Here is a 144,179-nt window from a genome sequence, read left to right as displayed (position 1 = left end):
CGGGGAGAGATGAGCATGGTTTGTATTGTTCCCTGCTCCCAGACGCTCCTCCTCTGGCCTGGGACGAAGTGTATTTTAATTATGGGGTCAGATGTGGGGGGCTTTTAGTTATGGGGTCTGATGTTGAGGGTCTATTTAAATTACGAGGTCAGATATGGGGTCTGTATGAATTTTGTTGCCGGTTACAGGTCTTTATTAATTTGGGGGTCCAATTAATTATGTGGCCTGATCTGTAGATCTGCATTTATTATGATGTCCAGTGCAAAATCTGCAACGGGAACCCCCAGCTAGCATGTGTCATTTATAATACTGGTGACATAGAGGCCTTTAGGCCCCATCAGGCTCCAGAACTCGAGTATGATTGCTACTTCTGCTCTCACTATACAATAGCTATTCCCCAGGTCAGAGCTATTCCAGCAGCAAACTCTGCAGTCTTTAGGAGAAATTGCCAGGGTAATCTGGGCCAAATGGAAAAGAAAAGTAAAGTGACAGAATATTTGTGCTGCCTGTATCCGTTTCTTTTAAAATGTGTTTAAATCTTTCATTAGAGAGTAAGGTGGTTTTTAAACTCATTTTGGGTGTTGTGGTGGTGGTGGTGGGGTACAATTTGCTTAACCTGCCTAGGGCGCCAAATTACCTTGATAGAAGCCCTGGCCATAAAAGATGTGTAAAAAATTGTGGCTTGATCTTAAATTGGGCCGAGGAAAAAAAGCAAAGTCCATTTTTTCTAATTGTTTCGAAACCTCTGTTGATATGTTGATCACCATATCTCTGTGTAAATACATACAGGATGGGAGAACCTTAAAGGCAACTCTCCAGTTCGGGATAAAAATGATTCCATATGGAATTAAAAATCCCTTTAAGAGCCCTGCTTATGTAATGGTCTAAGGAGCAAATTACCCCCAAGTCCATCTTCTCAGACCCAGAACATTTGCGACTTGTCATACCAAACAAGGAGTGATCTCCCTTAAGGACACTTCACATGGTCACATTTTCATGCTGTGTGCCTTCTGTGCAGTCTACGAACAGTACACGGACCCATTATAGTCTACGGGGCTTTTCACATGTGCAAGTCTTTCATTGACTTTTATTATGATTAAATCTATTATACTTTAGCAGCGGCCATGTTTTTGGAGGCAATAGCACAATCTCATGGTAATTAAAGGTGGGGCTAAAAATGGGCAGCCCTAGGGGCTGTATATAATACACCACTTAGTTGTGTACTGGTGTGATGTAACCAGAAAAAAGGAAGATAAATAGCACAGTGTATTGGCTAAAAGAAGAAAAAGTAAGCCAGTGAGGAGTGTGCCACGTACTGGACTGATACTTGGCCACAGAGCTAGTGTGGAAACCACTGCTCCCCTCCTGACCGTGGCAGTAACTGACAAAGTGATTAAAAGGGAGTCAATGTTAAATTCATGATGCCAGCGTGAAGACGGGTCAAAATCTGTTCCAGGAGAAATCATAAGCCAAATGGTTAAGTGAAAATAACATGGGGGTGGTAGCCTTTCCCCCTGGAGAATGGTGAGGTACCTGAGTGCAGATGGGGACATGGTGAGAAGGGACTCCAGGACTCAGGATGAACCGTGAAATAATAAACACTTTATTTACGGAGGAGAATCTTCACTAGCTCACACGTTATACAAAGGGCATTGCTCTATTCCATGCCAGCACAGTAATTACATCTGCACGCTCAGAGAAATAAGTCCAGAAGCCACTTCTGTACACTTAGGCTTTTTCACAAGTTTAATTACAGGAAACTCTTCTGGGTACTGGTGTATCTTGATGCCACCGGAAGCTGGGGGTGTGACAGCTGTAACCAGGAGTGAACGGTCCTGTCACGCCCCTAGGCTATGATTGCCTGTCAAGATACAGCAGTCAGGGCCAGCGGCAGAATCGCAGACAGCGGCTGACTGAAAAGTTCATCTGCAGTGATGTGCGGCGCTCCTCCGCTGAATGGTCTCATCTCCCAACGGCGCAGAGCTATGCTGACACTCTGCTCGTCCGTTGTGGAAGCGCTCTGCTCGTCCGATGATTACAGTGAGCAGGGTCTGCAGCACTGTCGCAGCGCTACTGCCTGCTGTGCTGCTACCTCCCGCGCTGTCACTCGCGGCGTGCGCAGCAGGACTGATAACACCGGCGTGGTCAGCAAGCCAGCGCCAGGAGCCGCCGAACGAGCGGCATGCTGCAAAGCTGGGAGACTCACGGCGGGGAGAGCCAAAACAGGGCCACCAGCAATCACAGCTGCGGGGTCACAGAGCTGGGACACTGCCGCCAAGAAGAGCCACACCAGGTGTGGCATGAATTGAAGGTGCGTGGTGGCGATGCAGCGACACTAGCACCAGGGATACTTACAGCAACAGGAGATGGGAGACTGCAGCCAGGGAGAGGCACATCAGGACCTAGCATCAATGAAAGCTGCTGGGTCCACACGCAGGGAAGTTGCTGCTGGGATATACTCACAGCACGGATGGCAGCAGTCACAGGAGTTGGCTGCCCGCATAATGCCGACCTATCCTCCTGACCAGCCAATCACGTCGTGGGCGTTGTTTCTGGCCATGTAGCTTGTCTCAGCACATTCTTCCGGTGGCGTCAAGATACACCAGTACCACTTTTCTGTACCCTAGACTTTTACTCCTTCTGTTACTCCCTCTTTCTCTGTTCTGTATCTCTTCTTCTATCTACATCTTCTTGCTGTTAATTCCTCTTTTCACTTTATTTCTTTATGCAGACAAACTCTCTTTTTCTTCTTTTGCTACTGCTATGCAAACTATTTCTTTCCTCCTTGATTAATGCATAAACTGGTTATTCTTTCCTTTTCTTTCTATCTTTCATGCTTTCTCTCTATCTTTTCATTGCAAACTTTCTTTTGTACTCACACATCCGCTTCTCACTGCACTGTAACTTTCTTAACTCTGGTCTCTGCTTTTGCTCTCTTTACTTGTTTTTTTTTCTGTCTCTTTCTCAACTTCCACTTCCTCTGTTCTCACTAAATTCTCTCCACCAATCCGTGAGGGATCATCTCCAATCACAAAACAACTACCTCCCTATTACCTGACTATCCAATAGGGTACAGTGTGAGTTACAAGACAGAATAGGCATGAAGAACAAACATTTATCATTCTTAAAGTAGTACAGACATATTTTAGTAAAACAACTGTATTACCTTCTAGAGATGAGCAAGTATACTCACTAAAGGCAATTGCTCGAGCGAGCATTGCCTTTATCGAGTACCTGCCCGCTCGAGATGAAAGGTTCAGGTGCCGGCGCGGGGGAGCAGTGAGTAGCGGCTGTCAGCAGGAGGGAGCGGGGGGGAGAGAGGGAGAGAGAGATCTCCCCTCCATTCCGCCCCACTCTCCCCCGCAGCTCCCTGCCCGCCGGCACCTGAACCTTTCATCTCGAGCGGGCAGGTACTCGCTAAAGGCAATGCTCGCTCGAGCAATTGCCTTTAGCGAGTATACTCGCTCATCTCTATTACCTTCTGTAGTGGGATTATAGTGATTATAACAATTCTCTAACAGACTGCTTCTGTGAGATTGCCTGCTGCCAGTGTGAGATGCTGTCACTGTCTGTAACCAAAGATGCCACCTTTTTACAAGCACCAGTGGTTAGTAAAGTTCAGAGCAGAGGAAGATGTGCCAAGCTCTGGTCATTTGCTGACGCACAAACTTCTATCATGGTATCCATGTTACCGAGAATTTTACTGAAAGTTTCCGTAGTTGGTCTTCATCTAAAAGGGATACCCTGCCATTAACTCACCCCTTGATAAAAACCCTCCAGGCTGGCCCATTTGACCACCTGTTGCCTCTCTAGAGAGGGGTGTTTTATATGGAGTATACAGACAGGTGTCTGTGTGCTGTTCAATGAGAGCTGGGCTCAAGATTTTTAGGTGTAACTTAAGATACGGCCATGTGAATCAAGCCTTAGCTACAATGGAAGCTACAGCCATAAAATCAATTGCTTGCAATTCTTGATTCTGAATTGGGCCAGTGAAAAAAAAATCTAGGCCTATTTTTTGCTATTTTCTTCACTACTCTATGTAAATACATCCAAAATGGGCAAAATCCTTAAAGGAACCGTCTGGTCCCGGGACAAACTTTCTATTTCCAGGTGACTGGCTTTACTTCTGTGGTCAATGGTCCAACAGTTCCTGCTCTTCTGATCCAAGATGGCCACATCACGTCTTATACTACCTGGTGCACGTTATGCAATGGAAATCTAACACATTACATGGTGCTCTGATTGGACAGGGCTGTACAAATGAAAAGCCCTGGCCAATCAGAAAGCAGCATGCACTGGTTGATTACTAGTATACAACATACATTGGGTAGTCTAAGAAGCAGCATGCATGGCCATCTTCAATCACGAGACAGAGCCCCAGTAATTGGCAGCTGTACGTAAACAAAAGAAGGGAACAGGCAATATACCCTCCACCCCACTGGCCCTGGGACCGAAGGTTCACTTTAAGGGCTTTTACCCACTAGTGGGTTTTTTTTCGCTGCAAATTCACTTAGTCTTTTTTTCGAAGCGTCAATAGGACTTTCTAATGTTAAAGGGGTTGTCCCGCGAAACAAAGTGGGTCTATACACTTCTGTATGGCCATATTAATGCACTTTGTAATGTACATTGTGCATTAATTATGAGCCATACAGAAGTTATAAGAAATTTTTCACTTACCTGCTCCGTTGCTAGCGTTCTCGTTTCCATGGAGCCGTCTAATTTTCAGGGTCTAATCGCCAAATTAGACGCGCTTGCGCAGTCCGGGTCTTCTTCTTTTCTCAATGGGGCTCCGTGTAGCTCCGTGTAGCTCCGCCCCGTCACATGCCGATTCCAGCCAATCAGGAGGCTGGAATCGGCAAGGGACCGCACAGAAGCCCTGCGGTCCACCGAGGGAGAAGATCCCGGCGGCCATCTTCAGCAGGTAAGTAAGAAGTCACCTCTAGCTTCGATACAAGATGTGATAATGGTGGGCGTGGTGGTTCTAGTACCCTGTTGTACCACCTCTAGCTTGGATACAAGATGTGATAAGGGTGGGCGTGGTGGTTCTAGTCCCCTGTTGTACCACCTCTAGCTTCGATACAAGATGTGATACAGGTGGGCGTGGTGGTTCTAGTCCCCTGTTGTACCACCTCTAGCTTGGATACAAGATGTGATAAGGGTGGGCGTGGAGGCTCTAGTACCCTGTTGTACCATCTCTAGCTTTCATACAAAATGTGATACGGGCAGTCATAGAGACATATAAGTTCTGTATGGTATCCTGTGGCATATCAGTCCACACTTGCTGTGACTGAGCCTCTACATTGTGCAATCTTGTAGGTTGTGGAAGTTTTCATCCCAGATGGTCCCATACATGTTCTATTGGTGATAAATCCGGTGACCGGGCATCCATGGAAGTGTGACAATGTAGTGGGGGCTCCTGTGATCAGCTAAGCATTATCCTGCTGGAAGCTTATTGGAAGCTGCCATGAGAGAAATGCATGTGGCTGCAGGATGTCCTTGATCACTGAAGACAACCCAGTTCCCCTCCATAGCATCCAGTTTCATTGTTCACAATACCACTGCAAACGGAGATGATGGTGGGTGTCAGAGGCCATACACATAATAGGAACTGGGAGACCAAATGACCTTCAGCCGAGTGCTGTCAGGGGTACTGAGCCCAGTCACCTCATGTGCCTTCACACATCCACTGGTCCCAACATTCCCAACAGTCTGGTCAGACGCTCCTCTCTACTGGTGGTCTGTAGGGGACGTCCTGAGCCTTGTCACCTTGTGTGCCCTCACACATCCACTGGTCCCAACACCTCCTAACAGTCTGGTCAGACGCTCCTCTCTACTGGTGGTCTGTAGGGGGCAGCCTGAGCCTGGTTGCCTTGTGTGCCCTCACACATCCACTGGTCCCAACACCTCTGAATAGTCTGTTCAGACGCTTCTCTCTACTGGTGGTCTGTAGGGGGCATCCTGAGCCTGGTCACCTTTTGTGCCCTCACACATCCACTGGTCCCAACACCTCTTAACAGTCTGGTCAGACGCTCCTCTCTACTGGTGGTCTGTAGGGGGCAGCCTGAGCCTGGTTGCCTTGTGTGCCCTCACACATCCACTGGTCCCAACACCTCTGAATAGTCTGTTCAGACGCTTCTCTCTACTGGTGGTCTGTAGGGGGCATCCTGAGCCTGGTCACCTTTTGTGCCCTCACACATCCACTGGTCCCAACACCCCCTAACAGTCTGGACTGAACGGCAGGTGGGGGAAAATTCATCAATACAATCCTCCAGCTTCTCACATCCCAATAATGCGCCCCTCTCAGACTCTGGTAACGTGGTGAAATCTCTTCTCTGCATTGTAGAGGCATCTAGTGGTCAACAAGCTCTACACAAGCAGAAGAAGAGGTCACTACACACAAGGAGCCTCCGAGAGCCTCTTATAGGCCGAGGGGGGGAACCACTATTAGGGCCTCCGGTGACAAGATCGTCCATCTAATCACCACAACTCTCATCATTTACAGATCTGCCTGAGATGGAACCGCAGGACGGGGTCTGCAGCAGAACCACAACTCTACAAAGAGTGTATATCTCTGCAGTGAATCACAATACCCTTTGTCATCCTTCGGCATGTCTTGCTGGCATATACATTTCAGTACCTTATTTTATGAGCCTAATTTTACATCTCATTACTGCGGTGTAACGAGTAAAACCATCATCATGCTGAGAGGCCTCGACCTCAAATGCCCCATACAAGCAGTATCCCCACTTATGGAATGTGCAAAACGCATTGTGTATGTTACTGCAGTCCAGGGGTGATCATCATCAAAATAGCGGTTTCTCTCCCTCATTACAGATAACATTTTGCCTGCTGCATCATCTTAAGCGTGTGCCTTGCGACACCGTCACATTTCATTATATCACATATCTGCATTGACACTTTACAGTACATGCTATGCACATCTCGTACATTACATGGTCAATGACTTCCTGGCCTCGGGAGGAGGGCGGGTTTAGCCCTCTCTTCTTCAGCCTCACTGAGGCTATGCCAAAATATTGCTGCCCGGTATCTCCAACCTAAACTATGACTCCTCTTCCCGACCATGGTTCAGGCCAGCAGATGGGAACAAACAAGCAAGTGCTGGTCTCTGCCTTATCCCCGCACCCCTGCCCTGGCAGGTACCAGAGCAGAGGGGATTGAGCTAATCGCAACCATCTCCTGCTCTTCTTTAAGGGAGGGGGTAGGCAGTGCCTCCCCCTTACACAAGCACACTGGCCCAGCCAACAGTTCCTTGCCAGTGGTCCCTGGCAAAGGAACCGCACTTTATCTACTATTATGGACCTATCCTGTTGATAGACCATTAATAGTTTCCAACTGGAGAATCCCTTTAATGAAGACTATTTGCATGAGGGCTTTACTAGCGTTGGAGCACAAAACACTTTAATGTTGGGTTCTACAGTAATTCACCATTGCCCATATAATAATTTTAATCTTAGGGGCCACAAAGCATCGTGGTCTTGGCCATGAAAAGTCTCCCCAATTAAGACACTACATTATATGTATAATGATTTGCGGCTATTTTCCTTTTTATCGTTTTCAGCCGTTACGAAATATCTTTTTTTTTTACCCTTTTTTCCAAAAATAAATCAAATTGAAAGATTTGTTTCTCGACAAGAAAAATTGATTTGTTTTACTGTCGGCGTCATTCAAATCAAAAAAGATTGTCAAATCACAACTCTTCCTGTGTAATGAGAAAGAAAAACGTCTCCGATGCGATGCTCTACGATTTGTGGACGGATGTTGATCCTGCGAATTGCGAACTTCTATTAAATTGTCTTCTGTTAAAAAAAAATTAACAAAAATCACAACAATTGTACAAAAAACAAATCTAAACAAGGATACAAGGAACGTTCGGCTGCTAAGAAATACCGTGTGTTGGAATCTCGCTGATGGGATGGTTTATAGACGGCGGTTTTGGGGGCCGAAGATTGATGTGTTGTCATGGAAACTGCTCAACCTCAACGCATGGGTGCACAGGCTGCTTTGGCAGGTGCCTTTAATGGTTGGAAGGAGGGGAAAAATTACATTTTCATGACAGTTACAGATTAGCTGAGCGGAGAAGCTCTTTTAAGAAGATCATTTTTTTATTTCACTTTTTTGTCCCAATTTTTTTTTTTTTATCGTAGAATGTTAATTTCTTCACATTCCCAACTCACCAACCGAAATCACAGTTGTGGTCAAGATCAGGATCTTCAGTTGACCATTCTATGTATAGATGTTTTGCTTTTCTCTCTACTGGTTTTCATTGAAGAGATTTGCTTTAAGCAATGCTTCATGGGAAGAGTATGTAAATCAATTCTCCAAAAGGAAGAAAACTACCTCTTACCAGCCAACTCAAAGACTTCTTTTGGGTGACAGCTAATTTAGATATTTTTGCTCTCTGAAAACTTCAGATTCCACCTTAAAAGTGTAATCACTATAAAAGACTTGTCACTGATGGAGCCGGAAATTAGTGGCAAAAAGGACATGATAGGGAGCCAGAACTGTGTGTTATGGCCACTGGAGCTCTCTCTCACCTTCCCCTTTCTGTGGCTGTAGGCATTCTTCTGTTCCTCATCTTCGGTGGGGCAGATGCCTCACTGTTTCTCCAACTGCAGTGCAGTCCTGCAGGTGACCAATGGGACCGAAGACTAGGATGCAGATGACCCATGCGGCACATGGTGGTAAAGTATCAGAACATGGAACAAGAGGGAGGTTCCCTCCCCACAGTGTCCAATCCGTCCACAATGGCAGTGGTAAGAGACTGCCGTGGCCTGTGGACGTTAACATCTGTATTATTATATAGGTGTCCCACTTGAGGCCATAAGGCCTCTGTAAGGACTGTTAAAGGCTGGACTTGTAGTGAGCCCAGCTGTTTGGGACTATGTTCACAATTAGGGCTGCTTTAACCATAGGACAAATGGTGCATTTCTGCTAAGCCCTTAGGCAGTGCCGGGCTGTCTGGCAGTGGCGCCCCTTTAACTGTATCCTTAGGATGTGCATACAGTTGAAAACTATTGTGGAGTTGCAAAAATAATAAAATAACAAATACTCACCTCTTGAGTACTTGCCTGCTCCAGTCCCGCGGTCTCTGCTCACTTCTGGATCTAGTGATCACATGCCCATGTGACCCTTACTGCCAATCACTGGTCTCAATAACACTGAGACCAGTGATCGCCGCAGTAGCCATGTGCTTAGACGGGCATGGGATCTGGAAGTGAGTGAAGACCACAGGGAAGCTGCATGGGGGAGTGCAGACGGCAGGATTAGGTGAGAAAATCTGTCTTTTATTTCTTCAGTTTCCAAAAACTTTTCTGATGGAGGGGGCGGGGTGATGGAATGGAGAGGTAGAAGCTATGGTGGGTGGGTGCGGTCTGTTTCAATACCTTTGCACTCAGCCCATTAGGGTATTGAAATGGCCCCATTTCTACTATTGAAAGCAATTGTGCCCTCCTGTGAAGTGTCCCATGTATCATATGTACAGTAAAAAGTTCCAAGCAAGCTCCACTTTCAACTGTATCTGCACCCTCAGGGTGCAGATCGATTGAAAACTGTGGTGGAGCGGAGGACCATTGGTTCTGCTGGAAATTTTTATAGGCTAAAAGCTACTTTAGACCTATGAAAATATGAATGAGCACAGGTGGTAGACTCAGGGTGTCTCCGATTCTCCGGGTCACTGTCAGTCCAACAGGCGGTTAGTGGACCTGGTTCTGGAGTAGGAAGTGCCAGACCCAGCTTCACAAGCAAAGTCATGGTCCCTTTCTTCTGCTTGTGTGGGCAGATGGCACATCAGGAACTCATAACCCAGTTCCAGTCACACCAGTTCGGAGGGAGGGATAGTTCTTGAAGTAGGCCATGTTGGCCACCATCGCCCAGAGGCTTCGAGGGTAAAACTGACATAGGCCACTGTAAACATCATTGCTGCATCAGACATTAAAGTTTGATAAATGGCAATGAAACTAAGTCCTGGACTCCCGGATAGCTTAGTCTCTATTGCCTTATGACATTGGCTAACAATCAACAAGAACAGACTGGGTGTTATTATGCTAGCGATAAAATAACTAAAGTCTGTGCCCGGTTGCCCGGATCATTAACGAGTGCCAAAAAGTTCATCCAGATAGTTTGAAGACCCAAAGGACGGGATACCTGCTGCTTCTTTCCACTCAGTTGGCCAAGAATGGCTCTTTTATAGACAAGCTTAACGCTGTCAAAGAGCCCACTAGTCAGTGCCCCCTGCTCCCTTTCCCGATCGCCGGAGGAGAACCCATCCGTAAGCCAATCACTGAGTCCCTGCAGCGTCCAACAAGAGAGGCTGTTCTCTACATCCGTCCTCAGCTTAGATGCTCCTCAACCAATCACTTCTGGTCAATTCCCGCTCGGAGTATCATTGCCTCATTCTCGCCCCGCCCCCTCTTAAAGCCGCAGTAACATTCAAGCAAAACAGCGTAGTGTTAAACAGTAAATGATGATAATCCGCCCCTCCCTCCTTAAAGGTCAGCGGCACTTCACTGGCCACCTATATTACATCTAAGTGTGACCATTAAGTCTGACGCTGTTCTGTACCGATGCGCCACATTTATGTGAAAATTACCGTAATAAATGTAACACAGCTTGTTAAACTGTTCGCACGCGAAAGGCGAAAAAGAGACAATAAGGCTGCCTTCACAGTGTTGGTTTTGCTTGGAATATCCAGTTATCAAGCTTCACAATAATATAATTTCACATCGAGCGTCGCTTTTTTCCCACCTTTTCTTCCTTCCCGCCGTTATATTCATAGAACGAACCTAAAGTGTCCTTGAAAATTGTGTCAGGAGGCATCAAAACCGTTGGATGTTCCGCTGGTACAATAGAGATCTCATGCTTGCATCCTACGATCTATTTCCGCAGGAGCGGTGTGCCCCCCCCCCCCCCCCCCCCCATTACTGACGGTTATATTTTTTCCCTTCCGTGACTTTCAAAACATGAGCGGATGAGTTTTTCTCTAATCACTCAGCAGACTTTTAACCCCCCGACCCCCCATAAGCCCTGTAACGCCGAGCGGTTTCTGGCAGAGGATGTGTATTTATATTCCGCTCTCCGGTTCCCCGGGCGCCGCGCTTTCTTTGTTCAAGTCAAATCTTCAAGCCATTTATTTTTCTGTTTGGAAGTGGATTGAGCACCTGTACAATTAGCGACTCAGCGTGCTAATCTAACGTATGCAGATGAGAACATTTAACGAGGCGGGAGGTGAGCAGGAGATTGGAGCGCTCCCATGCCAATTTTTTGTGCTTTCTCTAATTTTTTAATACTCCATCTTCATCACCTATTTCTGACTCCCCATCCCCCTCCCGAAGCCTCTTAGCCCATTAACGATGATGAATAGAGATGAGCGAGCACCAAAATGCTCGGGTGCTCGTTACTCGGGACGAAATTATCGCGATGCTCGAGGGTTCGTTTCGAGTAACGAACCCCATTGAAGTCAATGGGCGACTCGAGCATTTTTGTATATCGCCGATGCTCGCTAAGGTTTTCATTTGTGAAAATCGGGGCAATTCAAGAAAGTGATGGGAACGACACAGAAATGGATAGGGCAGGCGAGGGGCTACATGTTGGGCTGCATCTCAAGTTCACAGGACCCACTATTAAGCCACAATAGCGGCAAGAGTGGGTCCGCCCCCTCCCAACAACTTTTACTTCTGAAAAGCCCTCATTAGCAATGCATACCTTAGCTAAGCACCACACTAGCTCCAACAAAGCACAATCACTGCCTGCATGACACTCCGCTGCAACTTCTCCTGGGTTACATGCTGCCAACCCCCCCCCCCCCCCCCGCACGACCCAGTGTCCACAGTGCACACCAAAGTGTCCCTGCGCAGCCTTCAGCTGCCCTCATGCCACACCACCCTCATGTCTATTTATAAGTGTGTCTGCCATGAGGAGGAACCGCAGGCACACACTGCAGAGGGTTGGCATGGCTAGGCAGCGACCCTCTTTAAAAGGGGCGGGGCAATAGCCCACAATGCTGTACAGAAGCAATGAGAAATATAATCCTGTGCCACCGCCATCAGGAGCTGCACACGTGGGCATAGCAATGGGGAACCTATGTGCCACACACTATTCATTCTGTCAAGGTGTCTGCATGCCCCAGTCAGACCGCGGTTTTTTATAAATAGTCACAGGCAGGTACAACTCCGCAATGGGAATTCCGTGTGCACCCACAGCATGGGTGGCTCCCTGGAACCCACCGGCGGTACATAAATATATCCCATTGCAGTGCCCAGCACAGCTGAGGTAACGTCAGCTTTAATGCAGGTGAACCAAAAATTAATTGGATTACACTGTAGGCGAGGGCCCCAAAAAATTGGTGTACCAACAGTACTAATGTACCTCAGAAAAATTGCCCATGCCCAACCAAGAGGGCAGGTGAAACCCATTAATCGCTTTGGTTAATGTGGCTTAATTTGTAACTTGGCCTGGAGGCAGCCCAGTTAAAATAAAAATTGGTTGAGGTGAAAGTTTCAACGCTTTAATGAGCATTGAAACGTATAAAAATTGTTTACAAAAATTATATGACTGAGCCTTGTGGGCCTAAGAAAAATTGCCCGTTCGGCGTGATTATGTGAGGTTTCAGGAGGAGGAGCAGGAGCAGGAGGAGGAATATTATACACAGATTGATGAAGCAAAAATGTCCCCGTTTTGGATGGTGAGAGAGAACGTAGCTTCCATCCGCGGGTGCAGCCTACGTATTGTTTAGGTATCGCTGCTGTCCGCTGGTGGAGAAGAGAAGTCTGGGGAAATCCAGGCTTTGTTCATGTTGATGAGTGTTAGCCTGTCGGCACTGTCGGTTGACAGGCGGGTATGCTTATCTGTGATGATTCCCCCAGCCGCACTAAACACCCTCTCTGACAAGACGCTAGCCGCAGGACAAGCAAGCACCTCTAGGGCATACAGCGCGAGTTCAGGCCACGTGTCCAGCTTTGACACCCAGTAGTTGTAGGGGGCAGAGGCGTGACGGAGGATGGTCGTGTGATCGGCTACGTACTCCCTCACCATCCTTTTACAGTGCTCCCGCCGACTCAACCTTGACTGGGGAGCGGTGACACTGTCTTGCTGGGGAGCCAGAAAGCTGTCAAAGGCCTTAGAGAGTGTTCCCCTGCCTGTGCTGTACATGCTGCCTGATCTCCGAGCCTCCCCTGCTACCTGGCCCTCGGAACTGCGCCTTCTGCCACTAGCGCTGTCGGATGGGAATTTTACCATCAGCTTGTCCACCAGGGTCCTGTGGTATAGCATCACTCTCGAACCCCTTTCCTCTTCGGGTATCAGAGTGGAAAGGTTCTCCTTATACCGTGGGTTGAGCAGTGTGTACACCCAGTAATGCATAGTGGCCAGAATGTGTGTAACGCGAGGGTCACGAGAAAGGCATCCTAACATAAAGTCCGTCATGTGTGCCAGGGTACCTGTACGCAACACATGGCTGTCTTCACTAGGAAGATCACTTTCAGGATCCTCCTCCTCCTCCTCCTCAGGCCATACACGCTGAAAGGATGACAGGCAAGCAGCATGGGTACCGTCAGCAGTGGGCCAAGCTGTCTCTTCCCCCTCCTCCTCATCCTCCTCATGCTCCTCCTCCTCCTCCTCAACGCACTGAGATATAGACAGGAGTGTGCTCTGACTATCCAGCGACATACTGTCTTCTACCGGCTCTGTTTCCGAGCGCAAAGCGTCTGCCTTTATGCTTTGCAGGGAACTTCTCAAGAGGCATAGCAGAGGAATGGTGACGCTAATGATTGCAGCATCCCCGCTCACCATCTGTGTAGACTCCTCAAAGTTTCCAAGGACCTGGCAGATGTCTGCCAACCAGGCCCACTCTTCTGTAAAGAATTGAGGAGGCTGACTCCCACTGCGCCGCCCATGTTGGAGTTGGTATTCCACTATAGCTCTACGCTGCTCATAGAGCGTGGCCAACATGTGGAGCGTAGAGTTCCACCATGTGGGCACGTCGCACAGCAGTCGGTGCACTGGCAGATTAAACTGATGTTGCAGGGTGCGCAGGGTGGCAGCGTCCGTGTGGGACTTGCGGAAATGTGCGCAGAACCGGCGCACCTTTCCGAGCAGGTCTGACAAGCGTGGGTAGCTTTTCAGAAAGCGCTGAACCACCAAATTAAAGACGTGGGCCAAACATGACACGTGCGTGAGGCTGCCGAGCTGCAGAGCCGCCACCAGGTTACGGCCGTTGTCACACACGACCATGCCCGGTTGGATGCTCAGCGGCGCAAGCCAGCGGTCGGTCTGCTCTGTCAGACCCTGCAGCAGTTCGTCAGCCGTGTACCTCTTATCTCCTAAGCTGAGTAGTTTCAGCACGGCCTGCTGACGCTTGCCCACCGCTGTGCTGCCACGCCGCGCGACACCGACTGCTGGCGACATGCTGCTGCTAACACATCTTGATTGCGAGACAGAGGTTGCGGAGGAGGAGGAGGGCGGTTTAGTGGAGGAAGCATACACCGCCGCAGATACCACCACATAGCTGGGGCTCGCAATTCTGGGGGTGGGTAGGACGTGAGCGGTCCCAGGCTCTGACTCTGTCCTAGCCTCCACTAAATTCACCCAATGTGCCGTCAGGGAGATATAGTGGCCCTGCCCGCCTGTGCTTGTCCACGTGTCCGTTGTTAAGTGGACCTTGGCAGTAACCGCGTTGGTGAGGGCGCGTACAATGTTGCGGGAGACGTGGTCGTGCAGGGCTGGGACGGCACATCGGGAAAAGTAGTGGCGACTGGGAACTGAGTAGCGCGGGGCCGCCGCTGCCATCATACCTTTGAAAGCCTCCGTTTCCACAACCCTATACGGCAGCATCTCCAGGCTGATAAATTTGGCTATGTGCACGTTTAACGCTTGAGCGTGCGGGTGCGTGGCGGCGTACTTGCGCTTGCGCTCCAACACTTGCGCTAGCGACGGCTGGACGGTGGGCTGACAGACATTGGTGGATGGGGCCGAGGACAGCGGAGGTGAGGGTGTGGGTGCAGGCCATGAGGCGGTAGTGCCTGTGTCCTGAGAGGGGGGTTGGATCTCAGTGGCAGGTTGGGGCACAGGGGGAGAGGCAGTGGTGCAAACCGGAGGCGGTGAACGGCCTTCGTCCCACCTTGTGGGGTGTTTGGCCACCATATGTCTGCGCATGCTGGTGGTGGTGAGGCTGGTGGTGGTGGCTCCCCGGCTGATCTTGGCGCGACACAGGTTGCACACCACTGTTCGTCGGTCGTCTGCACTCTCAGTGAAAAACTGCCAGACCTTTGAGCACCTCGGCCTCTGCAGGGTGGCATGGCGCGAGGGGGCGCTTTGGGAAACAGTTGGTGGATTATTCGGTCTGGCCCTGCCTCTACCCCTGGCCACCGCACTGCCTCTTCCAACCTGCCCTGCTGCTGCCCTTGCCTCCCCCTCTGAAGACCTGTCCTCAGTAGACGTAGCAAACCAGGTGGGGTCAGTCACCTCATCGTCCTGCTGCTCTTCCTCCGAATCCTCTGTGCGCTCCTCCCTCGGACTTACTGCCCTTACTACTACCTCACTGATAGACAACTGTGTCTCATCGTCATTGTCCTCCTCACCCACTGAAAGCTCTTGAGACAGTTGTCGGAAGTCCCCAGCCTCCTCCCCCGGACCCCGGGAACTTTCCAAAGGTTGGGCATCGGTCACGACAAACTCCTCCAGTGGGAGAGGATTCGGAACCATTGCTGCCCATTCTGGGCAGGGGCCCGAGAACTGTTCCTGGGGGTCTGCCTGCTCCTCAGAATGTGTCATTGTAATGGAGTGAGGAGGCTGGGAGGAAGAAGGAGCAGCAGCCAGAGGATTAAGAGTTGCAGCTGTGGACGGCGCAGAAGTCTGGGTGGTCGATAGATTGCTGGATGCACTTTCTGCCATCCACGACAGGACCTGCTCACACTGCTCATTTTCTAATAAAGGTCTACCGCGTGGACCCATTAATTGTGAGATGAATGTGGGGACGCCAGAAATGTGCCTCTCTCCTAATCCTGCAGCAGTCGGCTGCGATACACCTGGATCAGGAGCTCGGCCTGTGCCCACACCCTGACTTGGGCCTCCGCGTCCTCGCCCGCGTCCACGTCCTCTAGGCCTACCCCTACCCCTCAGCATGGTGTATTACCAGTAGTGCAGAAACAGAATGCTGTAATTAAATGTGCCGCTTATTGGCCTGTGGTTGGAGGCTGACTTCGCTTACGGAACGCACAGCAGAGCCAGGAAAGAATTTTGCGCAAGCCTGCTGTAACACTTAGCTGGCTGCATATGAATTAGGACAACTACCCCCAGCAGAGACCCAGTACACTGAGGACGGTCACAGGCAGCCCAAAAAGATTTTTTTTCCCAAATGTTTTTGGAAAGGCCCACTGCCTATATACACTAAATATGTCTTCTGTCCCTGCCTCACCACTACTGGCCCTGGACAATGTAAAATTACTGCAGACTGTTTCACTGTGGACAGGAATACAGCGGTGATGTAACAGGCAACACAGAGCCAGGAAAGAATTTAGCGCAAGCCTGCTGTAACACTTAGCTGGCTGCGTATGAATTAGGACAACTACCCCCAGCAGAGACCCAGTACACTGAGGACGGTCACAGGCAGCCCAAATAGATTTTTTTCCCCAAATGTTTTTGGAAAGGCCCACTGCCTATATACACTAAATATGTCTTCTGTCCCTGCCTAACCACTACTGGCCCTGGACAATGTAAAATTACTGCAGGACGCAATGCTTTGCACGGCCGATATACAAAAAAAAAAAATGTGCAACACTGCAAAAAGCAGCCTCCACACTACTGCACACGGTTAGATGTGGCCCTAAGAAGGACTGTTGGGGTTCTTGAAGCCTAAAATAACTCCTAACGCTCTCCCTATAGCAGCTCCAGCAAGACAGCACTTTCCCTGAACTATGTCAGAATGCATCTGTGGCGAGCCGCGGGAGGGGCCGATTTATATACTCGGGTGACACCTGATCTCGCCAGCCACTCACTGCAGGGGGGTGGTATAGGGCTTGAACGTCGCAGGGGGAAGTTGTAATGCCTTCCCTGTCTTTCTATTGGCCAGAAAAGCGCGCTACCGTCTCAGAGATGAAAGTGAAAGTAACTCGAACATCACGTGGTGCTCGCCTCTAGTAACGAGCATCTCGAACACGCTAATACTCGAACGAGTATCAAGCTCGGACGAGTACGTTCGCTCATCTCTAATGATGAACTATTCTTGGGCATCTCCGTGTTAGAGGACTTCTGTGTCGTGGTTGGTGGTGTGACACAAATTCAGGATGGGGCGGCAATGACATTATGGAACAGCTTTGTTACACTCCTTAGGAGGGTTTGTGTTTTAAAGTTATGTAATAAATGGGTAGCATGAACTCTCACTTAAAGTGATAGTACTATTAAAATGACAGTACTGTCCCCGACATATACATCTCATTCTGTTCCTCTCTAGTTCCTCCTCTTGACCACAGCTCCCGACCGCAAATGCTTCATAGGAGCAGTGTTCCTTAACTACTGAATGCGTCACAGGTCTTAGACATCATTCATGTCTCCAAAGGCCATCACATCGTCATACTAGCAGTTTCTCTCCTGCATTACACATTACTCTATATTTTGCCTGCTGCATCATCTTACACATGTGCTTTGCTGCGCCATCACATTTTCTGCATCATAATTTGTATCATATATTTGTACTAGCTGATATACCCAACTTCGCCTGAGATAATTTGATACAGGTGTTTACGTGTTGTTTGCACGGAAAATGTTATGAAGTCGTGGTTACTTTAGAGGACCTGAGGAATAAAATATGCATACACATAGAGAAGCATTATATTCTCCTCAGGCTGCATGTACCGATGTCCTTCTGCAGAATGTGCCACCCCTTAAAGTCTCCTCATTTTGGACCTAAAGAATGTTCGTGCCAAATGTCATGCTTGTACAACACTGCGAAGTTACATTACATAGGGGTGCACTTACTTTTGCACTTAGCAGTCAATAATCGTATTGTGACCTCTTCGCTTTTCCTATTTAGGACCTAAAGAATGGTCGTGCCGAATTTCATGTTTGCACGACAGCGAGAAGTTAGAGAATTAGATTAGGTACATTACATAGGGGTGCCAATCTTTTGCACTCAGCACTGAATTTTCGAGTTGCGACTCCTATTTTTACTTTTCCTATTTAGGACTTAAAGAATAGTCGTGCCAAATTTAATACAACAGCGGTAAGTTAGAGAATCAGATTTGGTACATTACACAGAGGTGTCAATACTTTTGCACTTAGTATTAAGTAATCAAGTTGCGACCCCTAACTTTTCCTATTTAGGACCTAAAGAATTCTTGCGCCAAATTTCATGTTTATACAACATCGAAAGTTAGAAAATTAAATTAGGTACATTACGCAGGGGTGCCAATACGTTTGCACTTAGCATTGAATAATCCAGTTGTGACCCCTTTACTTTTCCTATTTAGGACCTAAAGAATAGTTGTGCCAAATTTCATGTTCCTACAACACCAGGAAGTGATATTACACTAGGAAGTTACATTGCTTTTGCACTTAGCATTGAGATCAAGCTGAGACCCCTTTACTTTTCCTATTTAGGACCTAATGAATGGTTGTACCAAATTTCATGTTTGTATAACACCGAGAAGTTAGAGAATTAGATTAGGTACATTACACAGGGGTGCCAATACTTTTGCCCTTAGCATTGAATAATCGAGTTGCGACTCCTTTACTTTTGCAATTTAGGACCTAAAGAATGGTTGTGCCAAATTTCATGTTTGTATGACACCGGGAAGTTAGAGAATTAGTGGCGAGTCAGTCAGTGAGGGCTTTCACGTTTATATATAGAGACTAGTAATTATTAGGAAATTATAGTACCAGTGTTTCTGCGCTATATGGTACATCCATTATGATCCCCACACATCACACACACAGATTAGCCAAGCATTGACACAGATTTGTCAAGCATTGACAAAGATCTCAAATGAGATCGAAACGTTGCATGGTGTGATGGAGGAATAAAACGTTTGTTTTACTTGCATCATTTTGTGCTGCCATGGATATCCTTTTCTGTTATTGCCTTGGAGTCTTGGATCCTGACTCTCCCTGTGGCGTGCACATCGCTATTTGGTCCCACCTTGCCGGTTAACGGAGAAGTGCTGTTTGCGTATACTCTTTAAAGTACATCTTGTATGCAAGTTAGAGGTGGCCCAACAGGGTATTAGAGCCTTCATGCCCACCCATATCACATCTTGCATCCAAACTAGAGGCAGCCCAACAGGGTACTAGAACCTCTATGCCTACCCATATTACATATTGTATCCAAGCTAGAGGTGGTACAACAGGGTACTAGAGCCTCCATGTCTGCCCGAATCACATCTTTTATCCAAGCTAGAGGCATCTCGAATACTAGACCCTCTATGTCTGCTCGTATCACATCTTGTATTCAAACTAGATGCAGTACAACAGGGTACTAGAGCTTTACCATGCCTGTCTGTATCACATCTTACATCCAAGCTAGATGCGGGCCAACAGCAAACTAGAGCCTCTATGCCATCCCCTCTCACCTGTATCACATCTTGTTTTCAAGCTAGAGGCGATACAACAGGGTACTATGGCCTCTATTTACCGCTCATATCACATCTTGTATCCAAGCTAGAGGCGGTACAACAGGGTACTAGAGCCTCTATGCCCCCCATATCACATCTTGTATCCAAGCTAGAGGAGGTACAATAGGGTACTAGAGCCTACATGCCCACCTGTATCACATCTTGTATCCAAGCTAGAGGCGGTACAACAGGGTACTAGAGCCTCCATGCCCACCTGTATCACATCTTGTATCCAAGCTAGAGGCGGTACAACAGGGTACTAGAGCCTCCATGCCCACCTGTATCACATCTTGTATCCAAGCTAGAGGCGGTACAACAGGGTACTAGAGCCTCCATGCCCACCTGTATCACATCTTGTATCCAAGCTAGAGGCGGTACAACAGGGTACTAGAGCCTCCATGCCCACCTGTATCACATCTTGTATCCAAGCTAGAGGCGGTACAACAGGGTACTAGAGCCTCCATGCCCACCTGTATCACATCCTGTGTCCAAGCTAGAGGCGGTACAACAGGGTACTAGAGCTTCCATCCCCACCAATATCACATCTTGTATCCAAGCTAGAGCCAGTACAACAAGGTACTAGAGCCTCCCTTCAAGGGGTCAGTACTCCACAATAAATGAGCCTCTTGTAATCACTCACTCGCATTAACTTTATAATCACACGGAGGTTTACTTTTATCCGACAACTTCTAGGGGAAGGATTGGTGCTGACAATGAGTGTATGTGCCCAGCTGTACTAGCATTTCGGGAGGCCAGGACATTCGTCTCATATGGTGACTTCCATGTGGACTATACAGTAGATCCACGAGATGGGCTCAGATTCAACCCAATAACTCTTTAATTCAAACAGTCTCTATTTGTTTTCCCTCATCCAATTAGTTAATAGAAGAAGCCAAGGGCTAAATGAGCCATAAAATGACCTTACTAATGTAATGGTGGTTTAATGAGGCGCACAGGTTGGTGTTTATAGATATGGCACGTATGAGTGGAGCATTGGGAATTGAGCGCATGCTGCGGGTCATGTGAATGTGTTGAGCCTGTTGGGATGTTCCATGGTCGTTCTAGGCTTCTGCACCTGCAAGAACATAAAGCGATTATCTTGTGCCATTTATACCACTTACCATGTGCAATTTATAATACTGGTGTCTTCTCATATGACAAAGGTGTCCTTAGTCCCCTCAGGTACCAGGAAGGGGATGTGATGGCTTCCCGAGTCATGATCAAGGGGGCACATTCTGGAAGCATTGGATTGGACATTAACAAAGTTTACCCCAGTCCTGCCCATAATCCCCCCCCCCCTCTTCCCCTCCCAACTTCCGGGTTATGTGATCATGTGACACACATCATTTCTGTGGACTTTCCGCAGCCTCACTAATGCTGAGACCAGGGATTGACTTCAGCAATTGTGTGTCACATCATCACACAACCCGTAAGTCAGCGGCGCCGATTATACTTGTCGGGCAGCAACAGAGGAGGCGAGTGTAGTTGCCCAGTAAATGCTTTCCTGGCCCCCTCCTTAATGTCATACATGTCATGACTTATGTTGATGCTCTGTGCAAAACTGTCTTGTCATTCTGTTATGTGTATTGCACAGCTGCAGCAAATGATGGGTTAATGTCTGCAAAGTGTGAGCTGACTGTCTGTAAATGTACCAATGCTATCCTGTCACATGGTGTGAGAGAGGTTATAAATGTGATTGAGAGTGGGAAAAGAGAGTTCCATGTCTTCAGGAGTGGTAGTCAGGAGGTCCTGCTACATGGGGGCATCTTCAGCCCCTTTGTAATGATGCATGGAAGAGGAGGAGAGGTTTCCCGTCGTGGATGTATTTGTGAGGAGATAAGAGTGAGCCCCACCTAAGCAGAGTGAGAGCAACCGTGAGTGAGTGCGTATCAAGGCCCAGTGTAGAGGTACTATCTACATCAGTGTTTCTCAACTCCGGTTCTCAAGGCACCCCAACAGGTCATGTTTTCAGGATTTCCTCAGTATTGCACAGGTGATGTAATTATTGTTGATGCCTCAGACATTGCCACAGGTGAGCTTACTATAGGATATCCTGAAAACATGAACTGTCAGGGTGCCTTGAAGACCGGAGTTGGTAAACACTGATCTACGTTTATATTTTCCTATGTGGCTGTCTGAAGTCTGGATCACCGTGTAGAGGTACACCTATTCTGTATGTCACGCACGGGTGATCTGAAGTATGGATCACCGTGTGGAGGTACTACTGGTCAAGTTTATTCATTTGCCTGTACTACCATTGCTTCAAAGTTTGCCTTGTATACTACTGAAGTTACGTTGAGTAAAGTTGTTCCAGGCCCTGACAGTTCCCAGGGACCTGAGGTATTCTAGAACTGTCTGTGTCTCATTTATTTTCCCCGCCGATGATCATACGGGGGGGGGGTGAACCGGAGCAGTAGCGTCACCCGTGACAAACTTTGCACCTGTTTTCCTGTTTATTGGGCATCCCCATGCCAGAGGTGTCCGGAAGAGGGCCACCACTGCCCTGGCCTTGGCTACGTGCGTCCCTCCGGGAGAGAGCGTGGTAAGTGCCGCCGTGACAAGCCAGCATCTTGCCCTTCCAGCTCCTCAGCGTATGCCATGTGTCCCGGCTCATCCTACGGGATGCTGCAGGAGTGTGTAGTTTTTTAATTTTATTACACTGTATGTAAATAGGAGCAAAATGGGGCCTGTAAATGGGCCAAAATAGTTCTGTAGAGGGGTAAAAGGTGGCATTAAAAGGGGGCATTCATATGTAAAAGGGTACACATCCTGGCATCTATAGGGAAAAAGTAGCAAGAAGTGGCATATCTAAAGTGGTGAAAGGTGGCATATCTAAAAGCAGGCAAGAGGCAGTGCTATTTCTAAAGATGACAAAACGTGACATAGCTGAATGGGGCAATCAGTGGCATTATATGTAATAGGGGCAAAAGGTGGCATTATTACAAAATGGGGGTACTTTAACTGTATGTGAACTACAAGCAGCACTTACTATGTGGCCTTTACACGGGGCACAAAGAGTGGAATACTATTACTGTGTGGGGCATCATGGGGGGCATTATTACTATCTGGGACACTGCAGATGGGTAGATTGTGTAGAGTTCTGGAAAAAGTAGTGATACAGAGATAGAAAGAGGGGCCCACTGAGACTCTATCGCCCGAGGTCCACATAACCCTGGAGCGGTCTGTGACGCCGGCATTGGATCTGAGCATTTGTTGGCAGCAACAAACTAATTTTTATTCTACAGATGTTCACAAATGCAAACGTTTCCACCGGATGCGTGAGTAATCTGAGTCTGAAATGTTCAATGAACGTGGAGCCGCTGTCTAAAACGGACTTCAGGCCCGGTAAAAGCAAAGAAATTGTAGGCGAGATCTGTGAGATGCCCGATCTCAGCTAGAATGGCATTATTTCATCTGCTGCATGGGTCCCCCAAGGCTCTTGGGCCCGGGTGCAACCGCATCCCCTGCATCCTCTATAGTTACGCCCCTGCCTGGTCAGATGGATCCAGATTTCTGTTGCCCAGTGCTGACGGAGGTCAGAATTTGGTGAAAGCAGCATGAACCGGTGACCCCTTCCTGTCAGCTGGTCAGAACATGTCCAGAGCACCTCCATCTAATCTGCAGTAACTTTGGAAGCTTCCTGTCCGCAGGGGCCGATATTCCTGCAGAATGATATCATCACTAGTGGGATCTACACCATGATCCTAATAAAGTGGCCACTTACTATACCTCTCCCCTCTGTAAGTAATACACTCTACAAACACAGGACTCTTCCTTTGATGTCGGGCCTTTTGAGGGACGGTTAGTACATGCCGTTTTGCCTTCCATTTCATCCCGCTGTAAAGATTTACAGTGACATTTATTAGCGCCAGTATTGTAATTTGCTTCTTTTCTTTGATTCTATTGAACATCTCCCGGATGAGGCATTGACCCGGCGTGTGGGAGTGATTCACCATCCTGCATTGTTACAGCTGTGATCTTCATGGACCTTAAAGTCAATTTATATCAGCCACGTTTAGCACTAACGAGACCATTAAGTCCGTCCGCCTACATCAAACTGTAAACCAAGCTTCCTGGTAGTGAGTGCAATAATCTCATGCGAAGATTACTAGATTCAACCATGAATACAATGTGAAGGGTTATTTCCTATAACCCTGGTGGTCAAGGGTGAAGACAGGGTTGTTTTATACATATTTAAAGGGGAGGTCTCGCGAAACCAAGTGGGGTTATACACTTCCGTATGGCCATATTAATGCACTTTGTAATATACATCGTGCATTAAATATGAGCCATACAGAAGTTATTCCACTTACCTGCTCCGTTGCTAGCGTCCCCGTCTCCATGGTGCCGTCTAATTTTCAGCGTCTAATCGCCGGATTAGACGCGCTTGCGCAGTCCGGTCTTCTTCTTTTCTGAATGGGGCCGCTCGTGCCAGAGAGCGGCTCCTCATAGCTCTGCCCCGTCACGTGCCCGATTCCAGCCAATCAGGAGGCTGGAATCGGCAATGGACCGCACAGAAGACCTGCGGTCCACCGAGGGTGAAGATCCCGGCGGCCATCTTCACCAGGTAAGTAAGAAGTCACTGGAGCGCGGGGATTCAGGTAAGCACTATCCGGTTTTCTTTTTTAACCCCTGCATCGGGTTTGTCTCGCGCCGAACGGGGGGGCTATTGAAAAAAAAAAAAAACATTTCGGCGCGGGACAACCCCTTTAAGCCTACATGCTATAGAGACCTTTATTTCTTGCAGCAGTAGTAACCCAGCATAACGAGTTGATGTATCGAGAGAAGTTCATTGGATGAACCAGTTAGATAACAGAATATTGGCGTTTAAATAATTTTTGATCGCAAGTGAAAAACTCCACCTGTTCAAGGAAACAATAAACCGATCCCTGCCCTGGACCTCAAGGGATACAGAAAATAACCCTGTCTTCACCCTAGATAACCCTTTATTCATCCTAGTCTGCTGGGGATGCATAACCTTTTCTTCACCACAAGGTATACAGAAAAAAACTGTCTTCACCCTAGACCTTTAGGGTTACAGGAAATAACCCTATTTTCTCCCTAGACCTCCATGGTTAGAGAAGATAACCCTGTCGTCGCCCTAAATGTCCAGGTATACAGAAGATAATACTTTCTTCATTTTAGACCACCATGGATGAAGAAAATACCCCTTTTTCACCCTAGACAACCAGGGATGCAAAAAACAACCCTTTCTTTACCTTAAACTACTAGGGATACAGAAAATAATCCCTTCTTCACCCAGACCACCAGGGATGAAGAAAATACCCCTTTTTCACCCTAGACAACCAGGGATGCAAAAAACAACCCTTTCTTTACCTTAAACTACTAGGGATACAGAAAATAATCCCTTCTTCACCCAGACCAACAGGGATACAGAAAATAACCACGTCTTCACCCTAAACCACTCATGATACAGAAGATAAAAATTTAATCTTCTTAGTCTACAAAAGATACAGGACAATGGATGAAACATTCTGGGTGCACACACTGACGTCAGTGTCCACCGGGAATCTGCACCGAGCAGAGGAGGAGCGGCGCTGACTGTAAGGAGGAGGTAAGTACATGGGTTGGGGGGCTATTATTACTGGGGGCTACTGAGGTGGGTTAGTAATACTGATGGGAGTAATATTACTGTGGGGGTTAATATTATTACTGATGGGTTAATATTATTACTGGAGGTTAATATTACTGAAGGGGTTAATATTACTAGTAAGTCTGTTGTGGGGTTATTATTACTGCTGTGGCCACTGTGGGGATGACTATTACTACTGAGAGGCACTGTGAGGGGGGGACACTATTACTACTGAGGCCACTGTGGGTAACACAATTTTTACTGGGCCACAATAGGGGTCACTATTACTACTGGGGCTGCAATAGGGTTCACCATTGCTACTGAGGCCACTGTGGGAGACGCTATTACTACTGGGGCCACTGATGGGGTTAATCAGTTCCTGCTTCTCGCTCTTCCATCCCCCCCCCCCCCCCCTGCACACAAGGAGATTGTATATCGGTCCCGGCTGCAGACAGAAGAACTGCGCATGCGTGGATGAGAAGAGGCTCATTCCTGCGCTGACAAGAGCTGCTGCGGCCCGACAAGAAGAAGAGAAGATTCTTGTTGTAACCAGGGACGACGGAGGAGCAACACGGGGGGGGGGGGGCACCCCTTCAGGTAAGTCCAAAACTTCTGTTTGCTTCATTTTCCATGCACAATGTATATTACAAAGCGCATGGAAATGGGCAAACAGAAGTAATGACATGCAATGTTTCTGGCCGGACAACCCCTTTAAGTGTTCACCATCTCTCAGCTTATAGATAGTCTGCATTCTTTCATTCCCCCAATAGTATCGGGAAGATCAGTTGATGTTCCATCTACTTTCTGAGAGAAAACAGATACAAAATAGGAATTTAAAAATTTGGCCTTCTCAACATCATTCTTAATCAATTCACCATTGTCATCTTGTAAGCATCCAATAGCATCTTTGACTTTTCTTTTGCTTTTCACATACCCCCAAAATACTTTTTTATTGCTTTTGACCTCTGTTGCAAGCCTCAATTCATTATTAGCTTTAGCTTTTCTGACACTTGTCCAACAGTTTTTGCAGACCGCATTACGTTCTTCTTTAGATATTTCCCCCTCTTTCTAGTTGATAAACATATTTTTCTTCCTTTTTAACATGTATGTAGGTTCTGTGTTTATCCATCCTGGTCTCTTTAAATGCTTCCCATTGTTCCTTCTTTTAGGGATTGGTAACGATTGTGCTCTGAGAATCTCATTTCACAATAATTCCCAACCTTCTTGGACATTTCTGTCCTTAAGAACATCCAGCCATTGGATTCTTCTTATCCTCTTCCTGAGTTCATTAAAATCTGTCTTTCTGAAATCCAACCTTGAGGTCTGAGTTTTCTCAGGTCTTCCTCCCCTTGTTATCCACCATCCAAGACTAACATGATCTCTGCCTCCTAAGGTCCCAGCCACCCTTACTTCCTCAGCCATTCCCTCCCTGTTGGTAAGAATTAGGTCCAAGATAACAGATCCCCTTGTTTTCTCTTCTACCTTCTGGAAGATAAAGTTGTCAGCAAGAGCAGATAAGAATTTGTTGGATCCATTACTTTTACCTGAGAGAGACTCCCAACAAATGTCTGGATAGGTAAAATCTCCCATGAGAGGGCACTCTGCGGGGCACTATTATTACTGAGGCCACTGTGAGGGTCTCTATTACTACTGTTGCCACTGTGGGGGTAAATATTACTACAGGGCCACTGTGGGGGTAAATATTACTACTGGGGCCACTGTGGGGTTCACTATTACTACTGGGGCCACTGTGGGGAACACTATTACTTCTTGGGCTACTGTGGGGGTCGCTGTTACTCCTGGGGCCACAGTGGGGGTTGCTATTACTACTGGAGCACTGTGAGGGTTGCTATTACTATTGAGGGCCACTGTGGGGGTTGCTATTACTACTGGAGTCACTGTGGGGGTCATTATTACTACTGAGGCTGCAATAGGGGTCACTATTACTACTGAGGCCACCAATATAGGGGTTATTAATACTACACGGGGGGCATATTTGCTGTGGAGTTTACAGTAGCTGTAGCAGCAAAGTGGATTGATTAACATGTGGTGCAGGATTTAATTCCGCAGTATGTTAATTTAAATATAATGTATATCAATTGCCCAGCCAATGCTCCAGCATTCCGCCCTGTTTTGTTTTTTTTTAACGGCCCTGTCCTTTTTATAACGACGTAGGTAAACATTATGTCATGATAAGCCACGCCCCTAACTCCTCCCCTGACCATACCTTGTGGCTCCATGAGAAACCTTTGCTTCAAATGCGGCTCCATAACTGAAAATGTTTGGGAACCACTGCCCTAGACCAAAAGGGATGTTGGAATTGACTACCTCAAAACCTTAGACCACCATGGATGTGATATTGTCATTCACCCCTTCATTACCCAGGACCACCAGAGATGTTAAAACTTACCCCTTCAACACCCTAGACTATCATTGGTATTGACCCTTTTAATATTCTAGACCACCAAGAATGTTGACATAGACACTATAAAAATATTAACTTAGGTGCAATATGGTACCTAGTGTGTTTCTGGGTAATATATGGCTAATTATTTGGCTACTATATAGCTTAGAAAAAAGAGTGTTCAGGTGCCTAATTGCCTTGCTCACTAACTAACAAGGCTTAGAATAAGCATTGCTTGTGGAAAGATATAACCCATTACATATCGTGTATACTGTTGAGTCCAGCCATAGGCTGCAGTATATAATAATAGTACAGTATTGTATGGACATTTCTGTAGCAATGATTTGTGAACACCGTTATCGTTTGTGATTCTTCCCTTTTGTCATCACAGAGGTTGAATCCCGTAGGAAGATCCATTCTGTCCCTGTATCTGTTCTGTGACAATTTGTTAAACGTGCAAACGCGTGGCCTCATTAGCGGGGTCTATGACAGAAAATATGCTTCAGCGGCTTAGCACGATTGTTAAATCATATTATGCTTAATTTTATTAATAGCATGACGCAATCCCCCAACTAGTATTTCATTAGTCTTAAAAAAGCTCAGCGGAATGAAAAGGAATCCTCAGGCCAACCATGGGATAAAATTGCATTAGAATTATTCCATTTTTAAAGAGACAGTGCATTTTCCTAAAGGACAATGGAGAATTGTAGCAAGATTCTTATTAAAAGCATAGGCAATAGAGGTTGCAGCAGCTGAACCCACTAATGTGCTTGATGTTAACTTCCTCTCGCCTGATTTATTAGACCACTGGCTGAATTGACAACGAAAAAATAAAATCCTTCATCGGTTTTATACAGGAGAAATTCAAGAGGCCAGTAAGATATGAAAGTTTCCTATGAACAAAATACAAAATATAATACTGCCATCCATGCACAAAATATAACTACTATCATAAAGCCCCCTATATCCAAGAATATAACTACTATAATACTGCCCCCTATGTACAAGAATATAACTACTATAATACTGCCCCTGTGTACAAGAATATAACTACTATAATACTGCCCCCTATGTACAAGAATATAACTACTATAATACTGCCCCCTATGTACAAGAATATAACTACTATAATACTGCCCCCTATGTACAAGAATATAACTACTCTAATACTGCCCCCTATGTACAAGAATATAACTACTATAATACTGCCCCCTATGTACAATAATATAACTACTATAATACTGCCCCCTATGTACAAGAATATAACTACTATAATACTGCCTCCTATGTACAAGAATATAACTACTATAATACTGCCCCCTATGTACAAGAATATAACTACTATAATACTGCTCCCTATGTACAAGAATATAACTACTATAATACTGCCTCCTATGTACAAGAATATAACTACTATAATACTGCCACCTATGTACAAGAATATAACTACTATAATACTGCCCCCTATGTACAAGAATATAACTACTATAACACTACCCCCTATGTACAAGAATATAACCACTATAATACTGCCCCCTATGTACAAGAATATAACTACTATAATACTGCTCCTATGTACAAGAATATAACTACTATAATACTGCCCCTATGTACAAGAATATAACTACTATAATACTGCCCCCTACGTACAAGAATATAACTACTATAATATGGCTCTCCATGTACAAGAATATAACTACTACAATACTGCCTGCTATGTACAATAATATAACTACTATAATACTGCCCCCTATGTACAAGAATATAACTACTATAATACTGCCCCCTATGTACAAGAATATAACTACTATAATACTGCCCCCTATGTACAAGAATATAACTACTATAATACTGCCTCCTATGTACAAGAATATAACTACTATAATACTGCCCCCTATGTACAAGAATAGAACTACTATAATACTGCCTCTATGTACAAGAGTATAACTACTATAATACTGCCCCTATGTACAAGAATATAACTACTATAATACTGCCCCCTATGTACAAGAATAGAACTACTATAATACTGCCTCCTATGTACAAGAATATAACTACTATAATACTGCTCCTATGCACAAGAATATAACTACTATAATACTGCCCCCTATGTACAAGAATATAACTACTATAATACTGCCCCCTATGTACAAGAATATAACTACTATAATACTGTCCCCTATGTACAAGACTATAACTACTATAATACTGCCCCCTATGTACAAGAATATAACTACTATAATACTGCTCTTATGTACCATAATAACACTGTTATAATACTGCCCCTATGTACAAGAATATAACTACTATAATACTGCCCCCTATGTTCAAGAATATAACTACTATAATACTGCCCCTATGTACAAGAATATAACTACTATAATACTGCCCCCTATGTACAAGAATATAACTACTATAATACTGTCCCCTATGTACAAGAATATAACTACTATAATACTGCCCCCTATGTACAAGAATATAACTACTATAATACTGCCCCCTATGTACAAGAATATAACTACTATAATACTGCCCCTATGTACAAGAATATAACTACTATAATACTGCCCCTATGTACAAAAATATAACTACTATAATACTGCCCCCTATGTGCAAGAATATAACTACTATAATACTGCCCCTATGTACAAGAATATAACTACTATAATACTGCTCCCTATGTACAAGAATATAACTACTATAATACTGCCCCCTATGTACAAGAATATAACTACTATAATACTGCCCCCTATGTACAATAATATAACTACTATAATACTGCCCCCTATGTACAAGAATATAACTACTATAATACTGCCCCCTATGTACAAGAATATAACTACTATAATACTGCCCCTATGTACAAGAATATAACTACTATAATACTGCCTCCTATGTACAAGAATATAACTACTATAATACTGCCCCCTATGTACAAGAATAGAACTACTATAATACTGCCTCTATGTACAAGAGTATAACTACTATAATACTGCCCCTATGTACAAGAATATAACTACTATAATACTGCCCCCTATGTACAAGAATAGAACTACTATAATACTGCCTCCTATGTACAAGAATATAACTACTATAATACTGCTCCTATGCACAAGAATATAACTACTATAATACTGCCCCCTATGTACAAGAATATAACTACTATAATACTGCCCCCTATGTACAAGAATATAACTACTATAATACTGCCCCCTATGTACAAGAATATAACTACTATAATACTGCCCCTATGTACAAGAATATAACTACTATAATACTGCCCCCTATGTACAAGAATAGAACTACTATAATACTGCCTCCTATGTACAAGAATATAACTACTATAATACTGCTCCTATGCACAAGAATATAACTACTATAATACTGCCCCCTATGTACAAGAATATAACTACTATAATACTGCCCCCTATGTACAAGAATATAACTACTATAATACTGCCCCCTATGTACAAGAATATAACTACTATAATACTGCCCCCTATGTACAAGAATATAACTACTATAATACTGCTCTTATGTACCATAATAACACTGTTATAATACTGCCCCTATGTACAAGAATATAACTACTATAATACTGCCCCTATGTACAAGAATATAACTACTATAATACTGCCCCCTATGTACAAGAATATAACTACTATAATACTGTTCCCTATGTACAAGAATATAACTACTATAATACTGCCCCCTATGTACAAGAATATAACTACTATAATACTGCCCCCTATGTACAAGAATATAACTACTATAATACTGCCCCTATGTACAAGAATATAACTACTATAATACTGCCCCTATGTACAAGAATATAACTACTATAATACTGCCCCCTATGTACAAGAATATAACTACTATAATACTGCCTCCTATGTACAAGAATATAACTACTATAATACTGCCCCCTATGTACAAGAATATAACCACTATAATACTACCCCCTATGTACAAGAATATAACTACTATAATACTGCCTCCTATGTACAAGAATATAACTACTATAATACTGCCCCCTATGTACAAGAATATAACTACTATTATACTGCCTCCTATGTACAAGAATATAACTACTATAATACTGCTTCCTATGTACAAGAATATAACTACTATAATACTGCTCCCTATGTACAAGAATATAACTACTATAATACTGTCCCCTATTGGCAGGACTGCAGACTAAGAAGGATAATGTAGCTCTTTGTATTATAGCCGCAGGTTCCTCTTCACATAGAGGTGATGCACACAATGATGTCTTCATTTCTTGCCATTCGTCTTCTACAAGTCTAATTGCAGAGATCTAATGATCTGACTGGCTTTAAGGGGATGTTCCTTGTAGCAGTACGGCTCCTAGTATGAAGCTCTGTGCTGTGGAGGTGATCTCAGGAGAGAGGGACACTCAGTCTGTCTGCAGGTACTACATTAGTCAATAGTAGAAAGGTGTTTTCAAGCAGACAAGCCATTCCAGTGCATAGTGATGCTGACTGCTGTGGTGTTTTGCTGCAGGCCTCCACCTACAGGTTATTAGAGGTACTGCACTTTAATTAAAGACCACTAATATTATGACGGCTTGTAGCCGCACTCTGAAGTGTCCTCAGGAGTGCCTCTTATTTTGCTACAAAGCCCTACAGAATGACATTTAGTGCACATTAATGGTATTTCCGCTTTAAAACCCTTTTCGATGCTTTACATGAAGGACGGCACATGCTACACCACCTGAATCAAGTACAACGGACCTTTTAACCGTTGATTTAGTAAATGTCCCCTACAACTCTGCTTAATTAGGCAAATTCAATGGAGGACGTTTTTATTCCACTCCTTGCCGTGATAATTAGGCTCTTCAGGAAGTGTTGGAAGAGGACAGTTCCTTAGAGATCCTGGAGGGGGGGGGGGGGGTAGGTAAAATGGATTAGATTCTGTGACAATGAAATGCAATCAGAGGGAGCCCTTTGGGCTACGGCAACCACTGCTTAACCCCGTGAGGGCTGGTAGCCATGTGAGTGTGATGTTGGATGGCTACAAACAACGGACTCTGTCATACTAATGTAGACGGATCTGACCTTGGTAATATTGTTGGGTTTCCTTAAGTCAGGACACCTGGTAGAAGATGTTTAGAAGCACCGCTGTCAGCCAATTGGCGTCCCTGCATCACCATCGCTTAGTTCAGCTATTTTATTTATAAGTTTGGTTCTGGTATTATATCTATGTACTGAGGTTAGTTCGTGTTGTATTTATGGTATGAGATTGGTTCTGGTACTGTAGTTATGTACTGAGCTTGATTCCAGGCCTGCATTTATCTTGTGAGCTTGATTCTGGTGCTGTATTTATTTTCTGAGCTTGTCTCTGGTGTTGTAGTTATGTACTGAGCTGAATTCTGGTTCTGTATTTATGCTATGAGCTTGATTCTGGTTCTGTAATTATGTACCAAGCTTGGTTCTGGTGCTGTAGTTACATTATGAGCTTGGTTCTGGTGCTGTATTCAGTCACTAAGCTGTCCTGTTGTGGGTATACTGCTATCTTTCTGATTACTTTACAGTCAGAATACAGGCAAACTGCCTATTAGTGCAATATATGGTCATCTTCTTTCGATGGGGCGGCCATCAATAAATATTCTGTACAGGGTGCCCTCTAACCTAAGGCCGGCACTGGATCAAGATCCTATTTGAGACCACATCCTTGATCAGCCTTTAGCAGCCATATTGATTCTCTCTTCTTGTCCTCCCCGGATTGTCTCATGAAGACAACTTTGTTCATATTCCATCTTGGAGCATACAGACATAATAAAGGAGGACGCCCCACTATCAGCCGGAATGAGCATCTCCCGTTCTGGCAGCACTTGTATTACATGGACGGCCATTCATCTGCATGTAATACTATATTTCCCCTACAGGGTCAACAGCTGGTAAGCCGAGTCTTTCCCCAGCAAACTCAGTGAGGTAATCTCTTCTAAGGCATGATTGGAGTAGGGTCGCCATCCAGTCAGTAACCCACCAGCCCGGCCAATAATCAGTCCAGAAAGCTGGTCCCAGGATTTATTTTACACAGGCCCAGTTAGAGGCTACTGGTAAAAAATAATTACCTGCATTGAGCAGCTCCGGGCGGGAATCGGCAAACAACCCATTAACTGAGGTTTTGTTCAGGCACTGTACTCCTTCCACCTGTGTTTGCACATAGGATGCCACTCGCTCGCACAGTGCCCTGGACTCCTTGCCCCGGCATCTGCACTGCAAACAGTATATTCATGAATGAAGATGCCATGGAAAGCAGTCCAGGGGTCACTATTACTGCTGGGGACACTATGGGGGTTACTATTACCTTTGGGGGCATTATGGGGGTCTCTATTAAGACTGGGGCCACTGTGGGGGTCACTATTAAGATTGAGGCCAATGTGGGCGTCACTTACTACTGGGGCCACTGTGGGGGTCAGTATTAAGACTGACCTTACTGTGGGGGGTCACTATTAAGACTGAGGCCACTGTGGGGGTCACTTACTACTAGGGCCACTGCGGAGATCAGTAATAATACTGGAGCCACTGTGGGAGTCCCTATTACAACTGGGGCCAATATGAGGGTCACTATTACTCCTGCGGCCACTAAGGGGATCACTATTACTACTGAGGTCACTAATAGGGTCACTATTAATACTGGGGTCACTAATCGGGGCACTATTACTACATGGGTGGCTAATGTAGGCATTAACAATACTAGGGACGCTAACAGGGTCACTATTTATATGGGGACCACTAGTCCTATTTACTATTCGGGTCACTAAGGGGGATGCTTACTATTGAGGCCACTACTAAAGGCCACTACTAAATGGTGCCCTGCGGGCACCATTACTACTGCGGGTGATATTACTAATGTGACCAATGAGGGGGCACAATGACTAGCTGGTGCCACTTGAATAACAGCGTTAGATACGTACGTTGTGATAAACCACGCCCCTAACCACGCTCCCTTTTACTTTCTCCAGTATTTTTGGGGGGACAAAGGTGGCATTCCTAGATGGGAGAGAGAATCGTGGCCGCCCATAAATCCACAATGTGGCTTTAAATTTCAGCCCGGTGGACCATGCATCTTGCCGATCCTATAAGCTCGTACTGATGGGATCAAGATGCTTTTGCCTCCGTTTCAGCCCTCTTCATTGTCTCACCGTCTCTTCTCATTATGTGCGCTGTCACCTTGGGGCTCCGGCGCTGCTTGCGCTGTCATGGTGGAGGAGCGGGAGACGTTAATAATATACTTTATGCTCGGTTGGAATAATAGAGATCGGCGAATGTGTTTCTACAGAAGAGAATGGAGTAATGTGTGGGCCTTCATTTTTCTGGCGTGCGTTTGGGTTTAATGCTTTCATGGAGACGAGCGAGGTTATGAGTGATGGGGACGCGGCTGTCAATCATTTATCTGCTGCCAAAAAGAAAAACACTCAAAAAGTTTCTTAGAAGTTGGATGTAATATCAACCCAAAAACCTATCCCCTCCTTCACGTCATGAGCGAGAGCTTACGACTTCGTTCTGCTACCTTAGCACTCTGCACCACATGAGGCTCTTGTCACCCATTGGCACCCCACAATGTGATAATTAAACTCCAATGGGTTCCAGTGGCCGCCAGAGAGCTGACAAAGACCTCCGTGTCTGCCATGTACCTTTGCGTAATAGACCCTGCTTTCCGCAGAGTCTAATAGGCTGATGTCATAGGCTGATGTCATAGGCATTGTAGCATGCACCACAACTTTTCTATAATGGAAGGAATCCCAAGCCGCATGAGGTGTTGTAGTTCTTGTATCCCAAGTGGGGTCCCAAAAATGAGAATGCGTTAAAGGTAGGGGCCCCTTCTTGTGTCATTGGGCTCCCCTCTGATCCTGTCCAGATATTGCAGCTGTACAAGGGCATTGTAGACTTGAGGGCCCAAAACGAGTCTCTGCCCCATATGAAGAGACCAGTGCTATAAGCTGCACATGAAAATTGGAGGGCCCTATTACAAATTTTGCATTGGGGCCCAGGAGCCTGGGTGTTTCTCACCTTGGATGGAGGCAGAATCCAGGACCTAAAAGAAGCCTGTCAGCAGGAGTCCCACCTATACGGGGACTCTCTTAATACTCCACATTTCACCCCAATCAAGACCACCAGAAGGTGTGAAAAATACCTTAATGGGGGAGTCTAGTTCAGAAAGCCAGTGTAGGGAATTGTGAGATAATAAAGGGGGCCCTATTCAGGTAAGAGGGCAGCTTCAAGAGTGTCTGCTACTTTGGAGGATCAGCATTAGAAGGATAGCTGTTACGTCCATGAGGCGCACTAAAGCACCACGCCTCAGCAGGGACACAAGAAGGTGTCCTATTCAAAACTGCAAACATTACTCATAGTGTTGCAAGGACTAATTGCACCTCTCCAGGCTAAGATAATAATATAATAATAATCTTTATTTGTATAGCGCCAACATATTCCGCAGCGCTTACAAGACAGGGGGAATAAAAACAAGACCACAGTTACATGTAGTAATCACTTGATGGAGACAGTAGGGGTGAGGGTCTCCGACGAGCTTACATACTACAGATAATGGTGGCATCCAGAAGGTAAAGGGCTGGAGATATGTGCGGAGTGGAGATGGGCACGGTATGGCGGAGTGGAGGTGGGCACGGTATGGCGGAGTGGAGAGTGTGGGATGTTATACACATAGACAATAGTCAAATTGGGCCATATAGTGGCTGAATCGGTATGACTCCTGTCCCTTACTAATCAGGAAAAGCGGGGAACCCCTGCCTAAAAGCGGGGTGATTGTCCTGATAAGGTCGGCGACCACTGTCTTCATCTAGGACTTGGCTATCCCTGATTAGGAACCTTGAGAGATGCACTAAACACACAGGACAGGACACTGTTCACACACACTGAACACTAAACATGACAGTTCATGCCTCGTGTCTGGCCACCTGCGCAGACTTTTACAACACATGGCTATTCACACCAACATTCAGGGTAATGCAAATCACACAGAGCAAAACTGCACATAAAACACATGCCTGGCCACCTGCACAGACACACAAAACAAGTCACTGTTCACACCAACACACAAAGTAATGCATACAACATATAACAAGAACTCCCCCCAGAGCTCACATGGATGCAGATGGTAAACCATAACTAGCCCAAGTGTCCTCATACCAGGGGGATAGAGAGTCAGCTACCGTGCTGACATAGGGAACATTGTCAGGCATCACCCACCTGACACACATAAGACATCAGACGTCTGGAGGCCGCACCTGTCAAAGGGAAGCGAAGAGGGGGTCTGCATAATGACACAAACAAGGACTACAGGTGTCCAGACCACCATCAGGGAAGGTGAAAGACACACAACAGACCAGACATGCACAACACAGCTCTGAGTGGTATTACAACACTAAAATGACCAGCATCTACTACCAAGAGATGCTGGTTTTATATGCAGCAGACCAGAGGGGATTGACTGGAGAAACACCACACCCAGCCAGTTCAATTAACCCTCACCTGTGAAGCTGTGCTCATGGAAACCTGTAGAACCACCGGTCCCAGACACACAACCTAACAATAATAGGCCATTGATTTCAATGGGACTTGTGTAATACTTCACTTCTCCTGTGGGGGAGCTGTAGGAAAATGGAACACTTACTACTAGGGTTCTCTGATTGCTAGGAGATGCCATCAATAGAGCACCCTGAGACATGATAACATATGATAATTTTGGTGCCCTATTACAAATATTATATCGGGGCCCAGGAGTCTGATCTGTTTGCATCTGACCTTGCATGGAGGCAGAAACCAGGACCTAAAGGGAACTGGTCAGCAGGAGAAGCCCTACCTACATAGGACCCTCTCTTAATACCCTACATTTCAACACAATCAAGACAACTAGACGGGCTGGAAAGTATCCTACAGTGGTTGTCTTGCTAAGAAAGCCCGGTGAATTTCTGTGAAGAGCATCTCCCACTCTGGAGGACCCAGCATGCATCAGAAGAACAGCCCATTGATTTTAATGGCCACTGTGTAACACTTAATTTGTCCTGTGGGGGAGCTGCAGGATAATCAAACACTTGCTGCAAGGTTCCTCTGATTGCGCCTGATTGCTGGGGGTCTGTTTGGAGTGACCTAAAAACTAAGAGTCCAGGAAAGTAGAGTGACAACTCCGATAAGGGCTATAATAGTAGTGTAATTGTTGAGCGCTGTTCAGGATGTCACGGTCTTATATTACTGGCTTACCAGTAATGCATATGGATTTATCCATATCTAGAGGCGAAATACAAGATGTGAGATTTGGTATTTGGCTGAAGTAACAGCCTAATGATCCGCTCCGGCACTGCGCTAACATTCTCCAAATCTCCACGTTTTTCGCTGGGCATATGTTCTCCTGTCCTGTACTGGAACATAACACACCATGTCTGCATACTGAGGAGAGTAATGAAATACGTGACTTCAATTCCAGATGAGGAAACGCCGTCACCTTGAGCGGAGAAGACGAGGGAGGGAGAGCGGCTGGCAGTATGCTCTGGGTCTGAACGAGACGGCTCGCTTGTGTCATGTGACCAGAAATCCTAATAATTACAGTCATCGTAATAACAGACACAGGACAGATTTGACATTACTGGTCGTGTTTAATCATCCCAGCTTCATACCCGGGGTCATTGTCTTCTTTTCTTTGTATAGTTCACAGGCCATCATCATGAAGGACGGAAAAATTACCTCCTTGTCTCCCCTGACAACTGTGGGCTTCCTTGTCTCCCCTGACAACTATGGACCTCCTTGTCTCCCCTGACAACTATGGACCTCCTTGTCTCCCCTGACAACTATGGACCTCCTTGTCTCCTCTGACAACTGTCGGCCTTCTTGTCTCCCCTGACAACTATGGACCTCCTTGTCTCCACTGACAACTGTGGGCCTCCTTGTCTCCCCTGACAACTGTGGGCCTCCTTGTCTCCCCTGACAACTGTGGACCTCCTTGTCTCCCCTGACAACTGTGGACCTCCTTGTCTCCCCTGACAACTGTGGACCTCCTTGTCTCCCCTGACAACTATGGGCCTCCTTGTCTCCCCTGACAACTGTGGGCCTCCTTGTCTCCCCTGACAACTGTGGGCCTCCTTGTCTCCCCTGACAACTGTGGGCCTCCTTGTCTCCCCTGACAACTGTGGGCCTCCTTGTCTCCCCTGACAACTGTGGGCCTCCTTGTCTCCCCTGACAACTGTGGGCCTCCTTGTCTCCCCTGACAACTGTGGGCCTCCTTGTCTCCCCTGACAACTGTGGGCCTCCTTGTCTCCCCTGACAACTGTGTGCCTCCTTGTCTCCCCTGACAACTGTGGGCCTCCTTGTCTCCCCTGACAACTGTGGGCCTCCTTGTCTCCCCTGACAACTGTGGGCCTCCTTGTCTCCCCTGACAACTGTGGGCTTCCTTGTCTCCCCTGACAACTGTGGGCCTCCTTGTCTCCCCTGACAACTGTGGGCCTCCTTGTCTCCCCTGACAACTGTGGGCCTCCTTGTCTCCCCTGACAACTGTGGGCCTCCTTGTCTCCCCTGACAACTATGGACCTCCTTGTCTCCCCTGACAACTGTGGGCCTCCTTGTCTCCCCTGACAACTGTGGACCTCCTTGTCTCCCCTGACAACTGTGGACCTCCTTGTCTCCCCTGACAACTGTGGGCCTCCTTGTCTCCTCTGACAACTATTGACCTCCTTGTCTCCTCTGACAACTATGGACCTCCTTGTCTCCCCTGACAACTGTGGATCTCCTTGTCTCCCCTGACAACTGTGGGCCTCCTTGTCTCTCCTGACAACTATGGACCTCCTTGCCTTCCCTGACAACTATGGGCTTCCTTGTCTCCCCTGATAACTGTAGACCTCCTTATCTCCGGGAAACAAAGGATCAAAAAGCCAGCAGACTGCCCCAGACATTGAAGACCATCAGGCATGCAGTTTTTGGTGGATACCTTTTCAGTTTGTGTCCAGAGGGTTTCAGTACTGGAGGTGAGACTGGGAACAAAAGGGTTAAACACTGATGCAGAAATACATTACCTGCTGCTCTGCTGGAAGTGGTCAGGAAGAAGAATGGATTGAACCAAGAGGCCTACGTTTTCCGTCTTGCCTCCACCTGCAGCGCAGCCTCCGAGGCCGGCATGTTTCTGAGACCCGGTGACACTCCGGCTGCAACATTAGTGACATGAATCCAATTGAAAACGTAGTTACACGGAGACTGCAAAATCAATGATACATTAAGAGCCCGAGCAAGAAGAGAAAGCGGCCCGCATGGAAAGGTGTCGGCGCATTCAAATACGTGGAGATATTGAGCCGGTAAAATGGCCTGATACCCGCGGCTCGAGAGCCAGAAGAAATGACTCTCCACAGGTGACAGACTCAGGAGTCAGGCTTCAAACACCACCTTCGTGTCAGCACTTTGTCCTCTATATATACAGACAGGGACTAGCTCTAGGCTCTAGTGGATGCCACGGACCCCTGGAAATAGTGTAGTACCCCCACAGCATTATGTGTTTATTAATGGGTTAATGTCTGGTGCTTCTACTACCTAGCACTTTATGACTAAGCAGAATTCACCCTGAGGGCTCTTTCACACGGCCGTAGCTGTTTTTACGTGCGCCTGCAGCGCCGTAAAAACGCTTGAACACGCGAGCAAATCTAACGTTTGTGCGCCCGTTAAGATGGCCCGATGCATATACACCGAGGCCGCAATGCCGTTGGGTGGGGAAAGACAGCTTAGCTCTGCTTCCCTCCCGGCTCACCTCCTCTCTCTTACCATCCAGCTGTTTGCAATGGAAGGGGCGTGGGCAGAGCTAAGCTCCCACCCCCTCCTTGCCCCTTGCCTGTAGCCAGCAATGGGAGGGGGCGGAGCTTAGCTCTGCCTCCATCCCGTCCCCTCCCATTGCAAACAGCTGGAGGGGAAGTCACGGTGCTAAATTCCCTCCCACCTCCCTTCTCCAGCCGCTGGCATTGGCTCCCATGGAAGTCTATGCAGTGGCCAACGTATTTCGGGCAGAAAGATAGTTCCAGGACTATCTTTGCTGTCCAGCGTAAAAGCGCCTGGTGCTATATTGGCCGGCCACGCGCTTTTACGCCGCTGGAATACATCTGTATGATCTGATGCATTGGAATCTAATGCATCAGATGGTAGCGTATATCAGCAGGCTGATATACGCTCATGTAAATAAGCCCTAATCTGCTCTAACCCCTGTCAATCACCCCCAGCTAGTAATGGGATTGCGTAGAGAGATTTCCCAAAGCTCAGATTGGTTAATAGGGAGAGTATAAAAGGTAGAAAGTGGGCAGGATTAGGCAGTCTAGCCAGCTCAGAAGAGACTGAAGGAGACTAGGTAGGAACTTGGAGACTATTTTGACTGACAGCTAGTGCAGTGGGAAGCCAGAACATCTAAGTGTGAGTACACAAACACCAAGAATTGTTCAGAGGAGAGAGAGAAGAAGAGTCTTCAGAGGAGAGAGCACAGAACAGGAAAGGAAAGGACAGTCATCACTTAACCCTTTGGAAATCCATAGTGATTGATGCATATGGAATTTGTGAACCCCATAATCCTGAAAATGGAAATTGTTTAACTGCATTGAAGCCAAAGTAATCGCCTAATAAAGTGTGGAATTCTACCATCTCATTTTTTCCTTTCGCTGGTCAATACCTGCTATGTCTGGGTTGGTCACTGCAATTGGGGGCTTTGCTCTGGTTGATACCATTCCATTTGCTATGTGTAGTACCCCAGAGTTGGGGTCACACAGCATTACCATCTGCTACCTCATGTAAATTGTGTATATGTAAATAGGGAAAATGTATGTAATTATGTGTTTATGATTATAAATGGTTAATAATGGGAAAATGTTTGGTATTCCTTCCACCTAACACTGCATGACTGGGCATAGTACAACCTAATCTGCTCTAGCCCCTGTCAGTTACTCCTAGCTAGCCTGAGATTTGTGTAGAGATATGTCCCTTAGCTCAGGATTGGTTAGTGGGGAGAGTATAAATGACAGAGAGTGGGTGGGGTTAGGCAGTCTAGTCCTGGAGTTCATGGAAAGAAGACAGAGACCGGGGAGTTACAAGACAACCATCTTCACAAAGTGTTCTAGGAGAGAGTCTAGCCAGCTCACAAGAGACTGAAGGAGACTGGGGAGGAACTAAGAGACCATCTACTCTAGCCAGTGCGGTGGGAAGTAACATCCAAAATGTGAGTACGATCCCAAATTATGATGGAGAGTTAGCAGAGGAAAGAGAAGGAGAGAGAAGAAAGAGACAGAGAAAGATGAGAAATCAAGTCAGTAATCTAAGTGTCAAGCAATAGTCAAAGCCAGGGAGGACATGCTGGAAGCTAATGTCAGTCCCCTGAGAAAAGTGTCAGCAACATTTTGTGTCTGCAAGTGTAATGAAAGTCTGTGATCTACCTCAAGTGAATATAATGCAAGTGATGTAACTACTGAGAAGCTAAGTACTCTCTGTCTCCCTAACCTAATTAAAAGTGTTCAAGTTCTTTTCACCATCTACACTCTTTGGCCTGAAGTCTCTTCCCATCATCAACATCCTGCACTGAAGTACCACACTAACGCTTCAGGGACAAGGACTACTTACCCCATTATTGTTTAGGTCTCCCCTTTTTGTATTTTTAGTTTTTGTCCAGAATTCGCGTCTACTCATATACAGACTGGTATCACGACAACTAACATCTTAGCCTACAGACTCCACGGGCAGCAGGCCATTATAACTGCCTATATTATTTATTTTTATCATTTTATTTTAATCGTTTTTACCACTCTCGCATGTGGCCTACCGCCACAGAGCACGAATCCCCACGTTGGAGGGGAGCAGCAGAGCCACCGTTGACAGCCATCTTATTCCCCGCTGTTTCACCATTGTTGTTGGTCTGCGCTCGGTCACTGAATACGTGATGGTGAGAAATCCACAGGAAGGGCTTCCCTCTCGAGAAATGGAAGAAAATGGAGTTCTTGGCAAGAACGTGCTAGTTTCAAAAAGTTGTTCATATTAATACAGCCAATTAGTGTCAAGATGTTACTGATATATACAGCTCGCATAATACCACTATATAGTACAAAGAGTAATACTGCCTATATACACCCTACATACTGTAATACCACCATAGAGTACTGCACACAGAATAATACAGTAATATACAGTCCACATATAGTAATACCACTACATAGTATGAAGAATAATGCTGCTACATAGAGCCCACATACAGTAATACCACCATATAATACTGCACAAAGAATAATACAGTCCACATATAGGAATACCACCACATAGTATAAAGAATAATACTGCTGTATAGAACCTACATAATATCACCACATAGAACACAGAATAATACTGCTATATACAGCCCACATTATAACACCACAATGTAATGCCATAATAACACTCCCTATAGATAGTTCATGTACCACCATGTAGTGCCAAGAAAAATATTGCTATATACACAAAACATAGTATCACCATATAGTGTCACGAGTAATACTGATATACACATATCTTATATATTAACATATAGTGCCATATATAACCCTCACAATATATGGTGTAATGCCAAAATAATACTGCAATACACATCCCACATATTACCACCCTATAGTGCCTAAACAATACTGCTATGCAACCTTGATAACGCCACCATACAAGCCCAAAGTATATGCAGTATCCAAATGATAATCCCTTTAGGGACCCACATAATACCACCATATAGCTCTCACATGATACTACAATTTAATTCCTAAATAATACCACCATATACCACTATATAATACTACCTAGTTTTAATTTTATTTATATCTTGCACACTGAAAGCCATAGGAAAAAGGTTGATTGCAGCTTTTTGGTCACCCCGCCACAAAAAAAAAATGGAATAAAAATTTTTCAAAAATGTATATGTGCCCCGTAATAGTGTTGATAAAAACTACAGCAAAACAATGGTAGCATCACTAGAGTTAATGCAATTTATTGCTCTATGCCTGGGGCGGATTACCATCTACTGTAGTCTGTATCTATGGTAACAAAATAATTGCGCGATTTATGTGTGCAGTACATTAAAACTGATGACTAGAGATGAGCGAGCACCCAAATGCTCGAGTCCGCGTTATTCGAGTCGAGCTTTTCGGAAAATTCGAGAGCTCTACTCGAGTAACGAACCCCATTGACTACAAAGGGAGACTCGAGCATTTTTGTATGTGGGCCACCGGGTGCCGAGCTTTTTTCTTTCCTCGGTGTGTTCGTTCTCTCTCTCCCTCTCTCTCCCCCCTCTCTCCCCCCTCTCTCCGCCCGTCTCCCTCCCCTCTCTCACCCCTTCTCCCCCTCTCCCTACCTCTCCCCCCCCCCCTCTTTCTCTCTCTCCCTCTCTCTCCCCCCTCTCTCCGCCCGTCTCCCTCCCCTCTCTCACCCCTTCTCCCCCTCTCCCTACCTCTCCCCCCCTCCCTCTCCCCCTCTCTCCCCCCTTCATCCCCCCCTCTCACCCCCCTCCCTCTCCCCCTCTCTCCTCCCCCTCTCCCCCCCTCTCTCTACTCCTCTTCCACCCCCCCTCTCTCTCCCTGCCAGCCAAAAAATTTGCCATTGACTCGCACGCTGCGTCGCGGCGGGGAGGGGCCAGAACAGGCACGTTACAGCGGGGAGAAGCCAAAAACTGGGTCGGGGTCGAACACGGCGTGATGCTCATTCGAGTAACGAGCACCATCGAGTACGCTCGGCAGAGTACGTTCGCTCAACTCTAGTGATGACCAATGTACCATACGATATATATATATGTACATACGGTATATTTCTATCACAGCTGTGTAGAGTTCGGCTATGGATTTGATAATAGCCCTAAATTGGTGAAGGATCTAAAAGGCAATAAGGCGGTGAACTGACAGCGTCTGCGAAATAGCTGAATGCAATCAATATCGTATTGAGCAATGCGGCGAGATAAGAGCGCCAATCAATTAGAACGAAATACGAGAATAGAGAGCTGCCGTTTACATGGTGGCAGAAGGACATCCACATGTGGCGGGTACGAAGGCCCTTGAGCCACTGAAGTGCTTATTGTTGCGGTATTCGCTTGCTTTGGGGGTGTAATACATGACTGTGACCTATAGGGGGCGCTAGTTTCCTTGATGGAAACTCACCATTAAGTTTATGATGAGTTACCTACTTTTGTTTGTCAATGACAAATCCAGTTCGCAAAGTGTAATTAGTTTTACCATTCAGGACTCTGGGAAAGCTGGGTGAGAAAAAGGACAACCGCCATATCTGCATCACACCGTATTGTAAGGATTTATTATTCGCAAATCCCGGCTTGTTTGGAAGTGAGATTGTCGAAGCAAAGCGCGGTCTCCAATTAAAATGACAAGCTGAGCTCCACAACACGCTGCGGCCTGGGAAGCGTTAGTAAAATCCCCTCGTATTTATCCTCGCACAGCCGTGGCGGCAGGAGATTGTGTGAGATGGAAGGGGAAAATCCGCAGAGCAATGAGAAAAAAATATATGCACAGCCACGATCCAAGATCTGCGGCGGTTTTATCTCAAGTGTGTATAATGCATGAGACAGCTGTGGCGGTGACTGACTGCGAGTACAGCGCCCTGACAGGCGCAAAAGGCCAGGCGGATTACGGTCTGTGGAGCCTCTGGGCAAACATTGTGTGAGGGCACATCTACCCAGAAACAGAACACGGAAATACACTCTAATCAGACCTAGAACTGCCATATTGTGCTCATGTAACAGGGCAAGGTGATGCTAAAGTAATACTGCCATCGTGTGCCCAAGGACAACAGTACCAAATAGTGTCAATATAATAGTGCCATAAAGTGCACAAGAACAACAGTACAATATAGTGCTAATATAATAGTGCCAAAGAGTACAATACAGTGCCAAGGTAATAGTGTCAGAGAGTGCCAAATAACAACAGTGTAGTGTAATGCCAGTATATCAGTGCCATAAAGTGCCCAAATAATAGTGCTGGGCAATACCAAAAATAACAGTGCCATAAAGTGCCCAACAATAACAGTACAATAGAGTGCCCAAATACTAGTGCCACAAAGTGCCCAACAATAACAGTACAATAGAGTGCCCAAATAATAGTGCCACAAAGTGCCCAACAATAACAGTACAATAGAGTGCCCAAATGATAGTGCCACAAAGTGCCCAACAATAACAGTACAAGAGAGTGCCCAAATGATAGTGCCACAAAGTGCCCAACAATAACAGTACAATAGAGTGCCCAAATACTAGTGCCACAAAGTGCCCAACAATAACAGTACAATAGAGTGCCCAAATGATAGTGCCACAAAGTGCCCAACAATAACAGTACAAGAGAGTGCCCAAATGATAGTGCCACAAAGTGCCCAACAATAACAGTACAATAGAGCGCCCAAATACTAGTGCCACAAAGTGTCCAACAATAACAGTACAATAGAGTGCCCAAATACTAGTGCCACAAAGTGCCCAACAATAACAGTACAATAGAGTGCCCAAATGATAGTGCCACAAAGTGCCCAACAATAACAGTACAATAGAGTGCCCAAATACATGTGCCACAAAGTGCCCAACAATAACAGTACAATAGAGTGCCCAAATGATAGTGCCACAAAGTACCCAACAATAACAGTACAATAGAGTGCCCAAATACTAGTGCCACAAAGTGCCCAACAATAACAGTACAATAGAGTGCCCAAATACTAGTGCCACAAAGTGCCCAACAATAACAGTACAATAGAGTGCCCAAATACTAGTGCCACAAAGTGCCCAACAATAACAGTACAATAGAGTGCCCAAATAATAGTGTCACAAAGTGCCCAGCAATAACAGTACAATCGAGTGCCCAAATAATAGTGCCACATAGTGCCCAACAATAACAGTACAATAGAGTGCCCAAATAATAGTGCCACAAAGTGCCCAACAATAACAGTACAATAGAACGCTCGGACAATAATAAAACAACCTGATGGCCACATAATAGCGCCTTACAGTGCCACCATCCGCACAGCTCAGCTCAGGCTGTGATTGGGGTATATGACATACTATACAAGTCTCTGCGGACTGCAGTAAGGATTCTCCATTTCCATAATAAGCAATCGGATTTTCCGCGTCTTTCCGCTGCCCACATTATTTATGTTGTTCTCCAGCTCTACTGCCAAGTGTTTGATTGCAGTGCAACACATTGCGTCCCATCTGGCGGTGTAAGGGTCACTGTGCTCGGTATACGGGGAGCTTTGCATCATATATTCTGCATATGTTGATGTTTTCTATCTCTGCCGAAAAAGGCAAAACGAGAAATTTTTTGAAGCCGAACATATTGTGGCGGCACAGACCGGAAGGCGCAAAGATCATATCACATCTTCTACTACGACACCTACTGGTCTCGCAGGTGACGCCATCTTAGTATATGCAGTAACAGTGCCCGTATAGAAGTGATCACAGGACGTTCTACATGCCGTACAATAGACTGCCTCTCCATGCTGCACAGACTTGTTGCTACAACTCTGAATAGTGAGTTCTGTATTACAGCTGGAGCGGCGCAATCTAGAAGACAGAAGAGCACCTGACTCAACTATATGTAAATGCGGATAGAATTCTGCCAGGGGGTCAAGTCACAGTTGGTCCTAATGTCCTTAGAACCTGTCTTAGGTCAAGGTTCATGGAAAGGGTGTGAAGGAGAAAATGTCGGGCCCTTGCATCCTGGGTGTCCAAAGCAGACTGAGGGTAGAACCAGCCTTGGGTTACACGGCACCCTTGTCGAAATGTTTTTGTGTTCTCCCATCATGCATAAAAAACAATATATATTGCACCGATAGGCAACTTATCTATATTCTGCTTGTGCAAAAAGCAGCAAAATAGTAGCATGGCCACATGAGAACCACTCAAAGAATGAATACAGCACCAGAATCAAGCTCATAAAATGAACACAGCACCAGAATCAAACTTACAACATATATAGAGTAGTAAAACCTAATTCATAACATAAATCCAACACCAGAACCAAGCTGATAGCATAAAGACAGTACCATAACCAAGCCCATAACATAAACACAGCACCAGAATCAAGCTTACAACATATATAGAATAGTAAAACCTAGCTCATTACATAAATCCAACACCAGAACCAAGCTAATAACATAAAGACAGTACCATAACCAAGCTCATATCATAAACACAGCACCAGAATAAAGCTCATAACATAAACACAGCACCAGAACCAAGCTTACAACATAGAGTAGTAGAACCTAGCTCATAACATAAATCCAACCCCAGAACCAAGCTGATAACATAAATACAGTACCATAACCAAGCCCATAACATAAACAGAGCACCAGAATCAAGCTTACACATATATAGAGTAGAAAACCTACCTCATAACATAAATCCAACACCAGAACCAAGCTGATAACATAAATACAGTACCATAACCAAGCCCATAACATAAACACAGTGCCATAATCAAGCTCATAACATAAATATAGCACACACCAACTTCAGTACATAGATATAATACCAGAACCAAGATTACAACATAAATACAGCCCAAGATTCAAGCTCATAACATAAATACAGCACCAGAACCAAGCTCATAACATAGATAGAGCAAAAAAAAACAAGCTAATATCACAAATACAGTAGCAAACCTAAGTGATTGTGTGTCAAGGCCACCAATGGGCAGACAGTAGCATTTCAGAACATTAGAAGAGAGAAGACAGAGCCAGGAGGAGGATTAATCACGTAGCACCACAAGATACACAGAGGAAGAAGATCATGTGGCCAAGTGGGCCTAAAGGGAGTGATCAGCCCCAGCCTACATCTACCTTGTACCCCTTCTACAATCTGGTGGCCAGTGCCCTGTGCGACCTCACAGGTTGCATATAGTTAAAGCCAGCCATAAATGGGGCCACCGTTTTCTATATGCAGTCTCAAATGTCATTATATAGCTTATGTCCCTATGTTTATGGGAGAGTGCGCAACAGTGCTGGACAGAGAGTGACCTGGGCTCCCACGAGCCTCTTCCCAACCACTGTAACCATCATTGATTTGGATTAACATAAGGTATTTGAGGAGCATAAAAAAATGAAAAAACCCGAGGAAGATCCAAAATGGAGTCAAAACATGTTGTGGCATTTTGTCAATACAGCCTGCTACTTTTCATATTGTAGATCCACATCTTCTTTTCCACTACTCAGCAGCGCCCAACACCAGCCAGGAGCAATTCTTCTTGTCCTCATGCCTTGACCTTGGTTTATCCTTGCTGGCTCCAACTGGCCATGGGCCCTTAAAGGGGTTGTGTCAAATTATAACACTACTTCCACAGGATAGGGGCTAACCTTATGATTGGTTGGGGCCCGACTGCTGGGATCCCCATGATCTTGAGAACATGGGTTCAGGTCGGTCCTCCAGTGAATGGAGTGGAGGTCGCGCAGGTGCACCGTCATTCCATTCACTTCAATGACAGTGCCGGAGATTGCCAAGGAGTCTAAACTCCGTAATCTCGGATTCTGTCATTGAAGTGAATGGAGCAGCAGTACACCGGGGCAACCTCCACGCCATTCACTGGAGGACCGACCTGAAGCCATGTTCTCGAGATCGTGAGGATCCCAGCAGTCGGGCCTCAACCAATCATCAAGTTAGCCCCTATCCTGTGGATAGGGAATAGTGTTAGAACTTGGCACAACCCTTTAAATGCCCCAATAGTTAATCCAACCCTGCTGCCTTCCAGTGCTGAGAAGGTACTATTTATGGAGCCAAAAATCAGACAACCAACACAACATTAAAGTTGTTGGAAGTCCTACGACTAAGACGCTCCACCAATGTCAAGAAGGAATGCGGGCCGTCACAATTTTAATGGAGGAGTAGCAATGCCTGCATGGCCGCCTCTTCTATTAAGTCAATGGCTAGCGATGATCAGTCTGATGTCAATGGAGGGATGATCATAGCTGCATTACAAGTGGTTCCCAGAAAGTCTCTGTTCCTTGACCCCCCCCCCCCCCCACCACCACCACCACCATTGAGACCCAACACTATAACTGGCTGACAGGACCCTCTAACCCCTTAGTAACGCAACCTACTTTGGGCCTAAGAACACAATCATTTTTGGGTATTGTCATCCCCACTTCAGAAAGTTTGCGCTTTTGCGATTTTTGTGCGGTGCGATTTTAACATTAGAAAGTCCCATCGAAAAAAAGGCAGCGATATCGCAACGTTAAAGAAAATGGCTAGTGGGTAGAAGCCCTTGAGTATTATATTTTTTGTCGATAAGGTCGTGATGTTTTATTTTTGCGTGATGAACTGTAGTTTTTATTGGTACCTTTTTTAGTGCATACAGCCTTTTTAATCATTTTTTTAATGTTTTTTGAGAGGCGAAATGACCAAAAAGAAGCATTTTGGCTAGAGATGAGCGAACACGTTCGGCCCCGCCCCTTTTTCGCCCGAACACCGAACTTTGCGAACACCTCGGTGTTCGGGCGAAAAAGTTCGGGGGCCGCCGTGGCAGCGCGGGGGGGTGCGGCGGGGAGCGGGGGGGAGAGGGAGAGAGAGAGGGCTCCCCCCTGTTCCCCGCTACTGCCGCCCGCGCCGCCGCGCATCTCCCCGCCCCCCGGCGGCACCCGGACACTTACGCGCGAACACTCCAGTGTTCGCTAAAGCCGGTGTCCGGGTGCGGATGTGTCCGTTACGGACACGTTCGCTCATCTCTAATTTTGGCTCAATTTTTTTAAACTTTTTTTCTTTTTTTTAGCATTTGGCCGAGTGGGATAAAAAATATATCCAATTTATTGTACGGCTCGTTACAGATGTAATGATACCAAACATGTAGGAGTTAAAAAAATAATTAATTTTTATTAAATGAAGAGGTGAAAATGCGTACAAAAGTTTTTTGCTATGAATCTTTTTATGTGCTTTTTTACTATTTTTATTATTTTTTGTTCATTTTTTTATGTAATGGGTTTGAATGTATTGCACAGTGTCATCACTGTTAATAGCGATCATGGGCCATGGCAAACCTGGGGGGCTAGACAAAGGCAACCCATCAGCCCTCTGTGATTTCGTAGCTGATGATGTCACAGAGGGAACACCCCCCCCCCCCCACTGTGAACCCTTTACATGCCCCGATCTACATTGATCGCAGTGTGTAAAGGGTTAACAGCAGGGATGGAGGTACTCAGTGATCCCCGCTGTTGCAGCAGGAGGCAGGCTGTCAGCCCATGCCATCCACAAGACCTGAATGTACATTTATTTGCGGGAACCCCTTCCCAATCAGGATGTAAGCTCACGTCCTGGAGCAGGAAGGGGTTAAGTAGCATGATGACTCTGACACTTGCACCATATATTCCCATTTACCTGCTGAAATCCTGTTCATTCAGCCATTCCTGTCGTCCTGCGGTTGTCAATGACTGGAAGCATCTTCCTTGTCGCTGGCTATATCTATATCTTCGCTTTGTATTTATTGACTCTGTTGTGATTCTGTTTAGGTTCAAGACTCATATTGAAATGTACAAAAATAAATATAAATAATCAGACGTCACCATGGAAACTGATGTTGCCATGGTAATCGCTTGGCCTTTTTTTTTTTTTTTTACAAGATTTTACTTCTGTCTTATTAGAGGACGGGGTGATGACTTTATAGGAAAGGTTTTTTATGGTTACCACTTTCTGGGATGTTTTTGTGGTTTTTGGATTTGGCGGGTCAGTCTTTGATTTTTGGGACCGCTGGGCCTCAGTGTGAAATCTGTACCAGGGCCCCCAACTACAATGCTTCATTTATAGTCCTGGTCTCTTCAAGAAAGACCTTATGGGCCCCTTAGGGTTTTAGGGCACGGGTGCAACCACGTCTTCTGCACCCAGTATAGTTACAGCCCATCATCCCTGGAGGCGGGAGACCTGTCCCATCCAAACCTCGCAGTGGTGTGCCATAGGGGTCACAGGGTTGCAGCTGCGACCAGGCCCCTAAGCCAGGGGTGCCCACAGATTCCCCTCACCACACTACTAAAAGTGACAGCAGTGTTTTACTTTTATCATGTGCCCCTCATCATCCATGCGGCTGCAACAGCCACATGACAGTGAAATCTCAGATCTTCCTCCCTGGACCTGACGCTGACCATATGTTTGGAGGCATCGGATTGGAGGAGACAGGGCTGAGGTGGAGAAATCATTGAGGTGCACTGTCATGAAGCTGCTGCACCCGCACAGGTAAGGGGTCGGAGCATGTGAGGCATATATTAAAAGTAAAACACTAATGTCAGGGAGGTGCAGCTAGTGGCTTGTGCGGGCACTAAGAGGGCACCATTTGCTTGTTTGTGCACTAAGGAGGCACCATGAGTTTGTGTTGGTATTAAGGAGGCACCATGAGCTTATGGGGAAATTAAGGGAACTTCATGGGCTTCAAGGGGCATTAGGGGCATGTCATAGGTTTGTAGCGGCACAGTTAGGGTGTGGGAAAACTAAGGGACACCATTAACTTTTGGAGGCATAAAGGGGGACCATAGGCTTGTTAGGAAACAAAGGCTCCATCATGGACTTGTGGGGGCACTAAGAGGGCACCATGGAATTGTGGGGGCACAAAGGAGGCACATAGGCTTGTGGGGGCACTAATGGGGCATCATGAACTTGTAGAGGTATTAAGGGGGCACCATGGGCTTTTGTGGACACTAAGGGGGCACCATGGGCTTATGTGGGAACTAAGGAGGCACTATGGGCTTATGTGTACACTAAGGAGGCATCATGGGCTTGTGAAGGCATTAAGGGAGCATCATGCATTTCTAGAGGTACAGTTACGTTCTAGGAGAACTAAGGGTAACCATTAACCTGTGGAGACACTAAGAGGATGCCACAGGCTTGTGGGGCACAATGGGTGCACCATGGACTTGTGTGGACACAAAGGTGACACCATGGGCTTGCAGAGGTACAAAGGGGTCCCCATGGGCTTGTGTGGGCAGATAGAGGGCATCATGGGCTTGTGAGTGCACTATTGGGATATCATTGGTTTGTGGGGACACTAAGGGTACTCCATGGGCTTGTGGAGGCACCTAGTGGAAATCATGGACTTGTGGTGGCATTAAGTCAGTGTCATAGGGTTGCAAGGGCATAGTTAGCATGTGGGGCAACTAACAACACTGTTAACTTGTTGGGGTACTAAAGGGGCACCATCTGCTTGTGAAGGCACAGTTAGCTTGTGGGGGAAACTATGGGGCACCATTAGCTTGCGGAAGCACTGAAGGGGCAAAGGTACATTGTAGCATGCACTAATGGGACACCATTACTTTGAGGGGGTACTAAGGGGGCACTATTACTGTGCGGACATCCCTAATGGGCACTATTCTTGTGAGTGGAGACAAAGGGTGTGGTCTAGCAGAAAAAAAACTTCTATGCTCGCTGCAAGGATTATCCCTCTTTCCGCTGTGTGTTAGCAGACATGCATTTACACTGGTTTTTATGTATTTTGTCTACTTCAGCGCAGGTTTCATATTTCTTGGAGTCCCGCCATGTCTGTGGGATATACATAAACTGGGAGGTCACTATATGGCACACCAATGGGACAAAGTTGGATCTCCACTCTTCATGGGCAGGTGGACCATGCCTGTGGCCTCCTAGGGCCCCCCTACACACACACACATACGCAAAATCCATCTTGTACATGATCAAATATTCCAGATTCTGCTATAATTTTGCCCATTGATATGTTGCTATGCAGGGAAACCCAGATCGCTCGATGCCCTGCAGTGCACCATGGGAGTTGTAGTTGAAGTAGCAGCTGGCAGGCCACAGGTAGCATGCCATTGAGTTAAATGGGAATTCTGCATGTTAATTGGATGATGAATTGTGGGCTCCCCCTAGTGGAAATGAGTGTGAACTAGCTGCATGCAGAATAACAGGCCTACCGCACACACAGTTTTAGGTCTTCTCTGTATACTCGTCCTCCAGTGTTGCACGGTGGCAATGCGTCACAGGTTCAGGGTGGCGCAGTGATGGCAGACGGAGGCGGCATATTTCCACAAAAAACTGTTTAACTTAATATTAGGCACAGGAACATGTCACACCCCAAAGGAGGGTTCAAGTATTTTTAACGTTATGTAATAAACTGGTATCAAACTCTCAGGTCGGCATTACTCCCAATTTCGCTGGGTGCCTCTCGCCATTCAGATACATCCTCTGTAATTCCTCCTGGCAGCAGCAAGGCACATGACTGTAACATGACTTTCAGAGTCATTTGTCTCCTATCTGCAACATAGACACTACATACAACACACTCAATATCTCTGTATGCCCCGACCTCAAATGCCCTGCTGGAGCCGCATCACCCGAAATATACAGAGACCGCCACACCACCATCGCCAGCGCAGCAGCTGCCCAACTCCTGCAGCACATCACTAGATTCACACCACCCTGCGGTACTCTGCATCGCCACATGCGACCCACCGCGCCACAGCAAATCCCGTGCCACAAACTCGCCATACTGCCCATACTGTACCGCATTACATCAGGCAAACCACAGACGACATACACCCACAGGCGCCACATCGACCCTTTACGTTAACACAGTCCATCTGCTTTTGGCGCGGTTTCTTCGTCCTCGTATCTTCAGGGCTCACGGTGATTGCTGTTGTCGTGTCCCAAAAGACCACTTGGAACAGGAGGCCCCCGCTGAGGAGCCGGTAGGGTAGAGTGGCCACTTGTCATGGTGGCACATACCAGGCTCCTCCCTGGAGGGACGCACGCCACCTCGGCCCAAGTACCACTAGGCATCTTCCGGACACCCCTGGAACAGGAATGGCCTATTTACGTGTAGTGGATTTTAGGACTGTCACGTGACGCCACCACTCCTCACTCACCGGAATGACCCTTGGTGGAGAAATGAAGGAAATCCACACACAGTAACTTTGTAGTTCCTCCGTCCCTGGGAACGGTCAGGGCTGGCAAAACGTGACTTGTAGCTTTAGTAGTACACAGCGTAAAACACACCGGTGCAAGAAGGACAGGAGACTGGTGTAGTGACCCGGTGCATCCTCCTGGTCCCCTCCATAAATGTCATCCATGTATGTCTTATGTGGATGCGCTGTGCAAAGCTGTCATGTCACATCCAGTATGTGTGTTGCACAGCTGTAGCGCTAAAAGGGTCATACCGGTGTGAGTAGGGACAGTGCCGTCACCCGTGACAATTAAAGGGGTTGTCCCGCGAAACAAAGTGGGGGTAAGCACTTCTGTATGGCCATATTAATGCACTTTGTAATATACATCGTGCATTAATTATGAGCCATACAGAAGTTATTCACTTACCTGCTCCGTTGCTGGCGTCCCCGTCTCCATGGTGCCGTCTAATCTTCAGCGTCTAATCGCCCGATTAGACACGCTTGCGCAGTCCAGTCTTCTCCTTTGCTGAATGGGGCCGCTCGTGCCGGAGAGCGGCTCCTCGTAGCTCCGCCCCATCACGTGTGCCGATTCCAGCCAATCAGGAGGCTGGAATCGGCAATGGACCGCACAGAAGCCCTGCGGTCCACCGAGGGTGAAGATCCCGGCGGCCATCTTCACAAGGTAAGTATGAAGACGCCGGACCGCGGGGATTCGGGTAAGTACTATCTGTTTTTTTTTTTTTTCCCTGCATCAGGTTTGTCTCGCGCCGAACGGGGGGGCTATTGAAAAAAAAAAAACCCGTTTCGGCGCGGGACAACCCCTTTAACTCCCTGTTATCCTGTTTATTGGCATTCCCTATCCTAGGGGTGTCCGAGGTGATCTGCAGGTATGCTCTGGCCTTGGCTGCGTGTGTCCCTCCGGGAAGGAGTCTGGTAAGCGCCACCATGACACGTCAGCACTTTACCCTTCCAGCTCCCCACGTATGTCAGGTGTCCGGGGTCTACTTATGGGACGCTGCACTTGAGGTCAGGCAGGAAACTCAGAATGATATCGGTCCTGCAGTGCAAGTTATCTGTCAGGTACCGCTCCTAGAAGGGCTACTCTCCGGAGGAGGATGGGGGTAGGGACGCTCCACATTAGTTTAATGGTCTGGGGTCTGCATTAGTTTAGGGATCTGGTCTGGGGTCTGTATTAGCTTAGGGATCTGGTCTGGGATCTGTATTAGTTTAGGGGTCTGGTCTGGGGTCTGTATTAGTTTCAGGATCTGGTCTGGGGTTTGTATTAGTTTAGGGATCTGGTCTGGGGTCTGTATTAGTTTAATGGTCTGGGGTCTGTATTAGTTTAGGGGTCTGATCTGGGGTCTGTATTAGTTTAGGGATCTGGTCTGGGGTCTGTATTAGTTTAGGGATCTGGTCTAGGGTCTGTATTAGTTTAGGGATCTGGTCTGGGGTCTGTATTAGTTTAGGGGTCTGATCTGGGGTCTGTATTAGTTTAGGGATCTGGTCTGGGGTCTGTATTAGTTTAGGGATCTGGTCTGGGGTCTGTATTAGTTTAGGGATTTGGTCTGGGGTCTGTATTAGTTTAGGGATCTGGTCTGGGGTCTGTATTAGTTTAGGGATCTGGTCTGGGGTCTGTATTAGTTTAGGGATCTGGTCTGGGGTCTGTATTAGTTTAGGGATCTGGTCTGGGGTCTGTATTAGTTTAGGGATCTGGTCTGGGGTCTGTATTAGTTTAGGGATCTGGTCTAGGGTCTGTATTAGTTTAGGGATCTGGTCTGGGGTCTGTATTAGTTTAGGGGTCTGATCTGGGGTCTGTATTAGTTTAGGGATCTGGTCTGGGGTCTGTATTAGTTTAGGGATCTGGTCTGGGGTCTGTATTAGTTTAGGGATTTGGTCTGGGGTCTGTATTAGTTTAGGGATCTGGTCTGGGGTCTGTATTAGTTTAGGGATCTGGTCTGGGGTCTGTATTAGTTTAGGGATCTGGTCTGGGGTCTGTATTAGTTTAGGGATCTGGTCTGGGGTCTGTATTAGTTTAGGGATCTGGTCTGGGGTCTGTATTAGTTTAGGGATCTGGTCTGGGGTCTGTATTAGTTTAGGGATCTGGTCTGGGGTCTGTATTAGTTTAGAGGTCTGATCTGGGGTCTGTAATAGTTTAGAGGTCTGGTCTGGGGTCTGTATTGGTTTAGGGGTCTGGTCTGGGGTCTGTATTGGTTTAGGGATCTGGTCTGGGGTCTGTATTGGTTTAGGGGTCTGGTCTGGGGTTTGTATTGGTTTAGGGGTCTGGTCTGGGGTCTGTATTGGTTTAGGGGTCTGGTCTGGGGTCTGTATTGGTTTAGGGGTCTGGTCTGGGGTCTGTATTGGTTTAGGGGTCTGGTCTGGGGTCTGTATTGGTTTAGGGATCTGGAGTGGGGTCTGTATTAGTTTAGGGATCTGGTCTGGGGTCTGTATTAGTTTCAGGATCTGGTCTGGGGTTTGTATTAGTTTAGGGATCTGGTCTAGCGTCTCTATTAGCTTAGGGGTCTGGTTTGTGGTCTGTATTAGTTTTGGGGTCTGGTCTGGGGTCTGTAGTAGTTTAGTGGTCTGGTCTGCGGTATGTATTAGTTTAGTGGTCTGGTCTGCGGTATGTATTAGTTTTGGGGTCTGGTCTGGGGTCTGTAGTAGTTTAGGGGTCTGGTCTGCGGTATGTATTAGTTTAGGGGTCTGGTCTGCGGTATGTATTAGTTTAGGGGTCTGGTCTGCGGTATGTATTAGTTTAGGGGTCTGGTCTAGGGTCTGTATTAGTTTAGGGGTCTGATCTGGGGTCTGTATTAGTTTAGGGATCTAGTTGGGGGTCTGTATTAGTTTAGGGGTCTGGTCTGGGGTCTGTATTAGTTTAGGGGTCTGGTCTGGGGTCTGTATTAGTTTCAGGATCTGGTCTGGGGTTTGTATTAGTTTAGGGATCTGGTCTAGCGTCTCTATTAGCTTAGGGGTCTGGTTTGTGGTCTGTATTAGTTTTGGGGTCTGGTCTGGGGTCTGTAGTAGTTTAGTGGTCTGGTCTGCGGTATGTATTAGTTTAGGGGTCTGGTCTGCGGTATGTATTAGTTTAGGGGTCTGGTCTGCGGTATGTATTAGTTTAGGGGTCTGGTCTGGGGTCTGTATTGGTTTAGGGGTCTGGTCTGGGGTCTGTATTGGTTTAGGGATCTGGAGTGGGGTCTGTATTAGTTTAGGGATCTGGTCTCGGGTCTGTATTAGTTTAGGGGTCTTGTCTGAGGTGATCTGGTCTGAGGTCACTGTGATGGTAACTATTAATACTGGAGCCACTGTGGGTGTAACTATTACTATTGGGACTGCTGTGGGGGTCACTTACTACTGGTGCCACTGCGGGGGTCACTATTAGTATTGGGGCCACTAACGGCAGCACTATTACCACTGAAGCTGCTAACAGGGCATTATTACTATTGGCTCCACTATTACTATTTTGGCCACTGAGAGAGGCACCATTATTAGTTTGGGACATTAGTTTAATTAACTAGAGTTAAAAACATACATCATGATAAGTCATGCACCAACCAGGCCCAAAAACCAAGCCCCCTAATACTTTGGGTGGTATTTTTTTTTTTAATCCCATGTACTCTGCCTGCTTCTCACTATGTCCTCATGCTGTGCCACTTCCAGAAAGCTGTGGTGTCCCACCAGAACCAGCAATTCCTTGAGATCTCTGTGCCGTCCTTAAGGTCGTTTTCACATGGGCGACAAAATTGCACACTTTTTTTTCACAATGCGACACTGCTACAAATCACATGTACATGAAGCCCATATGCTTTCCTATGGCTTCCTTCACATGCTTCCTTTATGCAGCCAGGTCTTATTTTCAGGGTAGGGCTTATATGTCAAGCCCTCCAAGAAAATTCTGGCAAAAGAGTGCTACAAGCTGAACACGAACATGATATCACTGCGATTTTCTCGCGCTGATATTGCTGTCGCCCCTGTGAAGGAGGCCTAAAGAAGACAGACAAATAGAACTACGAATAACAAAATTTAAAAAAGGCAAAAACATAACAATATTCCCCTCCCACTTTCCAAGAGCGGCACCTGATGGATTTGCTGTTTCATCTTGCAGTCCAGGAGATCTCCCAATTTGCCAGGAGTTTTCCGGACCTTTGTCACAAAAAAATACCGCCCATGGTAAAAAAAAAAAAAGGGGGAAGGGGGTGTGGCTTATCGCAGCAGTTTTTTTCTCCTTGATCTCCTGGATGCCACCCAGCAGCTGTGCGCATGCTCGGGATGCAGGCCGGCGTGTTCTCATGAGTAGACCACTAAACATCATCTACTCGCGAGAACACGCTGCAGTCTGCAGACCTTCACATCGCATACAATCTACACGCAGGCGCAGATCACGGAGTGACCTCACGTCTACCCATCCTCGGTGTTATTGTATCTTAACGCCACCAGGAAGCTAGGGGTTTGACCTCTCCCCCCCCCAAAAAATGGATTTAAAAAATGTCAGCATTTTCCACAGGTGTTTTTGGGTGGTGACTATTTGTTTACTTATGTTTAGCATGCATTTTTTTCTGCCATTATTAATGGAGAAGTCTAAGCAAAAACATCTAAAAAAAAAAAAAGCCAAACAATGGACACTGACCCAAAAAACGCAAGTGAAAAATGCTTTATTTGTATCATGCTTACTGTTTCCCTGCTGACCTACAGCTAAGCTTGCAATCCTCTGCTGCGGCTGTGACAGCCGGGCGGGGATTCCCTCCATCCCTGCAGCGATGCGAGGCTGTTTTCACATGAAAACTCGTCACATCCACGGGGCTTTCACATGGTGGGGAGCGTGATATCAAGCCGTGATTCACATATCGCGCTCACCTTTCTGAAGGAGCCCTAATCTGGGTATCTCCGGTATATTATTATGTATGTACAGCTGCTGTATATAGTGATATAGCAGGTTATACCAGCATGCTCAATATCACTATATACAGAAGATGTATAACTTATACCAGCTGTAGATATATAATTATATACAGGAGATACCCAGATTACTCCAGCATGCTCCATATCACTATATTGCAGATATACATCCCCTGTATATAGTGATGCTGATGTAACCTGGATATGTCCTATAAAAAATTATATGTACAGCTGGTATAACGTATACCACCTAAACATACAAGATGACACTTCGTTGTATCGCATGTACTGCTCCTCCGCTCTCCTCTTCGGCTCCCAACACTGTCACTGCAGGGCTGCCTGGACATCCATCCTGATCCCCAGACATCACACACACAGCTCCGCTACATTCATCCTGATCCCCACACATCACACGCACAGCTCCTCTACATCCATCCTGATCCCTAGACATCACACGCACAGCTCCACTACATCCATCCTGATCCCCAGACATCACATATACAGCTCTACTACATCCATCCTGACCCCCACACATCACAACACAGCTCAACTCACTCAATCTATCCATCCATCCAGACCCCCACAGCTCCAACACACACAGAACACAGCAGAGTCCTACATTTACTGAGCCCCCCCCCCCCCATGGTCATGTGATCCCTGACTCCTCCCACACAAGGTATCACATGACGTGACATCATCAGAGCTCCTGGAAGCTGCCGGCTCTGCAGGTCTGTGTTTCCCCTGATGTCAGGACTTTTGGGGGAGGGTTAGCCGGCGCTAGGGAGCAGTGCAGGCTCTGAAAATACTGGCCTGTAATAGGGCCGTTAAAAAATAAATAACCGGCACCAGCCTGGCGGGAAAAATACCGGCCGGGTGGCAACCCTAACTGCAGTATGGTAGTATAGTGCACTGCTATCCCCCTCTGCCCCGACACATCATACCTACCTGTGTAGTGACCTTGAGGGTCCTACAGGGTAGGCAAAGAGTTAATAGGTCACCAGGACCTCGCTTTGAGCTCTTAGGGAGACATAGGAGGCACCCTTCGGGACAAAACCCTGTTTGTCCCTAAATAACGGGTTAAAAATGTTCTGCCTAGCAACAGTGCACCTTCTGATTGGCTGCCTTCAGCTAATTTTCTGATTGGTCAATCCCTCCCTGGAAGTGGAATTATTTGATTAGAGGAAACCATGGACCTAGGCCCTCCGTCAGAATTACCCCTGGTAATCGCACGCCTCTAGGCCCCCTCAGCGCAGGGGCCCGGTCGCCATTGTGACACAGTATGTAAGGCCAAAAAAAAGACATATGACCATCCAGTTCAGCCTGTTACCCCCTCCTCCATGTTGATTCAGAAGAAGGCAAAAAATCCCACTTAGGTAAACGTCAATTTACCCCATTTAAGGAAAAAAATCCTTTCTGTCTCCAATCTGGCAATGGGAATAATCCCCAGATCACCGACCCTCCTGAGTAACCAGTGATATAACATGTAATATTGTAACACTCAGGAAAGATGTTCAAGTCACTATTATACTCTTCTAGTGAGTTCCCTATCACCACGTCCTCCAGCACAGAGTTCCATAGTCTCACTGCTCTTACAGTAAAGAATCCCCTTCTATGTTGTGTAGAAACTTTCCTTTAAATGTAGAGGGCGCCCCCTTGTTACAGTCCTGGGTTTAATAGATGATGGGAGAGATCTCTGTACTGACCCCTGATATATTTATATATAGTTATTAGAGCGCCCCCTTGTTACAGTCCTGGGTGTAATACATGATGGGAGAGATCTCTGTATTGTCCCCTGATATATTTATATATAGTTATTAGAGCGCCCCCTTGTTACAGTCCTGGGTATAATAGATGATGGGAGAGATCTCTGTATTGTCCCCTGATATATTTATATATAGTTATTAGAACGCCCCCTTGTTACAGTCCTGGGTATAATAGATGATGGGAGAGATCTCTGTACTGTCCCCTGATATATTTGTATATAGTTATTAGAGCGCCCCCTTGTGTGGAGACACTGAGGCGGTGAGTGGGTAGGGGAGGGCATACTCTCTCCCCAAGGAGAGCACCTAAAAAGGGGTGTGGGGACACCTAGAAGGTGAGTGAGAAGACTTATAAGGCCATACAAGCTCCTTTATTTGCAAATAAGGAAGATGGAATTACTACCTTTGCAGCGCCACCTATTGAATGGCAGAATTCTTTCATATCAATGTCAGACCCTTTATACAGGTCATTATAACAATGACTAGTAATTATTATTAAATTATAGTAGTAGTGCTTCTGGTGGCGCAATGCGCCTCACAGCTCTGCTACATGCACGTCACACACACACACAACTCTGCTACATGCACGTCACACACACAGCTCTGCTACATGCACGTCGCACACACAGCTCTGCTACATGCACGTCGCACACACAGCTCTGCTACATGCATGTCATAGACACACAGCTGTGCTACGTAGCTTTCGCGTATGAGCTGCATGTGATTCACAATCTTCAGCTGGTGGCTGAGGTGACATCATGGCTTGTCGCTGTGTCATGTAAGCTGCATTAGCTGCACGGCAGCGTTGAACCCTCTATGGTGACATGTTTGCACTACAGTGATAGTTTGTTTATGGAAAGGAGTCTGCTGATCACTGACTAGGCACTCACTGGGGTAGATGTGGGGGAGGACGGTACTTCGGTAGAGCAGGACAAGCAGCCAGCTAGCTGGGGGGACAGTTAGAAGGAGTAAAGAGAAGAGAACCAGGGAGGCGAGTCCTGAACTAAACTTTAGTAAAGCAAAATTTGATCAGCTCAAAACTACTATCAGTAACATTAACCCCTTCCCGTGTACATTTACGTCCTGGAGCGTCGGGGTATGTATGCAGAGAGGTCGCGGGGCGACCTCTCTTCATACAGAGTGGGCATCAGCTGTTTACTACAGCTGACACCCGTGGGCAATAGCCGCGATCGGCCGAACGGCTGATCGTGGCTATTAACCCTTTGATTGCCGCTGTCAATTCTGACAACGGCATTTAAAGCCCCCAAACGCTGTTCGGGGGTCCCCTTCCCCACGGTGAGATCAGGGGAGCCGTGCAGGTGTCATGGCTGCCGGAGGCCTTCTGAAAGGCCCCAGGGCTGCCTTGAGAGACTGCCTATCAAGCCATTAGGGGGGCTTGATAGGCTGCCTCTCAGAATGCAGTATGACGTAATGCTGTAGAATTACGTCATACTGCAGAAGCGATCAAAGCATCAAATGTTGTAGTCCCCCAGGGGGACTTAAAAGTAAAGTTAAAAAAAGCGCAATAAAGTTTTTTTATTTGTAAAAAAAAAAAAGTAATGAAAGTTTAAATCACCCCCCTTTTGCCATATCTATAATTAAAAAGTCTAAATAATAAAATACATATTTGGTATCGCCGCGTCCGTAAAAGTCTGCTCTATCAAAGTAGCGCATTATTTACCCCGCATGGTGAATGGAGTCCGAAAAAAAATATAACGCCAGAAATGCACTTTTTCAGTCACCCTGTCTCCCAGAAAAAAACGCAATAAAAAGAGATGAAAAAGTCGTATGTATTCCAAATTACTACTAACGGAAACTACAGGACATCCCGCAAAAAATGAGCCATCGGTGAACACTCTAATACTGCCACATGTGGTACCCCACTAGTAACGGCAACCCCTCCAATTCTTCCCCCGTATGGTAACAGTGGCCCAATCAGAGTACGTACTATTTATAACCCCCCTCTGCTTTCTATCAATGACCACTTACTTACACACATTCTCCCCAGACCAAGCATTCTCATTTTATGTACCAACCTTTTATGTGGTACAGTATCAAACGCTTCGGAAAAGGCCAGACACACAAGATCCAGTGACTCCCTGGTCCAGTCTAGAACTTACCTCCTTGTAGAAGCTGATCAAGTTGGTGTGACGGGAGCGATCTCTCATAAACCCATGCTGATACCGAGTTATACAGCTATTTTCCTCGAGGTACTCTTGGGTTAGGCAGATGGCTCAAGGTTGACTAAGCCTTCCATCCTTCCAAGGTCGGTAAAATGAATACCCAGCCTACTGGGGGTAAAGATGACTGGGAAAGGCAATGGCAAACCACCCCACAAAAACAGTCTGCCAAGAAAACATCCCAATGTGACGTCACCCTAGTTATAACTCGGTGCTGCACCAGGGGACTCCACCTGTACCTACTCTAGAATAGCATCTCTTAGAAACCCTTAAAAATTTTTACTCACAATAGAAGTCAGACTTACCGGCCTGTAGTTTCCAGGTTCACTTTTTGTCTCCGTTTTGAATATCGGCACCACGTTGCTATCCAATCGAACAGACCCCCATTATATCAGTTAGTATGACCACTTGCTGTGTTTTCCTTTAATTGATCTGTCCCTTTTTTTCTGTATTCCCCACCATTCTTAATAAGATTTGCCCGGTCGCACGTCTCTTCATGTATTAAGCACAGCTCTGTGCACCTTCACAGAAATGTACACCTGGCGGTAAATATACACGCCATTTCCAGACAAATCCCGTCTGCTTTTGAAAAAACTGACCGGGTCGGCGCAGAAGGCTGAAAAATATTCAAAATATTTGCCAAGCAGCCCTTGCGCAGAATTTTGCTACTTTCCTATTCCAAAAAATGGGCATACAGCCTACATAATCATTCCCCTATATTTATTTAGAGGGCTTGTGGTCTGAATTTTTAGGGGGTCTTCTGTGGTTTGTATTCACTTCGAGGGTCTTATCTAGGAGTTTATAATTTTTAGGGGTCTCAGGACTGGGATCTTTTTTTTTTAGAGGGTCTGGTCTGAGGTCTATAATTAGGGGGTCTGTTTTTCTTCCGTGGTATGATCTCGAGGTTTCTACTAATTGTAAGGTGTGATGAAGAGGGTCATATGCACTACTTGGGGGTGTGTCATATACATGGGTGGGGTATAAGGAAAACATTTCAGCAGCCTGCTGTGACACCTTCTACTAAGTCTCTCTAATCTTATCAAGTGTGTGCAGAAATTTGGATCAACGGACCAGGAATGACGCTCACATATGTAGTCTTAAACGGTTTATTTCCTTCCACATATCCCCCATGTAATAAAACACAGACACATCAATTAGTGGATTAAATGCAGCCATTGCTCTAAACCATTGGATTATACATTGACCATTGAGACCCTTTGTCACTGTTGGAATGTCGTAGTTCATGGATATTGTTCTACTGCTTGTCATATTCTAAGTGGTGCAGCCCCGTTCGTCCTCACTGCTCATGCAGATGAGGCAAATTTGCAATTTAAGTATTTTGACTATATTTATAAGTATTCTTGGCTCTTGTGCATGGATGGGACCCATTGCAAAACTTAAAATGGGCCCACCCCCTGACATATTGCTCCAAATCCCCTGCTAAGTGGTTCTGGATGCCTTCAGCTACCACTAGGGGGAGCACACTACATTTAGATGTATATACAGTATCTCCCTTTGAACTCATAGGGAGCTGTATCAATCTGTATACAGTGAGTGCCCTCTAGTGGCAGCCACAGGTAAACGGCATTTTGTTATCTGACCCTTAAAGGGGAAGCAATATGGGCAAGTCAATGAACTGCTGGATATCATATGCCCACTGACCAGCAGTCTAGACCCCAGGAAGGTGTACTAAAAGGAATAGGACAGCCTCGACCCCCACAGGGTAGTCACAGGACCTTTACCTTGACTACTGGAGAAGAACAGGTGGTCTTCCTGGTCTACAGTACATATGATGATACCAATATAAACAAGATATAAACACCCCAAGTCTCAGTTATACCCCCCTACACCCAAGAGATATTACTACAAAATGCTACATCGCCTTCCTCCCGCTATTTACACGTCTAATTAACTGTAAATACTTGTTCTTCCGAGTCGCCTAACACAGTGTTATGGTTTAAAAGAAATCTTGCCCCTCCACCGAAAACAACACTACAGAGTACAGAGTAGGTTCCCCCCTTCCCTTCCGCTACTACAGGTAGAAAGGTAGATAATTTGTTATGCCATCCCGCGTCTGGCACTGGTGCCCCCAGATGTTGTCTTCTTGATGGGCTTCCGTTCTTGCTGCCATCGCTCAGTCCACCATCTTGTCCTGCTTCTTCCCTTCCTTTTTCTTCTTTTTGGACTCTGTGGGGCCAAAAAAAAGTTGAAAATTATTATAAATCAGTCAATTGTTATAAAAATGGAGAGATTTATCCAAACTTGTGCAGTTAAAAAGTGACACATGAGGGTATAAAACGGGGGCACATGCAGTGCGTACAAATCCGCGGGATGGAAGAGTTCTGCCATTTATAAGGCTGCAGATTAGGGTGGTGGATATTGCTGCCCAAATATGCCGCCCAGATAAAAGTGGGGTGAGATGTTGGGGCATGGTTTCACATGACTACATATTCTTATCGGATATTCCTGTGGGCTATGGTAGTATAAAGGGTTAAAATCAACATTTCTATTTCTCTAGGACAGTAAATGGGTTATTATCTTCATCCTTGGTGGTCTACATCAGGGAAAGGGTTTTATGTCAGAATCTAGGGCAGTGTTTCCCAGACTCCAGTCCTCAGGCACCCCCAGCAGGTCATGTTTTCAGGATTTCCTCAGTATCACACAGGTGATGTAATTATTGTCGGTGCCTCAGGTGTTCTTACTATAGGATATCCTGAAAACATGATCTGAGGAGGTCCACGAGGACTGGAGTTTGGGAAACACTGATCTAGGGCTTTAAGAAGTTGATTTCAACATCTCTGGTAATCCTGGTCCATAATGGGTTTATTGTTAACATCTCTGCTGGTCTAGGGCAGCAGGGGGTTAATTTCAGCATCTCTAGTAGTCTTGGGTAATAAAAAGTTAATTACAGTATCTATGGTGGTCTAGGATAGTAAGGCTTTAATTTCAGTATCTTTAGTGGACTAGAGACATAAGAGTTTACAATCAGCATCCCTGATGGTTTAGTGTATTGGAGGAGTTAATGTTAGCATCTCTAGAGGTCTAGGGGCATAAGGGACAATATCAGCATCGCTGGTGGTCTAGGATAGTAAGGGACAATATCAGCATCGCTGGTGGTCTATGATAGTAAGGGATTAATATCAGCGTCGCTGGTGTTTCAGGGGCATAGGAGATTAATATTGACATCCCTAGTGGTCCAGTGTATTGAAGGGCTTAACATTAGTATCTGTACAGGTCTAGGGCCATAAGAGATTAATGTCAGCATCCCTGGTGGTCTAGGGCCATATGGGGGTAATATCAGCCTCCCTGGTGCATATCTCTGTAGTACTGTATCTAATGAAACATGGCAGATATTTTTTGTTGCACTCACACCTCTGTATGCTCCTTACAAAACCTGAGGCATATGAGGTGGGGTGGTGATGGGGGGGGGGGGGGGAAGGCAGTAAGACCCTATACAGTACTATAGGTGCCATATTACAGCCCAGAGCTTGTAAGGACCCATCATCTGCTTATTTAGGATGTCTCTCCCCTTCTGCTCTATGTATCAGTCTTTACTGTAATTCTGGCATTACATTCCTAAACCAGGAAGCTAAAGTTGAGCAAAGTACACCCCACTGTTGCATTTGTGAGAAACCTATATATAGGGCAGGCGGTACATTGCATCCATTGTAGCGCCGGAAAGTTCCATAACAGACATTTCCATCTGGAAGGCTCTGCAGCGGGTAAGTGCTTGCATTATACAGCGCAGTAGGATCATTAATGCAGGCGGCCGCCGGCGGTCATGTCCTTTACCGGTGGGAGAAGTAATACATAATAAATATGTATTTCCTGACTGGCTGTGTGGCCCCCCCTGGTGTTAGATGACAGGTGGGCAATGAAGGGGACACCATTAATTCTGTCTGTTCTCAGCGAGTCATCGACTGTGACCATGTGAAGTGTACGAGAGCCCAGAGAGCGTGAGGAAGTCAGACCACAAAGAGACATCCGAGGCCTTCAACGGGACGGATCCTCTTTGAATTCAGGATGTCATGTCACTCATCATTGCCATGCGGCGCGAGGAGGAGAGCAGCAGGCGGCCGCTGGAGGAAGCAGGTCACGGCTCAGGACGCGCGAGGAGGCTGCGCTCTGTTCTGCGCTTCCGTCCTTCACTGCTTTTATTTAACCTCTTGTCAATTTTTTTTTAACCTTAAAGGAGTATTCCCACCTGAGCCGTATCCACCGGGTATGTCTGATAGATGCGGATCCCACCTCTAGGACCCGCACTCATCCCTAGTTCTGCCTACAGTGGCAACCAGGGGTGGTAGAGACTTACGGAAAGAGTCAAGTGGGCTGTGCTACACTGTTTCTGTAACTCCCATCTACCTCCGCTTACTGCATATGGCCGAGCCAGAGGTAAGTGGAGACCAGAACTGGATATCTGTGCCGAGCCTAGAGGTGGGAGCCGCATCTATCAGTTGGGAATACCTCTTTAAGCTCTATGGTCCTGTGAGAGTGGTATTGCATGGGTACATAATTTGCCCGTGGCAACGAGCACTGACGGATAATGAGCATGTTGATTTATTTTGCCTACAAGGGTGGATTATCTATAGCGTGGGGATGAACAATCACTAATGCAATCATTTGCTCTATATATACAGAATGCACACAGTGATGTCACAGTACAGGGATAATACACACAGTGATGTCATAGTACAGGGATAATACACACAGTGATGTCATAGTATTAGGAGAATACATTACATGATATCATAGCACAGGATCATATACCTTTCACCTTAGAACATATAATGCTGTCACTTGTAGGTATAATGCACCGATAATGTCACCGTAAAGGGATAATATAAAACCTAATCCCATAGAGGAGGGTCAGCAGGGGTGGCCACACTCAACTTTAACTTCAACTTTTGCTTGAGTGGAAATGGACCCTTCACTTGTTGGACCCATAGTAGCCACTATCACCACCCAGTCAGCAGACTGCGACAATTTACAGTGCCAGCAGAATGCCCCTTTATATGCAGTGCCAGAAGACTGCCCCATCTCAGTGTCAGCAGAATGCCCCCTCATAAACAGTGCCAGCAGACTGAATTATCTCAGTGTGAGAAGAATGCCCTTTTATATACAGTGCCAGTGTGCCCAGACACGGGCACAACACTGAGGAGGTGTCTGGGTAGAGATGGCACTTGTCACATTGGCTCTACCAACTCCTCCCCAGAGAGACACGTACAGCCTGAGCAAAGGCACCGCTAGGCCTCTTCCAGGCAACGCTGGGACAGCGGTTACCCGTATAGATGTGTAGTGGACTGAAGAAGTTGTCATTCGTGACGCCACCATTCCTTCACACCATTGGTTGTCCGGTGGGAAAATAATAGAATCCCCACATGGTTATAATGAATACCTTAATCACTGGGAATGGGCAGTGACTGGAACTTTACTTCTTTAAAAATAAGTTTTACACACCAGTGCGGGAAGAACAGTTGAGCAAGGTCAGGGAGGAGAACACAGGATGACACCTACAGTCCACGTTATCTGTATGACTCCACTCCTCGACTCACACACTCCGGGACACAGGATGACACCAGGCCTACAATCCTAGTTATCTGTATGACTCCACTCCTGGGCTCACACACACACTTCGGGACACAGGATGACACCGGGTCTACAGTCCTAGTTATCTGTATGACTCTGCTCCTGGACACATACACACTCTGGGACACAGGATGACAACAAGGCTACAGTCCTATTTATCTGTATGACTCCGCTCCTGGACTCACACACACACACTCCGGGACACAGGGTGACAGCGGGTCTACCATCCTAGTTATCTGTATGACTCCGCTCCTGGACACACACTCCAGGACACAGGATGACACCGGGTCTACAGTCCTAGTTATCTGTATGACTCCACTCCTGGACTCACACACTCCGGGACACAGGATGACACCAGCCCTACAATCCTAGTTATCTGTATGACTCCGCTCCTGGACACACACACTCCGGGACACAGGATGAGACCGGGTCTACAGTCCTAGTTATCTGTATGACTCTGCTCCTGGACACACACACTCCGGGACACAGGATGACACTGGCCCTACAGTCCTAGTTATCTGTATGACTCCACTCCTGGACACACACACTCTGGGACACAGGATGACACTGGCCCTACAGTCCTAGTTATCTGTATGACTCCACTCCTGGACTCACACACTCCGGGACACAGGATGACACCAGCCCTACAATCCTAGTTATCTGTATGACTCCGCTCCTGGACACACACACTCCGGGACACAGGATGAGACCGGGTCTACAGTCCTAGTTATCTGTATGACTCTGCTCCTGGACACACACACTCCGGGACACAGGATGACACTGGCCCTACAGTCCTAGTTATCTGTATGACTCCACTCCTGGACACACACACTCTGGGACACAGGATGACACTGGCCCTACAGTCCTAGTTATCTGTATGACTCCACTCCTGGACACACACACTCCGGGACACAGGATGACTCCGGCCCAACAATCCTAGTAATCTGTATGACTCCGCTACTGGACACACACACTCCAGGACACAGGATGACATTAGGCCTACAGTTCTAGTTATCTGTATGACTCCACTCCTGGACACACACACTCCAGTACACAGGATGACACCAGGCCTACAGTCCTAGTTATTTGTATGACTCCACTCCTTGACACAAACTCTGGGACACAGGACGACACCAGGCCTACAGTCTAGGTTACCTGTATGACTCTGCTCCTGGACACACACACTCCGGGACACAGAATGAGACCGGGCCTACAATCCTAGTTATCTGTATGACTCCACTCCTAGACATACACACTCCGGGACACAGGATGACACCAGGCCTACAGTCTAGGTTACCTGTATGACTCTGCTCCTGGATACACACACCCATGGACACAGGATGACACCGGGCCTATAGTCTAGGTTATCTGTATGACTCCGCTCCTGGATACACACACTTTGAGTCACAGGATGACACCAGGCCTACAGTCTAGGTTATCTGTAAGGCTCCGCTCCTGGACAGACACACCAGAGGTGGGAAGAACACTCTGCTGACACTCACTTGTAGACAGAACACTGCACGGCGGGCTCCTTACTTCCACTTACTCAGGGTAGGGGTCCTGGGATGGGACCATCAGGATACCGCTCCTCTTCTTCCATTCTTCACCACGAGGGTTAAAGGTACCCCCATGTCACTGGCACTTTCACGCCACACACTACCATTGAAAGCAATGGAATTCTGAACACAACTCACTCCTTCTCTCCTCTTGCAATCATGTATATATCATGCAACATCACGTGACAAGACAATTAGTTACATTTTCCAGACATATCCCAGCCATTCACAGACATTAAGCTCTTACATGCTGCAGCTGTGCAATACACATAACTGGAGACAAGACAATTTGTACAGTGCATCCACACTGAAGACATGCCAAGTATGACAATTATGGAGGGGCCAGATATATAGACTTAGGGCCACTACATCAGCAGAATGCCCCTCATAGATAGCGCCAGCAGACTGCCCCATCTCAGTGCCAGCAGAAAGTCCCTTATATACAGTGCCAGCAGACTGCCCCATCTCAGTGCCAGCAGAAAGTCCCTTATATACAGTGCCAGCAGACTGCCCCATCTCAGCGCCAGCAGAATGCCCCTTAAATACAGTGCCAGCAGACTGCCCCATCTCAGTGCCAGCAGAATGCCCCTTATACACAGTGCCAGCACACAGTGATAACTGAGCACCCACGTAAAACTTGCAGGTCCATAATACTAGTGTCTTCTTCTGCGGCCGAGGAGTCTTTGGTCACCAGAGTCTGAGTGCCACCTTGTTTCCCCCTATATCGAGTCCCCGTAGTTAGTATGGCGCTCTAGTAGAGCCCAGTATTTGTGGCCACAGCAAATTTCCATTGACTTGTCCAATAGATTTAAGGTCTGTACTAACAATGGCGCACTGTCTGTATACAATTTCCTCCATACGCCGGGATCTGCGCAGCTCACGTACGGCCTGAATCGCTCCTATAATGAAATCCTACCGTTGGCTTCCACCCAATCGGGGAGAAAAGTCCTTTTGTCATATAGGGCTGTAGTCTTTGCATTGGAGCATTGGCACCCAACCAACCTCCCCACCCCCTATCTTATCCCGGTGACCACCTGTTATACTGCGCCATTGACCCACAACCATTGTGGTTTCCTGTTTCCACATGAAGCAAGAGACTGTAAAGAATTCACGGACCCCCCTGGGGTCACCTTTGATGTGTGCCGGGAATGAGATGCATTATTCGTACCCTGGTACGACAAGGGGGGGGGGGGGGATACGTTTTGTGTAGATGCCCTGTAATATGTCCAGGAAGAAGACAATGGCTCATTGTGGTGCGCAAAAGACGGCGAAGTCGCTGAATCGAGGTTGTCAGCCGCTCGTCTGTAATGTGCGGGGCTCAGCTATGCACCTGATAATGACGGGAGATTATTTTAGGCGCAGATCTGCCGCTACACGGGGATCGCGGCGTTTCATGAAATATAAGCGGTTCTGTAATTGAAAGCCTGACAATCAGAGGGCCTTGGGGGGGGAGGGGGAGGGGAAAGAGTGAGGGGAGCGAAAAAAGGCAAAAAAGCAATAGAAACAGTAACAGAAATGAAGCTTAACCCCTTCACGCTCCGGGACGTACATTTGCTGTAACTGAGCCTCCAGATCAAACTCCTAGGCAGTTCTATTGGTGATAAATGTTGTGACCGGGCACCACTACCGTAGGGGTGATGACTGTCGTATGAGATGGCCCCCCAGACCATTACACCAGCAGGAGGCAGTGTGCCGCAGTCTACCAGCAAAGCCAGGATTGAGGCGCTCACCCCGAGGTCTCCAGACATGAACACGGCCGTCGTCAGCACCCAAACTAAACTTGGATTCATTGCTGAAGACAACCCGGTTCCCCTCCATAGCATCCAGTTTCATCCTTCAAAAGGAGGCGACGGTGTGGGTCAGAGGCCGAATATGTAATGGGGGCGACGGTGGGTGTCGGAGGCCGTACGTGTAATGGGGGCGGCGCTGTGGGTCAGACGCCGAACATGTAATGGGGGCGACGGTGGGTGTCGGAGGCTGTACATGTAATGGGGGCGGCGGTGGGTATCGGAGGACGTACGTGTAATGGGGGCCATGATACCAAATGTCCTTTGGCACATGGTTCCAACATACACAGGGGCCTGTAACGATGCCGAAAGTCATGGGATGGACAGGATCTAATATCATGTAGGACCCCTCTAGTGCAGTGAAGTGCAGCAGCTCAACGTGGCATCGATACTACAAGTGTGGCATTGATACTACAAGTGAACGGATGACGTCTGTAGGGATGTTGAGTCATTTGGACGCCCCCACAGCTCCGGGGTATTTGTAGGTGCAGGGTCTCGGATGTGAATGGCCAGTCTGCCACATCCCATAAATATTGGATTGGGGTCATGCTGGCCGCACCATTCATAGGAACTCCCCAGAACGCTCCTCCAACCAATTCTGGACAACTTGGGCCCGATGGCACGGAGCATCATCCTGGAATATCACATCATTGTGGGGGACATGAAGGGCAGCAAATGGTCACCAAGCAGTGAAATGTAGCGGGCAGCAGTCAATGATATTTGTAGACGGACCAGTCGACTCCATGCCATAAGAAGACACCCCACACCAGTATGGAGCCACCAGCCTGCATAGTGCCTTCTTGACAGTCGGGGTCCGTGGCTTCATGGGGTCCGTGTCACACAGGAGCTTAACCCAAGAAATGTAAATGATGAGCAGCATAACAAGTGCTTAACAAAACTGCATCAGCGCTTCCTTAACTCCACCCCGGACGCCACAATGGATGTGAGTCGATACCGCTGGGGGGATGATGGTAATTGTGTTATATATATGGTGGGTAAACGTCACTTGTTGTCAGCTTGAGAAAGCCCAGAGTGCAGGTGGAAGCGCTGCAAGTATCTCTGGAGTAACAGCATCAGGACTGCTGCAGCTCTGTCACCCGTTCTGCTGCTCATCACTTACATTTCTTGGACTGTATATCATCCCACCTCCCACCTATGTGGTGTGCCTGTAAGTGCCGCCGACCCTCCTTTACCTCAAGGATCTACTAAGGAACCCAACATCAGCCTAAAGCAATTGGTGCCGTGACTCACCGAACCAACACACATGTTGCCGGTCCTCTATGGTCCAGTTAGCAGCCCCACAAGCACAAATGAGGAACGGTGCCCGGTGTTGTGGTGATAACAGAGGCCTCTGGTGGGTCTTCTGACCCCATAGCTTCTGGAAGGTAAAGAACGCTGCGCTAACCTGCGGGATATACGTGTGGGGCTCCTGCATTGACCTGCAGGATATACGTGTGGAGCTCCTGCGCTGCCCTGCGGGATACACATGTGGGGGTCTCCTGCGCTGATCGGCGAGATATGTGTGTGGAGCTCCTGCACTGCCCTGCGGGATATTTTTGTGGGGGTCCTGCACTGACCTGCAGGATATACGTGTGGGGCTCCTGCACTGACCTGCGGTATATACGTGTGGGGCTCCTGCACTGACCTGCGGGATATGTGTGTGGGGGTCTCCTGCTCTGCCCTGTGGTATATATGTGTTGGGCTTCTGCACTGACCTGTGGGATATACGTGTGGGGCTCCTGCACTGACCTACAGGATATACGTGTGGGGCTCCTGCACTGACATGCGGGATATACGTGTGGGGCTCCTGCACTGACCTACAGGATATACGTGTGGGGCTCCTGCACTGACATGCGGGATATACGTGTGGGGCTCCTGCACTGACATGCGGGATATACGTGTGGGGTCGATCCCCCACAGATCATAAAGTTATCCCCCACCCTGTGAAAAGGGGATAATGTTCAATCTTGGCAGAACCCCTCTAAATGCCCCCTCCCAGTCCATTGCCGTAGCCCTTGTCCCCACTGCTCCGAACCCAAAAAAAGCTGTAGCAGTCATAGCTTAATCTTGTGATTGGCTAAGCAGTCAAGTGTACAACGAATGGCGCACAAAGGCGGTAGCATCTTTTTGAACTGGAGCTGTAAGGGACCATTTAAGGAGGTGAGTAGTGTTATTTCCTTTTATATTGCGCCATTTCTTGCCCATTACATTTTTTCTCAGTCCCCTTTAATGTCCCTGATTCCATATCGTAAATCCTTGGAAGAGGGTGCTATGATACACGTAGGATCAGTCCGTGGTACATTGCATTCTTAGAACATTCTCAACTTTTTTTTAAAGTATCAGAGGTACAAAACCTAATTTTTAAGCCCCTGTACATGGACCAATAAGGAGGCACACAGGTTCACCCAAATATTAATTTCTCAGATCACCAGACTGTGTAAAAGGGATATAGTCAGCTGATTATAAAAATGCTTGCCCGGTGGTGGCACATCTCACCATGTAAACATGAAGATGTGCTGCAGGTAAAGGCACTACCCGACTGTGACATCACTGTAAGCATTACCCCTGCACTGTGACATCACTGTAAGCATTACGACTGCACTGTGACATCACTGTACACATCCTCCCAATATTGTGACATCACTGTATGCACTATCTCTAAGCTGTGACATTGCTGAACACATCATCCCAATATTGCAGACCTGTTACCCAGATTTCCAAGGGGACACTGGGTTTCAGGCACCCTTGTACAGTCACCCAGTGACCCATTCCTCCGGTCACCCATTCTTTGGCCCAACACACAGGGAAATAGTTAGCCACATTAATTGCTGTCGCACTGGTCTCCAGTCACTTCCTAGATGTGCATGTCACAAGATCTGAGCATGTGACTGCAGTATCCAATCACTGGATGGCTGCAGTGGTCACATGACCGGCTTCCGGAATGCTGAGATTTTTAGGATGGCGTCTGGAGCGGCAGCAAGGGAGCACGAAAGACATGAGTATTGTCACTTTATATTTACTGTACACTAAAAGGGGAGTAATTAATGTGGGGACCACAAAGGGGGACAGAATTACTATGGGGGCATGAAGGGGCATTATTATTTTATGGTGGGGACTACTACAGTACAGGAGGCACTGAAAGAAGAATTGGGGTAACAGCAGTATGGGTAGAGTGTATAGAGATGACTCAAGACCAGAAGACGTCTTGATGGACGTCTGGGCCATATAGAGAAGAAAATAATTTAAATTCAGGGCAGTTCACATCATACTTAATTTCTGGGAGAACAGTATGTGCTATCATTAATTTATGGTGGCACGATGAATAGCATTATTTTCAGGTGACACAGTGTGGGGCTGTTATTTTCAGAGGGGGCAAAGTTTTCTGGATCGCTAACTCAACAGAGGCAAGAATTAGCTGAAGAAGTCATGAAGGTCTGGAGCAAACTGAGAAGAAAGAGTAGAATTCCAGAGGAAATCCCCTGTGAGTTACTCAGTGTTATTGTGTATTCTGTCTCTGAAAGCATCGCATGAGTATTGCTACAACTCTGTGACATCACTGTGTGCCCTATCCCTGTTCTGTGACATCATTATTTGCATTATCTCTTTACTGTGACATCACTGTGTGCATTATCCCTGTTCTGTGACATCATTATTTGCATTATCCCTGTTGTGTGACATCGCTGTGTGCCCTATCCCTGTTCTGTGACATCTTATCTGCATTATCTCTGTACCGTAATATCACTATGTGAAATATCCCTGTACCGTGATATCACTATGTGAAATATCCCTGTTCTGTGAAATGACTGTGTTTATTATCTCTGTATTGTGACACAACTGTGTATTACCTCTGTGCTGTGAAATCACTGTGTGCATTATCCCTGTACTGTGACATCACTGTGTATATTGCCTCTGTGCTGTCACATTACTGTGTACATTATCCATGCTCTGTGACATCACTGTCTGTATTATCCCTGTACTCTGGCATCACTGTGTTCCCTCTGTGCTGTCACATAACTGTGTTTATTATCCCTGTACTGTGACATCACTGTGTGCATTATTCCTGTTCTGTGACATCACTGTGTGCATTATCCCTGCACTGTGACATCACTGTGTATTACCTCTGTGCTGTGACATCACTGTGTGCATTATCCCTGTACTGTCACATCACTGTGTATTACCTCTGTGCTGTGACATCACTGTGTGCATTATCCCTGTACTGTCACATCACTGTGTTGATTATCCCTGCTCTGTGACATCACTGTGTTGATTATCCCTGTTCTGTGACATCACTGTGTGCATTATTCCTGTTCTGTGACATCACTGTGTGCATTATCTCTGTACTGTGACATCATTGTGTTCATTATCCCTGCTCTGTGACATCACTGTGTGCATTATCCCTGTACTGTCACATCACTGTGTTGATTATCCCTACTGTGACATCACTGTGTGCATTATCCCTGCTCTGTGACATCACTGTGTATTACCTCTGTGCTGTGACATCACTGTGTGCATTATTCCTGTTCTGTGACATGACTATTTATATTACCTCTGTACTGTGACATCACTGAGTGTATTATCCCTGTACTCTGACACTACTGTGTGTATTATCTCTTTACTGTGACATCACTGTTTGTATTACCGCTGTGTTGTGACATCACTGTGCATCATCCCTGTACTGTGACATCACTGCATGCATTATCCATGCACTGTGACATCACTGTGTGAATCCTTTCTGTGCATTAGTGAGAGCAAACTATTAAGCTATTCATGTCCTGAATCAGCCGTAGATGGTGGTCATAGTAGGTTACCCCCCTGATGGGACCGTCCGCTGGCGCAGTATATAAAGGGGCACTCTGCTGATTTTTACAGAAGAACTTTCCTGATATAATATTTTGATTGTATGTCCGTAATCGCCACATATGACAAACCTTCTAAAAATAACGAAACGTACAATTAGACGGCCTAGAAGGTTTCATCACCCATCTTCTTCTCCGCCCTCCCCTCTTGTAGAAGCCATCTGGCCGGACCGAGGGAATAATAGAAGCCATTGTAGACGGCCTATGAAATGAACATTATGAAAATGCTGTCTGCTCCGCTCCCCTGAGCCGCGGCAGCAGCCGCTCGGCTGATCCTATCTGGTACGCCAGGACTCTGAGATAGGACAGTCTCCAGGAACAGTCTTATCTCCTCAACCAGTCACAGTTTTCTTCCTAGCCAAACAGCTGGAAAAGCCAGGCAAGCAGAGATACCGCCACTGGGGGGGCCTTTACTTTAGCTTCCATCTACAGTCAAACATTGCAGAGTAAATATAAACTCCAGCACCTCTGAGATACACGGCACCGTCATCACCTTGGAGCTGATTCACAAAATGCAATTCGTTTTTACTCTAAGAAGGCAAAAATCTGCTTTTGCTACATGGAAACCATCAGCAAGTTGATGCTGACAGATCTACTATTCTCCTGATTGGCCCATTTATACCCTACTGTACCTTGTAACTTGACAGACTACACATTTACACTCATTGTCAGCACCGATCTCTCCCCTAAAAGTTGTGGGAGTGCAATGACACTTTCTCTGTGTGATGGTAACATTGATCTAAGTGATTACACCATCAGAGCAAAAGGACCATTTAATGTGGAGAACAAACCCATTATAGGGGGGCTCTAGTACCCTGTTGTACCACCTCTAGCTTGGATACAAGATGTGATACAGTCGGGCATGGAGGCTCTAGTACCCTGTTGTACCGCCTCTAGCTTGGATACAAGATGTGATACAGTCGGGCATGGAGGCTCTAGTACCCTGTTGTACCGCCTCTAGCTTGGATATAAGATGTGATCTGGGTAGACATGGAGGATCTAGTACCCTGTTGTACCGCCTCTAGCTTGGATACAAGGTGTGATACAGGTGGGCATGGAGGCTCTAGTACCCTGTTGTACCGCCTCTAGCTTGGATACAAGATGTGATACAGTCGGGCATGGAGAATACAAGTTCTGTATGGTATCCTGCAGCATATCGCTCCACATTCTGTAACTGAGCCTTTAGATCGTGTTAACTCATACACTGTGGAAGTTGGTGTCCCAGATGGTCCCATACATGTTTTACTGGTGATAAATCTGGTGACCGGGCAGCCATGGAAGTGTGACAATGTTGTGGGGGCTTCCTGTGACCCCCTTGTGTGTGCGGCCGAGCATTATCCTGCTGGAAGCCGCCATGAGAAGAACACATGTGGCTGCAGGATGTCCTGAACATATCGCTGAGATGTCATTGTCCCTCGTACCACTACTAGGGTGACCGACTGTCATATGCTATGACTCTCCCCAGACCATCACACCAGCAGGGGGCAGTGTGCCACTCCACAGCAAAGGCGGGATTGAGGCGCTCACCCCGAGGTCTCCAGACACGAACACGGACGTTGTTAGCGCCCAAACTAAACCTGGATTCATCGCTGAAGACACCCAGTTCCCCTCCGTTGCGTCCAGTTTCATCGTTCACGACTTCACTGCAAACAAAGGTGTAGGTGGGAATCAGAGGCCGAACATGTAATGGGGGCCAGAAGACCAAATGTTCGTCATCCAAGTCTATAGAAATGGTTTCAACAGACACAGAGATGTAACGATGGTGCCCCCTGTCTCTGGATGGCAGACAAAAAAACAGCTAGAGCTGCTGGATGATTAGACGCTCCTCTCTATTGGTGGTCAGCAGGGGGTGTCCTGAACCCGGTGACCTTTGTGGCCTCACACATCCACTGGTCCCAACACCTCCTAACAGTCTGGTCAGACGCTCCTCTGTACTGGTGGTCTGTAGGGGGCGTCCTGAGTCCAGTCACCTTGTGTGTCCTCACACATCCACGGGTCCCAACACCCCCTAACAGTCTGGTGAGACGCTACTCTCTACTGGTGGTCTGTAGGGGGCGTCCTGAGCCCAGTCACCTTGTGTGCCCTCACACATCCACTGGTCCCAACACCTCCTAACAGTCTGGTCAGACGCTCCTCTGTACTGGTGGTCTGTAGGGGGCGTCCTGAGCCCAGTCACCTTGTGTGCCCTCACACATCCACTGGTCCCAACACCTCCTAACAGTCTGGTCAGACTCTCCTCTCTACTGGTGGTCTGTAGGGGGCGTCCTGAACCCGGTGACCTTGTGTGCCCTCACACATCCACTGGTCCCAGCACCTCCTAACTGTCTGGTCAGACTCTCCTCTCTACTGGTGGTCTGTCGGGGGTCCTGATCCCGGTGACCTTGTGTGCCCTCACACATCCACTGGTCCCAACACCTCCTAACAGTCTGGTCAGACTCTCCTCTCTACTGGTGGTCTGTAGGGGGCATCCTGAGCCCGGTCACCTTGTGTACTGGTCCCAACACCTCCTAACTGTCTGGTCAGACGCTCCTCTCTACTGGTGGTCTGTTGGGGGTCCTGAGCCCGGTCACCTTACGTGCCCTCACACGTCCATTGGTCCCAACACCTCCTAACAGTCTGCTCAGACGCTCCTCTCTACTGGTGGTCTGTCGGGGGTCCTGAGCCCGGTCACGTTACGTGCTCGCTCTCACACATCCACTGGTCCCAACACTCCCTAGCAGTCTGGTCAGACTCTCCTCTCTACTGGTGGTCTGTCAGGGGGCCTCCTGAGCCGCGTCACCTTGTGTGCCCTCACACATCCAATGGTCCCAACACCTCCCAACAGTCTGGTAGATGCTCCTCTCTACTGGTGGTCTGCAGGGGGCGTCCTGAGCCCGGTCACCTTGTGTGCTCCCATCCACTGGTGCAAACACCTCCTAACAGTCTGGTCAGACGCTCCTCTCTACTGGTGGTCTGTTGGGGGTCCTGAGCCCGGTCACCTTGTGTGCCCCCATCCACTGGTCCAAACACCTCCTAACAGTCTGGTCAGAATGGCCGGTGGGGACAATTCATCGATACGACCATCCAGCTTCTCACATCCCAATAATGCGCCCCTCTCAGACTCTGGTAATGGGGTGAAATCTCTACTCTGCATCATAGAGGCGTCTAGTGGTCAACAAGCTCTACACAAGCGGAAGCAGAGGTCACTGCCTCCGAGAGCCTCTTATAGGGCAAGCGGGAACCACTTTTAGGGTCTCCGTTGACAAGACCGTTCATGTAATTATCACAACTCTCATCATTTACAGATCTGCCTCAGATGGAACCGCATGTGTAGTGGCCCATAGCTTATGGGGCCCCTCCATAATGTTATATTTCTGTCTCGTATCAATGTCTTGTCTGTGGTATGCATTAGGGCTAATTCCCACGGACGCATTTCTGCCGCCTAATAGCTGAATGTTCACACTGCGGAATTCCACAGCGTAAAAAAAGAAACCGCGGCAATCTATTTGCCGCGGAAAAACACGCGTCCGGCTTCCATTGTAGCCAATGGAAGCCGGCCGTTACACTATGCTTCCGCTGTGAGCACAGCGGAAGTATTGCATGATTACGCATCTTGGCCGCGTCATCGGCCACTGCCGGCATGTCATGCGCTGTACTGCGCATGCACGCCGGCCTAGCAGACAGAATTAACGCGACGGATGCGAGAGGTGAGTATGGGGTCTCGGGGGGCGCCGTGACGGACTCCGCTGCGATATTCCACTAGCGGAGTCCGTCACGGCCGTGGGCATGAGGCCTTAGGTTTATGTGTATTGAATGTTTGCAGGGCTGAGAGGGTTAATGTCTGGTATGTCTAGTCCTGTCTGGAACATGTAACGTTTTGTGTGTATTGTTTGTGGTCATGTGATCCTGCCAGCTATGTGTGTTTGCAAGGATGCAGTGACCAGAGAGAGAGTTGGCGTTGGAATTTGAGAGACTGACAGCCACACACCGGACGAGGTGGTCTGTGTGTGGAGCATGGAGGAGGACGAGCGATGGCCGCATGCTCTGACTGGGCCTAATCAACCCAGGAATCGTCGGCGCTTCTAGTGAGCCCTGGGAGTGAAACCGAGCGCTTCATAGCGAGAAGATGAAGAAACAGCAGAGTGAGTGCTGACGTGTAGAGAGAGAGAGTGTTCCGGGAGTGGGAATCACACCGATAACTTGGACTGTGGACTGTCTGCATACCCCGAGAATCCTCCCTGTTGCACCACTTTGCTTGTTGTTTCTGTACCAACACTGTTTTTTTGGAATTAAGTTCAAGCGTTTCCAGTAAACGGACAGAGCCAACCGTTCCCGGTTCTTGTTCAGAAAGTTACCCTGTGTGTGGACTACTTTACTTCATCTGTGAGATCCCCCGCAGAGGACGGAACGCTGGCGTCACGAGTGACAACTGGACTTAAGGTAACCCCCGGTTACTACCCCTGTGAACTCCTCCAGCGGTAACATGGTCGGGACCCGAGCTACCCCTAGGGGAGGAGATGGTAGACCCCCATGACAAGGCCTTTCTCTACCCCCCTGTCCCCTCAACTGTGGGACCGCTCCTTGGACGCTGCACATCCCAAGCTTTGGAGCAAAACATCAACTACTTCTGGGGGTGCGGTTGTTTTTGATGATGCTGATAGGTATGTGGAGGGATAAATGAAATTAGTGGGAAAACCGCTTAAACTTTAAAACAAGCAACAGATCAGTCAGCAGCAGCATGTTGATGGTTTCCAGGTAGGGACAGGAGATTTCTTAGCTACTTTCTGTAGGACATGTCCATATAAGTTCTAGCATTGCCAGGCGGAGTAACAGAGGGACATAATTATTACATGGGGAACCCAAGCATTTACTAAATCCGCCATGTCAGGAATGATGACAGATAAATGAACCTGTTAACCCCTTCATATATTTATGTTATAGTGGCGCAGGGATGTAACGCTCAGTATTTGGGGGTCCCGAACAGCCCCCCCACCCCATGAGAAAAAAAAATGGCGTCGTTAAGAGATTAAAAAGTGTCTGTTCCTCATGTCTGTTTTAGTAAATACTTGTGTCCCACATGAAACAATAGTTCCACTTGAAATAGTTCTAGAGCATTCTGCTTGTTGATGTCCCTCTACTATTCCTCCTGGCGATGTATGAAAAAATTCCCAACAGGATATTCTCATTCCGCTTTCTATAGAGCATGTCTGCACAGGTTCTAATATTGTTGTCACCGACTGCATACCTCAGTATGGTAACGCTCAGTTATCAGTACATCCATACATTTCCAGGAGGAATAGCAGAGGAACAGCATAGCATTCCAGAATAGTTATTTCATGGGGAACACAAGTATTTACTAAAACAACTAAAGGATCCCAACTAGCGAACCCTACTGAATTATAATGGGGTCCATCAGATTTCCATCGTGGTCCAGAGGTTTATGGCTCAGATGATGGCCGATGAGTCAGCCATACTCAGCTGGAGGAGATGGGACTGCTGCAGATTTCTCCTTCTGACACGATGACAGGCGGGCGGCAGCGAGCGACTGTGTAAACGGAGCAATTATCTGCAGCTTCTGCATTAAACATTGTGATTTGCTAATACGGCTCTAAGCGCCAGATAAGCTCCTCCATCTCTCGCTCATTTTTTTTTTTTCTTAAAGGCGCAGGCCACACGCTCCTCGTTGCCATATGCATTCAATGGTGACCAGGTCTGAATTTTAAAGGGGTACCCCAAATTTTGCAAATACAGTTTATTTAATCATCTAATGGAAAATTCTGTAGTATAATTTGAGTATCAGTTCCTCATAGGTTGCAGGATCCGTGCTTCTATATACTGAATGGAAACATTTGATGAGGATATTCAGAGGCTAAGACCCTCCCCTGGTCATGTGATGCTCACAAAGCTTTCCAGGACAGCCCTTGTAATAAGGGCAGTTTTGGTGGCAGCTTGGGGCCTGAGGATCCTGGGGGTCCAGGACCACCCAACCATCTTTACAAGCTGTCAATCACTCATACAGGAGAATCTGTGTTATAGATCATGCCGCCTCTTTAAATAGCTCGCTCCTCCGTCTCCTGTTATCAGTACAGTATGTGCAAGAGACGAGGGAGGAGAGGGCTATATATGGGACGAGCTGCAATGTGGCGGCAACGTCTGCAATACAGCGTCCCCTGGGTGAGCGACTATGTGGGGGCTCTGGGCTGCAGAGGGCACAAAGGGGGCTCTGTTACTTAGTCGAAGCACAGAGAGGGCTCTATTGAACTTAGTGGTTCGTAGGGGCTACATGATTTTAAGAGGGCCGAGAGGAGCCTCCTTTACTTTGTGGGGCATGGAGGGGGCTCTATTACTTGGTGAAGACACAAAGGGGGCTCTATTACTTGGTGAAGACACGAAGGGGGCTCTATTACTTGGTGAAGACACAAAGGGGGCTCTATTACTTGGTGAAGACACGAAGGGGGCTCTATTACTTGGTGAAGACACGAAGGGGGCTCTATTACTTGGTGAAGACACGAAGGGGGCTCTATTACTTGGTGAAGACACGAAGGGGGCTCTATTACTTGGTGAAGACACAAAGGGGGCTCTATTACTTGGTGAAGACACGAAGGGGGCTCTATTACTTAGTGCAGGCACGAAGGGGGCTCTATTACTTAGTGCAGGCACAGAGGTTGCTCTATTACTTAGTGCAGGCACGAAGGGGGCTCTATTACTTAGTGCAGGTACAGAGGTTGCTCTATTACTTTGTGGAGGCATGGAGGGGAGCTCTATTACTTTGTAAGGGCACACAAGGAGCTCTATTACTTTGTGGAGGTACAGAGGTAGCTCTTTTATTTTATGGCGCATGGAAGGGACTATATTATTTTGTTAGGGCATAAAGGGGGCTTTATTACTATGTAGAGGCACATAGCGAGCTATTATTTGTGGGGGGATGGAGGGGGCTCTTACTTTGTGGGGCATGGAGGGGGCTCTATTACTTGGTGAAGACACAAAGGGGGCTCTATTACTTGGTGAAGACACAAAGGGGGCTCTATTATTTGGTGAAGACACGAAGGGGGCTCTATTACTTGGTGAAGACACGAAGGGGGCTCTATTACTTGGTGAAGACACGAAGGGGGCTCTATTACTTGGTGAAGACACGAAGGGGGCTCTATTACTTAGTGCAGGTACAGAGGTTGCTCTATTACTTTGTGGAGGCATGGAGGGGAGCTACATTACTTTGTAAGGGCACACAAGGAGCTCTATTACTTTGTGGAGGTACAGAGGTAGCTCTTTTATTTTATGGCGCATGGAAGGCACTATATTATTTTGTTAGGGCATAAAGGGGGCTTTATTACTATGTAGAGGCACATAGCGAGCTATTATTTGTGGGGTTATGGAGGGGGCTCTTACTTTGTGGGGCACAGAAGCAGCTCTATAAATTTGTGGTAACACAGAGGGGGGACTATATAACCTTTTGGGGCACAGAAGGGTCTCTATATTTCTGTAGGGGCACAGATGGAGCTCTGTTAGTTTGTGGGGTGATAGAGGGGGCTCTTACTTTGTGGGGGCATGGAGGACACTTTATTACCTTGTGGGAACACAAAGCTGGCTATATTACTTTGTGAGGGCACACAGGCAGCTATATTCGATTATGAGGGCACAAAGGGCACTCTGTTACTTTGCTGGGGCACGGAGGGGCTCTATTTGAGGATACAGAAAGGGTATATGTTACTTTGTGAAGGAACAGAAGGCTCTGCATTATTTTGTGAGAGCACAGAGTGGGCTCTATTATTTTGTGGGAGGTTGTTCTCCTACTTATCTAGGAAGCAAAGTGGGCATTACTGTGAGAGGGGCATAAAATAGAATTATAACTGTGTAGAGGCACAAAGTATGCCACTGTGAAGCAAAAAAAATGGTATTATTTCTTGCCAAGAGCACTATGGAAGAATTATTACTGTGTTGGGTATTATAATGGGAGGTACTGAGAGGGGTATTAGAAGTAGCTGTGGTCATATCACTTGGGAGAGGATTCTTCTTAAGCCCCTCCTTTAGGAGTCCTGACCATTTCACAATTGGCGCTTCTCTGTATGGAAATTCTCCCCGTGACCCCGGAGTGCGGCATAAAATCACGTGACAGGCTTTATGTGGACCAGTTTCAGTGTGAATCCACGTTAGTTGGGAAAATCCAGCGATCAGAGTGACTTCCAACGAGATCTGGTCATCGGTGCTACATTAGCAGGGACCTCGCTGACAACTGCGGGGGGGTTCTCGTGAAAGTATACCGAGAATGCTGTGATGGAGAAAAACACCCGGTGAAAGGGATCCTGTGGATGGAAGCAACTTGCTGCCGAAAGGGGTCAGAGGAGGATGTCAGGAATCGGTCTGATGAACGCTGCACAGCTGAGAGCCGAATACAACGCTGGAGCTCCAACTAACGTGTCCAAATGCAGAAACAGAAAGGCAAGACTTCAGCGAGAAAAGTGCGCAAAACTTGTATCACTGAGCAGCGGGAAAACATCCCCTGGTCAGATGGATCCGGATTTATGTTGCTGATGGGAGGTCAGAATTTGGCACAAGCAGCACAAATCAATGACCCCTTCCTGTCAGCTGGTCAGAACATGTCAGCACCGCCATCTAATCGGCAGTAACTACAGAAGCTTCCTGTCCGCAGGGGCCGATATTCTTGCAGAACCACTTCATCACCGAGTGGGATTTGTGCCACAATGAACTGTTGCGGCTCCAAGGGCCAAAGGAGGTAAACGCTCTACTAGATGGGGGTCATTCCATGTGAAAGATAGTATGTGTATACTGTATGCCAATAGGGGGCGCCGACAGAAGCTGCTACACAATTCCTACTGTCTGTAGCATTATATGATTCTCACATCTACTAGACAAACGGGCACAATGGCGCGGGATTTACGAGGTATGTGGTGCGGTGTGACGGGCATCTCTCTGTGCTAGGGGCCCACATATTTCCCTGTCTGCCCCTTCCTCCATCTGTCTGCATTGCTGGCATTAGCCCTTGATAGTTGGCATGCAGTGCGGGCGCGGGGGTTCCCATTGCTCGGTGCCAAGGCAATTTCTATTCATACTGTGCAGTGTGATAAACACACAGGGGAAAAAAACCATTGGGGACAATCGGTGTCTAACATACTTAACGATTGTAGATAAAGGCGGCCATTGAATTCGCGTAAGAGGTATAGAAAGGAGCGGACTTAGTTAAAGTCGTATCAATCAGCGCGGACCGTGAGGCGGACACGCTCACCAGACTTTGCGTCCTTTTAGTTGCGTTGCCTATGACTTAAATATTTTCTTCGCCAGACGTCTGGTAAGACATTTAAGGACACGTCGATGCAGAGATGGGGCCTCTTTATCAAGAAGGTGACCGGGCTCAGGACAACAAGAGCTGGCGCAATGGCGGGTGGCATTTGTTAGCGCACACCACAATCGGTCTGAAGTAGAATGGTGACTTTGTTGCGGGGAACCTTTAACTTCATCTTGTGTTCTTATACTAAACCGTTTCACATAGGCGGCGGAGTACTTTTTTTTTTTTTTTAATAAACCCGCAAAGACATAAAGACAGATACAAACTTTCCTGCGAGCTGCAGCCACCACTAGGGGGAGTTTGGAGCTGTAATATAACTTTAAGCTCCTCAGCTCCCTCTAGTGGTGAATGCAGACAGCAGAATGTTGGCATTTAAGTCCATAGGGCTTATTTATGAAGCCTTTGCCACCACATTTGTGGCATAAATTGCTCCAGGATAACAATTTTTCTGGTATATTTACAACTGATTTGCACCAAAAAAATTACGAATGACATTGCCATTTTTTTCCCTTACAAATGTCTAAGGTTTACGTTTTCACCTAACCAAACTTTTAGAAAAAGTTTAACCCGAAACAGGATTCAATTGTTTCAGTTATCCGAACACAAGCCAGTGCAAATACCCCCATAAGGGCTCCCACCCACTAGCGTTTTTTTCTCCACTGCGCTGCGAGAGTAAGTGAAAACTCTCGCAGAGCATTGCGAGAAAATCGCTGCGATATCGCTGCGACAGTCTTTTCAATGGGGCCAGGGGCAGCAGCGCTAGCCCCATTGAAAAGATATGGAGAATGCCGTGGACTTCTGCCACAGCTGTGACAGCTGTCACAGATGTGGCAGAAGTCAGCGGCATGCTATCCCATTGCTTTCAATGGGATTGGCACTGCTGCCGGTCCCATTGAAAGCAGTGGTTTCTGACAAGCCCTGCAGAATGATTATCGGAGAAGGGCTTGAAATATAAGCCCTTCCCTGATAATCATAAAAAAGTGGTTAAAAAAATAATTAAAAAGTTACTCACCTCTCCTGCTGTCAGCCGCGTCCTCCGGCTGGCTCCCCGGCACTGCTACTGAGCTCTTTCAGCAGACGGGGATTTAAAAATCCCCGCCTACTGAAAGGGCTGTGCAGATTGGCTGAGGGCTCAGCCAATAGCAGCTACTGCTTAGCTATTGGCTGAGCGCTCAGCCAATGGCAGATAGCTCTTAGCTATTCATTCATGAATAGCAATATCTTAGCTCCTGCCACAGCTGTCACAGCTGGGGCAGAAGTCCGCGACATTCTCCATATCTTTTCAATGGGGCTAGCGCTGCTGCCGCTGGCGCCATTGAGAAGACTGGCGATGTCGCAGCGATATCCCAGCGATTTTGGGATATCTGCCTGCGTTTTTCTCGCACTGCGATGCGAGACTTTAACTTTAGAATCGCATCGCAGTGGAGAAAAAAACGCCAGTGGGTGGGAGCCCTCTCAATGATAGTAAGAATACCCCCACAACAGTGCTAGCACAACTGCAGCTATAATACTGTTTATAACAATACCCACATAAGAGTGCCACTAACAATGCCCCTACAGTTTCCGTAACAATGCCCTCATAACAGTGCTGGTAAGAGGGCCATTAACAATGCTGACATAAAAGTGACACTAACAATCCCCCCTAACATTGCCAGTGCCAACGCCCCCATAAAGCACTAGTAACAATCCCCCATAACAGTTGCCACCACCAGAGTGATAGTTTGACACACTCCCTTTTTGGAAAAGTAGATTGAGGGTAAAACCCTGTACAGGCCTCATACTTCTCACAGCTGCGGGTTTGTTACAATTACATCCTGTCCAGACACTCAGATAAACAGCCAGAAACACAAACCTCTATCCTGCCCTGATAGTTTATTACAATGTATCAGCTAGTAGTCTGGACTGTTTATCTCACAGAGGATTGTCTGGAGTGGATGCAACTGGGACAAACCATCAGCAGTATCAGGTCTGTGCAGCTTTTAGTTCCAATTCACTGACAGCAAGAAGAGATCTTTTCAATGGTGAGAAATGACAACACAAAGTCTGTTAGAAGGTTGCAGAACTTTTCATTAAACAATGTTTAAGCTTTACTTACATAATACTAGAGGACAAGTGGGATAATATGTCCTCCAGTGACCCCATATGAGGAGACCCGCCAGGGCCCCCCGGGGGCAGACACAGGAGATGCTCTCAGTCATTCATTACACAGTGTAGTCAGATCGATGGGAGAGAAGATGATTATGTCTACCCTGGGTGGTAGGAGCTGACGAGAGGAGCCAACAGGGTCACAGAACTATAGGCAGTCCTGTCTGCTGTGCTGCAGAGCGTGCCGGGAGCCCACCGACCGCACCGCAACATGTACACAGGAATATGTGCAGGAAATGTATGCCCCTTTAAAATTAGTTCATCAGCAAGATAGATGTTGGGACCAGTGGATGGGGGCACACAAGGTGATCAGGCTCAGGACGCCCCCTGCAGACCTCCAGTAGAGAGGAGCATCTGACCAGACTGTTAGGAGGTGTTGGGACCAGTGGATGGGGGCACACAAGGTGACCGGGCTCAGGACGCCCCCTACAGACCACCAGTAGAGAGGAGCATCTGACCAGACTGTTAGGGGGTGTTGGGACCAGTGGATGGGGGCACACAAGGTGACCGGGCTCAGGACGCCCTCTACAGACCACCAGTAGAGAGGAGCGTCTGACCAGACTGTTAGGAGGTGTTGGGTCCAGTGGATGGGGGCACACAAGGTGATCGGGCTCAGGACGCCCTTTACAGACCACCAGTAGAGAGGAGCGTCTAATCAGACTGTTAGGAGGTGTTGGGACCAGTGGATGTGTGAGGGCACACAAGGTGACCAGGCTCAGGACGCCCCCTACAGACCACCAGTAGAGAGGAGCGTCTGACCAGACTGTTAGGAGGTGTTGGGACCAGTGGATGTGTGAGGGTACACAAGGTGACCGGGCTCAGGACGCCCTCTACAGACCACCAGTAGAGAGGAGCTTCTGACCAGACTGTTAGGAGGTGCTGGGACCAGTGGATGAGGGCACACAAGGTGACCGGGCTCAGGACGCCCTCTACAGACCACCAGTAGAGAGGAGCTTCTGACCAGACTGTTAGGGGGTGTTGGGACCATTAGATGTGTGAGGGCACACAAGGTGACCAGGCTCAGGACGAACTCTACAGACCACCAGTAGAGAGGAGCGTTTAATCAGACTGTTAGGAGGTGTTGGGACCAGTGGATGTGTGAGGGCACACAAGGTGACCGGGCTGAAGACGAACTCTACAGACCACCAGTAGAGAGGAGCGTCTGACCAGACTTTTAGGGGTTGTTGAGACCAGTGGATGGGGGCACACATGGTGACCGGGCTCAGGACCTCCGAACAGACCAACAGTAGAAAGGAGCATTTAACCACACTGTTATTGGGCATTGGGACCAGTGGATGTGTGAGGGCACACAAGGTGACCGGGCTCAGGACACCCTCTAAAGACCACTAGTAGAGAGGACTGTCTGACTAGACTGTTAGGAGGTGTTGGGTCCAGTGGATGGGGGCACACAAGGTGACCAGGCTCAGGACGCCCCCTACAGACCACCAGTAGAGAGGAGCGTCTGATCGTCCGACAAGCACCAGCAACTCCAACTAATCCGTTGTCCTCCATCCAGAGATAGGGGGCACCATCATCACAGAACCCTGTGTCTGTCGGAATAATTTCTATGATATACAGAGAGCGTGACAGCATTCCAGGCGTGCAAATTCAAAGTATAAATTTATTCCTCCATAGACACGACGTTTCGACCCACTCGGGGTCTTTGTCAAGCAGAATAATTTCTATGCACTTAGCCGAAGAAGACTTGATCTCACAGCCCCCATTACGTGACACCCACTGTCGCCTCCGTTGGCAGTGATGTTGTGAACTATGAAACTGGATGCTACGGAGGGGAACCGGGTTGTCTTCAGTGATGAATCCAGGATTAGTCTGGGCGCTGACGACGAATGTGTTTGTGTCTGTAGACCTCAGGCTGAGCGCCTCAATCCTGCCTTTGCTGTGGAGTGGCACACTGCCCCTGCTGTTATGATGGTCTTGCAGGCCATCGCACACGATAGTCAGTCACCCCTAATAGTGCTCGGTTGCCAGATTTATCTCCAATAGAACATGTATGGGACCATCTAGGGTGCCAACTTCGACAACGATCTAGAGACTCGGTTACAGCGCCATGACGTAACCTGCAACACGGCATTACAACTGCATAGTGCCAATAAGGGAAGGCCAAGTACAATAGATGGTCACCAATGGATAAAAGAAGGTTCATTGGGGGTCTGCAAGTCAAATCTTGTACAATTGATACAATTCATAAAACATTAACAATTCAGCAACATAGACAACTATACGAAGTTCCCAGACTTCTCCGGTACTTCATTTGTTCTCACCTTGAGGTTTCGGTTTGGTGATCTTTCCGCACGGCTTGGAGAGCGTCACTGTTTTCAGGCACTCTGCGTTGTGCAGGGCTCTCTTCAGGTTGCCGTTTCGGGTCTTCACCCCCGTTACTGGATCGCACTCTCCCCAGTCCTGAAACTGGTATTTACACTCAGCTGGTGGGAGAGACAGAATACAAAATAATCCACAAGATGGAAGAGTAGCCTAATCGCCATTACACTAGTGCAGTGGCATCCGGAGACATCTCACCATCACTGGCTACTAGTCAACGTGTAGACACCTAGTCCGCTGAACAGTGGTCTCCAACCTGCGGCTCCTTATTATGGAGTTGTGGAAAGTAACAGGTTGAAGAGCGCCGCTCTGCAGGTACGTAATATAACTGTAGGTGGAGTTAACCCTTCTTACCTCCAAACTGCTTCTTCCAGTTACAGGGGATCTTACACTTCTGCGTCTTCATAGTCTGTTTGCACTCCTTTCCTGATCTGGTTCCTTCCCGGGTTCCAATCCCACAGTCTCCACTTGTGGCAACACACACGCTCCAATGCCACTCCCCGCAGTCTGACTTCTTGGCCTTCTTCTCTGTGAGGTCAAGAATTCTATTAGTGGTCGATAATAACCCTACTAAGACTGTACATTATCCTCTTTAGTGTTTGTGGTATCCTGTCCTACTCCCCAAGGATCAATAAGCGTAGAGAGCAGGAAGAAAGAATCATAGCAATGATAAAAAAATTAGGCCCTTTTCAGCAGCTGCTTGACACCAGTACACACTTTAAACCATCTGTGACAGAAGGCCATTCAATTTTCGCATTTTATAGCACCCTGGTGGGGGAGCTTCCTTCTAGGAGTGAGTGGAGTCCTGCTGATAACTAATTTATGGTATATCCCATGTACATCGTAAGAAGAGGTTCCATACAATACACCCATATACCGCACTGGCTACAATCACTATGAAGTACAATATTAAAGTATGTCCTCGTCATGCTGAGATTTGGGGTCTAACAGAGAACTGTTACTTATCTAGGATAGAACTTCCTGGAAAACAATTCGGACCACCCAAGCATTCCAGATTCAGTGGGACAGTCCTGGATTTTGGAAACGGTCCCACCATTCCGGAGACAGGAGACATGTTCAGATTCCTACTCCCAATACCACCACCAGGCCCCGGTTCCCACACCTTCATCCATTACCATCAGCAAAAACCCTCTTCTTCATTCTTTCGCAGTAGCGCAGTATGCTGTGCTCTGTAAAGCATAGCTTGACTCCTCCCCCTCTCAGAGCATACTGTGTCCAGAAGGAGGAGTTAGGCTAGGCTGTACAGGGGGGGGGCACTGGATGTAGGGCCATAGAGGGGGCACTGAATTTAAGTGGGGCCATAGCGGGGGCTCTGGGCTAAAGGGAGGCCACAAATGAGACAAGGTCACTTGTAATCACTGGAAGTAACTGCACTGTAATCACTATCAATGTGTGGAACCAGAATCTGACTACAAGGTTACTGTGAGGGGGCACAAAGTCTGTGGCCTAACCTTAAAAACTTGTCCCTTTTTTGTTGCTTGAAAGATGCCCAGGAAGTGTTATCCTAGGAATGCAGAGGCAACACTCAGGGAAGTAGTTTTTGGATAAGATGAATGAGAGTCAGTACCAGCAAACCTTGACCCCCTACCTTCCTCCAACTCCCCAGCATGTCTTGTCAGCAATAGACCTTCTGAGGTGCATATTAGTAAGACGCCTCCCAAATAAGCCATATATGACCGCATTACCTTGCTTGTCTTTCTTTACTGTATCCGTCCCAAATACGGTGAGCACCAAGAGGAACGCCAACAGCGCCAATGTGAATATTCCATGGTGATGATGCATCCTGGAGACAAAAGTGTCATAATTCAGCACATATTAGGACTGTGGAGCCCTAAAAATGAACTATTGTGTAAGTTCCCCCCAGCAGTGTTGATACTCTCGGGGAAGCCATTGGTACAATGAGGTAGGAGCACCCACATAATAGTCCGCTTGCCCCCTTGGCAACTACCATTTCAGACACCTCTGTTTCAGGGCTCAATAAAGGCACATGGCGGGTTATAGTAATATGGCACCCCACCCATAGAAATCTGTGAACCTACCGTACGCTGAAACTCCGTAGGTCTCAGAGATAAATCATGGCATTGGATATCATATTATGGCACAACGCATTTAGTAGCACAGATCTACATAACACAGCGGTCATCCCTCCCCAATCCAGCGGGATAGTCCCAGGTTTTGAGGGCTGTCCCACCATCCCAGTGGGTGTGGCAAATAGGTTAGCCTTGGTGTCGGCAGCATGTATGTGCCCATAATGGCTTTAGTAGACAAATACACATGGGATTCCCAGAGTTGCTAGAAGAGGATGAAGAGGCGACCCCAGAGACCACCGTAAGCAAGACCAGGCAGGCGTGGTGCAGGGATTGGGGGCAAAGCCATACTCAGCCTCAACTGTGTCCTCAACCTGGTAAGGAAGGCGGATGAGGGGGTCTAGGGAGGGCACTACTAAGTATGAGAGGCATCCGCACAGTGAGGGGGGCACTGAGAAGGCCTGTTACCATGGGGGGACACAAATAGCTTGTTACTCTTTGAACATTTGAAGGCATGAAAGTAGCAGCACATAGAGGTTCAGGCTCTACAGGATGGTGACATTGGGATCTCATGTGCTGCCATAAGGCTTCATAAACAAGCCTCTGCCAGTGCATTGACCCTTACAGTCAGGGGCGTAACTATAGAGGGTGCAGGGGATGCAGTTGCACCCGGGCCCAGGAGCCTTAGGGGCCCATAAGGCCTCTCTTCTCCATATAGGGAGCCCAGTACTATGAATAAAGCATTATAGTTGGGGGCCATGTTACAGGTTTTGCATTGGGGCCCAGAAGCTTCAAGTTATGCCTCTGTGCAGCATGGTTTTGGTATGGGTACGGGTACAGATACAGATAGAGGGGGGCCCCAGCTCACCTTTTGCATCAGGGCCCCTGAGACTTTAGTTACGCCCCTGCTTACAGTCATATGAATGGGGTAGTTCCAGGGTTGCAGTGGTTGCAGTTGCCCCTAAGCCAGAGGAACCAAGAGCCTCCTTGTCACAATGACAGGCACGAGTGTCATCTCAGAATACTGTATGAGCACCGGAAAGACAGAAGATGTGGCAGTCAGGTACGCTATACACGCTATATACTATATACGCTATATATGGTCTGTCATACAGTGGCATGAGTAGGTGTAAAGGTTTATTCAGTGTATACTGGAGGGGTTTGGGGTTGGCAGCAGGGGGCGGATTCTGAGCTTCTGTCCTATGAAGAACGGTTAAAGGATCTGGGAATGTTTAGCTTGCAAAAACGAAGGCTGAGAGGAGACTTAATAGTTGTCTACAAATATCTGAAGGGCTGTCACAGTGCAGAGGGATCAGCCCTATTCTCATCTGTACAAGGAAAGACTAGAAGCAATGGGATGAAACTGAAAGGGAGGATACAGATTAGATATTAGACAGTGAGGGGATCAATGAGTGGAACAGGTTACCACAGGAGGTGGTGAGTTCTCCTTCAATGGAAGTCTTCAGAGGCCGGACAGTCACCTGTCTGGGATGATTTAGTGATCCTGCACTGAGCAGGTTGTTGGACCCGATGACCCTGGAGGTCCCTTCCAACTCTACCATTCTAGGATTCTATGGGAGTAGGAGTCACTATTACTATTTGAGGCACAAAGTACTAGTAGTATGGGGGGCAATGAGAAGGGCATTGGAGATAGCGGCAGGATATGGAGAGTATCCACAGATAAGTGATGCCTGGAAGAAGTCCTCATGGCGGGGTGCAGTCAGATAAAGAAGAAAAGGGAAAGTGGGCGACTCTAATTCAAGACGAGTTCAGGTATGATCACTGGAGGTAACTGCACTGTGATTACTATCACTGTGTAAAACAGATTTGTCTATTACATGATGTCTGCATTATTTATAGGTTCTGTATACTACCATATATAGGGTTGAGCCACTGAATCTGAGCAGAGGGGGGGGGGGGAGTGTTTCATTTTGTTACTAATTAAGCTTGCAAGAAGAAAAAATGTTTAGAAGTTACAAAACAACAATTGTCTGCGACGATATAGGGGTCAAATACCAGGCAGTTTCACAAGCCGCTATCACGAACTCCGCCACAGTGTTGGAATCCTGCGCTATATAGAATTGCTTATCCAAGGTGACCAGACGCCCCGATTTAGGTGGGACAGTCCTGCTCTCGGACCTTGTATTCTGCTTTCAGGACGTCTTGTCACCAAGAGACGATTACCAGCCGGGGTGCCGCAGCTTCCAGCTGGTAATCACTTTGTGGTGCAGCGGCCGGGTACACTCACTGATGGCAGTGTGTGCATCTGGGATCTTCCTTCCCTCACATCTTCTCCTTAGTTCCATGTGCACCCTCAGCAGTGCTGTGAAGACCAGGTGAAGGTAAGTATGTGGTTTTCAGGGGGGTTCTATTGGTACTGGAGCGACTGTGGGGGTCACTGTAACTACTGGGGTCGATATAGAGGACATATTAGTAATAGTGTCCCCTATATCAGCCCCAGTAGTAACAGTATTACCCCTGAGGCCACTGTGGGGGTCACTAATACTACTGGGGCTGATAAAGGGTGCTGTTGAGGGCACTATTACTACTGAGGCCACTGTGGGGGACACTATTACTACTGGGGCCACTGTGGGGGACACTGTTACTACTAGGGACACTGTGAGGGATACTATTGCTATTGAGGCTACTTTGGAGGACACCATTACTACTGGCGCCACTGTGGGAGTTACTGGGACTACTCAAACTACTGTGGGAGTCACTTTTACTACTGGCACCACTGCAGGGGTCCCTATTTCTACTGAGGCTACTGTGGGGGGGGTCCCTATTACTACTGGCACTACTGTGGGGGTCACTATTACTACTGGCGCCACTGTGGGGATCACTATTACTACTGGGGACACTGTGGGGGACACTATTACTACTGAGGCTACTGTGGGGGGTCACTATTACTACTGGCACCACTATGGGGATCACTATTACTACTGGTGCCACTGTGGGGGACACTATTACTACTGAGGCTACTATGGCGGTCACTATTACTACTGGTGCCACTGTGGGGGGTCACTATTACTACTGAGGCTACTGTGGGGGTCACTAGTAATACTGGCGCCACTATGGGGGTGTCACTATTACTACTGAGGCTACTGTGGAGGTCACTAGTACTCCTGGTGCCACTGTGGCAGTCACATTACCACTGAGGGCCACTGTGGCGGTTGCTATTACTACTGACACCACTGTGGGGCTCACTATTACTACTAGCGCCACTGTGGGGATCACTATTACTACTGAGGTCACTATGGGGGTCACTATTACTACTAGGACAACTGTACACATGGCAGCATACGTCAAGCTGACTTGGGGTATGTTTACATGTGGCAGAAATGCTGCCGTATGTCCGCAGCAGAAATTTCTGCAACAAATTACGCATCATTTCTGCATCCAAAAAACGGTTAAAATCTGTATCATTGGTGCAGATTTTGACTGGAGATCAGCCGTGTAGCCGCAACTGATGTCATACTATTCAGCGCTCCCCCTCACCTCCGAAGACTTCCCACTGTCAGCGCTCCCCGGCGTCTGGAGGAAGGTGAGTGCCAAATAGTATGACATCAGTTGTGGGTACAGATTTTAACTTTTTTTTTTTTTGGATGTGGAATTGCTGCAGTATTTGAAACATCGTGGTACATTTTATAACGACAGAGGTAAAATCATATGTTGTGATAAGCCCCGCCCCTGACCACACCCCTCTGTCCTGCTTTGACCCTGGGAAAATCTGGTTACCTTAGCTTGCCGCTAGGTAGGTGAAACGGGGCAGAAAATCCAGAAACAAGTAACATTAGGCAAAGTGCATCAAAAAAGTGGAGTATGTGCGGTGCAACTCACTAGCCAGGCGTGAGAAGGTTCTAGAAAGGAATGCCAGAGTCTACAGTGCTGCGTGGAAAGTTTTCACTCACTGACAACAAGCAGAGTTCTAGAAACAGCAGAAAGTGTTGCGCTTTCCTACATTTTCCTCGAAGCCATTGTGTTCTGCCTGCAGGGGGCGGGCGGGCAGATTGTCTATTTATTACACAGGCAGCTGTTAATTACGGTCTCTGGGCGCCTATAACAGGTATTTTAGCTGATTATTAGACGGGTTTATAATAGCAGATATCCGTCATGAGGAATTACTAGGATGCATGATGGGAAAATCTGGCACAAACCTATTACACAGATGAGCCCGGCATGGAGCTGATGCTTTTAGATTCCATTTAGCAGCATTACTCTCATTTCTGCGCACTTATAATTACTCGTTATCTGTAGTTACAATCTGAAAATAAAAACAGCGCTGAGAAATCAACGGAATGAAAGAGAAGCCAAATGTATCTGATACTATATGGATGTATATGGGATATAGATAGATAGATAGATAGATAGATAGATAGATAGATAGATAGATAGATAGATAGATAGATAGATAGGAGTTAGATAGATAGATAGATATGAGATGGATAGATATGAGATAGATAGATAGATAGATAGATAGATAGATATGAGATAGATAGATAGATATGAGATAGATAGATAGATAGATATGAGATAGATAGATATGAGATAGATAGATAGATAGATAGATAGATAGATAGATAGATAGATAGATAGATAGATAGATATGAGATAGATAGATAGATAGATAGATAGGAGATAGATAGATAGATATGAGATAGATAGATAGATAGATAGATATGAGATAGATAGATAGATAGATAGATAGGAGATAGATAGATAGGAGATGGATAGATAGATAGATAGATAGATAGGAGATAGATATGAGATAGATAGATAGATAGATAGGAGATAGATAGATAGATAGGAGATAGATAGATATGAGGTAGATGGATAGATAGATAGATATGGAATAGATAATAGACAGATAAAATAGATATGAGATAGATAGATAGAATAGATGAGATAGATATTAGATAGATATAATATAGATGATAGATAGATATGAGGTAGATACATAATAGATAGATACATAGATATGAGATAGATGGATATTAGATAGACATGAAATAGATATTAGATAGATAGATAGATAGATATGAGGTAGATATATATTAGATAGATAGATATGAGATAGATAGATAGATATGAGATAGATAGACTTGAGGTAGATATATATTAGATATATAGATAGATATGAGATAGATAGATACAGATATGAAATGGATATGAGATAGATAGATATGAGGTAGATAGATAGATATGAAATAGATGATAGATATGAGGTAGATGGTTATTAGATAGATATGAAATAGATAATAGATAGATAGGTAGATATATATTAGATAGATAAATATTAGATATATAGATGGATATGAAATAGATAGATATGAGATAGATAGATACATAGATATGAGAGATAGACGAGATAGATAGATAGATATGAGATAGATAGATACATAGATATGAGAGATAGACGAGATAGATAGATGGTTAGATAGATATGAGATAGATATATATTAGATAGATAGATATGAGATAGATAGATAGACTTGAGGTAGATATATATTAGATATATAGATAGATATGAGATAGATAGATAGATAGATAGATAGATACAGATATGAAATGGATAGATAGATAGATTAGATAGATAGATAGATAGATGGATAGATAGATATGAGGTAGATATATATTAGATATATAGATTTATAGATATGAGGTAGATATATATTAGATAGATAGATAGATAGATAGATATAGAAGTTTCTCTTAATATCCGCACACATCAGGCCTCTCTTATATTGTCTGATCCTACTGCTCTTCATAGTCATTACCCTCTTAACTAATCAGTATCTCTTAATGAGTGCAGTCATCCAGGTGCCTCAGGCGAACCCGGGCGCAGGGAGCAGTGGGTGAGGGCACTGCTTCTCTTGAGCTGGCTCCGTAGACTCTCCCTGGGATCAGCTTGATGCCAGTCTTGCGTGGTAGTTCCTCTTTCCCCAAGGACACTTGTTTCTTTGCTCTAATACAAGCGCTGCCTCCTATTTTTAGACCAGTTCTCTTAATGAGCCCGCTAGCGCCTCCTCTCCGCCTGGGGTCACAGCTGATTTTTAATGAGCCCCAAACAAATTAATGATTCAACAACAAGTCTTATAGAAAGCCGAGCAAGCATGCTGAGGACTCCAGAAAGAGGGCACACACGCCCGAGGAGCGACAGATATTAATATGGAGGTATCCAAGCTCCAATCTAGCTACTTGTCCATTATCCCATCCAGGAATTCTGCGCTATTATCTGTGGTAATAGTTATTCTCACCAGGGCGGACCCCTGTAGATGTCCCCCCACATGATATTCTTGGTGTGGCCTGACACTGATGCACCACCCCTCTGGCTGCAATCCCCTGTGTTCCCTCAGGTAAAGTCACTCTGCTCCTTACAAGACTCCTCTCTTCTAACTTCCCTTCTCCTCTTCACCCCAACACTTTGGACAGGCCACATACGCTATCTGGCCCAGATCACCATGAAGACTTCCTCTGGCTATGACTCATCAGTGTACATTCTTCTCATCCTGACGCTATCCCTAATACTCTCTCAGTATTTCCTACACAATAGTAATTCCCCCACGAGCTCTATCACAAAATAATAATGCCCCCTAGTGCTCCCAAAGTATGCAGACCCCTCTGTGGCCCCAAAGTAATGTCCCTTCTGTTTCTCCACCGTAATAAGCCCCTCCTGTGCCTCCACAGTATTAAGCCCCCTGTGTCTTTCCAAAAAAAAAAAATCCACGCTGTACTCTCACGGTAATTAGCACCCTCTGTGCCCCCACGGTAATAAGCGAAAGCGCCCTTTGTGCCTCCATGGTAATAAGTGCCCTTTGTGCCTCCATGGTAATAAGCACCCTGTGTGCCCCACAGTAATAAGCGCCCTCTGTGCCTCCACAGTAATAAGCGCCCTCTGTGCCTCCATGGTAATAAGCACCCTGTGTGCCCCACAGTAATAAGCGCTCTTTGTGCCCCACAGTAATAAGCGCCCTCTGTGCCTCCATGGTAATAAGCACCCTGTGTGCCCCACAGTAATAAGCGCTCTTTGTGCCCCACAGTAATAAGCTCCCTTTGTGACTCCAAGGTAATAAGCTCCCTTTGTGCCTCCACAGTAATAAGTGCCCTCTGTGCCCCCACGGTAATAAGCACCCTTTGTGACACCAAGGTAATAAGCACCCTCTGTGCCCCTACAGTAATAAGCGCCCTCTGTGCCCCCACGGTAATAAGCGCCCCCCTGTGCCCCACAGTAATAAGCGTCCTCTGTGCCTCCACGGTGATAAGCGCCCCCCTGTGCCCTCACGACAATAAGCACCCTCTGTGCCCCCACGGTAATAAGCGCCCTCTGTGCACCACAGTAATAAGCGCCCTCTGTGCCCCCACGGTAATAAGCACCCTTTGTGACACCAAGGTAATAAGCACCCTCTGTGCCCCTACAGTAATAAGCGCCCTCTGTGCCCCCACGGTAATAAGCGCCCCCCTGTGCCCCACAGTAATAAGCGTCCTCTGTGCCTCCACGGTGATAAGCGCCCCCTGTGCCCGCACGACAATAAGCACCCTCTGTGCCCCCACGGTAATAAGCGCCCTCTGTGCACCACGGTAATAAGCGCCCTCTGTGCCCCCACGGTAATAAGCACCCTTTGTGACACCAAGGTAATAAGCGCCCTCTGTGCCCCCACGGTAATAAGCTCCCTTTGTGCCTCCACAGTAATAAGCGCCCTCTGTACCCTCATGGCAATAAGCACCCTCTGTGCCCTCACGGTAATAAGCACTCTCTGTGTCCCCACTGTAATAAGCACTCTCTGTGTCCCCACGGTAATAAGCGCCCTCTGTGCCCCCACGGAGCTAAGTGCCCCCTATGCCCTCATGGCAATAAGCACCCTCTGTGCCCTCAAGGTAATAAGCACTCTCTGTGCCTCCATGGTAATAAGCGCCCTCTATGCCCCCCTGGTAATGGGCGAAAGCGCCCTCTGTGCCTCCATGGTAGTGAGCCTCCTCTGCCCACCGCTTGCTCTATGGTTACATAACCCTATCTGAGATTATAGATGTATGTGTCTGTGCAAGTGAGAGCAGGAAGCAGGATCACATTCTGGATCTGCCATCTCTCTTCTTTGCCGCGTTCCGGTGACCCCCGTGGGGCTGGTACATGAAGTTAGGTTACTCGTGCCCGTGGTATCACCCCTCTTACCAGTCAGATAGTATACATAATCTCTGATTGTCACACCTATGGGGTCTCTATTCTTTTTCCTACTAAGCAGCTCCTGTGCCTTTACCGGTCACTTACTGACTCTGTGATACATATCTCCCAATACAAAGTTTTTTTCTGACTCCTAAACCCTTGCATTGACAACACTAATGACTCCTCCTGCATGACTGGGAACACTCTCAATCCTTTACCCGCTCACTTATCTACTAAATAACCAATACTTACAACTTCTTGTTTCTGCCAATTGTGGGGTAGGCCACAGCTTTTATTTATTAACGAATATCAAAAAACTTTATTGAAAAACTTTATTGAAAAAACTGTCCATGCTGTCCGTATGCTAAAACTTTAAAGTCCGTAAACAGTCCACTGAGGACGTTTGTAAGCCCCGTTCCTTCGGCTTGCAAACCCTCCTCTACTTCCTCACAGCATGGACAAAAAATCCGGGCCACACGGGATGTGCCGCGTTACTACGGCTCATTCCGTCCCCACCCCACCAACCCGAGCTAAAGCTTTCTCAACCCCATCCTGCAAGCCGGATAGGAACGTATCCAACCCTACATCATTGAGGTGAACACCGTCCCTCCTCAATGCCCCCTTTTCCTTCTCTTCCAGCTCCCAATGGCGCACCGCCACCCCTCCGATAGAGTGAACGAACTGCGACATCCGCATGTTAATCAGCCTCCTGGCTCTATCCACCGCTTCCAGGCTCCTCGCTCCATTCCAGAGCCTCCTCGCGACAATGTCCGACCACACAATGATGCATTCGTTAAAACATTCCCGAAAACGCAGTAAGTCCTGCTTCATGATGACCAACAGGTCTCGTGTCTTTGCTTTCCCGAGATCATTCCCCCCGGCGTGAACCACCAACACCACTTTCCGGGGGGTACTTCTGGCTATGTCCACCACCAGCTTCCACATGTCGGGCCATCTTAGCCCCCGGACTCCGTGCCAGGTTACGGATGTTCCGGGTAGGCCTAGCTCCGATCCCAACGGGCGTACTGCTGCCCTCCTTTGTGCCCAGTGAATATAGGAATGCCCGACTATGTGTACCTTCCACGGTTCTGCTGCTGCAAATAAAAAACAAGAAAAAACAAAACAAGGGCAACCAACTTGAAGGACACTGCCTCACATTTAAAGAAAAAACGAGGGGCCTTTTGACCCTAACTTAAATCTCCCACCGCCAGATCGGTTCGCACATAAGACTTATATGCCTGGGACTTCCATCTCCCAAGCCGTTTTAACCCGTCTTCGTTCATTCCACCCGCATCTGCCGACGTGGCCGCACCGATTCTGAAGGAGTGGGTTCCGAATTCCTTCGGATCGAGGCCCACAGACCTCAAAGCCGATTTTAACCCCGCCGTTACCTGAAACCTGGTGAGGGGGAGGCCGGATGCGTGAACCAAAAACTGCTCCCCCGCCGGCCTTGTTGCCATGTAACTGGCTACCGTATCTACTGGGCACCAAACTGCGCCTAGCCGCGAGATCGGCACCCACTCACCTCTACCGAAAACGTCGGTTTTTGATTTTTTAATCCTGACCCGTAGCCCGTCGTCTACCGGTACCACATCGTCAAACATAAGACCTCCCGGCATAAACTTGCTCTTCGGAACTAACTCGCCGATCCTGAGCGCCGCAAAAAATGCCAGCAAGAACGCCGTCCTAAACAGTAAAACCTCGTACCCGTTGCAACACGTGACCTCCAAAGTGTCCAATAACTTGCACAACAACTGGTAAGTAATCGGGCGGCGGGCATCAGAGCCGGCCTTTTCTTTCTTCCACCCGCGCACTATCTGGCGAAAAACGAACTCTTTTGTAACGTCTCTGAACCCGTGCAACTTTAGCAAAAAAGCGACGCCCGCAAGATGCTTTTTCGCCGCATCCACCGACGCCCGTCCCGCCCGTAGGGACGCTAACATATCCAGGGTAGCTGACCGGGCCCTCTCGCCCCCAGCTACCCTGCCATCCGTACAACACAACCATTTTTTCCACACCGCATTATAGTTTTTCCAGGTTCCCACTGCCACGGATGACTCGACAAGCTTCAGCAGCTCTGTTCTGCCAGATCCCACAAGAAAAGCGGGCAGCGTACTCCCAACGCATCCGCCTGAGGGTGCCGCTCTCTGAACCGCTCCATCTGCGAACGAGAGAGCGCGTCAGCTGCCACATTTTTATATCCCGGCACATGCTTTGACCGTAAATATATATTACGCTGTAAACATCTCAAGACCACATGTCTCACGAGTGCCAACACCGGTGGGGAAGATGAAGACTGCCGATTAATAATGTGCACCACCGCAGCATTATCAGACCAAAAACACACTTTGTGATCTTGTAACTCCTCACCCCATAGTTCCACAGCCACCACCAACGGGAAAAACTCCAATAAAGTAATGTTTTGATTCCACCGCTTAGTTATCCAGGATACTGGCCATGGTTCCCTGCACCAGTGGTTCCGGAAAATAACCCCAAATCCGGTAGACCCTGCAGCGTCCGCGGACAGGCTAAGACCTGTACCCGACCACTCTTCCTTAGGGCACACCACCTGCCCATTGAACGCTTCCAAGAAGATTTTCCATGTGTGTAAATCCCCTCGAATCCCGGGCGTGACTTTACACCCACCGTCGCTAGCGACAGCCTCCGTGAAAAAACGCGACCCATGGGTATCACTTTGCACGCAAAGTTCAATAAACCCAAGAGGACCTGTATTTGGCGCAGCGTAACTTTTTTACACCATACGACATCGTTAACCGTCTGCCGGAGGCGGGCAATTTTTTCAATCGGTAATCTAAAAACCATTTCCTCGGTGTCGATCTCGATTCCTAGGAAAGTTAACCTTGTCACCGGGCCCATGGTCTTTTCCTCAGACAATGGGACCCCCGCCTCCTGCATCAATGACCGAAATGTGCGTAACAAAAACTCGCAGGTGCCCGATGCCTCCGTACCGATAAACAGAAAATCGTCAAGGTAGTGCGTCACCGATGTGATGCCCGTTTCGAACCTGAGCATCCATTCCAGGAATGAACTGAAAAGCTCGAAGTAATAGCACGAAATCGAGCAGCCCATCGGCAGACACATATCATAAAAGAACTGGTTATCTACCTTGCAACCCAACAAGTGGAAACACTCAGGGTGAATTGGAAGTAGCCGAAAAGCCGACTCAATGTCGGCTTTCGCTAACTGTGCCCGCTTACCTGCTGCTCTGACCAAAGCGACCGCCTGATCAAATGACGCATAAACCACCGATGCTTGTTCCTTTGTAATGCCATCATTTACCGACTCCCCTTTTGGGAAGGATAGATGATGGATCAATCGGAACTTGCCCGCCTCTTTCTTAGGGACTAGCCCCAACGGTGAGACCCGCAAGTTCGCGAACGGTGGTTCGTCGAAGGGGCCCGCCATGCGGCCCGCCGACACCTCTTTGTTGACCTTTTCTCTTACCAATACTATATTATCCAGGGCCGACTTTAAATTTGCGCACAAGGTGGAAGCAGGTTGAAATGAAAAGGGGATTAAAAAACCGTCGGTAAAACCTTGCCTAAGGATTCTTGCTTCCTCCCTCCTGTGGTATCTGTCGAGCCACTGGAAGAGGTACTTGCTTTTCACCGGGGTTCGGTGCTCCACTGGCACCGCCCCCGGCGACTGGCTGTCTCTGTTTTCTGAAGCAGCGCACCGCGGAGTGTTGTCCTCCGCAGACCGAACATTCGTGCCTAAACTTGCACGTCGCGAAAAACCGACAGTGGCCCTCATTATAGAGCCAGCATGACCCGTTTTGCCGCGGAGAGGCCGCAGGGGGCTGTTGCCCGCCCCCCGCGGCCCCCCCTTGAAAGGTAGGTTTCTGCGGGCGTTGGGCTAAAATGAGTTGCAACCATACATCGGTCGCTTTTGTCGCCCAACTCACGGCCGTACCCGACACGCGCCGACGAAAGTCCTCGTCATAGCGCCACCACGCGGTGCCTCCGTGCAACTTATATGCACTGAAAATGGTGTTAAGATAGACCAACATCTCGGGACCTTTCTTAGGGTACTGTTGGCATGTAACGTACGCCAAAATCGTAAACGCTTGAACCCAATTACAGAAAGTCTTAGCGACCTTCGATTTTTTATCCACACGATCCGACACCCTCTCTTTATCCACCGTCACATGGTCCGGAGACAACAGAGACCATATATCCACATAGACACCTTTCCGGATCTTATCGAGTAGATCATCCGACACACCGACCCCCAAGGGGGCAACCCCGCAGAACAACGAGTCTGCGTATCTCAACCCTTCCATCGGGTCCACTTCACCTCCGGCTGTTAAGCCACCCTCCTGCCCCACGGGTGGGCCCGCGCCCCCCGGGGATCCACAGGACACCGATAAAACCTCTTTTTTATCCATTTTACTCAAAACCGATTTTAATACTAACACCAAATCGTTTTTCTCCGCCACCTTGGCGGGATCCATTACATTTTTCCAAGCATTTAAACAGTCTGACTCACCGGCACGACCGTCCTCCGGCATCGCCAAGGGCGAGGTCCCTGCCGTCCTTCTCCCAGGGCTCCTGCCTCTGCTGCTCGATGGCTGCCGCGAACTCACATGCGGAGCGTCGTTTGGCGCATATCCTCCCGCTATCATAAGGTGGCCCCGCTCTGGCCGTCCCGGGGGTGTATCCCGCCTCCTGTGGCGTATGTTGTGCCTGCTTGTTGAAGGTGTTGGCGGAGGTTCCGCATGGCGGTAAGTATCCTGGTGGTGCCGTACACCTGGACTCCTGGATCCGTCGCCCAGAGACTCTCCGCTCGGCCTCCTTGTGCTCTCGCTTGCTTGCGCTCCTACTCTCGCAAGCTCACTCTCACGCCTTTGCTGATACCTTGCCCTCCTAGCTCTCTCGCGTTGTCTACGCTTGGCACCCAAACCTTGCCTGTTGCCGCTTGCGCGACTGGCGTAGCCCTGTGAGGAATCCCCCCCACCTGACGATGTTGCCACCACGAAACGTGGGTTGACATAACAAAGTCTCTGTGAGCTAGGGGCCGCTATCGCTTGCTGCTGTGGAAGGTGATATCTGTGAGCCGCGCGACCGCTATGCTCACGGGTCTGGGTGCTGACTACGTACCCGGTGCCAGCGGGCGGGATGTAAGTTACATACCGGCTATGTCGTTGCTCATGGATAGGGTGACCCGCATAAGACCCGGCCGATGGACCCTCCGGGACAAGGGAAACAAATGGGATCCCCGCTTCTCCTATAATCTCCCCACTTTCCCTAACTCCCTGAGCGCTCCCTGCCCTGGTGGCTGCACTGCCGGTAGAGCTGGTGGCCGGGCTGTATCCCCTATCCCTCCCCCCCCCAGGGTTATACCTCCCGGGTAATGGGTTTAAGTGCCTGGCCACCTGGCCCTCTGAGGACGCTCCTCCCCCCCTCCTCCCCGGTACCTGGCGCTGCTGCCTTGCTCTGCCGCCATCTTGCCTGCCTTCCCGCCATGCGTCTGCACGTGGCACGTGCCTCCTTGGCTGCTCCATGCTGCCGGTGTCTCCTGCTGCCGTGCGCCCGACTGCGCGCTGGCTCCTGGACCCGGAGCCCCTGCTTGATGCTGCCGGTGCCCCTCTGCTGTTTTGCGGACTGCCGCCCGGCTGTTCCCGCTGCTCCTCCGCGGTCGCTCCAACCGCCGCGCGATTCGAATTTCGCGCCTCCGCCCTCGTGGCGCGTCCCGCGCCCTGCAACATCTCTCCGCTGCGGCCGCTCCTGCGGCCGACCCTCTTGGCAGCGGGGCTCGGACTGAGCCTCGCAGGGGGGTTCCGTCTTCTCCTCGGGCGGCCTCGCCCGGCATCCCCCAGCTGTGCCGCTCCCTCGGCAGCCGCCGGTAAAGCTGCTGCCGGCCCGACTGGCCTTCCGGACTCCGACCCCGATCTGCAGCTTGCGATGATCTCCTCCAGCCATTCCGCGCCGTCCGTCTGGATCGCCTCCCGAATCTGGGCTCGCAGCTCCTCCATCCTCCGATCTTGGGACTTCTGGATCGCCGGACGCGGTTGCCTTCTCTTCTTCCACGCCGCTTGCAGGTATTTCTTCGCCGCTTCTCCTCTTCTGCTGGATACTCCTTCCCTTTGCCGCACCTCTTCTCTTCTCTCTGGAAACACTTTTCGCCCTTTGCAATCTTCTTTCTGCTGCTGTCTCTTCTCCAGTCTTCTCCCGTCTCTTCTTGTCTCACGACTGAGCTCCTTCCGCTCCCCCCCACCCTTTCTCTTCCTGTCTAAACTCCACCCCCCTTTTGCTCGCTCTACTTAACCCCTGCTGTACCTGTTCCCAGTCATGTGCCGCCTCCTTAGTTAGCTCGCGGCATTCAAGGTTGCCGCATACCCAGCCCTGTGACCTTCCTGACAGCTGAGCCCCGGGGCACACCGCCCCATAATAACAGCCATGATCAGTTGCTTCCCTATCATTATGAAGTTACAATGTCGCCAGCGCTTTCTAGTAATGATCCCCCTGCAGGTAAACACACCTAATTATTGCTGTCACCGCTTCCCTCCTGAGGATTGATCAGTCCCGAAAAAAAGTGTGCACTTAATGTAGATCACATGACCTGTCATCATATCAAGACCAGTGCTGGTCTTAGGTTAGATGGTAGCCTGCACAGAATTTTTTTTGGTGCTCCCTCGTCGTAAGACACAAACTATATATATATATATATATATATTATAATATATGTATATTTATTGTACTGATAGGTGGTCTGCCTGTATTCTGCTTGTGCATAAAGCAGTAGGATAGCAGCATACCCATACCAGAACAGCTCAGTGAATAAACAGAACCAAGCTCATAACATAAGTACAGTACCAAAACCAAACTCATAGCATAAGCACAGCACCAGAACCAAGTTCTTAACATAACTACAGAACCAGACCCATTCTCATAGCATAAATACAGTCCATCCAAGCTCAGTACATGAATACAGCAAGAATCAACCTCAGTACATAGATACAACACCAGAACCAAGCTCAATACAGTAGCACAAATAAGTGATTAATGGACTGCTAGGGACGCCTTCAAGCATTAGAATGGATGAGAAACAGCCAGGAGTAAGATATGTGAAGTTGCTCCACAGGGGACATGGAGGAAGAACATCATCTGGCTAGGCGAACCCAAGGAGGGCGATCTTCCCCAGCCTGAATCCATTGGTGCCTCACCTACAAGCTGGTGGACAGCGCCCTGTGTTGCATAAAGCTAACGCCGGCCATGATCAGTGTATATCAGGAGGTCAGGATATCCTGTATTTCATGCTTATAGTATTTTATTTTTAGGGTATTTTGAACCTCCAGGAGAGGTCGCCCTCATCCACAGCGCCCTCAGCACATTTCCAGGACACGTCCAGATGGGGACCCTGCAGGGCACCAGTGCTTGAAGTCACCGGGGAAGGTGCGCCAACACTTTGCCCGATGTCATAATGCCCCTATAAATTCTGCAGTGCAGCTGCCGGACGATGGTGGGCTATTCAGGAGAATGAAGACAATGCGCCGTATTGATGATGTCACCGATCAGGGATTCACAAGGCTTACATTGGATCTACATACATTCTCGGGTCCCCACAAAGAATTGCTCCATACTACGGACACCCCTAATCTGGCCATGGATACAGAGAGATGTGAAATGCTGGAAATCTTTGAGAAGCCTGTTAACTAGAGATGAGCGAGCGGACTCGGTTCGGGTGTTTTTGCACTCAAGCATCGCTTTTTCCGAGTAACTGACTAATCGGACGAAAAGATTCGGGGGGGCGCGGGGGGTTGCAGAGGGGAGTGGGGGGGGGGGAGAGATCTGAGCGCTCCGAGCGGGGTATGCAGAGCACAGCTGGACCACTCTGTTCTTCATAACTCGGCTGTTCACGGAGCGCTCAGCTGGTATACAGCTGTGCGCTCCGTGTGGAGTATGCAGAACACAGCTGGATTGCTGTGTTCTTCATACCCCGCCTGTGATCAGGGAGCGGGATACAACTGAAACTATAGTATCAGCTGTATCCCGCTGTGAATCCCTGATAAGGCTCATCGTCAGCACGCTGAAAGACAACGATTAGCGACGGGATAACGAAAACTGCACAATGTCGGTGCAACTACACACGATTATCGCTCAAAAGACGGCTTTTGAGCGAATTTTGAGTGATAATCATTCTGTGATAATCATTGTGTCTAAATAGGCCTTGAGGGCTCAGTAACACGGGCGGCGATCCGCACGTATTTCCGCGCGGAAAAACGCCCGCATAGCAGGTAAGGACGAAAATCCACACCTGCCAGAAAAAGAAAATAGGCTGGCAATGGAGCTGGTCATGTGGATTGTTATGCGGTGCGGGCGTTTTTCCGCGCGGAATTACGTGCGGACCACCGCCCGTGTGCCTGAGCCCTTATATGGCAGACATAGAGGCCTTTGTTAGGCTTCCGACTGCCATTAGAATCCATTGCTACCTTTCAATCACACTGCGGGGTGTCGATGAGCCACAGAGAGAGTCCCCTGTCCTCCACTTCCATGCTGCAGTTGCAATTGATTGGGGCATGTAAAAGGGTAAACTGCCAGGATCTGAGGTTTCTGTGTTCCTGGCAATTAGACAGGAGCCGGGCTGTCAGTAGGCAGCCAAGTCACCCCCTTAAAAAGTCGTATGTGTTGGTTTAAATTAGAAAGGCCAGTAAAACGTTATATTGCCGTTATGAAGGGGTTAAATAAGACATATTGTAGTGGCCCAGTACATGTTTTCCTGGTCCCCTCCATAATGTCATACATGTAATATCTTGTGTAGATGCTCTGTGCAAAACTGTCTTGCCATTCTGTTATGTGTATTTCATAGCTGCAGCGTGTGATGGGTTAATGTCTGCAAAGCATAGAGACTGTCTGGTAAATGTAACAATTCTGTCCTGTCACGTGGGGTAAGAGAAGGTATAAATGGGAGTGCATGAGAGCGGGAAAAGGTTCATGTCTTCTGGGTTCCTGTCAAAAGAGTTCCAGCTGCATGGGGGCACCTTCAGCCCTTATGTAGTGAAGAATGGAAGAGAAAGAGAGATTTCCGGCACACCACCAGAAATGCTGCTAGAGGAGTGAGCCCCCAAAAGAGAAAGAGAGCATGAGTTGAGCGTACGTGTTCTTGTGGCAAGGCTTGGTGCAGAGGTACTCTTATCTAATCAACTCACACATGCGAGTCCGACAGTCTGGGATCACCAGGTGGAGGTACTTCAGTCTCATTGTTCCCACTTAAGCATTCAAAAGTCAGAGTTCTGCTGAGTGGAGGTATGCATCTTTATTTAATCACACGGGCGTCCTAAAGTCTGTGTTGGCCGTGTAGAGGTACTTTGTTTCATTTCATTCCTGCACATTCTAAACTTGTCATTTGTGCCTAGTACTACCGAAGTTATCAAGTAAAGTGTTTCGGGCCCTGACCGTACCTGGGGACCTGAGGTACTATACAACTGTCTGTGGCTCATTTATTTCCTCGCTGATGTTCATGCCGAGGGGTACCGGAACGGTGGCATAACCCGTGACAACCCTTTCACCTGTCCTAATGTTTATTCGGCATCCCCATGCCGGGGGTGTCCGGAAGCGGCCCAGCGCTACCTTGGCCTTGGTTGTGTGCGTCCCTCTGGGAGGGAGCGTGGTAATTTCAGCCGTGACAAGCCAGCATCTTGTTCTCCCAGCTCCTCAGCGTATGCCATGTGTCCGGGTTCACCCTACGGGACGCTGCAATATCAGTAGAAACTTCCCCCTAGTCTACACGAAAAATGTGGAAACCGTTTTATAATATCTCACTACAAGGCTGAGATTTAATGGTTTCAAGTTACAGGCCCCAAGCCTGAGGCTGCACAACTGAGAGATTCTGTTGACATAATTTCTTGCCCCGGTTTCTGTCAGGTGTTTCATTGTGATGGAGACCTTGGTCTGCTAGGCCGAATGCAGGTTGATGGGCAACTAGGCTGGTTTTCCTCCCTGATAGAGGGGCGATGGTACACAGGCCTCAAGTGCCTTTAGCATGGATCTCCTGCAGCTTGACTTGTCTCCTTCATGAGACTCGGACATCCACCCTTCCCGCTGCTCTACTTCCAGGTCATTGATTACTCTTCAGGTCCAGTGGTATGAACCTTGCTTTCCGCTATCACCTCCAGCTCTCACCTGGCACTTGGGTCTGATCTGCGGCCAGCTCATCTGGTCCAGCATCATCAGGTCATCTCTGCTCTGGTCATGGCAGGGTGGTGGGCTGCAGGATCGCCAGTGCCTGTTCGTGACGCACCATAGCTGTGTCCAAAGCATCTACTTTCTCTCCAAGCCCCAACATCTGAACGGGAGGCGAGCGACTTCCTCTTCTCCTGCGCCACTACTCCTCAGCAGTCGCCTCATGGGGTGCCGACTGCCCTTTTTGGCCATAGCCACGGACTATTTACACATGGGCTTCACTCTAGGCTTGGCCTTCTGGTCTGCTGCACTCATTTGCTCTCAACCCAGTAAGATAATGAGTGTACGTCATGCGGTATTCTGCATGCTATTCCCTGAAGATACAGACCCCAGACCCTTAAAGTAATAAATACTGACTCCAGACCAGTCCCCCTAAACAAATACTGACCAGACCCCATATATACAGGCCCCTAAACTAATAAATACAAATTCCATACTAGACCTAATAAACAAATACAGACCCCAAACCAGCCCCCCTCAACAAATATAGACCCCAGACCATATCCCCTAAATAAATAGACTCCAGTTCATACCACAGGCCCTTAAACTAATAAATACTGACTCCCGACAAATCCCCTAAATAAATACTGACCAGACCCCTATATACAAACCCCTATACTATAAATACAGATCCCATGCTAGACCTCATAAACAAATACAGACCCTAAACTAGACCCCTTAAACTAAGACAGACTCCAGACTAGTCCCCCTAAATAAATACTAACCAGACCCCCTATATACAGACCCCTAAAGTAATAAATAAAAATCCCATACTAGATCTCACAAACAAACACAGACCCCAAACCAGCCCCCCTTAGATAATTTCAGACCAGACCCCCTAAAAACAGACACCTGTCCCTTAAACAAATAAATACTGACTCCAGACCAGTCTCCTAAATAAATACTGACCAGACCCCCTAAATACATGCTGGCATTCTTATACAGAGTTACTCCTACTGTTGACATCACGTAGTGACGTTCTTGTCGCACCACCACAAAAGGGCCTGTGTTCTTCTTTATCAACTGATGGGCAACAGCTTCATCAAGGGGTCGAGGCTTCATCTGGAGCGGCGCCACTCATTCTCATAAGGTAAATGTTCCACTCCCTTAGACTTGCTAAAGGCCATCTCCATTTAAGTCTACAAGACTTCCAAAAAGAGGCGAGCATGCATAAAACATCATTGGAGAGGTGGCCAAATTGGCACAAAAATTGGCAGACAGGGGTCATTCTAGACCCCAGTGGTCCAGAGTCGGGACTAGCACCTATTGGGCACTTATAGCGCATCTTATGAACAAGCAATAAATGTTGAGGATGGGAATACCCCTTTAAATCTCATAAATCAGCTCGGGTCAAGATAAATCCCGGCACCATATGAAACCTGCAGTATTGTCCATCAAATGGCCTTTCGGGATGCCGCCATGTAGCATTAGGCGCCATAATGAAGCTTTACTGTGTGTGCCCTGCAGTATAATTCCAGCGCTTGTCTCATTCATTACAATCCGTGTAAGACAATGCATCACTTCCAGTATTGTTACATTGTAACAGCGGCTTCCAGGGAGGTTGCGGCCGTCCACTTAGACAATCATCATCCGGCTCATTATCCGGGATCCGTATCCCCTATTAGCGGTGTCTCTTACAGGCACAGATTGGAGGCCTGTGTTTCGCCATCTGTTCCCGCAGACTATCCTGGCTCCTGACCATCTTTCTACCTCTCTCGACCTGCTCCGTCTGCTGCGCTCAGCGGCTGCCAGGTTCCACTGGATGAGTGTTCGCGCTGCTGACTTGTTACATCGTACTCGCAACGGGGAACTTGTCACTTCCAGCAGGAGGCAGAACCCACCGGCAGGACTTGTAGCGGAGATGAACGATGGAGACCCCCGGCGCAGGGAGCAGATCTGTAACCGCTGCTGGCAGTCATCGAAACCAACAAACTACAATTTAGCATTTCCCCATTTTGCACCCCTATAATCCCGCCTGGGTGCAACGATGGTGCGATTCATATCTGGTCCGTTAGAGGCAGTATATGGAAAGGGGCTCTTTTCTCCGTTGTCCCTCCCAGGACCTCTATCTGTTTTCGGGGTATGACTATATGGGTTCAGAGGTAGCAGTCACACCCAGGCCCTGGTAACATCTGTGCAGGTCATGAGGGTCCACGGGGGAGGAGGGGATGAGCGGCTCTGGGGTCTGACGTCTGTATTTAGGGGGCCTGGTCTGGGGTTTATATTTGTTTATGAGCTCTAGTATTGGATCTGTATTCATTACTTCAAGGGATTGGGGTCTGATCTGAGGTCTGTATTTAGGGGATTTGGTCTGGGGTCTGTATTTAGAGGGTCTGGTTTGGCACCTATATTAGTTTAGGGGGTCTGATATGGGGTTTATTTAACCAGGGGATCTGTATTAGTTTAAGGGGTCTAGTATGGGATTTGTATTTATTAGTTTAGGGGTTGGTATATAGGGGGACTGGTCAGTATTTATTTGTGGGGGCTGGTTTGAACTCTTAGTTTAAGGTTCTGGGGTTTGATCCAGGGTCTTTATTTAGGTGATTTGGTCTGTGGTCTGTATTTAAGGGATCTTGTCTGGGGTCTGTATTTAGAGGTATGGTCTGGGGCCTGTATTTAGGGGGTTTGGTCTGGGGTCTGTATTAGTTTAGAGGGTATAGTCTGGGGTCTGTATTTAGAGGTATGGTATGGGGCCTGTATTTAGGGGGTCTGGTCTGGGGTCTGTATTAGTTTAGAGAGTATAGTCTGGAGCCTGTATTTAGGGCGTCTGGTCTGGGGTCTGTATTAGTTTAGAGGGTATGGTCTGGGGTCTGTATTTAGAGGTATGGTATGGGGCCTGTATTTAGGGCGTCTGGTCTGGGGTCTGTATTTAGTTTAAGGTTCTGGGGCTTGATCCAGGGTCTTTATTTAGGTGATTTGGTCTGTGGTCTGTATTTAAGGGATCTTGTTTGGGGTCTCTATTTAGAGGTATGGTATGGGGCCTGTATTTAGGGGGTCTGGTCTGGGGTCTGTATTAGTTTAGAGGGTATGGTCTGGAGCCTGTATTTAGGGGGTCTGGTATCTATTTATTTAGGGAGTGTGGTCTGGGGTTTGTATATATTTAAGGGGTCTGTATTAGTATAGGGGGTCTGTATTTATGGGGTCTGGTCTGAGATCAGTATTAATTTAGGGGGTCCGATTTGGGATTTATTTATTTATTTAGGGGGTCTAGTCTGGGGTCTGTATTAGTTTAAGAGATCTGTATTTATTAAGGGGAGCTAATTTAGGGTCTGTATTTGTTTATTAGATCTAGTATGGGATTTCTATTTATTAGTTTAGTTCTGTATATAGGGGGTCTGGTCAGTGTTTATTTGGGGGACTCATCTGCGGTTTTAGTTTAAGGGACTGATCTGATATGGGGCCTGTATTTAGGGGGTATGGTCTTGGGTCTGTAATCATTTAAAGGGTCTGGTCTGGGGTCAGTGTTAGTTTAGAGGGTCTGTATTTATTTGGACAGTCTGGGGTCAATAGTTATTTTTAGGCCTATTCATTTTATGGTCTGATCTGAAGTTTCAGGGGTCAGTAATTATTTTGGGGTCTGCATATATTCTAAGGCCCATATTTATTTAGGGTTCTGTATGTTATTTTGGGGACTGTAATCCCATTGTTACAACCCTCCTTAATGCGGATCCTGCAAGCAAATGCTAAGTACTTAGCAAGTACTAAGTGCTCCTCATAGGTGATATAATGTCTGTAGGTTTACTGGCTGTGGCAGTTGGTCAGGGGCCCATTACATCTGGGGCCCATCTCATTTCGCTTTGAACATGAGCCACAACAAAGAGGGGAACACCAATGTAGATCACCAGTCCATAATAACCCCCTAATACATTACGGTCTTGTATCCACACATCATATACAGGATGGAACCTATAGACTTTGCAAGTGATGAGGGGGTGGGGGGAATCATCTTGAAGGTAAATAAGCTTCTATATGGATTCATAAATCTGGATATTTTCGGGCAGAATCTGCGCAGCTTTACTCTGAATTCTTCTCCCTGTCCGTCTCCAGGGACAACACGTAACGGCGCCACAAAAATGGGAGCAGGTTCAGTGTAAACCTCTTCTCTGGCCCCCAACAGAGGCACTGAATGAAGCTCATTCATCACAGGACGAATGGAGGCGATCGGGGAATGTGGAAAGGAAATGAGCTCTGGGGACCCCGGGACCCCGACCTACAGCACAATGACTGCCGCTAGCTGAGCAAAAGTATGTACCCCCTCTATGCACTGTTAGAACGGCCCAACAAAGTCATTGGGACGGCAATGAGAGATACTTTCTCCAGTGTCACCTACAGAGCCCCTATAGGTAATATATGCATCTGATAATCCAGAAAATCCTATAGTCCAGTAATTGGTGCTTGTTTGCAGCACCGAACTGCAACATAATGTGGAAATTCAGGATATTTGTTTATATTTATGCAATTTTCTTCTAGAGTTTCAAGGTCTCTGCTTGCTGTCTGTGAATGGAACATTGCTGATTACATCCAGGCATAAAATGTCTCACAGCTGAGGGTTTGCTACAATTGTATCAAATCTAGACGATTCTCCGGGTGGTCTGGATCCCTGACTGATGCATTTTAGCTGCACTGAAACATTGTAACGCATCATCAGAACCAGATTTTTGCCCATAGATGAAGGGAGGTGAACAGAAGTGTTCACAGTGGAGGACCTGGACCAGAGGAGACGTCTACCAACCATCTCATCTACAGGACCATGGGGTGGATAGTCAGGCGGGTGAACAAGCCCTTTGGACCCCAAATATGTGGGTCATATGATGCAAGGTGTACTCAGGTTATATCTATTGTGCAATATGCCAGATTTAATAGCATAACACAACCTCCCCATAATGGCTTTCCTGCTTTATCCTGGCATTGAGAGCTTGTAAGGATGGTGAAGAGTCATTATACAGAGCGGACCCTCCGCTGTAAGAGGTCGCTGGGCGCCCAGGTGCCTCGGCTGGGAGGAGACAACTGGTACAAGGTGCTGCCAAGTGACAGCACAGCGGTAGAGGTCTAAGCTGGTCAACAAAACACAAGTACAGGCTGTCTATTAATATCACTGCAATCCTATTAAAGCGTGCACAGACTGTCCAGGCTAAGGCGTCCGGCACATGGAGGCATCTAACCTTAACCATTCACGCTCCTCACGGACAAACACAATCATTCCAGACAGTTCTGAGAGGAGTCTATAACTTAATACAGAAGATCCCCAGGTTATACCAGCATGCTCCATATCATTATATACAGGGGGATGTATAACATATACAAGTTGTGTATATGTAATTATATACAGGAGATACCCAGGTTATACCAGCATGCTCCATATTACTATATACAGGGGATGTATAACTTATACCAGCTGTACATATATAATTATATATAGCAGATACCCAGGTTATATCATCATGCTCCATATCACTATATACAGGAGAAGTATAACGTATACCAGCTGTGCATATATAATTATATACAGGAGATACACAGGTTATACCAGCTGTACATATATAATTATATATAGCAGATACCCAGGTTATATCATCATGCTCCATATCACTATATACAGGAGAAGTATAACGTATACCAGCTGTACATATATAATTATATACAGGAGATACACAGGTTATACCAGCATGCTCCATATCACTATATACAGGGAGATGTATAACGTATACCAGCTGTACATATATAATTATATAAAGGAGATACCCAGGTTATACCAGCATGCTCCATATCACTATATACAGGAGATGTATAACTATTACCAGCTGTACATATATAATTATATACAGGAGATACCCAGGTTATACCAGCATGCTCCATATCACTATAGACAGGGGATGTATAACTATTACCAGCTGTGCATATATAATTATATACAGGAGATACCCAGGTTATACCAGCATGCTCCATATCACTATATACAGGGGATGTATAACGTATACCAGCTGTACATATATAATTATCTACAGGAGATACCCAGGTTATACCAGCATGCTCCATTCCACTATATACAGGATGTATAACTTATAGCAGCTGTACATATATAATTATATACAGGATATACCCAGGTTTTACCAGCATGCTCCATATCACTATATACAGGGAAATGTATAACATATACAAGCTGTATATATGTAATTATATCCAGGAGATATCCAGGTTATACCAGCATCTTTCCATATCACTATATACGGGAGATGTATAGGTTATACCAGCTGTACATGTATATTTTATACATGAGATACCCACATTATACCAGCATGGTCCATATCACTGTATACAGGAGATGTATAACACATACCAGCTGTACATATATAATCATATATAGCAGATACCCAGGTTATACCAGCATGCTCCATATCACTATATACGGGAGATGTATAACCGTTACCAGCTGTACATATATAATTATATACAGGAGATACCCAGGTTATATCAGCATGGTCCATATCACTATATACAGGACATGTATAACGTATACCAGCTGTACATATATAATCATATATAGCAGATACCCAGGTTATACCAGCATGCTCCATATCACTATATACAGGAGATGTATAACCGTTACCAGCTGTACATATATAATTATATACAGCAGATACCCAGGTTATACCAGCATGCTCCATATCACTATATACGGGAGATGTATAACCGTTACCAGCTGTACATATATAATTATATACAGGAGATACCCAGGTTATATCAGCATGGTCCATATCACTATATACAGGACATGTATAACGTATACCAGCTGTACATATATAATCATATATAGCAGATACCCAGGTTATACCAGCATGCTCCATATCACTATATACAGGAGATGTATAACCGTTACCAGCTGTACATATATAATTATATACAGCAGATACCCAGGTTATATCAGCATGGTCCATATCACTATATACAGGACATGTATAACGTATACCAGCTGTACATATATAATCATATATAGCAGATACCCAGGTTATACCAGCATGCTCCATATCACTATATACAGGGGATACCCAGGTGAAATTATGGTGATGTCGCTATATTCCTATATCTCAAATATATTGCTGGCTCCCCTATAGCTAACATAGATGGATACATAGTAGAGACTGTTCCTCCTACATCCTACCAAATCTGTAAGATAAGGTAAAGTCCCCTGGTGCAAACACTGAGTCATGCCTGACACATCCTGATGTTTTCTTGGCAGACTGTTTTTGCGGGGTGGTTTTCCATTGCCTTCCCCAGTCACCTTTTACCCACCCCACAGCAAGCTGGGTACACATTTTACCGACCTCAGAAGGATGGAAGGCTAGGTCAACCTTGAGCCGGCTACCTGAACCAAGCGGGGATTGAACCTGCAACCTTCAGGTTGTGAGCGAGAGCTTAGGGCTACATTCCTGCTCACATCTGTAAGGACAACCCCTTAAAGCAAGAAATTTCCTTCCATTCAGCTATATGCAAATCTACTTGCTGCCAAGGATGAAATCTTCAGGAGCCTCCACTATAGTGGTTATAAAAGTGTTTCTGGAGTAACTGTAATGCTTCATTTTCCCTCTGGGGGCGCTGCAGGGAAATTAAAAACTTTCCATGTTTCCCAAAGGATCACAGATGATCACTGGGGAATTCCTCAAGGCTAAAAGTTACTTCCATGGTGGAGAACCGCAGTGAACGACTCATATGAACTCCAGCATGAAAACATGCCCCGTCCTGCAGATCATGCAAATGAGCATTACTGAGCCGGATTGGGCAGCCACTCTACCTCACTCTCTTTAACAGGCGCTGCAAAAGCTAATAAAGTCTTGGGGTGCATTATAAGAGGTCATAGGGGCGAGGGATGAGAACATTATCCTCCCATTATATAAGGCACTTGTCAGGCCCCACATAGAATACTGCGTACAGTTCTGGACACCGGTGCTCAGGAAAGATGTCACAGTGCTGGAGGGGTACAAAGAAGGGCAACTAAACTAATACATGGAATGACGGGACTGGAATACCCAGAGAGGCACCAAAACTGGGATTATTTACCCTGGAAAAAAGACGGCTAAGGGGCGACCAAATAACTATGTATAAATACATGAGGGGACGATACAAGGATCTCTGCCAGGATCTGTTTATACCCAGGACAGCGACGGTAACAAGAGGGCATCCGCTATGTCTAGAAGAAAGCAGGTTTCATCGCCAACACAGAAGGGGGTTCTTTACTGTAAGAGCAATGAGACTGTGGAACTCTCTGTCTGAGGATGTGGTGATGGCAAAATCCATAGAGGAGTTTAAGAGGGACTAGATGTCTTTCTAGAGCGCTGTGATATTACAGTATCTATATATATATATAAAATAGGATGTATGTATGTATGTATATATATATATATCTGTATGTGCCACCATAACGCATGAATGCCTGCAGCGATTTAAACCTAACTGGGTACATATATAACTCATCCCATGGGGACTAATTTGGGGGAGTGGGGAGAGGGTGGAAGACAGCCCCTCTACCCCTTGGGGGTAAGGGAGGGGAATGCCAGACTTGCACTTCAGCAGATGGTTTTTATTTCACGGTCTTATCTAACACAGACGACCTCCTCCTCCTCAAATACTAATATATTACACAGACCTCCTGCCCCGAAGATATTAATATCTTACACAGACAACCTCCTCCTCTGCTCCAACTACCACACAGCTTTCCACCAGCACTAAGCCACTATGTACCACACAGAAATGAGCCCAGCCCAAATCAGTGTTGCCCATAGCAACAAATCACAGCACAGCTTTCACTTTACCTCAGCAGTGAAAGCTGAGCTGTGATTGGTTGCTATTGGCAACAACACGGGGGAAGTCGGTGGGTTTTTGATTATGCCAGTATTACACAGACCTCCTGCTCCTCAAATACTAATATTACACAGATGACCTCCTCATATACCAATATATTACACAGATGACCTCCTCATATACCAATATATTACACAGATGACCTCCTCATATACCAATATATTACACAGATGACCTCCTCCTCATATACTTATATACCGTGTTTCCCTGAAAATAAGACAGTGTCTTATATTAATTTTTGTCCCAAAAAGGTTTAACTTTTTTACATGTATAGCTGCCTGGACACTATTTAAATTGACTTTTTAAATTAACTGTTAGAAGGGCTTAATTTTGGAGTAGGGCTTATATTTCAAGCATCCTCAAAAAGCCTGAAAAATCATTTTGCATCCTCAAAAATTCAGGAAAATCATGCTATGTCTTATTTTCAGGGTATGTCTTATTTTCAGGGAAACAGGGTATATACACACATATATTTAAATTCTTTTTGTGTCTAAAAATAAGGCAAGGCCGTGTAATCAGCTAGTATAGACATTAAATAACCAGCGGGGTTATTGATCCGGGTCTTGGAGTCGGGTAGAAACTATAAAAAGGTTAATTCAGGGAAATATTCTGACTGCCATTATGGAGTCGGGAAGAAATTTTTTCCCACAAGGGGGCTAATTGGCTTCTGCCGCATTGGGTGTTTTTTTTTCCTTCCTCTGGATCAACAAGGGGGTTGGAAACAGGTTGAACTATTTGTCTCCCTTCAGCCTAATATACTATGCTACTATGAAAAGAGGGACAACTCTAGCGGCACATGTGGAGTGCCGCTGCAAAAGTTTTGACAGGCCAAGCTCCTATTATGCAAGCCTTGCCCTCTTTATCCCATAATAGTGCCCTTTAGTGACCCTCTCACATTAATGGTGACCCCCTTAGTGACTCCAGTAGTAATAGTGACCCCCACAGTGGCAACAGTTGGAATAGTTACCCATATAGTGGCCCCAGTAGTAATAGTGACCCCATTTGGGCCTCAGTAGTGGCGCCAATGTTAATAGCGCCCCCATTAGTGGCTTCAGTAGTAACAGTGCCCACAGTAATGGCTGGAATAGTAGTACGGACCCCCATAGTTGCCCCAGTAGTAATAGTGCCCCTATAGTCTCCCCAGTCGTAATAGGGACCCCATTAGTATCCCCAGACTTAATAGTTACCCCCATAGTGTATTTCCAGCCACCTGACCTGCACTTAACTCACATGTAGTCCGGTCCAGGGGCAGCCGTTCTATCAGTGCGGCCCCTGATCTCTCCTCTAGTCCTGCCTGCGTGTGCCGGATTTGACACTTCTAGTTTCACCAGAGTTCAATTTTTAGGGCTCGTTCACACCGCCGTTAGCTAAAGGGGTCTTCGGGGGAAATACTATTGGTGACCTATCCTCAGGATAGCCGATTGGCGGCGGTCTGCCACTCTGGACCCTGACCGATCAGCTGTGCGGGCGCACACTTTCAGCGCCGCAATAACAGAGGTCAGAGCTATCCTGAGGAAACCCCTTTGGGGTCCGGAGGCGTTGGACACAGCTGTGCCTAATGGTGACAATTGAGGTGGAGACCAGCAGTCCAGATATGAGTTCTGGGCAGGAAGTTTGTATCGGGATTGATAGGTTTGCTCTTTTTTTCTGTCCGTCCCGCCATCCAGGATGGCGATATTTTCACCAACATGTAGTGACATCGGGATGCTCCATCTCATTGTGCACTGCCTGGTTAGACGAGGCGAACGCTGGTGGCCGGGCCGCTCCCCGGATCTTACCCCACCTGACGTTTTCCTCAGGGACTATCTTAAGGATAAACTGTACAAGCCTCCCATTTCCACAGTCGACAGATTGAAACTTGTATCACCAAGGAATTTACTAACATCCCCCCTTAAATGTGTAGCGATGCGTGCGAACAAGCGGCTTATCTCCCAGCTGGCATTGATCTTGAGGTTGCAATGGTTGATCATTACAGACATTAGATAAACTTTCTGAAAGTTTAGTTTTCATTTCCATTTGTTACAGTTTATGTAATTAGACTGGTTTTGTACGGCATTACATTACAAATGATATAACTACTTCTGCACCTCCCTGTATTACTAGCAGTGCCCCCAGATATCAGGACTTTAGGGGATGGAGAGGTCCAGGTGCACCTCTGCAGGTAACACAGAAACTCCAGAGACTCAACTGTTACTGGGCTGAAAAAGGTGGTTACAGGAAATCACTTCAAGACCCTCTTCCCCTCCCCCATCCCATAATACTGTAGTGGGGAGTTGTGTAGTACAGGGGGTCTGAGGGGTAGAATAGTGGAGAGTTGTGTAGGTCCAGGGGTCTGCAGGTTGGAGTAGTGGAGAGTTGTGTAGTATAGGGGGTCTGTGGAGTAGAATAGTGGAGAGTTGTGTAGTACAGGTGGGTCTGCGGTTTGGAATAGTGGAGAGTTGTGTAGTACATGGGGTCTGTGGGGTGGGAGTAGTGGAGAGTTGTGTAGTAGAGGGGTACTGCTGGTTGGAAAAGTAGAGAGTTTTGTAGTACAGGGGGTCTATGGGGTAGAGTAGTAGAGAGTTGTGTAGTACAGGGGGTCTATGTGGTAGAATAGTGGAGAGTTGTGTAGTACAGGGGGTCTGTGGGTGGGAGTAGTGGAGAGTTGTGTAGTACATGGGGTCTGTGGGTGGGAGTAGTGGAGAGTTGTGTAGTACAGAGGGTCTATGGGGTAGAATAGTAGAGAGTTGTGTAGTACAGAGGGTCTATGGGGTAGAATAGTGGAGAGTTGTGTAGTACAGGGGGTCTATGGGGTAGAATAGTAGAGAGTTGTGTAGTACAGGGGGTCTATGTGGTAGAATAGTGGAGCGTTGTGTAGTACATGGGGTCTGTGGGTGGGAGTAGTGGAGAGTTGTGTAGTACATGGGGTCTGTGGGTGGGAGTAGTGGACAGTTGTGTAGTACATGGGGCCTGTGGGTGGGAATAGTGGAGAGTTGTGTAGTACAGAGGGTCTATGGGGTAGAATAGTAGAGAGTTGTGTAGTACAGGGGGTCTATGGGGTAGAATAGTGGAGAGTTGTGTAGTACAGGGGGTCTATGGGGTAGAATAGTGGAGAGTTGTGTAGTACAGGGGGTCTATGTGGTAGAATAGTGGAGAGTTGTGTAGTACAGGGGGTCTGTGGGTGGGAGTAGTGGAGAGTTGTGTAGTACAGGGGGTCTGTGGGTGGGAGTAGTGGAGAGTTGTGTAGTACAGGGGGTCTATGGGGTAGAATAGTGGAGAGTTGTGTAGTACAGGGGGTCTGTGGGTGGGAATAGTGGAGAGTTGTGTAGTACATGGGGTCTGTGGGTGGGAATAGTGGAGAGTTGTGTAGTACAGGGGGTCTGTGGGTGGGAATAGTGGAGAGTTGTGTAGTACAGGGGGTCTGTGGGGAAGAATAGTGGAGAGTTGTGTAGTACAGAGGGTCTATGGGGTAGAATAGTGGAGAGTTGTGTAGTACAGGGGGTCTATGGGGTAGAATAGTGGAGAGTTGTGTAGTACAGGGGGTCTATGGGGTAGAATAGTGGAGAGTTGTGTAGTACATGGGGTCTGTGGGGTAGAATAGTGGAGAGTTGTGTAGTACAGGGGGTCTATGGGGAAGAATAGTGGAGAGTTGTGTAGTACATGAGGTCTGTGGGGTAGAATAGTGGAGAGTTGTGTAGTACATGGGGTCTGTGGGGTAGAATAGTGGAGAGTTGTGTAGTACAGAGGATCTGTGAACTCGAATTGAAGAGGGTCATTTGTACAAAGGCTCTGTTGGCTATAATAGCATAGTGGCATCAGGGCAGAGGGACTATGATGGAATAGCAGAGAGGTTCTAGTGCACAGGGTCTGGGGGTGTAAATAGCAGAGTGGCCTTAGTGCAGGGGACTGTAGGTTGGAAGAATAGAGTTTTTAGAACAGAGGGTCTATGGGCTGAAATAATTGAAGGTCGAAGGTATCAGGGGGTCTATAGACTGGAATAGTGCAAGGCTGTCAGTGTAGAGGGTCTATAGACTGGAATAGCAGAGGGTTGTTTAGAACAGAAAGTATGTAGTACAATGTCCTTTCAATAAGGGGTCCGTGGGTTGGAGTATCGGAGGGACATTAGTGCAGGGGGGTTGTAGACTGGACTAGAGAGGGGCTGTGAATTGGACTTGCAGAGTTGTTGGTGCAGGAGGTCTGTGGAACAAGATGATTAGTCTGGGGATTGGAATAGCAAAGCTATTAGTGCAGGGGGTCTATGCTACCAAGTCCTTTCTACAAAGGGTCTGTGGGTTGAAATAGCTAAGGGATATTAGTGGGGAATGTCAGTGGAACACGATTATTAGTGCAAGGTGTCTGGAGGCTGGAATAGCCGGGCTGTTAGTGCAGGGGGTCTGTGGGTTGGAATAGCAGAGCTGCTAGTGCAGGGGGTCTGTGGGCTGGAATAGCCGGGCTGTTAGTGCAGGGGGTCTGTGAGTTGGAATAGCAGAGCTGCTAGTGCAGGGGGTCTGTGGGTTGGAATAGCAGAGCTGTTAGTGCAAGGGGTCTGTGAGTTGGAATAGCAGAGCTGTTAGTGCAGGGGTCTGTGGGTTGGAATAGCAGAGCTGCTAGTGCAGGGGTCTATGGGCTGGAATAGCAGAGCTGTTATTGCAGGGGGTCTGTGAGTTGGAATAGCAGAGCTGCTAGTGCAGGTGGTCTATGAGTTGGAATAGCAGAGCTGTTATTTCAAGGGGTCTTAGGGTTGGAATAGCAGAGCTGGCAGTACAGGGTGTTAGGGTTGGAATAGCAGAGCTGGCAGTACAGGGTGTTAGGGTTGGAATAGCAGAGCTGGCAGTACAGGGTGTTAGGGTTGGAATAGCAGAGCTGGCAGTACAGGGTGTTAGGGTTGGCATAGCAGAGGGACATCAGTGCTGACAGTCTGTCTTGTTGCTCTGTCTTTGGTGCTGAAGCCATGGAGCACAGCAGAGTCACTTACTTTAATGCCTCTGTCACCCCAGCTCCTGTCCTCCTGCCTCTGTCTCTCCTTTCTCCCGGCTTCTTGTTATCCCCTTGCCTGGCTGGGGGTCCTGGGCACAGTCCCAGCGCCTTCTGGCCACTTAGTTCTTGGTATCTTCTATGTTGCTCCTTCTTGCAGGGATTTGTCAGGATTTCTGCAGGATCTGCGCCTGTCCCTGGGATGCCAAGTTGTTGTCGGTTGCTGCTGTCTCCGCCTGTTGGTGTGCGCACTGATGTGGAGGAGACTATGTGAGTGTGTGACACTGGAGCCCTGCAGGATAAAGAGGGACCCTCAGCCCAGGACAATCCTCCACCCTGCTCCTGGGGGCTGTGCTCTGGGGGCATTACATGGCAGATACTAGATGTGCTCGCTCATATACAAAGAAACCAAATGTTACTTTTTCTCATCACTATTAGCAGAAAGGATTATTAATGTAACTTGTATTTATTAACTCTATGGGGAAGAAGGGGCAGCAGGGGACTCAGACTGAAGGAGAAGACACAAGAGGGAAGGCAGAAGCAGAGAGAATGAGGAGAAACACAGGAAGGGAGAGTAAAGAGAACCATAGAAAAGGAATTAATAAAGCCATAAGGAAAGGTACAGGGAGTAACCTAGAGAGTCAGCAAAGTGGAGTAGTCAGGAGGTGCAGTGCAGGGCAGCACAGATACAGCGAGGAAGGGTAAAGGGAGGGATTTTGGTTTTCCCCATAACTTCTCAATCTCCTCAAGGACTTATGGAATTTGATTTACTTGCAGCTACTGAACAATATAGAAGTAACTCTATCATCACAGAAACATAAGGGGCACATGGCAGCCAACCACCCGCCTGTGGGGTAAGGTACAATGATGTGTACAAGATAAGTTTATCAAGTATCAATATACCGAATCCTGCAGGTTAACAGTTTTTTTCCATATCAGGGAGTAAAGAGAAAGAGGATCCCATATACAGGGGAGGTAAAGACATAGGGTGAAGGTAAAAAGAATGACGTATGTATAGAGGAAGGGTGAAGGCATAGGCGTACCATAAGTGGATACAATGGAGACTGGGGCCCCTGCACTGAGGGGGCCCAGAGGCGCCCTCCGCCATATACAAATGCATATTCAGTGCAATAACGGCTGGTCGCACTGCTGGCCGTGTGATTGGTGTGGCTGACAGTGTGAGCCGGAGAGGAAGCAGAGAAGGAGGGGAGGAGAAGGGTGGCAGACGCACGGCATGTCAAGGAGTGAGCGGAGTGGGATGATAATGTCCTGTTGACACACTGTACAACGGGCACGTCTGTGTGCCCTGCTGCTCTCCTCACACAGAGAAGTGGTCCGAGTATCTATCTATCTATCTATCTATCTATCTATCTATCTATGTGTTTATCTATCTACACGTTTTTTACCCGAAAGTAGGTTCTACCCAGATAATAAGACCTACTGGGTTTTCGGGGGGGGGGACTTGAAATATAAGGGCCTACCTATAGGACCTACCTAACATGCCTCTCCTACCCCCACCCCCCAAAAAAAAATCAATACTCACCAGGTGAGTCCCCAGCGGCGCTGCAGCAAACCTCAGAGTCCTCCCCATCTGCCATCTCAGCTTTGCTGGTGACGGGGATTTGAATACCCCGCCTCCAGCAAAGCGAGCGCTGTGATTGGCTAATCGAGCCAATCACAGCTGGCGCTCAATGAGCCAATCACAGCCACTCAGTGATGTCAACCTTTCCTCTGTCTGTCTCTTACTCGCTTTACTTTTCCTCTGTCTGTCTCTTATTCCCATTATCTATCCTCTGTCTCTGTCTTAGGCTGCTTTCACATGGGCAAAGAAATCGCACATTTTTTTTTTTTGTGACGTGACAGTGCTACAAATCGCACATATGTGAAGCCTATGCTTCCCAATGGGTTCCTTCACATTAGCGATGTTTTCACTGATGTGATGCTAAAAGAAAAAAAATCACATCATACTCTATACAGCCATAATTTGCGAGTTTTCGTAGCCCATGTTTCCCTATGGAGCCTCCTTCTTTATTGCATCGCATGAACTAGCAATTGTGACACATTTTTTACATTCCCTGCCCCTAAACTAAGTCCTAGCTGCACTCCCTAAGAAAAAAAAAGGGAATACTTACCAGTCGGTGTCCTCCTGTTGTTGTCCGGAACTCCACCGTGCGTCCTGTAGTCTTTGTTCGGCCACTGAAGATCACGTCCTGGTTGCGGGCTTCATAAATCCCGACTACAGGAAGTGGTGGCTCTGATTGATTCAGTGATGTCATTCACTGGGTGGCTGTGATTGGCTCATCGACCGCCTGCTGTGATTGGCTACTGGCGCTCCATTAGCCAATCGCAGCGCTCGCTTTTCTGGAGGCAGGGTATTCAAAGCCCCATCACCAGCAAAGCTGAAATGGCAGATGGGGAGGACTCTGAAGTGTGCTGCAGCGCCGCCGGGGTCCATCGGGATGCCGCGGACCAGCTAAGTATAACCCCCCCACCCCACAGACGCACAACCCGAAAATAAGACACTGTGCCTCTTTTAGAGAAAAATATAAGAGAAGACAGTGTCTTATTTTGGGGGAAACACGGTATCTATCTATATCTATCTCATACCTATTTATGTATCTATCGATCTAGTTATTTATCTGTTTCATATCTATCACATGTCTATCTCATATCTATCTATTTCATCTCTCTCATATGAATCTATTTCATGTCTATCGATCTGTCATCTATGTATTATCTATCTATCTATGTAACTCTCATATCTATTTATCTCATACCTATTTATCTATCTGTCATCTCATAGCTATCTATCTATTTCATGTCTATCTATTATCTATCTTTCTCATATCTGTCTATCAGTCTCATATCTATGTATCTGTCTATCTATCCACCCACCTATATGTCTATCTCTCTCTCTATCTATCTCATATCTATCTATCTATCTATCTATCTATCTATCTATCTATCTATCTATCTATCTATCTATCTATCTATCTCATATCTATCTATCTATCTATCTATCTATCTATCTCATATCTATCTGTCTCATATCTATCTATCTATCTATCTATCTATCTATCTATCTATCTATCTATCTATCTATCTATCTATCTCCTATCTATCTATCTATCTATCTATCTATCTATCTATCTATCTATCTATCTATCTATCTATCTGTCTCATATCTATCTATCTCATATCTATCTATCTATCATCTATCTATCTATCTATCTATCTCATATCTATCTATCTATCTATCTATCTATCTATCTATCTATCTATCTATCTATCTATCTATCTATCTACCTATCTCATATCTATCTATCTATCTATCTCATATCTATCTGTCTCATACCTATTTATCTATCTATCCATCCATCTATATATCACATAACTCTATCTATCTATCTATCTATCTATCTATCTATCTATCTATCTATCTATCTATCTATCTCATAGCTTTCTTATTATCTATCTATCTATTTATATATCTCATATCTATCTATCTAATTCATATCTATCCATCTCATATCTATCTCACGTCTATCTACTGTGTTTCCCCGCCACTGTCTTATATTATTTTTTGCCCCAAAAGAGACACCGTGTCTTATTTTCGTGTGAGGAGGGGGAGCCTTATACTCACCTGGTCCGCAGCATCCCAATGGTCCCCGGCGGCACTGCGGCAAACTTCAGAGTCCTCCCCATCTACCATTTCAGCTTTGCTGGTGATGGGGCTTTGAATACCCCGCCTCCAGCAAAGCGAGCTCTGTGATTGGCTAATGCAGTGCCAGCAGCCAATCACAGCCGACGCTCGATGAGCATCACTGAGTGGCTGTGATTGGCTGCTAGCGCTCAATTAGCCAATCGCAGCACTCGCTTTGCTGGAGGCGGGGTATTCAAAGCCCCATCAGGGAGGACTCTGAAGTTTGCGACCATCGGGACGCCGTGGACCAGTTGAGCATAGATTTTTCGGGGGGTGAGGGGGCATGTTAGCTAGGTCCTATTTTCGAGGGAGGCCTTATATTTCAAGCCTCCACCGAAAACACGGTAAGTCTTACTATCGGGGTAGGATCTACCTTCGGGGGAAACACAGTATCTATCTCATACATATTTGTCTATCTATCTCATATGTATATATATATATATATAAATCCGTCTATCTGTCTCATATCTATCTATTTTATATCTATCCATGCCATACCTATCTTTCTATCTATCTGTTTGTCTATGTATCTTATAACTGTCTATCATCTCTCTCATTATCTATTTATCTATCTATCTCATATCTATCTATCTATCTCCTATCTATCTATCTATCTATCTATCTATCTCATATCTATCTATCTATCTCATATCTATCTATCTATCTCCTATCTATCTATCTCATATCTATCTATCTATCTATCTATCTATCTATCTATCTATCTATCTATCTCATATCTATCTATCTATCTCCTATCTATCTATCTATTTATCTCATATCTATCTATTTATCAATCTCATATCTATCTATCTATCTATCTATCTATCTATCTATCTATCTATCTATCTATCTATCTCATATCTATCTATCTATCAATCTCCTATCTATCTATCTATCTCCTATCTATCTATCTATCTATCTATCTATCTATCTATCTATCTATCTATCTATCTATCTATCTATCTATCTATCTATCTATCTATCTCATATCTATCATCTATCTCCTATCTATCTATCTATCTATCTCATATCTATCTATCTATCTATCTATCTATCTATCTATCTATCTATCTCATATCTATCTATCTATCTATCTATCTATCTCATATTTATGTCATATCTATCTATGTCATATCTATCTATCTATGTCATATCTATCTATCTATGTCATATCTATCTATCTCATATATATCTATATATCTTTGATATCTATCTCATATTTCTCTCATATCTATCTATGTCAAATAATAGTTATCTCATATTTATCTATCTGTATTTCTCTCATATCTTTCTCACTATCTTTCTATTTGCTGTCTATTTATCTCATAGTTATCTCATATCTATCTATCGCTGGCATAAGTTATTCACAGTTATATACTGTGTATAATTGCACACTTTACACAATTAAAAAACGCATCAAGAACACGTGTGTTTTTACAGTGTATGCAGTTTCTTAAAAACGTATGTGGTCTTTGAATACCACAAATTTTTTATGTGTGTTTCTTAATTGTGGTTCAAATGTACAACAAAAAACATGAACACATCCTAAGACCACTCTCACACGTGCGTTTAGAAAACGCAGCTTGTAATCATTGCATTTTTACTGCAAAATGATTTAGGTATGGGTATCTATCTATCTATCTCATATCAGAACTATCGTATTGGTCCATCTAGTGCTGCATTGATTGGCTGAGTAGGGCTGCATGAATCAATCAGAGCCATCACTTCCTGTAGTCGGGATTTATGAAGCCCTCAACCAGGATGTGATCTTCGGTGGCAGAACAAAGACTGCAGGACGCACGGTGGAGTTCCGGACAGCAACAGGAGGACCCCGACTGGTAAGTATTCCATTTTTTTTCTTAGGGAGTGCAGCTAGGACTTAGTTTAGGGGCAGGGAATGTAAAAAATGTGTCGCTATTGCTAATTCATGCGATGCAATAAAGAAGGAGGCTCATAGGAAAACATAGGCTACAAAAACTCGCAAATTATGGCTGTATAGAGTATGATGTGATTTTTTTTTTCTCACAGCATCACATCAGTGAAAACATCGCTAATGTGAAGAAACCCATTGGGAAGCAGAGGCTTCACATACGTGCGATTTGTAGCACTGTCACGTCACAAAAAAAAATTGCGCAATTTCTTCAAGCATGTGAGAGCAGCCTAAGACAGAGACAGAGTATAGGTAAAGGAAGTAAGAGACAGACAGAGGAAAAGTAAAGGGAGTGAGAGACAGACAGAGGAAAGGTTATAGGAGTAAGAGACAGACAGTGGAAAGGTAAAAAGAGTAAAAGAGACAGAGGATAGGTAAAGGGAGTAAGAGACAGACAGAGGAAAAGTAAAGGGAGTGAGAGACAGACAGAGGAAAGGTTATAGGAGTAAGAGACAGACAGTGGAAAGGTAAAAAGAGTAAAAGAGACAGAGGATAGGTAAAGGGAGTAAGAGACAGACAGAGGGAAGGTTATAGGAGTAAGAGACAGACAGTGGAAAGGTAAAGAGAGTAAAACTGACAGAGGATTGGTGAAGGGAGTAAGAGACAGACAGAGGGAAGGTTATAGGAGTAAGAAACAGACAGAGGGAAGGTTATGAGAGTAAGAGACAGACAGGGGGAAGGTTATAGGAGTAAGAGACAGACAGGGGGAAGGTTATAGGAGTAAGAAACAGACAGAGGGAAGGTTATGAGAGTAAGAGACAGACAGGGGGAAGGTTATAGGAGTAAGAGACAGACAGGGGGAAGGTTATAGGAGTAAGAGACAGACAGTGGAAAGGTAAAGAGAGTAAAACAGACAGAGGATTGGTAAGGGGAGTAAGAGACAGACAGAGGGAAGGTTATAGGAATAAGCGACAGAAGATAGGTAAAGGGAGTTAGAGACATACAGAGTAAAGGTAAAGGGAGTCAGAGACAGAGGAAAGGTAAAGGGGATAGCAGATATAGATAGGAAGGGGAAGGTAAAAAGTGTAACATACATATAGGAGAAGGGTAAAGGGAATAATACACATGAAGAGGAAAAGTAAAGAGAGTCATAGGCATTGAGAGGCGGGCTAAAAGGAAAGGTAAAAGTGACAAACATGAATAAGAAAGACAAGATGCATCAGGCTAGTAGAGAGGGAAGGTAAAGATATATATATATAAGGGAAAGGGAGGTAAAGAGTAAAAGAGTCATATAAAAGAAAAGTCATTAGAGTCCCACTGTGATGAAGGCTAAAGTATAATGGGGACAAACAATAATGGGATCGTCTGGATCAGAAAGCCGATGTGCTGATACCACATTAGGGAATTCTGAGTTAACAGAGGTGGAGGGGTCCCACTGGACCCCCATCTACTAGACAGAGTAGAGAGCAGTCAGAAATAGTCTCTCACTCGAGATGACGCACCACCTGTATATTACAGTCCTTATACAGACTGATGTAGCGTACGTATGATGTGTAATGCCTCATTAGCTCTTTGGGGGCGCTGCAGGGAAATCAAAAACCTGAACACTATGCATCTAACATAATATTACTACAGGTCTGTAATGTGTCGGTATTAGAGGGGTTGTAGTGAGTGCCGTATTACCTGCATTATAGTACGCATAACCCCCTGGAATAGGATCCATAGGCACAGTATGGCCCCCCTAAATATGACACAATGTGTGGTTAATATATGAGGAAGGGCTAGTTCTATGCTGAGAAGGTTTGGTAATGTTAGTATTCTGATCCTATTAGTCGCTGACCACCTTCATTACACATTCTTATCTCATCCTGTAATGTCAGTCTCCATGTTTGAGTTGGACCCTTTGTTCTGAGTAAAGTGGGCCTCTGGGGAGCGCAGGAGGGTCACCTAAGCTGTATCACATGGCCAAGGAGAGCTGCCTGTGACATCTAATCCGCCCTGGCCATGCATTATACATCAGCAGGAGATTTATCACAATCCTACAACACTTTCCAGCATGAAATATAAAAGTGCCCCCCGGGAGCCGCCTGCTGCAATCATTGAGTGGATGTTTCCATGTTGCATGTCATGCCCGCGCACAAGGGACCTCTAGACTCTCAGGAGCCCCAGGATCGCATTGCCTTAACCTGTGCAGAACCAGAATGGAGGCAAGATTAACCCATTGGACTTCCATAAAGCAAAAAATCCATATACTACACAACTACAGTATCTGTCAGTTTATATAAACCAAAGCCTGGCATGTCCTCCCTGTTTTAGTGTGTGGCATATGGGTTGTCATCTCTGCCAGGCCACCACATGACAGAGATGCTCCACTGGAGGAGGTCATTGACCTCTATGGGGAGCAGATTTACATCAGACATTCACGGTCTGCGTTTTCTGAATAGGCTAGAATCCATAATGGCAACGGCTCTTTAAAGAGTTGTCTAGTTGTAAATTATTGATAGCCTATCCTTAGGATAGGTGATCAATAGTGGATCAGCGAGGGTCCATTGGCCGGGACCCCCGCAGATCAGCTGTCTTCTGAGCCAATTAACTTGTGCATTGAGCTGATTTCTCCAGGAAGCAGACAGCTCCGTTCTCTCTGCAGTGACCAGACTTGGTATTACAGGCAAAGTTCCCATTCATTTCAATAGGATCTTGGCCTGCAGTAACAAGCCAGGCCACTGCAGTGAGAACGGAGCTGTCTGCTTCCTGCAGAAATCAGTTATGTATTAATGCATCTGCCCTGAGAACAGCTGAGCTGCCGGGATACAAGTTGATGGACCCTCGCCGATACCCTAATGATGAATTGTTGACGAACAGGAAGCTTTTTATTGTGGGTGGTAAAAGTTGAAGGAAGGTGCATATAGTAGAGCAGATACTCCTCGGGGAATGTACAACTTCCTATAAGAATGGAAAGTAATAACGCGAGGAAAGTGGAGAAATAAAGCCGAGCGTGGGGTAAATGCTGCAGGTGGGCGTGGCTTTCACTGTAAAACCTCTGAATCGATACAATGTCTCCGATTTCCCCTGGTATTCGTCTATTATACAGGATGGGTAATGGGGAAGTAAATACTGGAATGTGTTTTATTAAGCATTAGAAATGGATCATTTAGCCGGGGAAGAAACCACTCTGCCGTCCCGGAGGTTTTCTCCTTCCCCGTATACTGGCTGAGCCAAGTGCATTAGTGTAATGGATGCAGCAATTTCACGAGTCCTTTGCCAGTCAGCGTACGTTCAGTCACTCCATGAGATCAGACTACAGAACCCCCAGCCACACCGTGCCACCGGTTACATAGTCACTGATAGTGACATTAGTCAGGTTGTCAGCTGGGTTCCTGATTGCATGTAGAACGCAACACCTTGGGATAAGTTTGTCGCCCTCTTCTTTAACCCCTTAATAACGCGGCCCTTTTTCTGTCTGAGGGCTCGCCGTTGGCCTTTTAGATCTACCATATCATGTAATAAAAAACTTAAAACATTTCTAAGTGAAGTGAAATGGAGAACAAAAAACACAATTTCGCCATATTAGTGGTGGTGGTTGGGGGAGGGGTCACATTTTCCTGATGTACATATTGCAGCAGAATCGACATAACTGTATTCTATTAGTAGTCCGTACGATTACAATGATACAAAATATAGTTTCGGGTTTTTTTCTGTACTTCTTTAAAAAAAATAAAATAAATTGGAAAAAAATACAATTATTTTCTGGCCGGCATAACTTTTTTATTTTTGGGCAGCATAGTTGTGTGAGTGCCCCTTTTTGGCGTGACTTCATGTGGTTTTTATTGGTACCATTTTAGAGTTTGTGTGACACGCAAAAAAAGGAGCCTTCACACACCTAGGCCGACAGAAAATAAAAGTTTCTTATTTTAGTCCCCAGATGGTACTTGAACTTGCGATCATTCGCTCAATCATGCCAGCTCTTGGGCATTCAGAAACCATGGCAACCGAATGGCATCAGGCTCATACAGGACCCCCAAAACACTAATCGGGGCATTTAAATGCCTCTGTCATAATTGACTGCGGCATTTAAAGGCTTAATAGCCGCAATCATTGTAAGAGGTGATCACGGCTGGCGCGGGCGGGTGTCAAACCTCACACTTTAAGGGCGCAAATGTACACCCTAGGGTATTAAGGGGTTGAAAGAGTTTTCCTACCTTTAGCTTACCCTACGGTAGGTAATGGTAATAGCCATTACGAGGGGTGTTCACAGCCCTGATGAGGTTACGGAGCCCTCCTGTGGCCCCTGCTCAGTATTTGTCAATCTGTCTCACCGCCATCCGCTGAGCCATTATCCCCAGAAGCAACGGGCGACAGTAAAAATGTGATTACATATAGTACTCCGCTGACGCCAGTTGGAGAGCTCAGAGCACCATGTGTCTCCTGCACAATGTATATTGGGCCAGCAGGATGGTACCCGTAGCCACTTTTACCTTTGGCCAGTGGTTCGAAGGGCAAAGATTCCGCAAATTGGGCAGCAGTGGCAAAGCCATTCGGCTTTAGACCCCCTTGCCCTGCTGGCCCCATAGCAGTCACATGGTCTGCCTCTGTTGGCAGCACACCACTGGCCATTACTCACCATTTTCTGTCTGCCAACTTGCTTCCCTCTGCTTCAGAAGCCGTTTAAACAGGAAGTGATGATGTCACGTTCATTGGCCTCAGCGGGCACATGCCATCCATGCACATACAACCACCATATAAAAGTAAGTAAAGTCATGGAATCTCCTTTTTATATACATTTGTAGAATTTTAGGAGCACAGCGGACCTAACTGATACATTGTGTTCTGCCCAGTGCAGGGGAAAGGGGCGGAGCGTAACACAGGGATTCTCTTTGCAGTTTTCACTAGTTGTAGCATGCTGAAGGGCAGCCCTACAATGTGGCAGCTTGAGACTGCCGCCTCAGGTGGCAGTCCGCAGGACCTCAGGTGGCAGTCCGCAGGACCTCAGGGGGCGGCTGGCTGCTGCCCAGCTGGTATTTGTTTTTTACCATCCATATTAATGGACAGTAAAAAATAATTGCCAACTGTAAGTTGGACGGGCATCAACCCACCCAGCATGTAACTCAGTTGCCCTGTAGCTGCGGTGATGGCTGCTGTAATCAGAGTGCAACCCCTGCCCTCTCCCCCAGCAGATGCCAGGGGAGAGGTCAGGGGTCACACTCTAAACAAATGCAGCGACCACCAAACTGGAACTACAGGGCAAGTTAGTGAAATGCTTGTTGGGTTGCTGTGGAGCTGGAGATACGCTTTTTATTACTGGGGGCCACTATAAGGGGCACTATTAATACTGGGGCCACTATAAGGAGCACTATTACTACTGGGGCCACTATAAGGGGCACTATTACTGCTGGGGCCACTATAAGGGGCACTATTACTACTGGGTCCACTATAAGGGGCACTGTTACTACTGGGGCCACTATAAGGGGCACTATTACTACTGGGGCCACTATAAGGGGCACTATTACTGCTGGGGCCCCTATAAGGGGCACTATTACTACTGGGTCCACTATAAGGGGCACTATTACTGCTGGGGCCCCTATAAGGGGCACTATTACTACTGGGTCCACTATAAGGGGCACTGTTACTACTGGGGCCACTATAAGGGGCACTATTACTGCTGGGGCCCCTATAAGGGGCACTATTACTACTGGGTCCACTATAAGGGGCACTGTTACTACTGGGGCCACTATAAGGGGCACTATTACTGCTGGGGCCACTATAAGGGGCACTATTACTACTGGGTCCACTATAAGGAGCACTATTACTACTGGGGCCACTATAAGGGACACTATTACTGCTGGGGCCACTATAAGGGGTACTATTACTACTGGGGCCACTATAAGGGGCACTATTACTACTGGGGCCACTATAAGGGGTACTATTACTACTGGGGCCACTATAAGGGGCACTATTACTACTGGGTCCACTATAAGGGGCACTATTACTACTGGGGCCACTATAAGGGGTACTATTACTACTGGGGCCACTATAAGGGGCACTATTACTACTGCGGCCATTAAAGGGGATCAATGTTACTACTGGGGCTTCTAACACTGAGACCACTAGTGGGGCGACTGTTACTACTGGGATCACTATTACTCTGACACTTTAGACACGTCTTAGTGGTCAAATATTTGTTGGGTATCTTATATATCGGCACTTTTAATGCCTTTAAAATAAGTAGGTTTTCAGACTTCGCCTCGGGTAGCATCAAGGCTTTGGGGGCAAGCCTGGCCATGCTGCACCCCTTCAGGCTCTGAACTAGATAGAACATACACGGAAAGTCCCTTTAATTCTAAAAATGTTTCCAAAATGAAAAATCATCTATAAAATGGAAAAGGAATATCACCAAGGAACCACAACGTTGGATCGTTGTTTCTTAGAACTCTCCTTCGTGCCGCCCCACTGTTATTCTTCCTGGAAATTAATGAGTAGGTTAACAACTGGATGTTACAATTTCCCGTTAATGGGGAGTGTCATTACAAAATTTGATACTACCCAATCAGAACTGACCCTGGCCCTTTGTCAATTTCTTCATATATTTCCAGGAGGAATTAACAGGGGAATTATATAATGCAGAGTTATTAGAAAATATGATTCAGAATTGATATTTCATAAGGAATTCAAGTACATAACTGGGCGGGATAGCACCAGCAGTCCCATCGAAAAGAATAGAGCAGCGGTGCACATGCTTAACCACCGCTTTCTTCATGCTGGGGCCTTCAAGACCACCGTTCCAGCAGTCAGTAGGGGTCCCAGCAGATGGGCCACCACTGTTCATTAAGGTATCTTTACAGGGGTTGTACCACCACCAGCTTTTATCACCTATCCATAAAACCCTGCCAATCCCGAAAACAGGAGACCCATGTTCCCCTCTCCTCTTCACTGTGGGATCACTGACCTTCTGGCAATGAGGAGCATCAATGGTCGCATATGTGTGGTGTCACTCTATTTATCTTCAGTGGTGATGCTGAAGATAGCTGAATGCTTGTACTTGGTTACTTCTGTCATTCCGTGACACCGTGCAGCGCGGACACCGCTGCATTCGGTCTCCACACCGCTGCATTCGGTCTCCATTGCTGTATGCAGCAAATGATGAGAAGCACAGGAAGCAGGACCCAGATTTTTGGGATGAGTGGGGGTCTGCGGATAGGTGATCAAAGTTACTTGTAGTACAACCCCTTTAAGTTACTAAATTCTGGCCACCACTAGGGGGAGCTCACTGCACTCATTTACTATTCAGTTCAATGGGAGCTATGTACGTCTCTATACAGTGAGCTGGTTGATGAACCTTGCTGATGACAGCGTCCAAGGCTTGAATACAAGGCATCATGGGATAGGTACATAACTCACTGGCCACATACCTACTTTTCCCGTTAACTGTTGCAGCACATTCTGTTTCCCATTTCTCAGGAGATAATCTGGACACAGTTCCCGCCTGGCCCCACTCCTGCCCGCATGGCTCCTCATTGATTTATTAAAGGCTAAGATCGATCTTGTGCCTCTTAAATGCCACTTCCTAAAGACACGCCTGCTCAGCGGGAATTAATTACCGTCATTAGCCTTCATTCTCACTTGTCACATTTATGTTTCCTCCTTTTTGATATTTCTCGTCTATAATTTATATTATATCTGTTTAGCAGCTTGTTATACTGAAACCCTTAACTGTATAAAACCATAGAAGTGTTCTTATGAGCGACACGGCCCGAGCTTCAGTCGTAATATTGCAGCCAATCAATTCACCCTGAATAACGTCAGCTTCACAGGCCGAGCCGAGTCTGCTGGGGCCGCATCTGTACTATCAGAAGTCTACATGGAATACCTCTACTATTAAGCATAACCCTGTGATTTATTTTATGCACTTTGTTTCCCATCTCTTTGCCGTGGGACGAGACAAAGAAAAAATTACTTACACCAATTTACAACACATTTTTGGGTTGACAAAGTAACACAACTGCATAATAAACCAACACTAACTGAAATACTGCCCCTATGTACAAGAATATAACTACTATAATACTGCCTCCTATGTACAAGAATATAACTACTATAATACTGCCTCCTATGTACAAGAATATAACTACTATAATACTGCCTCCTATGTACTAGAATATAACTACTATAATACTGGCCCCTATGTACTAGAATATAACTACTATAATACTGCCCCCTATGTACAAGAATATAACTACTATAATACTGCCCCCTATGTACTAGAATATAACTACTATAATACTGCCCCCTATGTACAAGAATATAACTACTATAATACTGTCCCCTATGTACAAGAATATAACTACTATAATACTGCCCCCTACGTACTAGAATATAACTACTATAATACTGTCCCCTATGTACAAGAATATAACTACTATAATACTGCCCCCTATGTACAAGAATATAACTACTATAATACTGTCCCCTATGTACAAGAATATAACTACTATAATACTGCCCCCTATGTACTAGAATATAACTACTATAATACTGCCCCCTATGTACTAGAATATAACTACTATAATACTGCCCCCTATGTACAAGAATATAACTACTATAATACTGTCCCCTATGTACAAGAATATAACTACTATAATACTGCCCCCTATGTACTAGAATATAACTACTATAATACTGTCCCCTATGTACAAGAATATAACTACTATAATACTGCCCCCTATGTACTAGAATATAACTACTATAATACTGCCCCCTATGTACAAGAATATAACTACTATAATACTGTCCCCTATGTACAAGAATATAACTACTATAATACTGCCCCCTATGTACAAGAATATAACTACTATAATACTGCCCCCTATGTACAAGAATATAACTACTAGAATACCGCCCCCTATGTACAAGAATATAACTACTAGAATACCGCCCCCTATGTACAAGAATATAACTACTATAATACTGCCCCCTATGTACAAGAATATAACTACTAGAATACCGCCTCCTATGTACAAGAATATAACTACTATAATACTGCCCACTATGTACAAGAATATAACTACTAGAATACTGCCCCCTATGTACTAGAATATAACTACTATAATACTGCACACTATGTACAAGAATATAACTACTATAATACTGCCCCCTATGTACAAGAATATAACTACTATAATACTGTCCCCTATGTACAAGAATATAACTACTATAATACTGCCCCCTATGTACAAGAATATAACTACTATAATACTGCCCCTTTGTACAAGAATATAACTACTATAATATTGCCCCCTATGTACAAGAATATAACTACTATAATACTGCCCCCTATGTACAAGAATATAACTACTATAATACTACTCCTATGTACAAGAATATAACTACTATAATACTGCCCCCTATGTACAAGAATATAACTACTATAATACTGCCCCCTATGTACAAGAATATAACTACTATAATACTGTCCCCTATGTACAAGAATATAACTACTATAATACTGCCCCCTATGTACTAGAATATAACTACTATAATACTGCCCCCTATGTACAAGAATATAACTACTATAATACTGCCCCCTATGTACTAGAATATAACTACTATAATACTGCCCCCTATGTACTAGAATATAACTACTATAATACTGCCCCCTATGTACAAGAATATAACTACTATAATACTGTCCCCTATGTACAAGAATATAACTACTATAATACTGCCCCCTACGTACTAGAATATAACTACTATAATACTGTCCCCTACGTACAAGAATATAACTACTATAATACTGCCCCCTATGTACAAGAATATAACTACTATAATACTGTCCCCTATGTACAAGAATATAACTACTATAATACTGCCCCCTATGTACTAGAATATAACTACTATAATACTGCCCCCTATGTACTAGAATATAACTACTATAATACTGCCCCCTATGTACAAGAATATAACTACTATAATACTGTCCCCTATGTACAAGAATATAACTACTATAATACTGCCCCCTATGTACTAGAATATAACTACTATAATACTGTCCCCTATGTACAAGAATATAACTACTATAATACTGCCCCCTATGTACTAGAATATAACTACTATAATACTGCCCCCTATGTACAAGAATATAACTACTATAATACTGTCCCCTATGTACAAGAATATAACTACTATAATACTGCCCCCTATGTACAAGAATATAACTACTATAATACTGCCCCCTATGTACAAGAATATAACTACTAGAATACCGCCCCCTATGTACAAGAATATAACTACTATAATACCGCCCCCTATGTACAAGAATATAACTACTATAATACTGCCCCCTATGTACAAGAATATAACTACTAGAATACCGCCTCCTATGTACAAGAATATAACTACTATAATACTGCCCACTATGTACAAGAATATAACTACTAGAATACTGCCCCCTATGTACTAGAATATAACTACTATAATACTGCACACTATGTACAAGAATATAACTACTATAATACTGCCCCCTATGTACAAGAATATAACTACTATAATACTGTCCCCTATGTACAAGAATATAACTACTATAATACTGCCCCCTATGTACAAGAATATAACTACTATAATACTGCCCCTTTGTACAAGAATATAACTACTATAATATTGCCCCCTATGTACAAGAATATAACTACTATAATACTGCCCCCTATGTACAAGAATATAACTACTATAATACTACTCCTATGTACAAGAATATAACTACTATAATACTGCCCCCTATGTACAAGAATATAACTACTATAATACTGCCCCCTATGTACAAGAATATAACTACTATAATACTGTCCCCTATGTACAAGAATATAACTACTATAATACTGCCCCCTATGTACAAGAATATAACTACTATAATACTGCCCCTTTGTACAAGAATATAACTACTATAATACTGCCCCCTATGTACAAGAATATAACTACTATAATACTGCCCCCTATGTACAAGAATATAACTACTATAATACTGCCCCTTTGTACAAGAATATAACTACTATAATATTGCCCCCTATGTACAAGAATATAACTACTATAATACTGCACCCTATGTACAAGAATATAACTACTATAATACTGCCCCCTATGTATAAGAATATAACTACTATAATACTGCCCCTTTGTACAAGAATATAACTACTATAATACTACCTCCTATGTACAAGAATATAACTACTATAATACTGCCCCCTATGTACAAGAATATAACTACTATAATACTGCCCCCTATGTACAAGAATATAACTACTATAATACTGCCCCCTATGTACAAGAATATAACTACTATAATACTGCCCCCTATGTACAAGAATATAACTACTATAATACTGCCCCCTATGTACAAGAATATAACTATTATAATACTGCTCCTATGTACAAGAATATAACTACTATAATACTGCCCCCTATGTACAAGAATATAACTACTATAATACTGCTCCCTATGTACAAGAATATAACTACTATAATACTGCTCCTATGTACAAGAATATAACTACTATAATACTGCTCCCTATGTACAAGAATATAACTACTATAATACTGCCCCTTTGTACAAGAATATAACTACTATAATACTGCCCCCTATGTACTAGAATATAACTACTATAATACTGCCCCCTATGTACAAGAATATAACTACTATAATACTGCTCCCTATGTACAAGAATATAACTACTATAATACTGCCCCTATGTACAAGAATATAACTACTATAATACTGCCCCCTATGTACAAGAATGTAACTACTATAATAATGCTCCTATGTACAAGAATATAACTACTATAATACTGCCCCCTATGTACAAGAATATAACTACTATAATACTGCCCCCTATGTACAAGAATATAACTACTATCATACTGCCCCCTATGTACAAGAATAAAACTACTATCATACTGCTCCTATGTACAAGAATATAACTACTATAATACTGCCCACTATGTACAAGAATATAACTACTATAATACTGCCTCCTATGTACAAGAATATAACTACTATAATACTGCCCCTATGTACAAGAATATAACTACTATAATACTGCCCCCTATGTACAAGACTATAACTACTATAATACTGCCCCCTATGTACACGAATATAACTACTATAATACTGCCCCCTATGTACAAGAATATAACTACTATAATACTGCCTCTATGTACAAGAATATAACTACTATAATACTGCCCCCTATGTACTAGAATATAACTACTATAATACTGCCCCTATGTACAAGAATATAACTACTATAATACTGCTCCTATGTACAAGAATATAACTACAATAATACCGCCCTCTATGTACAAGAATATAACTACTATAATACTGCTCCTATGTACAAGAATATAACTACTATAATACTGCCCACTATGTACAAGAATATAACTACTATAATACTGCCCACTATGTACAAGAATATAACTACTATAATAATGCTCCTATGTACAAGAATATAACTACTATAATACTGCTCCTATGTACTAGAATATAACTACTATTTTACTGCCCACTATGTACAAGAATATAACTACTATAATACTGCCCCCTATGTACAAGAATATAACTACTATAGTACTGCCCCCTACGTACAAGAATATAACTACTATAATACTGCTCCTATGTACAAGAATATAACTACTATCATTCTGCCCCTATGTACAAGAATATAACTACTATCATACTGCCCCCATGCACAAAAATATAACTATCATACTGCCTCCGATGTACAAGAACATAACTGCTGTAATACTGCTCCCTATGTACAAGAACATAACTGCTATAATACTGCCCCCTATGTACAAGAACATAACTGCTATAAAACTGCCCCCTATGTACAGGAATATAACTGCTATAATACTGCTCTATGTACAAGAATATAACTACTATAATACTGCTCCCTATGTACAAGAACATAACTGCTATAATACTGCCCCCTATGTACAAGAACATAACTGCTATAATACTGCCTCCTATGTACAACAATATAACTACTATAATACTGCCTCCTATGTACAAGATTATAACTACTATAATACTGCCCCCTATGTACAAGAACATAACTAGTATAATACTGCCCCCTGTGTCCAAGAACATAACTAGTATAATACTGCCCATGTGTAAAAGAATATAACTACTATAATACTGCCCACTATGTACAAGAATATAACTACTATAATACTGCCCCTATGTACAAGAATATAACTACTATAATACTGCCCCTATGTACAAGAATATAACTACTATCATACTGCCCCCTATGTACAAGAATATAACTACTATAATACTGCCCCGTATGTACAAGAATATAACTACTATAATACTGCCCCCTATGTACAAGAATATAACTACTATAATACTGCTCCTAAGTACAAGAATATAACTACTATAATACTGCCTCCTATGTACAAGCATATAACTACTATAATACTGCCCCCTATGTACAAGAATATAACTACTATAATACTGCTCCCTCTGTACAAGAATATAACTACTATAATAC

General features: G+C 46.3%; 1 protein-coding gene across 2 annotated transcripts; it reads right to left on the bottom strand.

Moving 5' to 3' along the window:
- Positions 1-64,393: 64,393 nt before the first annotated feature.
- On the bottom strand, positions 64,394-125,363 carry PTN (pleiotrophin). 2 transcript variants are annotated; one of them, XM_066590340.1, is made up of 5 exons: positions 125,070-125,363; positions 92,558-92,655; positions 91,206-91,379; positions 90,794-90,955; positions 64,394-65,488 (listed from the first exon to the last, which is right to left on the bottom strand). In XM_066590340.1, the coding sequence occupies exons 2-5, from the start codon at positions 92,652-92,654 to the stop codon at positions 65,436-65,438; spliced, it is 486 nt and encodes a 161-aa protein (XP_066446437.1). In that variant the 5' UTR covers position 92,655; positions 125,070-125,363; the 3' UTR covers positions 64,394-65,435. The 2 variants fall into 2 exon arrangements, with proteins under 2 accessions (XP_066446437.1, XP_066446438.1); XM_066590341.1 differs by lacking the exon at positions 125,070-125,363 and adding an exon at positions 105,567-105,639.
- Positions 125,364-144,179: the final 18,816 nt, after the last annotated feature.

This window comes from Eleutherodactylus coqui, chromosome 2 (assembly GCF_035609145.1).
Source record: "Eleutherodactylus coqui strain aEleCoq1 chromosome 2, aEleCoq1.hap1, whole genome shotgun sequence".
Lineage (NCBI taxonomy): Eukaryota > Metazoa > Chordata > Amphibia > Anura > Eleutherodactylidae > Eleutherodactylus > Eleutherodactylus coqui.
The sequence above is the reverse complement of the archived record's forward strand: the minus strand, read 5'-3'. Positions and strand labels throughout refer to the sequence as shown.

What these genes read in the sequence shown, in the direction of transcription:
- PTN (XM_066590340.1), bottom strand. Translation starts at nt 92,654, where the DNA reads ATGCATCATCACCATGGAATATTCACATTGGCGCTGTTGGCGTTCCTC. An exon ending in AGTAAAGAAAGACAAGCAAG is followed by an intron (nt 91,380 to 92,557) that starts GTAATGCGGTCA and finishes TTGACCTCACAG; the next exon opens with AGAAGAAGGCCAAGAAGTCA. An exon ending in CACCAAACCGAAACCTCAAG is followed by an intron (nt 65,489 to 90,793) that starts GTGAGAACAAAT and finishes TTGGCCCCACAG; the next exon opens with AGTCCAAAAAGAAGAAAAAG.